Raw genomic sequence first — 144,179 nt, forward strand, 5'->3', positions numbered from 1 at the left:
CTCTCTACATGAACTGTCAGAAGTTTCTTTTTTTTTACTGTGTTGCAATTGCTCAGCCACATTGAACTTTTGTTAGTTGTGAGTTCTCAAAATGTATAATGTTCACAGACCTTTTAGTACCAATACATATCCTTCCTGATCTCTGACACCTACTGGTATATAAATTGTATTGTTCAGTCAGAAGAGACACTAAGTTCTGTTACAGATATATGGACAAAACAGTGCCTTTACCACTATAGAAAGAGATACAGATTTCTTACCAAAAAAATGAAAATGCTGCAAACTATTTTTTTCTGGATTCTTATGGAAGGCAAGGGATTATGAAGAAATAAACTCAGACCTAATGAAGTCAGCAACACCATTTCTTAAACATTGAAGTGAATCATCTTATGGAAACCAAACCATTGCCAGGAAAGTTTTTAATGGTATACTTGTACATGACATTGTGCTGAGGAATTGATGATTATATTCTGCCACATTCCACGTTGCATTTACAAATTAGCATTGCCTTGGTTTCTCTGCACATTACAATTAGACAGAGCTACACAATGATGCAAGCCACAGGCCAAGCTGTAAAGGGAAAACTGATGGGTTTGAGAAATTAGCCATCTCATGTGATGTAACTGGCTACAGAAAGAGCAACTGACAGCAAATCACAGTGCCAAACATATCAAATCCCTAAATATCTGTTCATTTTACTTAAAGCATCACATACAGTGTTTAGATCACTGCGGAGGTCCTGGACAACATTTTCTATACTCCTGGTATCCTTCAGAATCTCAATGCTTTGTGTATATGGATTGAAATACACAGAGAAGGGACGATTGATCGATTTGGCAAAGTCCCTGAAAGAAAAAAAAGAAAATTATCTTCCTTTATTTTCTTTTCTCCCAACTGTTAAAGAAGAGAAAATTAGATTTTTGAGTCTGGGAAAATAATTTACCTCATCTTTTCTTTGGCCTCTTCAAAACTCTCTGAAACAAAGTAAGCTTCCTGGAAAGTAGTGATAAGGCATTCTTGCAAACAGGTTGTTTTTGGATCGAATGTTTTCACGTTGGCCTTGTCAGAGAGAGCATGCTGCAAAATACACCACAGTATCTGTTAAACTGGAGTTTGATATTGCTGTGTATCTACAGCAGCTGTTCATATATACAGCTTTTATATCGCTGTGCTATATGTTTCCCACTAATTGGTAACCCATCTTGTTTTACACACAGTGGTTTTTCTGTTTGAAAAGTGAACAGAATTTGTTACTTAAAAAGCTCTTACTGTGGGAGATTTTTTTCCCCATAATAATAAAATAATAAAGAGGAGGTTAGCAATTCACCCGCCATGAACACATACAGACCTAAATGTTCAGATGGAAAAAGGAAAGTCACCAAATAACCATTCTTGAAAAATTATCTATACAATTACAAATATGTATGTCCTCAAAATCTCATTTAACTAGCAGAATTCATCCTTGTCTTGGTGGGTAAATTGGGTCTGACTAAACTATTTACATAATCTGTGCTTTACATTTTCAGGCCAAAATCATATACTATTTTCCTGACAGTAAAAGTGAAACTACAAATTTGAAATCCCATTAAATAATGCCAATGTATTGCATGACAATGAAATGCATTACTCTTCTGCCACACAACTGGAGTAATAATGCTTCATATAGTACTGCAAAGAAAAAATAATGAAACAAACAGGCATAGATAAGTACAGAAGAGACATTGGGCAGAAAAGGCAAATGCTTCTACCCAGAGCAGAGATTTCTGATTAGTCTTTCTCTTTATATGACTTGCACAAGCCACTGGTAAAGAGAGGTTTCAGAACTGAAAATCAGGTACTGAGACATTTTCCAGGACAATCTTTTCTAGCTTCCCTTCCAACTTGAATACTTGTGTTGGCTTTTGGATCTACCTTATCTTTTAGAGCACAACATATTTTCATTCTCAGTGCTCTGTTACAGAAGTAGAGGGTAAGGAAGGAGAGCATATTTAGGTCACCTTTCAACCTTCTTTAGTCCCCTGACATCTACATAGAGTGAAGATGTGCATGAAAAGCATAAAGAAATGACAGGGAGGAAGCAGATCCCAGAGGTCTGAAGGTGCCTCTGATTTCTATACTTTCTATCTGCATGGACATTCTTTATAGTGGAGTAAAGTATTGACCCTAAGGTATTCACCAAACTTTTATCCTTGCTCTTGCTTATGCTCATTCCTAAATCCATGTGAAAGGCTCTGAAAATATCATACTAGCTCTCAACCTGCAGTCTACAAATAACAGGACAGAAAACTGGAACAAGAGGCTCTTCCTCCCACCTCCTCTCTCTCCAAAAATAAATACATGAAAAATTAATGCATGGAATCTTAAAATGTCAGGGAATTAACTTTCCTTAGTACATGTATCTTTTCCTTCTCACAAGGATTGCTGTTTCTAGCCAGCCATCAGTTAAACAGGTTTGAAAATAAATATAAAAAATCATCTCTCAACCATCATCCTCTTCTAAATGGACTGCAGGAACAGGACCACCTGCCTATATCCCTGTTGTCACTTTCTCTTTGCAGAGCCATGGTGTGGTTGAATGCTTATAAATTAAGGCATTTACCTCCTATCAAAATGAATTTGCCTTTTTTCACTAGGAGTTATAATAGATTCCCTGGTAGGGTAACTATAGATAAAAATCCCCTCTTAAGGTGCCTTTGTACTTCCAGGTAAGACTTGATGCCTCAAATGTCTAAAGCACAAAGTTTCAAAACTCTGAGTGAATGAGTGAAGTTGATTCCTTGCAGGAAATCAAGATTATGATGCAGGCCATTATTTTGTAGGAACTGACTACTTCTGGCTCAAGAATTCTTTCCTGTACTGTGAAAGGTTCAACAGAAAGGGGGACAGTGTTAACTTCTCTAGTTACTAATGGCCTCTGATAGGCCAGGCCCAGTCTTTGGGACTGAAGTTATCAGAGTCAAGAAGGGATTCTCGACTGTAGTGGCTCCTACCGTGTGAACAACTGCTCTAATCACTGAGCCCTAATTTTATAAAAGGAGAGAGTTTAAAGAGAAGGAAAGACGGACTCTATCACAGGGGATGTCCTCTGAGAAAGCCTTTCTATTATTCTCCTCAGATTATCCATATGAAATGACTCATACTTTCTGGATCCCAGTTTAGTTATACATGAACAGAGCTGCTGCTTCACAATGCAACTCTGCAGAGAGTGGAACGTGAAGACAGCAGAACACATGCAACCTGGAAACCAAGGGTAAAGTATTCAGACATGCCTTCAAAATTAGGTGACAACTGATCAGTTATTCTTAGGATTGGACTTTGGGAACAAAGGGTGTTAATTGTGATGAATTCCCGCCCAAGATACCATCTCCCTTCCAGGATATGTTCTTCTGCCTCTTAGATCAAGTAGGAATTGTCATGGCTACCAAAGCAATGTTTCCATCTTTGCAAGTCTGGATGGTGTTTTTAAATTCCACAGCCTGGCATCTGTAACATCTGCTATTGGGTTGATACGCTGACACCAGCAATGCCAGAGTTAAGCAACTGAACTGAGCCTGCAGACAAACCTTCAGAGAGACCATAAACTGTCTAGTGTGAACTAGAATGGTCAAGACACTGACTCAAAGCTGACCAGAGCATTTATCAGAAACATTACAGTGCTCTAAAATGCTAGTCCTTGGCACTCTCAACATTATGAACTGTATCATCTCAACCAAAAAAAATGGTCTGGTGAGTCCAAAAGCTGTCAACTTCAAGCCTGTATTTTTTTAAATACATGTTATTCACTTATGGTTTGGTTAGCCATTCAGTTCTTTAGTGAACTCAAATGACTAAGTACCCAATACAGATTTCTCCATCAGAAACTTCTTTTGTTATCCACCTCCAATGAGATGTTAGGGCTAACGTTCATATGGAAAACAGCTTTTGGTAAAATAGAGCATCTCACCATCTTGCGGATCTGGGATAACAGCCTCTAATGGCCCCTTCCTACAGACTGTACTGGTAATGCTAATAAAACTATTGGTGAGTCTACTCCAGTCCGAGAAATAAGAATTTGGAGTGAAACTCAGAAATGAATCATCACTGATTCTCAGGAAAAGCAGCAGTATCAGACAGCTTAAGAATTAGACAATCATCCATACTGAAAATAAGCAGAACAATAAACAAATGCCTCCACTCCCTGCCAATGAAAGGTTAAAAGAGTGATTGAGGTACCTAACCTCAGGTCTCTAAGGCCTAGGCTGTCTGATGCATTGTACAGAGAATGGAAGATACAGCACAGGATCTAAAGAAGACTTTTAGACATTTCTGCAGTGGCAGCTGGTCAGAAATACTACGGCATGTCAGATGGCACCAGACATTTACAATGTACAACTGTGAATCATTTCCTAAGTGACCACCAATCAACACATGAAAAAAGAGTTTGGTCTTGTAATTTCACCTTTGAGTATAAAAATTGAGTGCAATAATACAACTCAGAGCTTTTCAGTTTTGAGAAAAAAAATAAATAAATCAAAACCCAAAAAGTAAAACCTTCAGCTAGCAAGGGGAAAACTTGAGATGAGTTATAAACACTGCGCTGTCTGAGAAGTACAGAAGGGCAGAATAGGAACACAGGTGAGAAGTTGTGTGTGTGCCAGTACTGATTTTATTGCCTTGTTTTCCCAGGGGTAGTACACAGAGTCTTGAAAAATCTGATCTTAAATGTTTTCCTGCTTATCTACAAAATAAGTTGGGAATCTGACAGTGTCATGATATTACCAGAAAATTTTGTTCAACAGTATAATTTCATATATTGTCTAGAAAAATACAGAAAAAACTCTCTTTTTAGAGTCTTTAAATGAGCATCTGGGATCCAGGTGTTGTTTTCTTCATCCTCTTCAGAAAACAGAGCCAAAATTTGCCTTTGAATCTTTTTGGTTATAAATTCTAATGCTGGCATTTCTTAAAATAAATTATCAATAAAACAAAATAATACAATTGGATACAGTATTTGATTTTTAAAAATTTATAAAGAGAGATTTTAAGTCTACGTCTCTGTTCAATGTAGAAGCATACAACAGGGATACATGACTCGATGTACAGCCAACTGAAGTTGATAGGAGTCTCCTTTAATGAAAGAGTTCAAGAGAGCCTGACACAAAGTAAATGGATTAAAGTTTCCGAAGACATTTGAACTGCCTTTTAGAAATAGTTTTAATAATTGAAATGTACATTATTTCCACCTTATCTCGAAGCCCCAAATACATACTGTGTAATAGTGTTAGCTAGAGTTAACCTGACTATATTAGGCAGAATATTGTATAACTACTAACTGTATTATTCTTTTCCCCCCAGGCTTCATTTTTAATCTTCTCTTTCTCCTTATTTTGTTGTGCTTTTAATTTTTTTTTACTTGATGCTTCCATAGCATGCATATCAGGAGATGCATTTTTCATTATCTGAAATTTTATTCTAAATACTAAGTGGGGAAAAAGATTTCAAGGTAATCCTATATTGATATGCTGGTGCCCACATTTCTCTAGCTTTTACAGTTCTTCGTTACTAGAGCTATTAACCAGATCTGTAAAGTGGAGCAGTGTAGCACAGAAACAGGGATGACTGAACAAGCCATTCACTCCTCTAGACAGCCCAAATATTGCTCACCATTTCTACCCTGCAAATAGATTCATGTATTTCTAGAAATTTATACAAATTATACATAAAATTGGCCACCATTTTATTTCCTGTGCATAGTGCTGCATTGAAAAGAGAGCTAATAGGGACAGCAGTTGGAGAAAGGCTTTTCTTCTTGCTCACAAAAGCATATTAATAAAAAATGCCTGTGCACCCTCAGAAAAATTGCAGAGAACACTAAGTTGGGCAGGAGCATTGTTCTGGTGGAGAACAGGAAGGCTCTGCAGAGGAATCTGGGCAGGATGGATCAATGGACTGAGGCCCGTTGTTGAGGTTCAACAAGGCCAAGTGCCAGATCCTGCACTTGGGGCTACCAACCCCAAGCAGCACTACAGGCTGGGGGAAGAGTGGCTGGAAAGTGTCCTGGTGGAAAAGGACCTGGGAGTGCCAATCAACAGCAGCTGACCATAAGCCAGTGTGTGCCTAGGTAGCCAAGAAGGCCAGTGGCATCATGGCCCGTATCAGCAGTAGTGTGGCCAGCAGGACCAGGGCAGTGATCGTCCCTCACCACTGGTGAGGCCACACCTCAAGTTCTGTGTCCAGTTTTGGGCCTCTCACTACAAGAAAGACATTGAGGTGCTGGAGGGTGTCCAGAGAGGGGTGGTGGAGCTGGGGAAGGTTCTGGAGCACAATGATGAGGACCTGAGGGAACCTGGGTTTGTTTAGCCTGGAGAAAAAGGGACTCAGGGGAGACCTTCTCACTCTCTACAGTTACCTGCATGGAGATTGTGGGTGTTGATCTCTTCTCCCAAGTAACAAGTGACAGGAGAAGTGGAAATGGCTTCAAGTTGTGCCAGGGGAGGTTTAGATTGGATATGAGGAAAAATTTCTTCACTGAAATGGTTGTCAAACATTGGAGTAGGCTGCCCAGGAAAGTGGCTGAGTTACCATCCCCTGGATGTATTTAAAGGGTGTGTGGATATGGCATTTGAGGACATGACCTAGTGGCATATTTGGCAGTGCTGGGTTACCAATTGGACTTCATCATCTTAGAGATCTTTTCCAACCTACACTATTCTATGACTCTAAAGTCAAGGTAACAAAATTCAACATTTCAAGATCTGCCTTCCTAGTGACAGGGATACATAAGTATTTGAAATTCTTCTATGTGTAACCCCTGTGTTAAGTATGGCAGCAGTTAATTCTGAAAGGAAATAACTTTCTGTCTTCACTCTGACACCTATGAGAAGTACGAGTGTTGCACGCATGAGGGGGAGATGTCATGGCCATGCAATCTGAGTCTCCTATTCATCCCCACTCACCACTGAAATAGCCAGTGTTGTTCTCATCATTTTCAGAGCAATTGCTGCCATCAATAAGGATTTCAGTTACAATCAGAATATATAATAGATATAATATAATCAGGATCTCAACAACAGTCTACTAGCATGACTTTTCAGACACCTTCAGGTCAAGGAAGAAATCTGACCTCCCAGTAGGTGCTAGGAGGGAGATTGCTTTCCCAAAAAACAGTAGAGAGTGACAACGGCTTGATGCAAGGCTGTGTACCAAAGTCATGGGTGCCCAGACTTTCTCCTTCCTAAGCACCTGCCTAATATATCTTGTTGACAAGAAGCACATTCATGCCAGGATTGTGGTCAGAAATGGCTTCTCCCATGGTCATTTTATCAGAAAACTTAGTACTTTTTTGCATTTCTTTTCCTTAATTTTACCTTTTTTTCTACCCTGGAGCACATTTCCACAGACTTTCTGGACATTTTTCACCTTATCAGTCCCTTCATGGAGTCTATGTCTACTTGTTGGTGCTGTTCTGTTCCCACAGCACACAAGGGCTTAGTTTCTCAGTAACTGAAATGTCTAACTTCAGTAAGTATGGTATATGCAAGATCTGGTGAAATTTAGTATCTTATGATACACAAGAGGTCAAATCAGATGATCTAATAGTCTCTTCTGGCATCATATCCACAAAATATATATGTACTGTAATAGAAAAATATATAATATTATTGACTTATGGCAAAATTATTATGATATATATCTGGCCACAACACTGTAGCAGATCAATATAGTCCATTAATGTGCAGATTATTTAGCTTTTAGTGTTGCTTTTCAAAAGGATTATTCTTTGTATTTATACTCTGAGTTTACTGCTGAGCAAAGAACACAGGTCTGGGATCAGAAATGTGTGGCACCAAATATGCAGACTTGACAAGAATAATGCATTTGTTTATGACATTGATGGTAGAAGATTTATTATGTTCTTGACTATTCATTTCCTCTTTCTTATGCCCTTAGATTTTGTAAATGATGTGGTAGGAATTTTCAGGGTCATCACCTAGTGACCTTAACTGTTAGTTTAAATAAAAGGCCTGATCCTTTATGGAATCCTGCAGAGTCTGGGGCTCAGCACTGAATGTTGCTGGGCCAAAGGAAAACAAGTGGGACGTGTTCATCTCTTTTCATTTAACCATCTTTGCACTGTGAGTATAAAGCTTTGCCAGACAGATACAGAATGCTTCTGTGGCTGAAGTATGCACAGAACTTAGAGCAACTCTAATGCAATCAAAGAAAAAATACTGGAGATGGTAATTTTCATCAAATTTTTTACTACTGGAAGAATAACAGTCTTACTAATGAGCTTTACCACAACTATTCTCAGTTACAGGTAAAACAAACAGCAAAAAGGGACTGAGATACTTCTATTAAACTGCCAGGTAGCTCACTGAAAGCCAGCCCAGGAGGCTGGGAAGATGTTTAAACACAAATAAACAATAAGTATATTGCAAAATAGTTGTCAATACTCTTCCATATATGCTTTCTAAATCCAAATGTTTACCTGCAAAGCCACCAAGAGTTCATTTGTGTCCCTGAAGTTAGTACTCCTCCCTCTCTTTACCCTTCCCTCCTATTTTGCTAACAGAGAGGTGTATTATGTCCCAAAATACTACAGTTGTGACAAAATACTTTTTCCTGTTCCCTATGTTTTCTGGGCATAAAAAGAGGCAATAAATGATCCACTACAACTACTCACACCATACAAGGTTAAGCACTTTCATCCTTTAAAGAATAGGGCTCTATGTATTGTCACACAGGCAACTTTCAACATGACTTTATATTCCTTAATTTTTAATATGAGTAGTCTACTGAATCAGGAACTTAATGAAAGTTGTTCTTTTCATATCAATAATTAATCCACTCAAGTACACTGGATTACTTAGAACAGAATCATGCCTGATTTTTAACACTTTTTTGTGGATATTAAAAATATGTGCTTCTCATCCAAACAAAGCTTTTAGAGCCCAAGGCACTCTTACCTGTTAGAACCCTTGAGCCTCCTTTTACAAGAAATGAAAATTCAAATAGAAATCAGTTTTGTAGTTTATAGTTGCTTTGGTACTTTGGGCCTCACAAGTCCATTTCATGCTTCAAGTGCCAGCTGATATTTCAAACACAGCTTTTAGGTCAATACCATATTTTAAATATAAGCTTTTTATCTTGAGTTTTAACTGTTATTTGAAAGTCAATATATTTACATCCAACTATTATATTGTTAAGATTAAAAGTTGACTATGCTTTAAGGGTACATACCTTTAATTCTCCAATAGAAGACAGAAGTCCTGCCCCATAAGCACGCAGTTGTCCTTCTTGCTTGCAAAGGCCAAATTCAATCGTAAAGAAATAGCACTGTAAGATATACAGATATTCAGATACAAATAGAACAGTTGAAAACAGGCACTTCAGCAATAACAATCAGTACCATATTCACTTGTTTGTCCCACTTCTGTAGAATTACCTATTCTGAATATAATCTCAGATAAAGTATTTTATTGCTGCTAAGTAATTGAAATGTCATGTTCAGCAGTAAGGAAGCTTTGCACAAAAATTTGAGATTTTGTTCTTTGTCTGGGCACCCAAGCAGTTCACAGGAATGGCCAGTTAGGAACAGACAAGGCCAGTTAAGAACAGACAAGGAAGATCATTTTTAGGTATCAAAGGTGCTGATAGCAACCCACAGAGATATTTGAAACCTTGAGAAATAAATTAGATGCGTTAAAATAAAATCCTGCAAGGTAGTTGGCATGACTGTCTAGGAACATCTGAAGATCTCTAAGATCACTCAGTTTTAAGCTCAAGCTGATACCGCTTTAAAGTCTGCAACATACTTAAGCGCTGTCTTGAGCTAGAATGAATTTAATTATATGTGTGTACTTAACAGCCTTCTTGAGCTGTGGCCTTAGTCTTCACTAGATTTTATTCTGTCATAAATAAAGAATGAATATGGCATTTGGCTTCTTAAACTGCAGAAAGAAATTTATACTCAGTCAAATGAATTCACTTGACCAATGAATTCACTTGAACAATTACAATTGCTCTTTAGGTCTACATTCAATCAGGTAACATATCTGACCTGTAAAACAGATGACAAACTGTGAAAAGAGATGTGCTAAACCAACATAACAGTACTGCACCCAACTTTGCTGTACTCACTCAACAAAGTTAAATGTTACAAATTAAGAAGATCATAAGAAGCACCGACGGCCCACTGCCCACTAAACGCAAAAGATCATGGTCCCTTCGCTCCTATAGTACTGAGTTTTACTTTGGTTTTGTTACGACACGTCAAGATTGCTTTTTGATATTAGATCAAACAGTTGAGATTAAGATAGTAACTATTTCTACATGTGAAGGTTTTAGGAAGTTGAGTTCCAACATACGAAAGTATTGCGCATCTATAAACACATTTCCCTGTACATGTTTGTGTTTATTACGTTATCTGACAGTTTCGGGTTTGGTGCAAAGGGGCATAAATACACTGAACCTAGAAGATTTACATGTCTTTGCAGGAGATATGAATTTAGGATAAGAAAAAAAACAATATTTTGGACTAAATTTTAATTTTTTAAAATAACTTCAGAATGCATCCTAATACAATGATTTTTTTTCCACTCACTTCCTCCTTAACTCTCAACTCTTCCAGACTGAGTATCATGTTAAATGTAGAAGACCAGAAATTAACAGCTATTTTAAGTTCAACAAATCTTTAGAAATTCAGAAATTATTAATTGCTTAGCCTCATAAAAGTTTCTGTAGATCTAGTGATTCATACAGCATAGCACTATGCAGAAGGGCATAATAAAAAAAGAATAAAAACATGAACCCTGTGTCTGATCCAAACCTTCTAAGTCAGCTGAGAAGAAGGAACAGTTGCAGAGACTTCAAATGTCTTAAGTCAGATCCCATCACAGCAGTCAAACACAGATATCCATGAAGGGAGGTGAAAGTACAATATTATCAAACAAAACAAAACAAAGAGACAAACCCAAAAAAAACAAATTTTCACCTCAGCTTTGCTATTGACTCAGGTAAATCAAGCTGGCATAAAATTTTTCAGTACATCAGTGAGCTGATGTCACCACTTAGGAGGCAGCCAAGACAACTGGTTTCCAAAAATGTTGTCTCGGGGACAAAGAGCCAGTTACACAAAATAACAAAGCCATCACAGAAGTAATGAGTGAAGCTGAGAGACCTACCACGAAGAGTACAAACTTAGCCTCCCTGCCTAAATATTTTGCCAGAAGAACTATCAGTAGGCCACAGGCCTGGCTGTATACATGCTGACACTGTCAGAAACTAACTACTCAGCTTTACACTTAAATCCCACCAACATCTTTGAATTTGCTCCCCTCTTCCTCAAGGTTCCTTAAAGGAACCTATCAGGTAGTAGTTCTTATGATGTGAATGTTAATGTTCTGACAGACATACAACAGGATTTGACTCCTGATAAAACACAGTGATCATGCTCACTTTCATTCTTAAAACCAACAGCAGCTAAAAAGCAGTCGGGTATTTGTTTTAGATCTGTAAGAGCAGAACTTTGTCCCCATATGTGGGGCACCTTTACTGCTGGCCTCTCTTAGGCTGAAGAAGACCAAACCAATGTCATGCTGCTGCCAGGAGAAAGTCAAATGCCCACTTAGCAATCTATAGGGCCAGTGGAGGGAAGGAAGAGAAACGTTCTCCACTCCTCTGAGGATGTGCATTCCAGGGGATGGAAAGCGCAGAAGACAAAGAGCTAACACAGGTGCAGGAGAGAGCAATCCCTGATGTCCAGGGTGAACTGTATCCTGTCCATGAGACAGTTAGGACTTGATTCCACTTTCTCCTTAATGGATAGACAGTACGTAGAGAGAGAGCTTCTTTTATATTCGTTCAAAAGTTATTATAATTGTTACTGTTATAAAAGGGAGTCATATTTATGAGCCAACACTTGCTGGTGAGAGCCAATCTTTAGTATTTATAAGATTTATACTCTCAGTATAACTAAAAAAATAAAACACATAAATGGCAATATGTCTGCCTACTACTAACTTGCGGTATCAAACTACAGCATTAAGAAAAGCCCTTCAAATTAAAAGCTGATTTATAAATTTGCCATATGCAACAACTACAATTTTATCTGTAAGAGAGCCCTGCTTAGCCAAGAAAGTGCAAAGCTCACCCAATGCTGCCATCTTCAGATCATTAGTCAGCAATACACAATTCCCCCCACCCATCTGCCCAGACACACAAAGGTGGCTCAGTGCACTAGAGCTTGCGGGCTTTGGTAAGTTGTGTCTCAAGCCTACAAACATCGAGGCATACTGATAGGGAGTTTAAATATTAACTATATAGCGACACTTTTTATAGACCAGACACACAGATACCCTAGTAAATGCCTTCTTTGCATGGTAAACTACAGTTGTGATACCCTATATTATACACAGGATAAGCGCACTGGAGTGGGAATGACTGAACAAAGCAATGGGTGTCGAAATGAATACATTTTTTAAAGCCTCGTCTGAAGACAAAGTTGATTATTACACTGCTGTTACATGTAGGCTGATGAATGCAAGCACAAACAGGGGTAGCCAGGCTCTCCTGCTCTGATTTCAAATCTTTTACCTGTCTCTGGCATACTCCCTAGACTGTGGCCCCAGATACTTGGTTCCTCTACAAACTACAGCAATATCTGGTTATCTGTCTTTACTTTCAGTTCCACCTCATCTTTGGGGTGAAGTGTGGATTTGCTACAACCTATGGACAGGCTCTTGAAGCAGGAAAGGTGGCTTTCCACGTTGTATAAATTCTGAAGTTCTCGAAGAGCCTTACACTAAAATGCTGCTCTGTTAGTCAAATCAGCAAAATGAGATGAAGAATCAAAGTGCCAAATGAGGGATTAGAAATAATTTTTATAACAAGTGACATCAGTCAAGACTGTGCCAGGAGCACAAGACAGTGTTCAGTATGATTTTATTTTATTTCTCTTATTTATTCAAAAATATATGAAAGATACTTTACAGTCATGCTCATGAAACATTATCTAATGGGTTCAAAAATTATTCAACAGATGCATAGAGGAAAATCCAATTAAGGGCTATAAAATACTAATATAGCAGATTTTTTCCTTCAGAGCCCTTGAATCAAAAGTCAATGGCAACTAAAGCAGTACATCAGGAAAATACCACCATATGGCTTTAGACATACACTGTCCTGCAGATGACTGCAATTTGCCTGTGTCAGAAACAAGACACTGGGGTAGCTTCTCTGGCCAAGTGTGTGTGTGATTTCAGGAGTCAGACTGGTTGTCCTGCTATTGATAGGAAAGATACAGAGAAGATAAGCCCTGGCAAGCTCCAAACCTGGTCTCCGGTTAAGAAATGGGATAAACACAGTGTCTATTCTTTTCATTCAGATACTGCCCTGCATTATAAACTGGACTACCGAAAGAAAAAGAATAAATCAGTGACAGCTATGACAGCTAACAGAAAAAATCGTTATTCGAGGGTGCTTAGATATTTTCAAAGGCAGGAAAAAAGGTCTGATAGGCTCAATTCTCCTCACCTGTCTGGTTTGTAAGCCTTTGAAAATCCCTTCTCACACCACATCATTTTGCATTTGAGAATCTCCCTCCTGGGACCTGTGCAAAGAGCTTGTGCATGGTGTTGAGTCCCAGAGTCAAAGAGTCAGTAGTACAAAACCTGACATTCATAAAAAGGCCCTTCAAACAATTCCACTTTGCTTAATTTTCTTATGGTATAGCTGGAGACTGACACCTGTGTTCACTTGGCAATTTTCAGCATGATGTATAGTATGAGATTTTATCTGTTCTCTAAAAGTACCTTATAAAAATGTTGTCAGAAGGAGTTCTGAGAACACCAAGCATGTCAAAAGCTGATTCACTTGTGCTCCCTGCCACAAGGGGGGAAGAATGAGAGATTGTGTAATTGCATGACTGTAATCCTGATACATGGGCAGAAGACTCACCACTGCATGAACTGCCAATGTCATGGGGTTACAGCCCCAAGCTGACATGTAGTAGCACAAACAATCGCTTTATATGTATATAAAATTAGCTGCCATGAAGACAATACAACTATTACTATATGTAAGTAATTGCACGACCAGTGCCAAATAAATATCCTTAGGAAAATATATTTACCTTGTTTCTACTGGATTTCATATTTCAAAGGATATTTGAATGGACCACTCAATTCAAATGCATGTGATATCTCCACAGCATGCAAAGATTAATTCATTTTTCTTTAGGAGTCCTTTGATATTTTAGCTCTAAAAATATTCACCTAGAGATTAAATCTCTCATATAGTTGTAATTATCTCATAAATAAATAATTACATACAATTGAAAGACTGTTAAAAATCCCATTGTTAGAAATTAATCCTAAGAATTAATGAAATAAAAGTGTTTTCATTTCCCCTGTAAAAGGTGCTCAAATTGCAAGCAACTCTCATCTCAGAAATACATGTGGATCTCATTTGTGTTTTCTTTCTTCATTCAGAGCTGGTGCAAATAAATTTTTGAATAGTCGCTTATTTTTCAATCTCAAAGACATCAGTAGTCATAAAAAAAACAACCAAAAAAAAAAACCAGCTGGCATTTCACATTTGACTGAATTATTCAAAATTCACAGTCTGTTGAGTAGTATCAGGAATGCTCTACTACAAGAAACAGATAGATGTAACACAGGTAACCCAGGCAACTAGCCATACAGCCCAGTATTGGAGTGCAGACCTCAAGCAATACCAGCTATTTGACAGCTATTCATGTGGGAACATTATTGAGTAGAAATGCAGGGAGATTTTTGAACAACAAATAAATCTCATGATGAGCTTGTGAACAGACCAAAAGCAGAAAAGGAGTAAAATTCAATAGCTAAGTCTCATTATAGATGATTCACCTACCTCCAAAAAAGGCAGTGACCCTATTCACAACCAACAGCACTTCTAAATTTTAAAAAAAAAAAAAAAATTCTTCAGATTACCTTCTTGAAAAACTTCGTTTAGTCTCCCACTTTGAAAAGCATTTAGGTTCACTGAAATGAGGTTTCCTTCGGGGATTTCAAAATGAATATATTTAACAATAGTCTCGTTTTTCCCCTCATCTGACTGCTTCACATTCAGACCTTTCACTAAGGGTGAATGCTTGGAACAATCTCTTTATAAACAATAGTTTGAGTAGATGTGGTGCTGCTCATTAGAGCACTCCGGGATAGATGCACACCAGCCTTCTCATTTCTGTTGACAGTCACAGCACACAGTACCACTACATGCAAATTCCTCTAATGCAAGGCTTGCCATACTCAGAGAAAGCATGGCCTATAGTGAGCTCAGGGGGGCTTAACCCCTTGTGAATGCTTTGAAATTATGCTTGCTTTTTCAGGAGTTTCCACAGGAAAAACTCATAATGGTAACCAAAATAAAATTATCATCATGAGTTTGTAAGGGAGCAGAAAACGTACCTCAAGCAGCACAAGTAAGGAGGTAACAGTATACCTCCAACACTGGGGAGCCCAACCAAAACAAGACAATGTGGATGGCAGCTGCCAGCCTTGCAGGTGCAATATGACTTCTGGAATAAGACCTGGAGAACGCTCCTACTGATAATTTTTTGTCTCTTGAGAGAATATTTCTGTTGCTCATTCTCACATGAAGGAGGCCCTCTTGCTGCTCTAAAAAGCAAGCAGAAAGGAGGAGGATGAAGCACTTCTGGGATTTTTCTGCTGTTGCAAAAGAAGTTAGTACCTACATAGATGAAGTCACATAATATCCCACCCCATGTTTGAATTACTTCAAAGTAATCTGAACTTAGGTTTGCTTTGTGCAAAGATGATGTCTGTCCAGCCCACTCATTTTATGTCAGTTGAAAACCTTGGAGTCCTTTGGAGGTGAAGAATCAGGAACCTCAACACTTACGCAGAAAGTCTGGTGTTTCCTGGCAAGGCAGCAATTCCACCAAAGCTAGTGGCCACAGAGATGGTGTAAAAAATCAATGCCCCAAAAAACACACTTGCCTGAACTTGCTCAACGCTGCCAGAAAAAGAACTCCTAGCTTTTTCAACATAATTAACTAACAGTGCTGAAGCTTAATATGCGCCAAGAAGATGAGATCACTGAAACTAGAAACTGGTGCTTAGATAATTGTTAAACATAAGTCATTGAAGTCCTAATGCTTTGCCCTTCCTATTTCCTCTTTCCTATCGTTTGACTCTTATATTGAGCAGCTTCTAAAACCTGAGGGTTTAAGGTTTATTAATTTCATGTGGAGTTATTAAGAAAAAATGATGTGCAATAATGACCCACTTCCTTTCAACTTTATTTTACAACATATAACACAAATTCACGTTCAGTGCTCCCTATTTTAGCTGAAGTGAATATTCACTCATTTCTTTTTCAAGCTGTTGGTTCAAATTTCAGTCATCCAGAGATTTCACACAGATAACGTACAGGGACAGTGAGGTTTTTTGATGTATTAGCTGGGACTAAAAGAGATGGCATCCTCTGAAAGTCAAACTAAAAATAAAAAAAAATCAAAAAGGAAAAGGAAAAAAAAAGCTGAGCAAACATATCACTGCTGTCCAACCACACACTTCAGTCTATGCTGCCTCATATGACAGGCTTGGTTCACTAAGATCTTTCAAAATTCACAGGCTGCAAGCAGGGACTGTCTTTATGGCTTTGCCATTCCTGTTTTCCAGATCTTTGTGCTGCTACTCTTACAGATGAGGACTTGGCATTAACACAACCTATCAAAGCAAGAATGGTCCTGATGTTAGAGCCAACAGGGGCAACCCATAATGTTCTCTTCAGCCTTGTGGCTTACACTGCAGCTTGGAGAGTATGATTCCTGCAGCAAAGAGCCAGGGACTTGAACACTGACAGGAGGCATCACACAAGTGAGAGCAAAATTTGGAATAAATACACATACAAAGAGATCTTTGTCCTTTGCCTGACAGCATACTCATTTTATGGGTCCTTGACCCCAGGACTGTTACCCCAAACTGAGAATTACCTTGCTTAGAAGAATATCCAGGGAATAGACAAGAACCACCTCAGACAGTTTTCTTCCCCCAGCATCCAGAGCCAGAATCTCTACAGAAGCCTAGGAGAAGCCTCTCCTCAATCCTCAGGACACATTTACCACAGTTACCTGTAGACCTCAGCACCAGTCCAACATTGTTTGTCCCTCTCTAAAAAGACCATCTTCCACTTCATGGCAAGCATGCTAAGCAGGAGGCTCAGGAGAGAAAGCATTAAGTTGCAACATTCCATGAAATACCAAGAAAACATCTTCAGGCTGGGGAGGCAGAGTTCATCCTTTTGAAAATGCTGCAATGCTCCAAGGAAACCGCAAAAGGGGAAAACTGGCACAGGATTCTCTTCCACCTATTCTGGGAGAAGCTTTTGACAGACTGGTAAAGTAAATCCACAGATTATCAAGTAGCAAAGGTGAAGCAACTAATCACAGTACAGGCAATCCTCAGTTTTAGAAGCAAGGAGTTTACTGAATCACTGCCCTGTGCCAGTCCCCTGTCAGAATTAATTACTGCAAGCTGTGAGGCCTCTTTAGTAACTACCCTTGGCCAGCCCAGAGACAGACCCCGGTGTCCTCCCTAACAGTCATTCCCCTGGGGAAGGCACCAGGCTTCTGTGGGGCTTCTCGTGATGCCATTCCCCGAAGCAGGCTGTGTCCCCACTAATTGCCAGGCCAATTACTGCCTGTGATAGCTGTACTGTAGGGAGGGATGCAGAAGAGTCACTGAGCATCCCATGCCATTTTAGCCAAAGAGGGTTATGAGCTTCTTGTGTACATGATCAGCTGCAAAAGTCCTAATGTATCTACTAATGAAGGGAGGTTATATCTTCAGAGAGGGGAACAGCTTCCTGGGGCTGAAAGGATCTCAGAACTTTTTCAAGTTCTGTAACTGTGGGGGCAAAAACACATTGAAGAGACAGGGACAACTGGCCAGTAAAGTTTTAAAACTCTAATTTAAAGGAAAAAATGCACTATTTCTTCACAGTCATATTAATTTCAAATTTATTTCTGAAGAGCAAAAATGTTTAGGACTTCATTCCAAAAGTACTAGCATCCACACTAATTTTCTAAACATTTTAAAAAGAAAATCAAGTTCTTGCATCTATTTACTGAAAACTGATTTAATAGCTAAGACTTGTTTTCAAACATCACAGTTTCTAACAGCAACACTGCAATTAAACTCAATGTTCTTTTAATCACATAAACGCCAAGGGACTCCCAAAAGCTTTGTGACTCTCAATGCATTAGCTCAACCTGCTTTTCAAAAAAGAAGCAAAAAAGATAGTAGGCATAAGCACAAAAGTGTAAGTTCTATTCATGTCAAGCTGACAGACAGATCAAAGAAGAAAAGTAGCTCAGGGAATTTTAAATATCTATTAATTTTGCTACTAAAAATATATCCAAATTGAAGATGTTTTTCACAGCCCCAAACAAAATCTTTTTCAAGGATAGTTGAGCACCTTCTTGCAGCACCCTGATTTTCAGCAGTGAGGGCATGTAAAATGAATCTATCATAACCACAGAGTAGCCAACTGAGTCACCACTGACTTACTTGCCAGCAGTGTGTAAACACAAAGCAAATCACATGAATGTGTAATCAACAAGGTGGAAAAAATAAACTGAGCAGGTACCTGTGAGCAGAGAGATTATGGCTCTTTACTGTATCAAAGTCAAAGGAATTTACAGGGCCTGTGGTCTGGAAGTGACTTACCAAATGTGAAGATCACTCCAAAATTGTCACTAGTGATGAGACTCCCACATATATGCAAGAATTCTGTGCTTGTATAGGTCCTAAATTCATTGCACATGTATAGTATGGATCTGTACATAAGTTAATATGCTTATTCAAAGCTGAAAAATTAATCCTATAAAGGTGTTTACATTTGAGAGATGTAAAATGTCTTGTTAAACTATAATTTTAGCTACTTTTATGTAGTCAAACTATATAATTATTACAATTACAGCCTACTGATTCAAGGTAGGGAACAAAAATCTCAAGGGGAAAAAAAGAGTAATATGCTTTATAGGAAAAAATTATAATCTGTGAGTACCCACTCTTTCCAGCATGTCTTGAAAAAGCTCTGAGCTCAAACTGCTTTATCTAGCACTATTAGTAGACGCCATCTTTATGAATGTCACAGTTATGATCTATAGAAAATTCTCTACAAGGTACAGAATATATAAAACTTACAGCTAATAACTGAAACAAGGCTCCCCAGTCTAAACTAACGCTATGTCTGACACAAAAGCAAACTAACAAGCAGATAAGAGCATGGAGGGGTTGTTCAAAATGGGCCTGAAAGGGCACCATCATGTTGAAATTCTGTTGACCTTGCACTGCAACAATTTCAACCACGGCTGCAACCAAACTAAAACAACCAAAATTAACAGCCACAAGGCCCTTCTCTGTAATCTTCTCTTTGGCTTCAACAATGCTTTCAGGTTTAGAGTATTTGCTTCAACTTTCCAAAATCATCAACAAATAAAATATCAAAAACCTTTACGCAATAACTTCAGAAGGCCTGCTAGCTCTAAAAAGTAGCTAACAGAATTTGTTGCATGCTGTACCACACGAGTTTAGACAACGAAAGAGACAAAACTGCAAAATCGTGTGTCCTCCAGAATCAACATCATCCCCACAGAAACCCGTATTTCAAAATAAGAGGTTTTGGCAAGTAAATTATAAATATTAATTTTACAGCAACAAATTCTACTTTCATTTGGATGTGTTGAACCCTACATCTTTTAGGAGATAGTACACAAGGAAATGAGGTTAGTATTTAGCCCACAGACCTAGCTCATTGAAAGCAATGGCAAACTGTCCCCTGGCCTTCTGTACCATCAGCATTGGACCTATAAATATATAATTAAGCTGTACTTGCAAAATTATTATGGTAGATCACCCAAAAACTTCTCAATTAAAAATTTATGGAACCATTCTCCATCCAACACTTTGATGCCACTTGATAGAAAGGTGATGACAGGCATAAAAACCACTTCCAAAGTTGCACCATTAAGTCATTAAGCCCTGGGCATAGTTAGCTCTCTGTGGATGCCAGCAGTATTTTGTCTTACTTCCTTACTTTAATCTGTGCATACAAAGAAAGCACTCAAACATGCTGGCTGAGATAATTAGACTGTACACATGAGGTATGTCCACTCCTGTGGTTGTGAACATTAGGTTAGGATCTGTTCAGCTCTGTACAGGTACATATTTTAAGACTCTTTCCATATGATACTATTTGGGTTATGCATAATAGCTAGCAAAATTATTTACTGAACTATCCCAGACAGTAGAAAGAATAGTGCATGGTTTGAGAACTTCAGTGAGGCTGGATCTGGAGTGCTGTGTCCAGTTTTGGGCTCCACATTATAAGAGAGACATGGAGCTCCTGGAGCAATTTCAGCAAAAGACTATGAAAATGACTCAGGGACTCAAAAGCATCTCTCTTAAGAGGACAGACTGAGGGAGCTGGGCCTGTTCAGCCTGAAATGAGACAACTGAGAGGGGACTTCATCAATGTCTACCAGTATCTGAAGGCAGGGTGTCAAGAGAATGGAGCTAGGCTCTTCTCAGTGGTGCCAAAAAATAGGAGGCAACAGGCAGAAACTGATGCACAAAAAGTTCTACCTGAACTTGAGGAAGAACTTTACTGTGGGGGCAACCACACCCTGAAACACTTTGCCCAGAGTCATCACGGAGTTTCCCTCACTGGAGACATTCAAGAACCATCTGGAACACAATTCTGTGCAATGTGATCCAGGATGACCCTGCCTGAGCAGGAAGGTTGGACCAGATGGTCCATTGTGGTCCTTCCCCACCTTACTCATTCTGTGATACTTGGACTCTGTGATTACACACAACTGTTTTGTTTTCTGCCTGAGTGCAGAATCTCTTGGCTTTCTTCTCCTGATGGGGTCACTGACCCCGGACATGAGGGTTGGGTATGCAGGGTAGCAGCCATCATTGCATGGCACAGTGCAGCAGGATGCACAGATCCCTGAGCAAAGGGAGCCTGGAGCTGGCCCACCCCAACACCACTGTAGGTCCCAGCCAAGTAACCAGGCAGCTGCATGCAAGGAGCTGCTCCAGAGACCCCTCCCTGCAGTCACCAAAGCTATTTTTGCACAGGACTCCTCAGCTGCTCTGGCTCCGTGGAAGGCATGGGTAAAGCCAACTCCTCTACCTGCGTACCCAGAGCACAGACGTTCCCTCAGTCCTAAGCAAGACCTAGACATGGCTGAAATGAGCTGCCACATTCTAACTCCTTCACTTCCCCATATACCTGTGTGCCGCTGCTGGAGGATGTCCACAAATTATTTAAATAAGGTGTCACAGTGTGAACGATACCTACACAGAGCCCAGGATTCTCTCTTTCCTTCTACATGCTGGTGAAAGCACAGGGGCAGTCAGGAACAGCAGTAGCAATACATTCCAAACCTTTCCTTTATTGCTTCCCCCTTCCCTCCCCCCCCACCCACATTTAAACCTTTATTCCTGTCACTTATGAGTGATTTGTTAGTAGTTGTTACCTAAAATGTTTGTCTTATTGTTGCTAACTGGAAGCTTATGCTGGGTACTTTCTTTTGTCCTGGTTATATATGTTCTATAAAAGACACTTTATGCCTTTTTGCTAATATATTATCAACTCTAGGTCAAAAGAGAAAACAAATATGCAAAAAATCCTATCAAAATTCATAGACTCCTTTCATCCATTCCTCAACCTATCTCAACTGGATCCAACACAGAATTGGCAGATGCTTGTCACTTGCATGCACTCCTAAGTTCCACAATTTTTTCCTAAGCTATTTTTCAGGCTCACTTTCATTACTACTGTAGCAGAGCAAACGTTCAGAGTGTGAGCTATTGAACTACTGGCAAAGATTACTACTGCAGAATCTGCAATTTCTTAATGAAAATGAAGTTGGTTCTGAAAATAAACAAAGGTAATTAGCAAGCCAGTGCTGTGTGAAATTTGCACCATTCTCTTGTTAACCTCTATGTCAAAATGTATTACTTGTGTGCATGAAAATTTGCATTTGCAGTTCAGTAACCTCACAGAGTATGATCTAACCACTTTTGGAAACAAAACAGTACAAGAAATAAAAGCAAACCCAGTCTCTGGCTGCAATTTGTTATTTTAATAGAGCCTTTTTCTTTAGCGTTTCTAACAGCTTAGAGCTTGATCTTCATAAATCGCATCCTGTCTAAAATGAACTATATTATTTCTACAGTAAAATTTCTAATTTCTACTCTGCTCCCAATTAAGTCAAATTAGTTCTCTCTTGCATCTTCCTCATTACAGGGCTGTGCCCAAGGATACAAATTTATAAGTACATTATAGAACAACTCTGTTTCAGTTACTTGTGAGCACAAACATGTCAGTTAGGGCAACATGAGATCCTTTCAAGATGCAAGTTACTGACTTGACCAACTGGGCAGCCTCATAGCAACAGGTGAGCCCTCTTTCACCTTCTTAATATGTTGAGGGACAAAGCACAAGATGTTTGTTTTTGAGATTAACACATCCTAAGCTGATTTACCCCTTTCTGATCAGAAACTGGAGGGACTCATCCTTGTATGGCAATGCAAGATGGATCCACTGAATCCTACTTTCCTTCTACATCCAGGCTATTTCTTTCATCCCTAAGCAACAAATTGTGTCCGCTCTACAACACCACGTCCACTCTTCCTACCATACAAAAGGCCCCTACTTCTATAGCAGGTATATCCAAAACTGACTTGACTCCACAGTGCTACTCTTAATCAAAACTCAGGTTAGCGTTCAAACTGCTCATTTGCCCTGTTCCACAGCCTGGTGACTGAGATACCCTGTCTCCTTTTCAGTTCTCGCTGGAAAGGTGGAAAGGATTCAGGGAAGGAGTAACATCTGCAATAGCATGAGGAGTGACTAAACAAACAATTGGTTCCCAACCCAGGAAAGGAGAGAACTAAGCAAGAAAATGTATTCTGTAGTCATGATGGCATATAGAAGCCTACAGGGATGACTTGATCACTCTCTCTTTATTTACAAAAACCTAGTAGGAATCAGGTTAAAAACAACAAAATGAGACAGTTCACCAGACAGTGAACAGTTGAGCCATAGAGCTCATTGCCAAAGTTACTGCAGATACTAAAAATTTACGTGTCTTCAAACATAAACAGCTGCCTCTGGACAGAAATCCTTTCAGGATAATTAGATAAATAGAAGCCATATTTGTGGGAACAAGAGTTCCCCAAGCTCCTGAATGGTGAGAAACTTGGAAAACATTTGAAACTAATCAGATATGCTCATCCAGTTCTTTCATCGCCCCTAAGCAGCTATTTATGATGGGCACAAGTCACCAGCCAGGGCCCTGACCAGCACAGCAATTCTTACAGATCCAAACCTGGAAAAGGACTCTCCAAACCCAGAGTAAAGGCCTTAGCAGACTGCCACAATTCCTGCAGAAAATATTGAGCATTATCTCCCAATTCCAGCAATGGAACTCTTCAATCTGGAGTGCTAGTTTAGAGTTGGTTAAGTATCTCTGCTGATATTTTTCTTCTTGTGCCACAAATCTCTGACAGAATGACTGTAAAAATGCATTTCAGGAGAACAGTGCAGATTCTAAAATATTAAATATTGATCCCTGGAATCTACAGTGGTTTTTTTTCCCATTTACTCCTGTTTTGTGACATATGTACTATCTTTTCTGCCCACCTTTTTGATTATGCATAGGAAGGACTTTGCATCATGCTTCAGCTACTTTATTGAAAAGTATTGCTGAAAGAAACCCTTAAAAATGGAGACCATTACTTTTTATTAATTCCTTTAGAACATTTTTTAGAGCAAGACCACAAATTACAGAATTTCTTAGAGCAGCAGTCAGTAAGCCCAGCAATACCTCACCAAACAAAGTAATCCATCAGTAAGTTATCCTTTCCTCCTGATTCAAACACACCTGTGTGACCTTGTAATGGTCAAGAAAGCCACAACATTTCATCAACTTCCACTTCTGCTTCTTGTTAAAGTTTCAGGTTTCATACTTGGACAATTTCCAAATACATCTGCATGTAGGTGGTTTTGCCTGGACAAAGGCAGGAATAGAAACACTGTCTAGGCCATCTACTGATGAACAGTACAGATCATAGTATAGCAGGACAATGTCTGTCTATAGTGATCCATCATACTTGATTTCAGCTTTAGTATCCTAGCTTTTACCCTGGGAATTGATTCATGCCCCTTAAGTGACAGACAGCCCAAAACAATGTAATTTCATGTCTCCTGTAAGTCCACCAAAATTTACTTAAGCAGTTTTAAGTCATATTCTCTCCCAGCTCTCATGCTGCTTCTTTATTCACTAACTACAGGTATAGCTGGAAGTAACAATTTTGTAAGAAATTCCATTATGTCACCACTGGATTTAAGGTACTCACTGTGGTCACTCTTGGCATCTGTCACACATACATGGCATGCAACTGGGATACAGAAAAAAGACTAAGCAGAGATTGAATGTTAAATTTCAGTATGCTCAGTGACTGCCATAGCTCTTGGGCTGTAATACCAGATTTCAGTTGACCAATACACAATTATTTTTATATGTAGAATAGCTTCAGCAGGGGAACTGGTCACAGGCTTACAATGAGGGTCAGCTCCCTATCAATCATTTCACAACTATAAATGAGAAACACACAGGCAGTCTTGATTTTTCAGATGTACAGTGGGAATGTTCGAAATCTCAAATTTTCTTTTCAGCTCCATTTGCTCATCCATGACAGATGACAGTAAGTCAGTTCACAAACTGTACTTACAGCCTAGCAATACCAAATAGCCCCTGTAGGAAATCTAATCTGTTGTTTGTGAAGATGAGAGGCTGTTCTATCTAGTGAGACCATGAATGCTAAGTCTTTCCTAACTTACTAAATCCTACTCAGTCTTTATCCAAAATGCTCCCATTTCGTCCATTCTGGTTATCTCCTCAGGAAACATAATGGAGAATTTTCCTGAATTATGTGCCAGATCTTCAGCATGGGAAAAGGACTAGAATGATATCAACAAGACCAGATAATATAGATTCTGAGGGAAGACAGGCAAGTAAAGTCACAAGAATTAACACAACCCAGAGAGGTGGTTCTGAATGTTGTTTTTAAGTCAGTATGTAATTTTAAAATATTTTGTGTGTGATACATACACAGATAAATTAAAGTTAGCTTTAGAAATGAACTATTGGCCTCAGTCATCCTCCAGGCAAAGCAAAACCTTTAGATTCATAACAAGCCTGAAATGCACTTACAAGATCTCATCACACACAATTCCTTCAAACTTAAAAGCAATTTTTGTAGTCTTCCACGTAAAGGACAGCAAGAACTAAAGAAATTTCTTGATTTCTACTGTCCCATGCTGTTAAAGTACAAGAACAAATACTATCAAGAAAGATGAAAAGGTGAAAGTTTTCCAGCTCTAAAGAACTGAATGTTTAAATGTAACTGCCAGTGAGAAATGACTGGGGAAAAAACTTAGTGCAACTAATTAGGCCCTAATGACCAAATTCTTGGGAGGAAAGATTTGGTGATAAACTGCATCAAAAAGACACCCTGCTAACCTCTTTTCTGAGCTGCCACCCACTGAATTTCACCTACACAAACACATCCTATACAAACTACATCTAGAAGGGGCAACCTGAGCTGTGCTGAAACAACTTAGCAGGAGTCAGGAGTCATTTCTGCCATTAGCAAGACAGGCAGGCTCCTGCCTTAGCAACTTGCAGCTTTACAAAGACAGCTCCCAAGTCCACAAATTACAAGATAACATTGAAATGTAAAACGAGAAGTACTTTTTGGTACAATTTTCCTGACAAAACCTTACGTTATGTTCTGTTAAATGTTGTAAATTATATACTATATAAATTAATTGAAATACCTCATGTCAAGTCCTCTCTATATTTTATGGTTTGATAGGTAAGCAGAAAAGACAGCCTTTTTTATTTCTGTACTATGTGAAAATAGAAAGACCAGACATGCTGAAAAATCAGCTCAAAAGCAGTTTTAGAAAGTCAATCAGAAAAGGACAAGATATGAGTAATGATGACGATAAAAATTAGAACCCAGATATGCATGGCCAATATTGTATTTCCTCAACCACTAACTGCATTATACCACACTCCATGAAAAAAAGTGGATGGAGCAAATATTTCCCTCTCTTTCAGTAACATAATCTCAGTCACCTTTTTTTTTGTGTCTTTCCTCTTTTCCTCTAAAAGATTGTAAATGAAAATGGAATCTCTCAACAAACCACTACAAACAAGGTCTTTTAGGTCTTTCAATATTCCACTCTCATGACAAAGCAGAAGCAATTTCTTTCTTCTTTCCCCCACCTGACTACAAGATCCCAGGAGGATGAAGGGAACTTGCATACTGTCTCTTCAGCTCTCTTCCCCTGCTGGTCACTTTTCTCCCTCCAGCTGGCCAGCACCAGGGCCCCTGCAACGCTCTCCCATTTAATTCCTGCCCTCAGTGGGGCTGCACAGACATGATTAATTGCAATTTACCAAACACTTCTAATCTGCCCAGGCACCAGGCTCCAGCTTGCTCTACATCCAGTGTGTCAGCCCTGCAGGGACAAAAACCTCAGAAGTTTCCTTTGCAGCTAACAGGGCACAAAGAGCAGATCTATCAAAGCTGATACACAGTGTCTTTTGAGAGCAGAATGGAGCAAAAGATTATGAAATCACCTGTAATAACTCTTCTCTTTCTGGTCTGAATTCCTAAGAGGTGTTTTCTTCTCTTCCTAAACCCATTGTCCTCCCTGTAATGGCTCAGCACTTAATGTCACTGTCTTTTGAAACAGGTCATGCTAATGGCAAGCTTGCTTTGGGGATATTGATTCAATTCATTAATATGCATACTCTCTCTCCATTTGTTTCCCTATTTACTTTGAAGTTGCCTTGTTAGAACATGCAATGCTTTTCTGTGTTAAGACTCTTGGCTAGCCTTTCTCAGCTTGCTGTGTCTGTCTGGTTTTTATCTAGGATGGAAATGGGACTGAACGCGGCAAAAGTTAGTCAATGGCACCTCAGGTGACATTTGGTGCCCAGCTGAATGAATTTCTTGGCCTCCTCACCCTCACCACTGAGAGATATTCTTTCTACTTGCTCTCAAGTTGGCTGTTTACATTGCACATTTTAGGGCAAGTAACATCTCTGTATTTGTCAAGCATCTGCACCGGGGGAGCACAGCCCCTCATTGTGCTCCTACAAAAAATAACACCACGAGATTCTTTCCAAATGTCTCTTCCACCTGAAAGAGCTATTTCCAGCATGGGAGGAGAAATCAACTTTGACTCAGATATCAAATTCTCAGTGTGATAAGGGAAAGTGATTCAGCTGTCTTCTTTTATTTTTTGCTTTGTGATTCAGGAGCAGCTCATTGTTCAAATGACACAGTCAGTCATAACTGGGAACTTCTGGGGGGGGGGGGGGGGGAGGAGTAAAAGCATTTATATAATATTCACAGGTCACTTTATATTAGTATCTCTACCCAAAAAGACCAGTACCAACTTTGTCCTCTGTAATAGGCCCATGTCATCCAAGGTTATTTTGGGGTGAAATATTTGGGCATATCATTTTCCTCAAAATACTTACAGGGACAGCCAGTTAGGTGGTTTCTCCTGAGACTGCATGTTGTGGCAAGGTAGGTCTGTTTCCTACTAAGTCCCTCCCAAGCAAATGTGGAAATACCCACTCAACTTTCATGATTTCTCCATACAAGCAACAGTTTCTTCTCCACAGACATCCATTAGAAAAACCAGGAATGCACCCTGAATCATTTGAGAGGAGTTGGCCATGAGCAAGATATCGAGCCTGTCTAACTAAGGAGTAAAGCCGGTTTGATTAAATTTAGTGTCTTCTTCTGGAAGGCTACAGGATTCAAATCAAGCAAATGGGTACAAACACCTTTTTTGGCAGATAGGACTCTAAACCTCTGCTAAACCAGTGCATCAAAACTTCTACAGTTTAATTGAACCTAATTTTACTCCACATCCAACACTTATTTCCAAGCCTTTAAAACCCCACTGTGCTTCTTGTATAGAAAAGCAGCAGTATGCTGCAAAAGTTTTAAAGTTACCAATTCCACTGCTCAAAGAATGTTTCAGAAGATAAAAAATGTTTAAACATGGAGCTTTTTAAATGTGCAGGTTTTTTAATCCAATATAGTTCCTTAAATTATTTGCAGCATTAGTTTTAACAGGATCCACAAAAGGAAATACACAGTAAGTCAACACAACTGAACAAAGCAAGTGGTAAAGACCAGTGGTCACTAATTTATGTCATGATGCAAAGAGTTGCATTCAAGTTACTGGAACATGGCAATAGAGCAGGGCTCACAGGTGGTCAGGAGCAGAGAGTCATGACAACTTGACAGGGTCCCTCACACAAAGGCCATGAGGCTCCAGTAGCAGCAGCATCTAACAGCTTTAACACACAGACAGTTCACACTGTCTGCTGGCTTGTGTGCCTCACTTGATGCAACACAGAATCCATCTCCCAGCTGAGGCACTTGGTCTTGATCTAGATCTACTGCTGCACAGCCTTAGCTTAGTAACAATGCATTCTCCAAGGGAAGCAGCAGGCAAGGATGCAGTGTCATCTTAAAATCCATCACACACTGCAATACAACTAAGAGCTGCAAAACTGAACAGTGAGTACAGAAATACCAGTGCTAAGAGCCAAAGCGGCCACCTGTGGAGGAGCTAATAGTCTAGAGATCAGAGCACACATCAAAATGTTTTAGATTGGGGTTTTTTTTCCAAGTTTACCTTTCTTACTTGTCTCCAGCACCATAAAGCAGACAAAATTCATCTCAGCTAGCCCTGAAAATTGGTGATTATTGCAAATAAAAAGTGAAACTGATTACCTAGTGTGATCAGCTTTGGTCTTCTTAAAAACAATGGAACACCTAAAGCTCTGTGATTGTCACATCATAGTCACCTGGAACCTGAAAATGTAGTCAGCTCTAATAAGACAATGCACATCAGTTCATCAGCTAAAAAGGAGGAGAGATGAGAGAGTATGCCACAAAAAGATTTTGACTCACAGTGGCTAATTTCTGAACGTCTTCATCAGATGCCCCCAGTGAAGCAAGTCCTATCTCTTGCGAAAACTGTGCAAATTTGGGATCAGCAAGTAGAGGCACATGTCCCAAGAGTTCATGGCATGTATCCCTAAGGGAATGGAAATGAAAAGAGAGTCATTAGAGAAATAAATTAATTAAGCAATTATTATGGTATTAAACATAAGCCATTTTACATGAGTCTGATCCCTACCTGAGAAGTCTGACAAGGAAACATGGTTTTTATAATGTAGTTCTTCCCATGGTTTCTATGTGTAAGTAGAAACACACACATTTGCTTCTGTTAAATAGGCTATAAGTCATTTAACCCCAGCTGTTCTGTGATTTGCTCATCATTTCCAGATTGAGTGGAAGAGCCTGATCACTACTATCTTTCAGACTTGGTGACATGAAGACTCAACTGCCCAGAGGAAAGCCAGATGTCTCACAAGTAGTCTTCAGCTTTTCTCTCCACATGAATCAAAATCCAACATATTCCCTCTTCCTCTTCTCCATTCCTCTTTCTGTACCTGGGTAGCACTCCACATCAAACATTTTGCCACTTGCCCCCAGAAATTTGGGACAACATTTACAGAGGTTTCTGTGTGCTTAATTTCTCATTTAGTCATGAGATCCTACAGCAATTACTGGGTACTTTTGTTGCGCAGTCTACTTTTCGGCAAGCATTTCGGCAAGATTTCAGAAGAAGCAGAGAATCCAAATAATTTCAAAAAGAACAGCTGTTCACATCTGTAAGTGCATTGTTAGTCATGACAAAGTGCAGATATAAGTGTACAAGAAACTGCTAACAGAAGTGCACATGCATCATCTACAAAAGCTTTCAAACAATTCTGAAAGTTTTGCTGCATTTGTTCACAGGAAATAATGGACTTGGTAGTAAAGTTCACTTTAAAAATCCAATCTGACATTTCCTTTGCTTTTGTCTCTTCAAAGACATTTCTCTTTTTTTTTTTTTTTTCCTAAGCTGTAAACAAATGTTTTAAAGGCAGGGAGAAAACATCAAGTTTTCTGCCTTCTATCCAAAATCCTCCAATTTGTCTTTTATAAACTATGTTTGTTTGAAAAGTCACAGAACATGACATCTCAGATAAATCATGAATAGAAAAACAACACTCTATATCATTTAAAGTCTTCTTACTCAGTATCTTCACCAAGAAGTCTGAACCAATAATGTGTAGGTAGACACTCGCAAATAGAAGTTTCTGAATGTACAAATGAAGATTAAACGTTTTGGTATCCCTAGTTTGCCCCACCAAAAATGTATCAAATACAATTCCAATACTGGAGGGCCACATACAAGTCTTCCTTTTCAGTCCAAATGGTCTCCCTGACAGACGCAGAGCAACTTTTGCTCATGTTACAGTCACACTTTCTGGTGAGTGAAGCACCACTCTGAAGTTGTGTGCGACAAGTTTGAGCCAACTTCATATGTAATTCATTGAAGACCCATAGCCTGGATGGTAGTCCCTTTCTCATTGGAACTCAGACTGAAAAAAATGGTTAGCTCTTCATGCCTCCATTTCTTTGTTCAGGATGTGGTTTGCATCATTTGACTGGATAATCATCAAAGCTAAAGACCCTTCTTTAATTAACTCAGTTCCAGTCACAATTTCTTGTATCATCTCCTGCAAAATTGAGGAGATCACTAACAATGCAAAGGACAGCTGGGAAATGTAGTTTGCAGTCTGACAGACACACCACTTCCCAGTGCCAAGCAATTCACTGGAGGAACATGATTTCTCCAACCATCAACTTCCAACATAAAAATGGGCCACAAAGCCCATTCTCTGGATGCCCAGCACACCAATTCTTACCTCCGCTGAGCAAATGGACACTAATTGCTTAGCATCTGTGCTACACTACATCGGTCCAGACATATTTAGCATTTTATCAGTAGTTCAAGCAGAAGCAAAAAAGATACAGCGTAACTGGCTCCAACTTCCTGGCTCCAGGTACGCACACTCGTCTGTGGGCAGGCTTCTACAGCAGCATCACTACTACTGGCACCTGAGCGAGCATCTACATCTCCATTTTTCTGTGCTGAAGCCACAAGCCCCAGAAACAAATAAGCAAAGATGACTTATTCCCAGTTTGTGGTAGTCTGTTAACCCACTGTTTTCGTGATGCCACGTTCCCCTTCCGGCTCCCCCTGCCCTAGCCTTTGCCACCCCCTCGGTTTCTCCCTGTTGGCTCCTGTACCCCAACCCCGCCCAGGGACCGCCCCTGGGCCCCTGACAAACCCCCACCCCCCCAGCACCCAGAGCACGAGGTCTCTCTGTCTCTGGGGATCGCAGGGGCAGGATGTGATTAAAGTCCTCTCAAATCACTATGACAGACCCTTCTCGCCTTCCTCGCCATCACTGGCTGTAACGCTGATAGCTGGCCGGAGCAAGATCGCGGGATTGTCCGAAATGGACTACGGGATGTGACCGGGTCGCATTGCCCTAAGCAACCTCACTGAGCTCTCAGGAAGGTACAGCCTGCTAAGCTAAATCTAGCGACTACACCACCAGTGCTGCACTGGGACACATGGTCTTTTTTATGTCCACCCTTGCAGACAAAATGAGAACAGACAAAGCCTAATCCCATTAACTTGTCTCTCTTGGCAAGGGGAAGAGAATGAGGAGGCAGAAGATATTTCTCTCATGCCTTTAGCTTGTAGATTCTTCTACTGCAAAGTAGTATTTTGAATGTGCACTTATAAAGAGGGGAGCTTGAAGCAAAAAGCTTATGAACAAAAAAAAACCAAATCCACAAAATCTTTCAGGCAGAAACATGAACCAGCATTTGCAATTGTCATTGGAGTCTCCTAGCTTTGCTGCCAGTCTGGCCCTTTGTAGATAGTCTAAACAATATAATTCTTCGCTTAACTACCAAGGCTTGATTCTTTTGTTTTGTCTTATTCTGAAAATAATTAAGTTCCTTTAATTTATTCACACACATTGCTGAGAGAAAATAAGATTTTTGTAATGCACTTTTCACGGCAAAAGATTTTTCTTGGAGTAAATTAGTTAGTAGAGCAGAAGAAATCTACATAGCTCTTTGAATGTTGTAGAAACATAATTAAAATCAGGAAGAAATATGTTTTAAAATGCATATGGTAGTGATACAGATCAAACCAAATGAACTCTCTAATTTGTATCTAGCTCTGTAGCTTGTGTGTTAAATCTGACGGAAAGCCCACTGAAGTCAAAGGGAGCATTTTTACCAGGTTTATATCATTGAAATGCAACATTCACCAGCCAGGAACCTGCAGCAAACCTCATTATGGCCCCATATATCAACCAGGAGATCTCAGGGCACTGCAGCTACTGCAGAAGATGAAGAGCTGTCCACTCAAAAAAGCACCAGGCTTTCACTCTACACTTCCAATAACAGTTACTATGTGGTTTATATTATGGAAAAACCTAAACACATTTTAAAAGGGATTTTCAAAACTTTCCTGTGGAGCTCCTGATAGCAAGTACACATTACTTAACTAATGTGAACCAGTAGGTCTGCAAGAAGAGTGTATAACATCATTAGAAAATAACAATTTAAATTCTCTGTTAGTCCTATTCAGAGGTGTTAAGACTATAACCTGTATTTTAAGTTCAGCCCAAATAAGGAATAAAAACCTTCATTCTAATGCAACTGTTGTTATTACCAGTGACTTTCCAGACAGCATGACCAGAAATGTTACAAAAAAAGCAGCTGCCATTACTACTAAGGATCAGCTATGATCCACTGCATAATTCTGAATGTAAGAAGCATCCTGAAAACTACAGCGTTCTCAAATACACAAATCAATGAACCAGAGAACATTAGGAAAAGCACAGACACACTTAAGTGCTTCCTGGAAGATGTTATTGCCTTTATCCTGTTGGAGTTATCTACCTAAATCTCTTATCACTAGATGAAAATGTTCTTCTAGTTTGTACTAAGTTAATAAACATCATCATTCTTTTGCTGAGCACTGGTACATGCTGCAGTCTGAAACACTGGATTCCCACAGGAGAGAAAATCATTGATGCAATGCCTGGTACTTCCTTTGTATCATTTATATTTTTTGAAATATCTAAAGATATTTTTAAATAGACCAGAAGAGGTTCAGCCCTTCCTTCCATTCGAGCCCTTCTTTCAAGATTTTATATTGTATCAATTTACCTACGAATTTAAGAGATTAAATTTCTAATTACAGAGGTTATAGAAGTGACTGAATTCCTTCAGGGATCACTACCTCCTTTCCAAAAGAAACCAACACACAAAACTGGCCTCAGAGCACTTCAACAAGTACTTTGCCCAGTTCAGATACTGAGGAAAAAGGTAGCTAAGTGTCTAACAGCACCACCTGGTGACTCCTGCCAGAATAAAGCCACAGCATTTCTAGATACATCTTAGTATGCCGTGCCATGAAACCTTTTATATTCAAAAATATTACTGCATGGTTTTGGCAGTCGATTCATGAAATCAAACTTTAGGCATGAGTCCAAATTTTTACAAGACTGGAGCAGAATATATATGTATGAATCCTTTGTGTAAATTTGGGCAAAAATCAAATACACTCAAGTAGTCCAAGCTGATTAAACCACAGCTGCAGATTCGTGCTAACTGCCTGGTGACTGATTCACTGCAAAAATGTCATTCCTGTGGTTACAAGATCAGCAGATACCTTTGGTAAACTACCTCCATATTATCTAAATGACACATGCTATTCTGCTATTACTGCACAGAACACAACATGTACAACACAAGACATACTATTTCTTTGGTCTTCTTTTCCCCCAGTTTCCATCAAAAGACTATATGCCAAAATATTTCATACTGACTCTCAATATTCTGTTTTGGAAAAGCTGCAATGCTGTCTCATAAAAGTCATCATTAAAGTGTTTCTTATTTCTGTCATAATTTCCCTGTAACAGGCTTCATAGCTAATGTTCTCTCTTGGTAAGAGAATAGTGCCCCGTGTCTTGCTTGTGCTGTGTTATAGGACAGAAACGAAGTTCAGCTGTGGAATCAGGTCCAAAAAAAAGAAAAAAAAAAAAAAAGGGGAACACAGAAGACCAAATTAAAATTCTAAAAGCAGGTTTTCTCAAGATATTCAGGGGGGTTTTATCCACAACTTCTTTCTAGTTGTCCAGCAGAAAATAAAATTGTAGACACTTCTTCAGTATTTTTAGGTGAAAACTCTATTTTCCACTGAAATATAACCTAAATAGTATTTCTGACCCACTACATAAATAACCCAGTTATTTAAGACCCTTGTAAAAAGTCAACAAAAAAGTCTTTGAATTAAATTCCGGCTTGCCAATGTGAAGGATTTTGTCATCAACAGTGTAAGAAGAATTTCACATTTTGTAGGAAGGTTCATCTTTTCAATCTTGGCAAATCCAATTGGTTCTTTTAAGAAATTAGTGAGCATATTTTTTCAGTACTAAAGCAAATGAAGCAACTTACGGTTCTGGCGTGTAGAGGGGATCTGAGCCGTGCCGTATGTACTGAGTACAGTGAAAGACTCTGTATGCTAAGCCAGCTAAAAAATCGCGGGGAGACAGGTATCCAGCAACTGGTCTCACTGTGAAGCCAGACCTTTCTGAAGTGAAGGAGATAATAAAAGACCACATTACATATATCACTGTATCTGTTGTTAATTATTCTACCAGAAGCATGACACAAAGAATCTTGATGATCACTCTACATATTTTTCAATTATTCCATACAAGAAATATTTTGCATTGCTAGCATATGTATAATGAAAACAGCTGGGAGTATTTCAAAGTTGGTCTGAATATCTTCATCTAGAAAAAAATGCTAAGGTACCATAAGTGATGTTCTTAAAATTTTTATGTCTGGTACCAAATGGGAGAGAAGTTTCCATATTGGAAAGTATGCAAAATATGTTAAAAAATTAACAGAACAGAATAGGATTAAAACAAATCTGTCCTCATTTTTACAGATAAATTATTGTTTGTGTCAATAAAATACTGATTTTTATAGTTGAGGTCCTCATTTAAGTATTTAACATGTTCCTTTGTCAGATTAGTCCCAGAGTGGAAGAGTTTCAGACTCAGTGACTTTGAAAAGCACATTTCTCTCAAAAATTAATTCTTTATTCTTCTGAAGTTTTTACAGGACAATGTTGCAAGTTTTTCTGCAACAGATAGTACTACCTGCTCTATGTAGTCTGAGAACATATTTCTGAAAGACGTGTGAGATTTTGAATTTCTAGCTAGGAATTAAAAATATGTACAATTTGCCATCATTCCTTAGAGACCATAACACAATATATGAGAGACCCAGAAGGACACAAGCAAATTCAAAGAATGATGAGTCAGCTATTAGCAAATGCAGGTTTTCACAAACAAGAATTATGGATGAAGCATAGACTGAGGAATGTAAGCCTGTCATTAAAAATTCTGTATTTCCTTTAGCCTTTCCATATATATATTTGGAACAAAATGCTTAGCTAATTATTCTCTTACCAGCACATACGTTTGGGTTGTTTTTTTCAAACACTCACCTTTATAATATTTTAGTTCCTGAGTAAGAGGTTTAAGGAACAAATATAAGTATCTGAAGGGACCTTTGAGGAGAAATTAAAATCTTAAATTGACTCTTTGGTGGCTTTCCTCTAGAGCTAAAAACAACAGGTCCATATCTCCCACATTTTCCATATGGGATACATTTCCATTACAAATGAAAAATAAGAATTTATTTTCAAACTGAAATATGTAATACACGGATCCTTTAAGAAATAAAATGAAAGAGAAGCACCACATCACCTATGGTGTCCAACACATCTTTTTCAACATACAAATATAAGGACTAGCTTCTGGTGGTCTTGAGCACTCAGGAAAGCCTCATATTCACCAGGCTACACAACAGTGTAGCCAAACCTGCTCTCCACTTTAAATTCAGTTATCTTGGCATCTGACTCCTTCTTTTTCCTGCCTGGACATTTGGGGGATGCCCAGTGTGGTTATCAGAAGTCCCCATCTGTGGCAACAAGAGAGCAGCACTAACTCAACTCTTAGTTTTCACTGTACCAAAGGATTTTCTCCCTGTACAAGATATTACATGCTTTACATGTTCAGCTGATTAATTTCTCTCCATTTCATACTTGCAAATACCTACATAAAACTGTCTTGACTCAAAAAACTCTGCCATAGAGAACACCAAAACCAGAATGATACTTCAGACAATGTTGTGAGTCTTTTCATTCAATGTAATTTGTACTCCATACTGACAAAAAAGAGTGTTTTCATGAAACTGCTATCTATTGATAAATCAAATATGAATCTTACCTTTAAGAAAAATTGAAACATCTTCCAACTGAGGCACATTATCTTCCCTGTATCCACAGTACTTGGTCAGCAGAGGAAAGTTTTTTAAATATTCCCGACAAGCATGGGTGGGATAGAGTTTACTGAGTTCCCTAAATACCACCCCCCAAGTTTTAACTTCTTCAGCTGTGTACTCCACTCTGGGAATGGGTTGGCCACTGCAGGGAAAAAAAAAAAAAAAAAAAAAGCATCTGAATACAACTAGACTGTAGACAGATTGTAGATACCAACATTTCCATAAAAAGTATTATGTAAATAAAGGCAAATTAGACTATTAAAACTATATGAACTATCTTAAACTGATAGCTTGATGCGTCTTCCTTAGAATTATTTCTTGATGATATAATGTACATATTCTATCATTTCCTCAAGAACTGTGTTTCTTACTAAACAATTACGTTATTTCTTAATCTTTGTACATATCATAGTAGAAAGATGGATTTCTTATACACCATGTTCCTACATGAGACTAATATTTTTCCACTTATTGCCAAGTGGATAGCTGAAGATCCTGATTCAGTCTAACATGTAGATTCAGTAAGAACTTCAGCAGACTGCATTCTCTATCCTTTAAAATAAATTCTAGAAATTCTCTATTCTTTAAAATACATAATATTCACACAGCATCAAATGCTGGGTGAAGACTAGACAATTACATAAATGCTTAGAAGTGTATGGATCAAAATAAAAACTGTATATTTATTGCTTAGACTGTTGTTTACATGAGCAGATATGTTTGGAACCCCAAATTCATGCAGGACTACATTATGAGAAAGCTCATCTCAGAGCCAGCAGCCCAGCCTAAGTGAAACTAAGCCTTTAAATACATATCTCCTTTTGTTTTATTTCTGCCCTGTTCCTCTGCCCCCCTCCCCCTTGCACCAATGTACAGATATCGCAAAGCAGGAGCCTTCCAGGGTACCTGCAAATCTGTTTCTGACATCCAAGATTTGCCTTGTGTAGTTACAGTTAATTCAAAACCAACTGACAATGTGAACATTGCAAAGAGCTCCTTCCAGCTTGCACTACTTTGTATTTAGCTGTAAGGAATTTCCCATGTCATGGTCATGGGCCATCGTCTCATGTCATTAATTCCCCCTAGAAATGTTATAATGTTTTCTCTGGATTTAATATTCACAATCTAGAATATGTAACCTCTGCAATCTGCCTTCTCCACAGGCATCTTCTTCTGCTGCACTGTAATTACGTACAGATTGGCAAAGGGATTCACAAGATCCTCCTCCGCTCCATCAGTCCTTATCTCTCACTCTCCTGCCACAGGGCTGGCAATGTGGGCACTCTCAGCCCAGTGCTGCAGCTTCCCCAGTACCACAGACAGCAGCTGATCAGGCATATCAGGCACAGGGAACTCCACTGCAGCAGGAGAAGCACAGTGCTGGGCTTTTGCTGGCAGTTCTTGCCCAATTCATAATCCTGTCTCCACTGTACAAGGTAACAAGGAATAAGCCCTCATGTCACATTTGATTGCTGTTACGCAGTCCCTACATGCACAAGAGAGGATCATCTGCCCTACATTCATTGTGGTCGTCCCCTCATCTTTATTGAAAATTTACCATTTAATCCCCCTGCCTGCCAGGGTATCAAAGGATTTTGATCCATGGCAGTTATCTGTCAGTCAAAGGCAACTTTGTATGAGGTACTCGTACTTGGTAGGGACTGCTGAATATCCAATAAATGAAGTAGTTCCCTGTCAGCCCCTTTTGCAGACATGACAAGAATTGCAACACATCTAGTGAAGTATTTCTCATCCACAGCAGCTGCTCTGGGTTTGTGCCATCCTGCACTGGGAGACAGTCCTTCAGGTCTAGTATCTGTCTTCCCCCTTAACACTTCATCAGCCTTAAGCTGCCTGCCAGCTCATGGAAAGCATAGCACAGCTATTCTGAACTGTACTATGCATGACAGATACAAGCAGGTTGCTACTCCATCCACTTGCATTTGCCAGAATACCCAGCCTCATCCCTTTTCCTTAGGCCTGACCCCTACTATGGATACTGCCAGTATGGGTCAGCACTGGCACATCAAGGAGGAGGATATGTTTTAACACTGGAAAAACTCATGTTTCTATTTAGCCTGTCACTAGAAAGGCATAAACACAATCAAGGATCTGAAGCTTGTTCACTGCTCACTAAAAGGTTTATAACTTAGTTATTGTTTCAATTAATTCATTAGTACTGAAGTAAGGTTCACTGAACATTAATTCCTTAATAGGCTTTATGCCTAGGAGAGCTGATCTTATTTCCATCTGATCAGATACTGCTTTCCTTATAGAGAGAATCAAGGCAGCCAGACTTGTGGGAGGATCTATGCCTTTTTCCCTCAGCTCTGCAAACTTCATATTTCTTACCTTCTTATTTCAACAAGCAAGATCCATCTTGCACTCAAACATTTCAGTAAATCACGGAAATGGCCAACCTGGAAAGCCAGTTTCCTTGTGGCTAAGATGACTGTACAAGATAACCTAATGTGAATTTTTATTTCTCCTTATTAAAATAGGGTCTTTCCATTTTGCCATGGTCATGAGCTATCAACTTGTATTATTAATTCCCTCTTGAACATCATATGTTTCCTCCAGATTTAATTTTCTCAACACTTTTCCAAACCCTAATCAGTCTCAAAGGACTAATTAGCAAGATTAACACATTTTCACTATCTTTAGGATAGAAGCTAAGTGAAGGAGGGAGGAATATGGTGGTTTTTATTGGGTTTTTGGTCCATTTATTTCATACAGCTGATCTTCACTGCTATGCTCTATTAACATGTCTTTTCCTTTAATGCCTGGCTCCAGCAAATATCTGCTCCTCCAAGTTCACTTTGCAATGTTTCTGACTCTCTCTCTCCATTACAGACACCACTTTGTGTTCAAGCAAAGCAAAGCATCTACCACTATAGAACAGTAGCAATTAATAAAGGAAATGCTGATCTGGGATTTTCAACTCAACTTTTTATGGAGCCAATTCCTTGCAGCCAAATCTCTTTGTTTTTTTGGTTTTTTGGTTTGTTTTTTTTTTAAGGAAACAAGTGTGGATTGTTGTTTTTTTCACAATGGAAAATGAAAAGTAGAAACACATCAAGCCTCAGTAAGTGATTAGGAAGGTCACTTGCCTGGAAGACACTGAGAGGTGTTTATCCCCAAGGAGAGCAGCCCTTGTGAAAGAGATGTTCTGTTTGTAGAAATAAGTAAATAGTCATTAGACAACTGAAGAGAGTGTGATGAGACTGTGATGTAGTGTCAAGACACCTCTGGTAACTCTGAGCTCCACAGCATTGGTAGCAGAAACAGCCCAGTTGTAGCAGCACAGAGTCTTCCCTGAGCTGATTTGCCTTTCCTCAGCATGGCTTAGGCTGTGCTGCAGCAGGCTACTGGGGGTATCTGCCTGGGCTGTCTCTCCATGGATACCCAGAGACAGACTGACTGTACAGACTAGTAGATACAGCATGTCCCTGGGGGTAAGGATAACCACTGCAGGAGACCTGAAGTATGAATGAGATTTTGACATGTTAGGTAACTGCCCTAACCACTGGTCTCCCAGTCTTTTTCTGGTCCCTAGCTAAGAGTATTTGAAGCGTCTTCTTTTCTTTCTGCTTGCAATAATAGGACAAGTTTGAAATCTTTTAAAGGCTTGGAAAGATGAGTGGAATGAAGGAGTACATCTGAGCAGTTTTGCTGAAGTACAAGATCTGGTCCTCAAATAACCTCTGGTTTGGATTGTGTAATTTTTATAATGTACCTGCAAAACTGTTCTTAAGCCTTCAAAATCTAAAGAAGGAAAAGGTTTTCCTTTCCTTTATTTGTTTTATTTTCTGGAAATGTGCAGGATTACTTTACGTTATTTTGCAAAATGTGTTTCTCTTCTGGTTTCAGGGTGGGAAAAAACCCCACACTTTGAAGCAAAAGACCAACTACTGCCTAGCAAGCCAGCTGCATCACCTTTCCAGCACTTAGGCAGCTGAGAGGGAGAAGGAAGGAAGATGTTACCAGCAAGTTAGCTGCTGTGAAATGCACAGCACTACTGCTACCATCATGGGTAAATGGAGATCTATCCCACTTACTGAAAGAGCCTAAGAGCACACACAGCCTGTCCTCATCCACAGGTATGCACTTGACATTTCACACTGCAATAAATGCTAGGCAAGAAGCACTAACTTCACTGCAAGCATTAGACTAAAAGAAAGATAACAAATCAATCAGGTGTAAACAAACATACTGACTAAAAAGCTATCTCAACTTATGTTTGAAAGCTGGCTAAACTCAGGGCTTACCTGGACAGCCTAGAGAGCTTCTCTACCAATAAGCACCTGCCCCTGCAGGCAGCAGCTCAGTGTGCTGGATGGATGTCATTAGCACCCAGCTCAGCAAATACCACTGTGGGCGGAAAGAAAGGGGAAAGAACACTAGCACCTGCACATGTGTAGGACTGGCAATAGCTTAATGACCAGCATGGGACAAAAGTAAAGGAGAAATATAATCAGAATTAATGGTCACAAAGCAGAGTTAATCCTTCTGTCCCCCCCAGCCTTCTGCAGGCTTTATAATAAGTTTATACTGAAAAACCTTCAAAAATTCAGTTTTGACTTGATTCCTGACAGGATGTGCCTCCTATAGGTGAGGGAAAAAAAGCACTTTTCATATTCTTAAATCACATAGGTAGAAATCTCATTGGAGAAAAAATGAAAAACCTGAAGAAGTGTGGATAAGAAAATGGAAAAGAACATGAAATTAATATGTTCTTTCCCTTGAGAATGAGGGCTTAAACCTGTTGCAAATAAAACCTAGAGTAGGATTACAATTAGTTGAGTGCTTCTGTGACAAGAAAATTGCAACACAGTAGGTGTTTGTAGGTAGAACAGAAAGTTTCCTAACTTCCAGGAACTGTAGCAAATTGAAAATACTGACTTGAAGTGGGAAAAAAAAATCAGAATGAGAAAACACTTGCAGTGTATTTGTGCACAGCCACCAGCTTCTCTAACTACATAGAAATGCACTGACTAAATTGTAAGAAATTTGGAGCTGTGTTGGCAAAATTGATAAATGGTCTTTTGCAGTCCAGTAGCATCATAGAACTGTTAAGGTTGGAAAAGACCTCTAAGATCATCAAGTCCAACTGTTAACTCAGCACTGCTATGTTCACCACTAAACCTTGTCCCCAAGTGCTACATCCAGCCACCTTTTGGACACTTCCGGGGGTGGTGATCCCAGCACTTCCCTGAGCAGCCTATTCCAATGCCCGGCCATCCTTTCAATAAAAAAATGTTTCCCAATTTCCAATCTAAACCTCCCCTTGTGCAGCTTGATGCCATTTCCTCTCATCCTGTCACTTGTCTGGGAGAAGAGGCCAATCCCCTCCTCACAGAACCTCCTTGCATAGAGTGATAAGGTCTTCCCTGAGCCTTCTTTTCTCCAGGATAAATAACCCCAGCTCCCTCAGCCACTCCTCATCAGACTTGTGGTCTAGCCCATTCCCCAGCTCCACTGCCCTTCTCCAGCACCTCAATGTCCTTTTTACAGTGAGAGGCCCAAAACTGGACACAGGATTCGAGGTGTGGCCTCACCAGTGCTGAGTACATGGAGAGAATCACTGCCCTGGTCCTGGTGCACACACCATTTCTGATACAGGCCATGATGCCATTGGTCTTCTTGGCCACCTGGGCAACTGCTGGCTCATGGTCAGATGCTGCCAACCAGCATCTCCAAATCCTTTTCCACTGAGCAGCTTTCCAGCTAATCTTCTCCCAGCCTGCATCACTGCAGGTTTTTAAGACCCAAGTGCAGGACCCAGCACCTGGTTTGTTGAACCTCATACGATTGGCCTCAGCCCAGTATGGCATGTGCATCAAGAGAAAATAAAAATTTTGGGGTTTAGTGAGCACTTCCAACTATGTGTGCTAGATATGTGTGATTCAGAAGTGTGTCAGTTTGTCAGTAAGACATGCAAATATTTGTAAAATATTTTCTAAAGTTTAAGCAGCTGTGAATTAAATGCTAAAGAGAGAATGTTTGCCTTTCAAATGCTTGGCTTGCCTGTAGCTGTATCAAAAATGTAACAGGATTCCAAGCATCAGGTTTGTAATTTATAGCCTACACTAAACTAGTCAAAGTTTAAAGGATGACTTTGTCTACTGTTAAACTTCATCCTACAGAATTAAGTAGAGCATGAATTCTAACTAGTCAGCAGCACAGGGAAGAATTATGCCAGTACTTACTATTTATAGCTCATGGCAACATCCACAAAGTACTTTCTTCTCTGTCGATAGACATTGTCTTTAAATCCCTTAAGCAAGGAAGAAGAGAGTCATTTACAATAAGGGCATAAAATTAGCTGTAAGTATTATAAAATAAATCATTAAAATGTTTATTTAGTACTTAGTTGCATTGTATTTCGATTAACACTCTCTACAGAAGTGCAAGAGAAAATAAGGGTTTTTTTTCTTTTTTTTCTTCACCGGAGTTCCACAGGAGTTCTTTCAAGACAGTTTTGTGCATAGGTACAGTCATTCATCCAAGATGTTGAAAAGGGAAACTTTTTTTAATCATTTCATCTCACTCATGTTTTTCTTGATCTGAACTCAGATCTACACACAGGTACATAGCAAAATAATCTACCTATTCTTAATATATCTGTCTTCACTAGAATCAAGCATCTAAAGATCATATGCAACTCATTTTGAAGATTCTTTTTTCAGCAGTTGCCATCGTAATCAACACACTTGGAACTGAACCATCAGCCTCCAGCACCAAGCAGGCATATTGCTTCAGTTTGAGTTACAAAGGAAGGGCTCGGCCTCATGGGTTACCTTTTCCATATTAAGAGCGAAAGAGTTGTATAACACATACATGCTGGCCACTTACAGCTCTTTGAGCTATTCAAAATTAGAACAAGATCTTTTTTATACCTATAAAATATAAAGACAGTTCAGGTTTGGACTACAAGAAGAGCAAATTATTTTCAAAGTAGAACTGCCTGGCTCTTGAAGATAAAAAAGGGTAACGAGTTACCTAAGTTCCCCAGTTAGTAGCCCAGAAAGTGCATTTAAGTTTCCCCCCATCAGAGCTGAAAATTAAAATATCTTTTTTCCTTACTGCTCACATAGACAAATGCAAAACACTGAAGCAAATGAAAAGATAACATTGCTTGATTTGAAATACTTGTATGAGCTTCTGTAAAACTCAGAAGACATTTTACTGCCCCATAAACCAAAGCTGTGCTGCTGAGGCAGAGTATGGGAGGATTTCACAGGACTACAGAAAGCCTTCAAACCTCCACTCCTGCACAGAAAAGCTTCTTTGACTGGCAAAAAGTTGCTGTAATCTGGGGGAGCCTCCTTGTCTCCTTTATACCTTTTGATGTAAATGTTGAGTTACTCAGCTGAAGACCATTCAAGAGACCTGGAAAGTGATGGAAGACAGCACAGGGAACTTAAAAGCCTGTCAAGTGTGATGAAACTGAGACTGAAATCATTAGCCATTGTGGAGTGGGTTAGGGCTAAGCTGATGAAGTGGTGCTATCATTACAGGTTCTGTAAGAGGATAATTCTCTTTGGTCCTCTGGCACCCACATGCCACTGCTAAGGAACAGGGCACCTGGAGTGGCCTTTCAAAGGCCAGTCACAGATTTAAAGGTTCTGACCCCATTTCTAGCATCTAACACGCTGCATAGGCTAACAAATGGTGTGTAAATTGTGTTTGTAAGAGTTCTCCCAAGTGTAAAATATGTATTCATATAATGCAAATGTCTGGTTTTTGTAAAACTGAAGGCAAATTTTCAGCAGAGTGCTCAAGTATTTAGTGAAGGTACCAACTCAGAACATAAAACAGTATCTAATGGCCTGTCACAGCCATAAACTCAAAGCTGGAATGAGCTGTCACTACAATTTCTGTTTGAACCAAATTATGGTTAACAGTTGAAGAAAATCAACAGGCTTTTCCTTTCTGAGAAAATGTGAATGAAATCCTAATTTGTCATCAAAAAGTGCATGGCAGAAACCAGGATCCAGGAACATGCTCCCTGACTATGGGCCCTCAGTATGGGAAGGGCTCCCACATGATAGAGGAGGCTGGGAACGAAGCAAGGTGATGATGATGATGATGACTGTGGCTGGTACGTGGGCAGGTGACACCAGAGAAAGTGGGGCTGCCATGGAGCTTTGTGATGGTGTCCATTTGGCTTGTGTGCACAGGAGTGAGAATCTGTGCCTGAGCTGCCACCACAGCACAAAATTTGTGCAATGAAAAACAAAGGAGACTATCATCTACAGCAAGAGTTCAATTTGATTCTATTACAGGACGGTCTTATGATCAGATATCTCAGTTCACAGCCTGCTTCCTTTCAGCTGAAAGTTTCTGACAAATACCAGTTTAATCCAGCCTATTTTAGGAATTAATACAACTGCCTACCACCAGTATCTTTAAGTCAAGCCATTCAGAGGTAGAAACTTGGATTTATGGCAAGAGAAAATATTTAAACACAAATGCTTTCAATCATCTTCCATCTAAAGACTCAGAGGTTAAGAATTTATAGCCATTAGCACAAGAAATAAAACATAACAAACCCCTTTTTCTGTCTTTTGCATGGAGCGTTTGGCACTAGTACAGATACAGCTTGTGTATGCAGGCTTGTCTCCTGCCACCAAAGTCAGGAAACAATGAGAGACACCTTCCCATCTGCTGCATTCATCAAAAACAGGAATATGTTTCTCTGGTTTATCTTGTAATTACCTCCTGAGTGCCAAATAATTCCTTCATAATTCTTTCTTCTCTGACACCTATTGACAATAGCAATTCTTACCTAAGAGCTACTTCTGGCAGAACTGAAGGTCATATTGATCTAAACTCTTTAAAGTTTAAAACCTTCCTCTCAACCAATTTTTTTTTAAAAAAAAAAAAGGCAAGCAGTACAAAAGAGGATACACTTGTTAAACAATGAATAAGTTTTCTGGAGGACCTCCATTTTGTGTATCCTTCTACAGAAAAGGAAGATGAATTCACTGAAACTACCGAAGAGAAACCAGTCCTCATCTTCTGAAAACAATCAGAAGTCAACAGGCTTTTTATTTGACTGGCAAATAACCTGAACAAATTATCTACGGGACAAATTTCTGTTACACTTACCGGGTGATCAGCATCCAGCTCAGATCCATACATCAAAACTCTCTGAGAGCATTTGTCTAACTCAGAGATCTTCCTGGGGAACCAAGGGACACAGTCGAGATCTGTAGGAGACAGAATGCAAATTGAATGTACTGGAGTGCAAGATCATGGAGATACCTGTGCAGAATGTCTGTCAGTGTCTAAACCAAGTGATACAAAAACAGCCTTGCCTTCTTCATCAGTCCAGATGTTTTCTGGTGGATTGAGAGACACTATATTAGTTTGAAACTTGAGCAATTGGATTAGTTCATTAAATTCTTTCTTACTGCAGTCACAGTCCACAAAAATTTCCACCTCTGAATTCCTTCTCTTTGATTTTCGTGATTCAATATGAACCATACTCACATGTTTTTCCTGTGGAAAGATGAAATAACAGATGAAATACAGATATACCTTGAAGAGCAATATTGGTGGCATATTCCTCAGGAAAGTTTTTCCAGTTAATAAAAGGTCTTTTTATTGAAAGTACTCCCTTTTTCTATTTACAGGATTAGTTAGTGACACATAATAAATACTGATAAAAAAAAAAAACTTACATGGAAAGTAAAAATAAAATTATTATTTTTAATGAAGAAAGCCAAGTAATGATTTCATTTTATCTACCAAGACAATCTCTTACAGAGGACAGTATAACACAATTTTTTTATTATTTAATGCAATTTCATATTTATCTTTGCTATAAATATTAAATTCTAATGACATTTTAGTGGGAAATTTGCATAATAATAATGTTATTTTAAATATAATTGAGTGTACTTCTTTAAACAGATGTTTAAAGTAAACCTTATTACATGAGGAAGAAATTTTCTTTTTGAGAATAGCTCTGTATCAGTCCTCACCTATCTACTGTGCAATTATCAATAACATGGAGTGTTAACAGTAATAAAGTTAAAATCCAACTCAATATATTCTCTGTTGCAATGTCCCCATCAAACACAACTCATGCAACAAACATCAGAGTGTAAATACTGCTAACATGAAAACTTCCCTATGGGGTCTCTCTTCCACCACAACTACTGGTCTGCCAAGGGTATCATACAATCACAGATAACTGTAACGTGCTATGGCTGACCTGATCTAGTGTGACAGCCTTGCTTCAAAACAGGAGGCTGGATTAGATGGCTGCTCTCCTCTCAACATGACTGACCTTCTACAGACTCCGATTTTTCCTTTTTCTTACTAGACAGAAACTATCCAACTATTCTTGTACTTACTCAGTGGAGCCAATAAAACCTTTGTTGACTTCCAAATGGGAAGGAATTCGTGTCTGTACTTCCACTTCCCATTGTATTTTACATGAATGTCCATTTCAGGTGCAGGTCTCCTCCGGTACAGCCAACCAGCAGTGTCTGCTTTTACACCTCTGCATACACATACTTCACTGGCATACTCCATAACTGTGTATACGGTGTAGCAACCCAATCACATAACAAATTCAATTTGGTATTCCCTAGGTTAAGTAGAGAAAAAAACCCTGCACTCCCCCCTGCAGAACTCAAATTGTTAAGTGACTGCACAAATGTGGGTGGGTATCCCTGCCACATCTTCCAGACACATTTTAAGAGACCAGAGTGAATTTTATGCCTATTCCCAAGAAGAGGTAACAGATGTGCAAATCCAGAATTTCAGGTATGAACCCATACAAGCATTTCAGCCAGAGCTGCAGTTAGACATTTAACTCTTGGAGAAAAGCTGCATTGAAAACACAACTCCTACTGCAACACATGTTCACTCACCTTAGGTTTCCATTCTTTTTGTCAAACACCCTGCTTCCTGGCAGACTCCCTCCTGTGGGTCTAACTCACCTCGTTTTCTTGGCTGGAGAATCTACGTGTCGAATCTACATCAGCCTTGGGAATCTGTTCCCAGAGCCTGCTACTATGACTGAGGACTGGTAATGCCCAGTGATCCCATACTTACATCCCTCTGATGGTTTGGCCTGAGGCAGGCTCCAAGCCACCTCCTAACTTTCTCTTCACTGCACTGCACAGACTGAATGACCTCAGACTTTTATCATACTGCTTTAACTATCTTCAGACATGACTCCAAACATTCTGACCAGGAGTCTTACCTACAGCACTGATTGCATGGGGATCTGTGTGGGAACCAATACTTCACAATTTACATTCCAGTTAGACACATAAAACCCTGAGCCTGTAAGCACTTAAAGGTGTCTCTAATTTCAAGACCAAGCAAGGTTGCCACCAGCACCACCTGATTGTATGTAACTTAGATTCCAAATTGCTCTCTGAAAGTGCCTCCTTTCATTGTAGTCTGCCCAGACAACTTTAAATCTAATTTACAGTGTTGGGAATCACGTCAGAAACCTAAAGTGAATGATGTGAACATCAGCATCACTGTCAAACTATAGTCCAGAAAACCCTTCACAAGCCCAAAATGCTTTGTTCAATGGTCCATAAAATTTTAAGTTACTTTTATTCAGTTCTGCAGAGCGAGTGTAGCTGCACTCTATTCCTTCTGCCACGGTCCATTAGATTTATATCAACAAAGAGCCTGACCTCAGTAGCCGTTCTCAGTCCAGTCAGCATAAATGATTTTTAAGCGTTACCTGGAAGAGTCGAAGAGCTTTCACCAATCCACCAACTTCATTCTTCAAGGAAAACACCACAGCTGTCTTTCCACCTTCAGAAGCAGATTCACTCTTCCCATTTCCCTTATTCCCTTTCTTTTCCTCATTTTTCCCAGAACTCGATCTGTTTAGCTACAAACGGATAAAGAACATGATCATCTCAGATGAAAAAGGGCTTTTCCTGCAAGAGAAATTTTTGTTCAAAATAGCTGAACAGAACTCATCCTGGCTTAATTTGAAAGAAAAGGTCATGTGTTTATTTGAAATCAGAATCACAGGTTAAAGGCCGCTGCTAGAGACGATTGTGTAAGAAGCCAGTCCATACAAAAAAAAAAAAAAAAAAAAAAAGCGCCTAAGGAAAAGCATAAATGGGATAAAAATATGATGGCATTATTTGGGCAATGCTATCATTAGCCATAAGTGTGAAACAAATGGAGACAGTCCAAATTACTGGTAAAGCCTGCAGATCAGTTACTGTAACCTGAATATTGCTGCAAAATCACAGGGATGCTATTCTACCCTGTATCAGTCAACTTATAAAGATGTGCACTGGTCTGTATTTTTGAATTAACCAATAAATTTAAAGCCAAAACTTTACGTTCTCTCTTGTAGTACAATTAATGTTATCATGTAATGCAATTCTTTCTGAGAAAACAAAACCTCTGTTGATTATTCAAACAAGAACAGAAATACTTAGACTGCAACAGAGAATATCAAGTTGGAAGGGACCTCAAGGATCATCTGGTCCAACTCTTCTTGGCAAAAGCATGGTCTAGACAAGATGACCCAGCACCCTGTCCAACCGAATCTTAAAATCGTCTAGTGTTGGGGAATCCACTGCTTCTCTCAGAAGAATACTCCAACGATTGATTGTTCTCATTGTGAAAACCTTTACATCCCACAGAAGATGAGTTAGCTGAGGAACTCAAAAAAATACAGAAAATCACATCATCCTTGGCCACTCTTACATTCTTCTCACAATTTGGGAGTCCAAGACTGCTCTAAGAGAAATTTCAGTCAGCATTTTCCAAAAAATGTCATTTTATCAGCTTAAATCTTGTTGAGATGCCAACAGTACATCCTTTATAGACAATTTTTATAAGATTGACCATGATTTTCAAAAAGCAGCCTGCATTTTCCAATACCTAGGCTGTTACTTCTGGAGAAATCAAGCCTCCAGTTAGATGCTAACTGCTTTGTTATAATCCATAAAAATTATGAAGATAGGCATTAAAAAGCATATACTATTTCCATGTTCAAAATGGATTAAATTGTGCTTCAGTAATTTCTAAAGCATCTTATAGAAAATAACCCGAAAATTAAGCTTTTTAAACAGGTCTTATAACACACTTTAAATGGCACTGGTGAAACCAGCCACAATTAAACAAGGTATGGGACATGCTAAGAAGTCTCTGTGGTCTCTTCTCATCATTTATTAGACTACAGGGAAACAATCTGGAAAACCAATTATGTGTGCAGAATGATATATGAATGGTTTCACACGTGTTTATTTTTTTTGCATTTGAGCTTATATCATTCTTCTTGTTAGGACATTTGCCTAGGGGATAGTTATGGGGAAGGTCACTTTTGTTTTAACTTCAGTAATATCTGGGATTTGGCTAAGTCCTTTTCACATATATCAAGAACACAACCTCCACATGAAGTGACAAAGGTGCTATTTTTACAGCATCTGTGTTTTTTCCATGTGTGCTGCTTTCTAGAAGCTATGTACACAGGACCATGGAGTCAAGCAAGCATCTGAGAAACTCAATACTGTCAGTTCCTCTGGAAAACAAGGGCACTTGGCACCTTCCAAGCCTGTCACAGGTTCCCTAATACTCTCAAGAGAGCATTACCCAAAGTGATGACTGAAAGACCCTCTTAAGCATCTGAAAACTAGAATGAACACCTATTTGTTAGGAGCCCAGTAGAAGAGGCTGAACTTGAATTTTATTAGCATGCTCATTAGTACACTTCATAATAAAACAACAACTAACAGACCAACTTTCCTGATGAAAATTAATTATCTGGAGCAAGTGCAAGTCCTCAGGAAAAGAAGTCTTTGCAGCAAAACTCAGTGAAGAAACTCAAATATGAAGACAATAACACAAATTTATTCCATTTAATTCAATGCTTTCAATAAAATCAGAGCATGCACAAACAGGGATTTTCCACATTTTATTATAAAGACAATAGGCCAATTCACAACAGGTGTAAGCCCGTACATTCTGCTGGTTTTACCCAAGTTGATAAAAATCTAAAATTTGTTACAAAATTTTATAGAAGGCACAGTCTTCATAATCCTAATTATATCACATATTCAGAGCACGTTGCCTTATTTAGGCACACATACATTTCCTTGTTAGCATACAGAAGTTTATCCCATGCTTGAAACCACCCAAGCACCTGTTGCACCCGTGTCATCATCTCGCAGAGAATCAATTCTATCTCCTCAGGGTTTTTCAGCAGTCCCCTGGTACGGTGTTCCCACGTGTCCTTGCACCCCTGCCCGTCGACAGAAGCCGGGAACACAGCCAGAAATCCATCGGCACCAACGCAGTGTGGGTGCACGGCATTTCTGTCTAGCCAAAAATGCTTTATAGATCGTGCTGTGAGGCTTACAAGCGCCCTGAAAAGACAGGTTCTGCTGATGTATATAGCCCACTGGACTAACCAAGGACTTCCAAAATCCAAGCGTTTAACACCATCTGAACTGATGCTTTTCTATTATTCCAGTAAAAATATGGTTCATTTCTGCAACAAGGCTTGTATTGCTAATTAAACTTTTCCTGTTATCTGAGACACTTTCAAGGCAGCGTTTTGAACGGAGACCGATTCGACAGCAAAGTTAGTTTCCCCGGCCCCTGCAGCTGCTGAGGAACTGCTGACTTGACCATGAAGCGAGGAGCAAGGGGGACGCACGGCTACCTGGCACCGGGCCCCGGCGGGCCCCGACCCCCCGGCGCCCGCCCTGCCCGCCCCGGCCCCAGCACTTACGGTGAGGCTGCCGGCGGCGGGGCGCTCCTCCGGCAGGGCCGAGTCCAGCGAAAAGCCCCTGCGCGCCCAGTACTTGCTGGAGAACATCATCATGGCGGGCTGCATGGGGCCGGCGGCGGGCGGGGGGCAGCGCCGCGCTCTGCCCGCCTCGCCCGCGCCCGCTCCTTTTATACGCCCCCGCCGGGGTGATGGAAGCACGATTAGGGGACACCCGTCTCCGGGTGACGAGAGCCGCCGGCAGGCGGACGCCCACGGTCCCCGCTCACCTCAGCCGCCGGGGCGGGACGGGACGGCGCAGCACGAGGAGCAGCAGCCCCGGGAAGCGGTGCCGGCAGCAGCCCCGGGAAGCGGTGCCGGCACCAGCCCCGGGAAGCGGTGCCGGCAGCAGCCCCGGGAAGCGGTGCCGGCAGCAGCCCCGGGAAGCGGTGCCGGCAGCAGCCGCGCAGGGCCCGCTGCGGAGCGGCTGCCCCTGCCCGCGCCTTCGCCCTCCCCTCACACCTGAGCCCGCCGCGGCCGCCCCGCTCCGGAGCCGGCCCGAGCGGCACGGCCAGCCCGCCCCCTGCCTCCGGCACGGCACGGCACGGCACGGCACGGCACGGCACGGCACGGCACGGCACGGCACGGCACGGCACGGCTGGGCTCACAGCCCCGCGAGCAACAGGCTCGAGGGTACGGGGACAGCACGGCAGAGAGCTGCAGGAGCTGAGCTTCAGCACAGGGCAGTCGTGCAGAGGTAGCGAGAAATTCTTTGTTGTAGAATTTCATCTCTCTCCGTTTAAGTGAGCAGAAGGCAACTGCTGTAACAATAACTTAACTACAGAGTTAAAGGTACTCCAGCTCTCAAATTTACTTGCGAAATTTAGGACTTCTAACTTCTCTGTCATTGTAACAATCATTTTGTGACCTGCCACTGTCACTTGCCATCCCACCTCCTCCGCATTTCTTTCATTTTCCAAAACTTCTCCACGACATCCTTTGAATACATAGGTTACCTTACAGCATGTAGCACTGAACAGCACATCTGAATTGGGAGCACTATGTCAGTTTCCTTCAAATACATACTCATGTTACTTTGTTCCAACGCACCAGGCAGGGGAAACTGTCACCACTTCCCCTTGAAAAGCACCATCGGTGACTCGCCTTGAGCGTCCCGAAAGAGGGGCAAACTAGCTGAATGCAACAGCTGTCTGCACATGGCCTTAACTTGGTATACACACAGATCACACAGATTGAGAAGAAAAAGTTGAAATCAGATCGACTGAAGGTGGAACATGGAGCAGGGAGCTCCACAAGGCAAGTAGCAGAAAGTATCCCTGATAATACTAAGCTCAGATCACATCTAACTCGGCTGCAGACTGCCTCCCTTCACAGCCTCCCTTCACCCCTGAAAGACTCCACGCCTTGTAACTATCATTTACATATCAGCATCACTAGAGAAATCGGCTTGCTCTTCTACAAGACCAACAAAGAAGCACAACAGAAGATTTGAGGCTTTTTCTCCCACAAAATATCATGGAATTATATTTTATCACATTCAAGAAAACCAGAAAAACGTCTAGTCTAAACTGGCTGCTGTCAGTCAGATGCTCCCCTTCTTAAAATGCATGGTCATGCTCGATGTTCAGGACCAGGACAGGTTCACAGCTGCCTCAGAACTCATGAGAGGCCTGAAGTAAACCCTTTTGGATTCATTTGTCCAGAGTTTCCCAGGAGTAACATGTAATAAAAATCCTTTCTTCTTGTCAGCAGTAAGTTTGTAATAATATTTGATTCCTCTACCTGCTCCTTTAATGCAAATCAATCCTTTTTGTTATGCTAGCACACAAAGTTTTATTTCATCTTCCCAGTCAGAGAAAAGCATGCCTACACATATTATTAGCTCACTCTCATATCCTAAGTTGTCAAGAGATGTTTCCTGTCCTGTTTTCTCATTACTTTTGACGATAGGAAAGCAAGTTGTCATCTTTGGACTTTGATATTCCTACCTGCTGTGCATGAGATACATAGACACTGTTCCTGCAGTCGAACAATTTATGAGTGATATTGCTTAGCACTTTCTGAAAGCTCCAGTGACAAAACCGAGCACTGCTGAGCTGCCTTTTCACTTCCTGGCGTGACAGAGCATGATTTTATCTACTGTTAGATCCTGGCCTGCAGCTGGAACATCACACAAATCAATGACCCTGCTACTCTGTTATCATTGCACCTCTGTGCAGTAACCAGAGCACAGCAAAGGTTTTGTCTCTCATAACCTTTTCAGCATGACTTGTGAATGCAAAACAAACAAAGGTGCATTGTGTCAGCAGGTGTTAATAACAGGTAGGAGGACTCAATGCTTCAACTATTTTAACCATGCTATCTGCCCATGTGTCCCACAGAGAGATTGCTTCTCCCAAGAAAGAAAGTTCTTCTTTTGCAGCTTGTATTTTGTGGGTGGACTTTGCCATATCAGCACCAGATCAAAGGACTTTTACAGACTGAAAATGTTTATTTCTTCTTTGTTCTAGCTGCTTTACAACAGAGCTGGTATATGGCTCTGGGAATATTGCTAAACTGCAAATTTTGTTTAGAGCTCAACTTATTTTTCTATAATTCACAGTGCTGTGTATTTAGATCAAATAAATTCTTAAAATCATTGACCAAAAAATTAGAAGATAATTGAAGCAGCTATTCAAAAGTACCTGTTCTAGAGCATGTCAGGGTGTCACTCAGCAATGTTATTTCACCTTGGGAAATAGAGTTAACGTTGACAGAAGAGATGGATAAGCTTATGTTGGGGTTTTAGGAGTTCTCCTGGGTTTTTTTTCTGTCAAAGGAATTTTCCCCATACGTGTTGCTAGGGGGACAAATTGCTGGGTACTTCAGAAAAACAAAAGACCTAACCATTGGGGGTGGGGTGCGTCTGGCTACTCTTTTGTTTCACCTGGATGTGTGGACAGTCAGTTCCCGGCGTTTTGAGAGGGCGGCTGCTTCTTTTTCCTTCTGCCAGAGGAACCCTAAGCCCACCTTCCCTGCCCCACTGGGAGCCGGGCTGTGGCCGTCCTGCCCCGCCGCTGCTTCGAGCCTTCGCTGCGTTGTAGCCGTGCTCGCCCCGCCTGCCCAGACCTCCGGGGAGTTCCCCGTTTAGATACAGTTCGTCCGCCACCCGGGATTTGTGCTCGTCCCTTCTGTTCCAGCCTGCCGTTCCAGCCTGCTGTTCCCGAGGGTCCGGCCGGACACCGGGATCGGCTGCCCAGGGGTTTGTGAAGCCTTTGTCCCATCCCTTCCCGGGATCCCAGGCCGCCATTGCCGCGTGCTCCCCGAGCTCGCTCCGGAGCGCCCCCTGCAGCCGCGGGGGAACCATCGCACCTGCCCTGCTCACCGGGAGCCGCCAGCGCCCCTGCCGGCTGCGAGCGGAACTGCACCCCAGGGGAAAGGGCCCGACAGCCGAGAAGGCTGGGACTGGGTTTGTGATTGTTTGCTGGTACTGCCAGAGTTATTGCTGTTTGTTTGACTGGTTATACACATATAGATATATTATAGTAAAGAACTGTTATTTCTATTTCCCACATCTTTTCCTAAAAGCCCCTTGATTTCAAAATTATAATAACTCGGAGGGAAAGGGGGTCGCATCTGCCATTCCAAGGGAGGCTCCTGCCTTCCTTAGCAGACACCTGTCTTTCAAACCAAGACAGCTTACTTTTGTTATCAAAAGATACCTCATTTCCTATAATCAGAATTCAGAAACTGCAAGGTCCTCTTTACACAGTTCTTTTCTCTCTCATGAGACAGCAGTCACTGTTGCCTGAAATCCTTAGCTATGCACTTTTTAAGCTTAAAAAATTGCAGAATTCTCAAGTAAAAATCTAAAGCAAATCTGTGAGATGTTTTCAATATTTGAGTCATTTTACCTCCACTAGACATACCAACTGCCAGTTTCAGCATATTTTCCTTAAAACTATTTGTAATTTTTACCATAGCTTGATTTAATCGGAGGATAAAATTCACAGTGCAGAGCGGCTAGTATTGACCAAGAAACTATCTGAATTTACCTCTGGCTCTCCCAGATCACCACCAAGTCTTTGTCTAGAGGCACACTACAGCAGGAAGAACTCTCATTGTGTGGCAGAACAGAGAAAGAAATGAAGCTATGAAAAGGTATCAAAAAAGCATAAAGATAGATGGCCTCCAAAAGGATCTAAGGTGTAAACAACACTATTACTCATCGTTAGGTCAAAAAGGCAGGGCAGAGAACAGATGCACTTATTATTAATGTAAGAAATGTTGACACAAGCAGAAAATAGAAGACCCAATACCTTTTCAAACCACAGTTTTGTGAAACAATTGACAATTTTGTGAACTTTTTGAAACAATTGACAAGTGGACTAACCAAAGGAACTTTTTCAACAAGGAAAGAAAGATGTCAAATCTGTTCCTCTTTATCAGAGATACACACACCAGCTCCTAAGTCCAATTCTCTGAGCAATTTAGGTCTGCTGAACAATCTATGATAATGTACACTTAGTACATTAATCATGAAGATATGGGAAGCATGGATTTTCAAGCAGCCAGCAAAACCATCCCAAGCTCTTGTAACACTAAGGGGATTTTAACCAACTAACAACCATTGGGCGAAGATATCTACCAAATGATAGGCTGCCTAGGAAGGTCTGGGAATAAAGATGATATAATGAGCATAAAGTGAATTCACAATCTTCAGCAAAAGAAAGGTTCTGAGAAGGAAGCAGAAATTGATAATTTCAGGGAAAAAAAGGATTTCAATAAATTCAATTATTACAAGTGCCAAGAAGAGGGAACCTAGAGCAGAAAGACAGTTCTTTCCTTGCTCCAGGGAAAACATAGTCTCATCAGAAAACTATTTCATTACAGAGGAAATGTGGTCTTCTGCTACACTTTTCATAGTAGTGGCATAAGTCATTAGTTCATTACTTTCGATTCAAAAGAGGACCTTACAGGAGATGAAAACTAGGACCAACCTACTAAATACAGGAAGAATAACACATAGATGAAGGCTATGGTACAAAATTCAAAGTCACTAATACAGGACATCAAGAGCAACTTCAAAAAAAAATACAGCAGCATCTAGAAGAAGAGAACTATCAGACCACTGAACACAAGGAAAAGACAAAACAAAAAAAACCCCTTAAAATTAGCTAGGTATTTAATGCACTTTTTTTACATCAGTCTTTGTTAAAGAATCAACTGTGACCAGATGTCTATCATAACTAACAGCAAGAGCAGAGACATAAGCTCCTTGATTTTAATAAGATGAAACAATGTTGGAGAATATTTGTGAGGAGTCTGATCATAGCAAATGAGAGCACAGAAACCACTTACAGAGGAGGCTCATTAAACCTCTGCCATCAATAACTTTTAAGAACTATGGGGAAGGACAAGTGACAAAAGACTTTTGTCTTTTGGCCAAAATTATGTCAATCTCTGAGAAGATAATGGAGAGGAAGAAGGGCTGAAGAATTACAGACCAGTCTAATTTCATTTGTTTGAGAAAACAGAAGTACCGAAATTATTTGTAAAGATCCAGAAGATAACAGATGATTAAACAGTCAAGACAAATTTGCTGAAAACAAATTGAGTCAAGCAAATTTCATTTCCTCTTATGACAGTCCTGTGGACCAAGGCAAAACAATACACGTCATTCATCTTGATGCTAGTGTAGCATTTGGCATAGTCTCTCATAACATTCTCACAAGAGAGATAAGGAAAACAGGTACAGATGAAAGTAATAGATCGTACAAAGGGGTGGGTTCACTGCTAAATGGAAAGGTGCAGAGAATGGGAGAGTCTCAAGTGCCTACCCTCACACCTACACTGTTTAGTAAAAGCCCTACATGAGTCCCTAGAGCCCAGCTGGAAATTTCCAGACTGTACCTATCCCAGAGACACTGTAATGGTTACAAAATTTAAACAGATGCTGGGGCAGAGAGGGCTGCTTACAGATAACCAGCTGCACAATCACCAGGGAAGGCAGGCCTCATGTAGGGAAGTCAGAAGTTACAGAAAAGCTCCAGCTGCATGCAATCACTCCATCTGCCCTGGAAATCCACAAACACCTGAAAATTTCTTGCATAATAGAGTGCAGGATCTCCAAAGGTATCCTGCAAATGGATAAGACAGGCATCTAGCACAAGACATGCCTTCCAACAGGAGATAATGTAACTATTCAATTATTGACAAGCTTTTTTAAAAGTGCCTTCCAATATTGCAAATCTGCATTTTTCACAAACTTGTTGTATGTGTGTATACAGGTATTCACCACATGATGAAAAAATGTGTGGTGTGATTGATCTGACTAAGATAATTTAGGTCTGAAATTTATCAGCTCCTTTATGTTCTTCACCATATGCTGCACAAGTTAATCATGACAGCATAAAAGGTGTAGCGGCCCAGAGCAGAGTACAAAGAACTGGGATTGCTGCTTTTGGTCACAGTGGTTGTACTGTTTGTTGCTTGAGGAATTATCAAGTCCCTGAACCCCAAAGTTTGTACTTCAAAGACTTTCTTGTTCTCCTGCATCACTTATTTTAACAGTAGAATCAGAGGAGTGTGTGGAGATTTCCAAGACCAATGCCCAAAAGTGGCAAGCACTGATGGAACCTAAAGGTCATCTGGACCAACTCATACACCAAGAGTGCATTGGAAAAATTTCTGGTGTTGCATCTCATAAAGTTATGGCAAGCAAAACAGAACATCTGGATACCAGTTGCTTGTATGAAGTAGAACTATCATTTGCACAGGTTTAGATGGGTGCTTTAAAAGTGTTCTCTTCAATTCAGCAGGGATTTTTCCCTAACATGATCTCAGACACCATCAAGAATCATCACACCAAAGGGGACAGGCTGGGATGGAGTTAACTTTCCTCATAGCAGCCTGTATGGTGATATGTTTGGGTTTGTGCCTGGGTCAGTGTTGGTAACACACCAGGGGTTCAGCTGCTGCTGAACGCTGCACAGCACTGAGGTTCTCTGGCTGCTTCCTGGGGTGGGCACAAGCCTGAGAGCAGTCACAGCCAGGACAGCTGACCCAAACTGACCAAAGGCACACCACATGCCATTGTGCTTTCCTTGTGGGAGCAGCATTTGCTTTTCCTTTTTAACAGTCATTGCCTCTGTCCACAAGCCTTCCTGCCTTCCTTCTCTTTTCTCCCCATCCCATGGAAGAGAGGAATAGGCGGGGGCTATGTGGGTGCTTGGCTGCTGGCCAGGGTCAACTACAACACTCCGAGAGGAAACAAGTGACCGCCTTTGGCTGAACTGCTGTAGTCTGGGCAGCAGCTTCAGCTCTGCATGCTGGGGCTCTGCCGTGGCTTGTTAATGACAAGACAGACCTATAGAAACAGTCTAAGAGCTAATGTTAAGGTAGGGTACACATGAGCCTGTATAATCCAAACATACACTATAATTGAATTTTTTCAAAACAAAAGAAGAACCCATCTAGAAGACTTCATTTATTTGAATTACATAGACAGTTTGAAATAATATATTTGCTTCAACTACGAAATTCATTTTGGATGAGGCAAAAAGTGACATCCTACAATATATGTTTTGTTTGCAATTCACCAGAAAAATTGAATTTGTGCCAAAGATATTGTGATTTAACATGAAAAAATACCACACATTCTCTAAAAAATGTTTGAATAAAATCCTCACTTGAAGAAAAATTAAATTCAAGCTTAGTTTATACAAGGCCTGCACTGCAATAATATCACTTCATTGAATAGCACGTTCTGAAGTCCCACTAAACATGAAGCACAACTTATCTTTTAACACCATAAAAAAAAACCAAAACCATTTAAAAGCATCTTCAAATCAAATATAGTATCACACATACATGAAATCTGTCTGTGCTCAGTTATGTATCTGTGTCTCACCACCTTATCAATGCTCATATACAAAGCTCATAGTCACGTCAACTACCGAGCTAGACATAATTGCACGGACAGAACCAAGAGTTAGGATTTCCTGCTTTAAACCCAGCCACCACAGAGCAGCTCATGGAATTTTTCTTGTAAGAACAAGCACTGACTTCTCTCACCATGGTTCTTTCATGCAGAGATGGCACCAGCCACTGACAAAATATTCAGAAAACACACGCAACAGATTTGCAAAGTATATTTTAAGACATTTAGCCAACCACAAGCAAAACTTTTACCAGTCACTCTTCTGCAGCCCACAGACCAAACTTCAGTTTTAAGTTGCATCAATGCAATGACTAAAATTGAGGAATAGTTAACACATTTCCTGAACAAATTGTTAATCCTGTACTCACCCACTTAATTGCTTTTTTCCAATCCTATTTGTAACATGAATCAATTCACAGATGCACTTTTAAAATGTCACTAACCTCTTCAGCGTTGTTATCTCTGTTGTCCAACAGGGAATGCTTTGAGGAAAACAGCTTCTTACCTACAGAAATTCAACCCCATCCTTGGTAAGGCTTCATTTGCACCACAGTAGTATGCACAAATCACACCAGTGGTCCCAAAACTAGTTCATAATCCAAATTCTGAATGCTCAATTATTTAAAAGAAAACCTTTTTTTTCAAGTTAGGCAACGGTCTTGTAACAGAAAATGATTTAGACAAGTGAGGAACAAGTACCTCACATATTTTGAACTAAAATAGTATCTCAAAAAGTGGAAGCTAGAACAACACTTCTTACAGGTTTCTGAAAAGTTTAATCAATGGAGTTTTAATTTGGTGCTCAAGAATATATTTGAAAGTAATGAGAAAACCAGTTCCTCACTGTTTAGCTGACTGAGGCCAAGGAATTTTGTCTAGTAATGTCTGAGGAAAAACAAAAAAGAATAACTAATGAGGCACTATCAGTATTTTAAAACTGTCAACTAGAAAAATTTAAAGGTTTTGAGAAAAATCTTGTTAGAAACAAAACTGGGCTCTGTTGAACATTAACACCTTAACTTGAATTAAACTACAGATCAAAATGAAACCATTGCTAATATGATCAATATCACAATATTTCTACATCTGATTCTCAAAGCAATCAGGACCTGTTGTAACACATACATAGCCTTAAATTCCTAAGGAAGATTACCTGCAACAACCAATACAAAACCTCCAAACCCGACATGGGTTTGAAGGCCACTGGCTAAGGCATTCCCTGGGTGGAAACACAGTCACTGCAGCTGAACAGGACAGACAGGCACTACTCAATGTAACTGAAGCCTTAAGTGATGACTGTGGGTAACTTAGGATCATCTTTTTATAGTTTTTAACCTCCCAGTATCAGAACCATTTCATAAACGTTCACATTAGTCCAAATTTCCAAGAAACTTCCACCTCTGCTTTGCAAGCTATTTCCATTTCTCTGTTTTGTAAGCTATCATCTTGCCCACAAACAGAAGAAAATAACATCAAGAATGTAATTTCAAAATAAATAAAATTGTCCAAACAGGCAAAATGAAAAAAAAAAGGTCTTTAAAAGAACTACATAAAGGTAGTTTTTACCTTGGAACAGATAACACTGGAAAACTGCTATGACTGAAAAATATGAAGTTTTAAACCTCACCCACATAAGATAATTATCTTCAAGTGTCAAGCATTAAAAAACAAAACAGGTGCGCAGGAATTAAATATGTATTACCTCTTTTACGGCCTGACAACTGTAACCAAATTGTGTTCTGGTTTAGTTCATATTTATTAATTCTAAGTAATCAAATTCATTCACATACAAAAGAAATGTAAACATCCTGAACCTTCAACCCACAGCATTGCATGGCATTTCAGCCATTATGATCCTTATTAAGGCCTCTCACAGTGTTTTTGTAGTCTCCACTGAGACTAAATCCATCCCTAACAATCAGGAATAGTTTGGTGGAGGATGAGGTTCTTCCTGCAACTCTTTGCAAGGCTGCCTGTCAGCAGGAAGGAAAACACAGGTAATGAGTGCTGCAAGGGGCCTTTGATCTTATTGTTGGGAAGCTGAGCAAGCCTACGTACCCAGTGCCCTCCACAGCAGCTGCTCACTGTTAGTTCATGGGCGACCTTCTCATCCTTGACATCCAGGTGCTTAATACAAAGGGAAAAGATGAGCAATTACACCCAAAAAGGAAAGGCAAACTTCACTTTAAGGGCTGGTAGATTTTCTTAGCAGTCATAGCTGTAATTCTAAGAAATTATAGAATTCCACTTAAATACGCTTTTCCTAAACTTTTCAATATTCTTGTTCAGTCAGTTACTGTGCTCTTCAAGATCTTAGTATCTTGCATAGTTTTTTGTGGCAGCACATCCTGAATAACTAAAACCCATGCACACTTAACTGACAGCTTGCTCACTGCATTTCTGTTGTAGATATTTCCCTCCTCCTTCCATAGTTTTGTTTAACATGATTTTTGATGAAAAACATTTTGCAAGTACACTTCAAAGTGATCTAGGTGCTCCAAAAAATACTGAAACTAACTTGCTTAGTATCTTTGAACCAAAGTGTCTAATATCGAAGTTCTAATGCCTTTCTGTATTCTACGTCACATTAAATTAACTGCCAAGAAGTACAATGCTCACCAGGGAACAAAGGTATGATGCTTCACAGTAATTTCCTGGGCAGGAAATGAAAGGCTACAGATAACGCTGAGCTGTGAATCCTTGACTTTCACTGCATAGGACTCAAGTTCTTATTAACTGATGAGAGATAGCACATTGACAATATTAAAACCAAAATCTGTACTGATTCAACTGTCCAGTGTTTGCTCACAACTGGTGAGAGAAGTTGAATTGACTCCCAAATTATTGTAACAGCTTGATTTATCTACTAAAGCCTTTTGTATTACTTGTATTTGCTTAAGATGGCACAAATAACATCTGTAAAAGTAAACTGCTCCACAAGAAAAGAAAGCTCTGCCATATCCCACACTTCAACTACCTAGAGAGGAAAGGCGTGTTCCACTCTGTAGTAAGAAGCAGGTACTCCCACAGCCTTTCACTACCCACAAAATACGACATATCCATGGACTAACCACTAGCTCTTCCCTCTATCTCATGTTCTTACATTAACAACCAGACAACTAGGTTTTTTTCTCTAAATATGATTTAATTAAAAACACTAAATCAGCTTTGACTTTTATTTTATATATGTACAATAGTTACCAAATAATGAATACACTTAATCAGTTATGTTAAATTTCACATAGAGTCAAAGGACATCAGTATGGCATGGAATAAACTCACTGCCTTTTGCAGATACAAAAAAAATGCAATAATGTTAATGTGACTACTGTTTTGGTGTGTGGTTTGTTGGTTGGCTTTTTCATAACCTGCTTATTAATTATCCAAATAATGTTGCCATAAAAAGAGTGTAAGTAGTTAATTGATCAGTTAATATATTAGCAAATATGAACATTGGTAAAGTTTGCAAGGTAAAATTACATCAAGTGTAGGACTGAACGTATTCACATGAAAGTTACCTTCAGTTAGAAAAGTTTTGAAAAAGAGCCCAGGTTGGGACTGTGCATTAATTTGGTCAAACTGATTCATACGAATGAACAGTCAAGTTTATTCAGATATTGAAAATATGACTATTCTTTTTAGTATTCACAAACATTTGTGTATATAGTGTGTGCATGTGTGTAAATATATATATGTATATATAAAGTGAAGATATGTTAATGTAAAAATATACTGTTCATCCACTCCCAATTACACAAAATTCAGTATTTGGACATTAAACTGTGCAAGTATGAATGTCCATTTCAAATCTACATTCAACCAGCAACAAATACTTAGAAGTATTTTTGTAAACATTTGAGATAGGGAAAATCCATTTACAAAAGAATCCTCCTTTAGCACATCAGCATCACTTCAGCTTGAAAATTTTGTACAGCAGCTTCAGCTGGCATATTGTGAATCTGCTCAAATCAAAGAGCTCACACTGTCTTAGATCAATATGTGTGAGAGCTCAGCAAATGCAGAAATTTCAAATTCATTCTTAATCACCATCCATTTCCAGTTTACCAGCAAAAAGAAAATGCACTTGGCTACAAAAATATTAAGGAATGTTATTGAAAACAAAAGGCTATTTTGGTAGAAGAAACTACAAAAATAGTTAAGTTGAGTCATGTTGTAAAGCTTTAATGCAAAAGCATTACAGTACAGATTTTCTTTACAACCTTAAAGCTTAATCAACACCAAATTTAAATATCCATCTTTCAAGTGCTTGAACAAAACGTGCTCAGAAAAAGTCTTTCTCCAACGTGACCAAGTGTAATTACGCAGGTGTCAGGCTCTGTGTCTCAGCCACCTGCTGAGCGCCGTCCCTCGTCCCATTGGCGGCAATTACAGGTGTTGAGATACTCTGATACAGTGACGTCGGACAGCTCAACTCAGCTGCACTTTCATCCTCTCCAGTATCTGAATCCGGTGTTACCGAACTGTTCTCCATCCCCAGAATCTCACTAACTGTTTGAGGCAATTCCTAGAAAGGAGACAGCAGAGAAAATATTAAAAATCACTGTAATTAAATGCAAAAACTTAACAACAAAGTCCCCTCTCTCCATCCTGCATTCCCAGTACTCATTCATCTGAGCAATCATTCATCTGAATTTAGCTGTACTGAAAGCATCTCTCTCAGCAATACTTACATTACAGTTACCATTTTCTGTAGCTGCTTTTCAAAAAGACAGCAAAGGGAACACACTCAGGAATCAATTCCTGATTAACAATATAATCTTCATTACAAAAATAAAAGTTTAATCAACTATTACACTTCATGTTATTGAAATTACTTTTATTGAGCGACCCACTAGTTTTTGCCTAATAAGTCTGGCATGCCTTCAATGCAATGCACCTTTCAACTAGTTTTTCTCAAGCACACTGAACATCAAATTTCTTGGAGTGAGGTTACCTAGTGAGACTTGAGATATTACAACTAAAAAGCACCATGCAGCTTTCCCCCAGAGAAGAGTATTACTCTATAAAATCAATCACACTTGCTCACAGACTTTTCAAACATAGGCACTACATAGCTACACAACATGCTTTGCTGTACCCAGGCATTTAGTTATTTCACAAGTCGTACATGAACGCTTACAGCTAACTACATACTTTTACTGTCTATAAACATTCACAGTAGATAGATATCTTTACCTTGCAATTCATCATCTGCATAGAAATTGCTTCTGCTTTGCAGAGTATATCTTCCACATCAATTTTCATAGACAGTTCATTGATATGCTAAAAATAGATTCACAAGGCATAGTGAGATAAGTGATAACTATGTTTTACTCAAAATATACTAATACTGTACTGCACTGTTAAGTATCACCTTATTAGCCTGCCCCTTAAGCTATGAAATGCTAGACATAGTCTATTAGTTTTGAGAAATGGCTACTCAGTGATACAGTATGAAACAGGTGGCTTTCACCAGCATCCAAGGTCTGTAAGAGGAATCCATGGTACCTCTAAATGTGACAAACTATCTGGCCCTCCTACATACTTCCCCCCACAGCTCACATTTTCAGAGATGATAAATTAAATCATAGAAGGAAAAGCAAAGTTAGTATTAAATATAATAAGCAGTAGTCTGAGGGGAGAACCATTTTCGATCTATTAATGGTCTTACCACTAAACACAGACATCTAATAAAGCGTTTTGAAAGCCTGCAGGATAGACATTCAGTTGACATTTAACCCTTCAGAAGATAGTATGCACCTTTTCCTCCCCCAACATAAACCACAACCATATTGCATTAACTCCAAAAAGTTAACTAATATTTTAATTTAATATGCAAAAGACAGCCCCAGATTAGCCTCTAGGAAGACAATTAACTCTACTGCAGCCAAAACCAGCACAATCACGCGTAAGAATTTGGTACCTTTAGTATTTCGTTAAAGCCATAGTGCTTGTCCATTATTTGCTGTTTTTCAGATTCTAGGATAGCACAACAAAGGAGAAGATGAAAATTCTGACAAGGCAATTCTGTCCACATGACCTGTTAAAATACAAAAAAACCCACACTTGAAATACTTACACTTTTCCTCTGAAAAGAAAGTAGTTCTTAGAAAATAAGTCCTCCAGCCAAATCACTTAACTAACAATAAGCTATTCTTGAAAGCAACTGAATAGTTGTACAGTTATTTGGAATTTTACTTTTGCCCCTTTAGTGAAAACTGCAAGTCTGAGTCACCAAATGCTTATCTGGTTCTTAAGACATTTTCCACTATAATGCTACTAAGCTGCTTGAGCTTGTGGTCTTGTGAATGTGTGCTCTGCCTCAGCTCATGTGAAACACAAGTAACTGAAGCTAACTAATTATTTGTGTCGCTTAGAGTATCTGCATTTACTGTGAATGGGCAGAAGCATTTCATGCTCAGCAATACCTTCAAAAGGTTCTAATGGTTAAAAATAAGGTGCTAAAGTTGTTCCCAATACTGCCACCATGAGAACCCAAAGACATGTACATGCAGGTACTGGGGTGGGTGGGTATTCCTTTTTGACTGAAGACACATTGGCTTTTGGTCCCATGGAGGACACAATTAATAATTCTTGAGTTCACTGGGACTGAAATGTGCAACCTCAGTACTAATACCCTATTTTAGTACATTCGGGAAACCCTTTAAGAAAAAAAAAGTATTTGAAAAGAACATGTGTGGTGGGCAGAAAGCTGGAGAACAATTTTGCCAACAAAACCAGAAAGAAGCACTGCTTGCACAAATTGCCCTGACAGATAAAGGGATTTAAGACAATGGATTTACTCTCAAAAAAGGCAGGTAAGAAACCAGACTCCTGAAAGTTCATTACTTCATTAGCAAAAAACTTTTTTCATCATTATTGACGGAATAGAACCTTAAAGCTGAGCAAGAGCTTATACTTGAACTTTCATCACTAGCACATGTAACCTGTAAACAGAATTGCATAAATCCCAAAGATATCCAAACCAAGTTCACTAAAAATAAGGTGCAATTAATCTTGAATGTTTCAATTAAGATTCAGTTCAGAAATTAAATTTCACATCTTTTTCAGACAACCAATATTCCGTTAAAGCATTCTTTCACTCCAGGAAAATGACTGGAATGCAAACAGGCTGGAAAAAAACAGCTGCATGAAAATGCCTATAATCTACCAAACACAGTCTGTCTACACACTACTATGTTTTTCTACCCCTACTTCATAAGAAGGACATATTGACAGTTGTGCATTGATTTGGTTCAACATCAAGTTGCTGCAAAAAAAATCCATACATTTTGCTACCATTTTTTTTTTCGCAGTCTGGAGTGGAGCGTGCACTTAACGTTATGTATGTAATACGTTAACAGCAGCATCCCAATATGCTGGAAGGATGGAAGAAAAGCAATGTTTAAATTATAAATATAAAAGTAAAAATATAAAAAATATAAAAATAAGGAGCAGTAACTTTTTTTTCTTATTTCTCTCTGATAAAGCTACACAAGTAAGGACGCATTTGTTCTAGCGCTACCTCAGCAGCCATGAATATTCATTACCAATTTATGTAAAGTAACTTATTCCCAAGTCATTCTGGCTTTATGCTATGTGAGTGGTACTAGCGCTAGTGTGAGTTAGTTGTTATTTTGTTACAGAATTTTTATTCTGGGTTTCTTCTAAACAACCCACTGTGCAAACAAAAGATTAAGAACTGGCTGGAATTACCAAGTGATATTGCCTGTCTCTCCAGTGTCAAGGAGGGATTGAACTACTCTCAACTTTGGAACAGCTATCAGTAGGCTATCTGGGCTGAGTTTGAGAGGCACTGCTAAAATGTGCTGTAAGTAAACCCATCTGCTGACAGAGCAGTTTAACCCACACACAAAAGGCATTGCATGTAACATTGCAAATAACTGCACTCACATAACGTTTCTCAGCTTATCCACACAAGGGGGAATGTCACCTCTCTATCATGTACAACTCTGTCACAGAGCAATGAAACAACCACTTACATTTTCTACCACGATCTGATTATGGCTCTTGCTCAGGAACTGCAAAGGCTTGGAGTTAGCAGTTCTCATCATCTGGAGTAGAGGCTACCTCCCACCACCAAAGTGAATGGAGACGGGAGAAACCAGACTAGTGAAGAATCTTTCTCATTCCTTTTTTTGTGATAGAACACTGGAAATCATGAAGCCAGTGGGAACAGGGCAAAAGTGTCTGATACTAACTTAGTGTTTCATACAAGTCAGAGGACAGAAATGGAGATTCACAAGAACACCCTGAAATTAACAGATGAGACAAAAAAAGCCCCATAAGTCCTGGAACCTGGGACTGGAATCTCAGATGGTATCTCTTCTTCATCCCATTCTACGCTCTGCAAGTGCCTATGTCATAGGGTAATACTGCCTTCAAATGGATTCCCTCAATTCATGTGCTATTACAAAACAGCACGTGAGATTTGCTCAGCCAAATACCCAAAAAAGCAGTTAATTCCTCTATAAATGGAAATGGCCTCTTGTGCCTATAGCTTGCCTTTGTAAATCCCACTTACTTCACTGATACCAGTGGAGCTACATGGCTATGCACAGGAAAAAAAAAAACCACTGTAAGCTGGACTGATCAAGGGACACTGGCCTTTGCATAAACACATCAACATAATGCCTTAATCACTTTGTTTTAAAAAGGAAAACAAGATATTCCCTTTCTCATTCCATATCTCCTAGCAAAGAAATTGAATACTTGTAGTAAACATACATTATGATGTGCTATAAGGAACCTACAAGACTATCATATATCAACAGGTTTCCACTGTCTTCCTAAGAGAGGAAAAAAAATATTTGAGAGAGAAATATAGTGTGGTTTTTTTTCTGTATGCACACATATATACACATTAAAGCAGAGGTGATAAAAACATGCTAGCCTGGGACTATAAACTATTAAAAAAATATTGTTGTCGTCAACTTAAAAAGAAAAATTAGTCTTTAAAAAAATACCAAGAAGACAACATAATACTGGGGGAAAGAGCGCATGTCCCCTCTCAAATTATTGTCATTTTTACCGTGGAATAGGAGAATTCTTCTGGTTTAGTACATATTGGTTTCCTTATTTATGAATGTTATCCATAAAATTTTTTGTCCTCTGGCTGAAATACCACCACAATACTCTATGATAGTAAATTCCACTAACTGATGATAAAAAAGCTAAAATATATTTACTTTACAGTTTTAAATACTGGTCCTCCTCTTTATGTGACTCCTTTTTCATTAGTGGAAAAAGTGAATAAAAGTATCAACATTATTTTTCATCACACCAGAAACAACATTATTTCTCATTGTAGTACAAACTTTTTGCACCCCAGCCCTGTTCTTTTCATTACCCTTTTGTTCCCCAACACATGTGATGTTATGTCCTAGAAAATACTCCCTCTGTTCATCTGAACATTTATTCTCTTCTTCTGAGTTTCAGTGAATACTGTGCCTTGTTAAATGCATCTTAGACAATAAACCTGTACTGTTGACACACTTCTCAATTTTCTCGGAACAAAAAATTAAAGACAAAAATATTAGTTAATCTTAATTATTCCATCTGATCCTAAGATCACCTAAATCAAAAAAATATCCCATTAACGTGGAATTATCAGAACTTGAACATTTTGATGTTTTACATAATGTTATCTGGCATCACAAGGCCTTATCACCATGATTAACAATCTTCTGATATCATCCTCCTCATGGTTTTAACACAAACTACCCCGACAGTGCTTCATTCCACTTAATCTATAAAGAATCACTAATACGAAGAAATTAATCAAACAAATGCTCTTTCTTCTATCATGAGCTGTTTTCCATTAGCAGTTCACTGGTACTCTCCACTTACTATTTGCACTTAGGAGTCTCAATTGAAGGCTCCTGTCCAAATCTTTTTGCAAAAGCCAATTTATCCAAATAAGCTCTAGTAAGTATTTTTTCATTAACTTCCCAAGTTGTTCTTTAGGCTAAAAAGACATAAGAAATGCTCACTTGTCCTCAGATCATTGAACTAAATTTTTTTTTTAATTTATCAGAGCATTAAACACTTTGCAAAATGATCCATGTTTTTTGTTCTAAAGTCCAAAAACTGCTGGAGTTTGTGTGATGAAATATTTCCTTACCTCCCAGAGTCGAAGAATATCTTGAAAACTAAATTCCCTTTTAAATCTGATAAGAAGCCACCGGAAGCAAAAATAAAGGTAGCCTGAGTCTTGAGATTCTAGGAATAAGAGTGTGACATTTCAGAAGCATCAAATTTGGTTCAGACAACAGGTGAAAAAAAAAAAAAAAAAAAAAAGGCAAAAACCCCCACGCTTTACAGGTACATGCTCATACCACCAGTTTTTAAGATGGCAGCCCCCTTTCAGAATCAAAGATATTTGCCAGAGTATAGCATATTTTTTAAATTGCTAACAGGATGACCCTGTTTTTTCAATAAGCATGGAGCAATTATTGAAGTCTTTCAGGCATTATTAATTTACAAGTCCTGTACTCATATAATATTGGAATTATATTTAGACTGGTAAGGAACAGAATGCAGGAAGTTGTTTCAGTTACTGTGCTTGAATAATACACCTACCTAAATAACTGCAAAATCCACTGTCTAGTAAACGAAGCAAATGACTCAGCTGAATTAGTTGTGTCTTCATACCCTGCATCTGTTCTTCAAAATTCTGATGCTGTGTGGAATAAAACATTAGCACTGTCATTTTTATTAACTCAATTTTGAGATTCGCAGCTATTTTTAAAGAAGTTTTGTTATTGCAACAGTGGTTCTCACCCTTTAGATATTTAATATATGGATATTTAACTGTACTTCTATCTAATGAAATGTCTGCCTTTTAGTGAGAAGTTTAACTAAAGCAATGAACTGTATTTCTTTGCTAACATTTTTGTATGTAATAAATGATAGTTTAAATCGGCCTAAGCTCTGTACTTCCAAGCAGCATGACTGCACTCAAACAAAAAACCCAGCTTTTCTTTTACTTTCATATCAGTCACACACTCTTTTGCCACACACTCAAGTCATAAAAGCTTCAGTTTGCAGGAAGACTAAATTGCATTCAACAAAAGCCAAAAGGCAGGTATAACATGAAACCATTATCATGAACAAAATCCTGCTTGAGGATTCCTGATAAATACAAATTTGTCTGCGATGGTTACTTTGGAATACTTAAGGAGCCAAATATGTCTGCATTGTACAGCAATACTATTGCAAACCCACCATAACCTCAATCAACAAAAGCGTAGTGACTCCAAATATAAAATGACTGCTTTAAAAGAATTCAAAAAAGCCAATGAAATTTATAAAGTAAAATTAACCGCAAATACTATCTGTAGCTTATCTGTTTATGTGGGCTAAAAAAGTCTCATTTTACCATTTGATCCATGTATGATACAAAGCACCAAAAGGCATCTACTTCATTCTCCATAACATACAAGACAGGTGACAGCAAGTCGCTCATCCCCTGCACATAACCTTGATGGAGAAAAGGAAGAAAAGGTGGGGAAAAGCAAATAGGAATTTAAACTCAGCAGTTAAACCGTAATTTTTCAAGTGTGATGAAAGACTGAATAAAACAAATGTTAGCACATACAGATACTGTAATTCTCCAATTTAACTACCAGCAAAGATAAATTTTTATTAATAGGCACCAGCACCCAGGAGGTCTGATAAGATATATCAGCCATTTCTGCCAATCTAAAGAGAACATAAAGCAAACACACTGTTCCAGTAGTTGTTAAAATATGTACAAACTGAGTTTGTACACAATAGATTTTTAGTAAAAATGTTCCTATTTACAACTCAGGAGCATATATTGATATTTTTAAGATTAAGTCTATACCTTGCACCATCACAAATACAAACTTGTATATAGCCTCCTTTCTATTTGTACTTGGTTACTTTCTTCTAGACATTTAACAATTTTGAATATTTTCCCACTCCCCCACCCACCCCCAAATGAAGATTTTCTTCTCAAATTAATTTAAAGAGATGTTGAGTTGCAATTGCAGAAAAACACATTGCGACAGTTCTTATGAAGAAAAGTACTCACACACTCTCAAGAAAAGATTTCATTTAACTGGAGAAGGAAATGCCCACTAAAGCGTATCATTTTTATCCACAGCTGTAAAATTTTAGTTGTATAAAAAAAGTTTTTCAAATTTTTATAGTTTTTTAATGCCTCTTCCAGCTTTCTTGTTTGCAATTAAGTCCATTTAAGTAGAGGATAATGATTTTTACAGGTGGTTTTTCCCCTTCTTCCCAACTCTTCCTATTACCACTGATGCTAGTGTCAGCTTATCTACTGCCCTATTGTTGCTGACCTCCCTAAATAAGAGAACACATTTATGTGTATATCTATCATCAATGATTGGTTCAACATAACATTTCTCAGTTGGCTGACTTTATTTCTTAATGATGTAATTGTAACTGTGTAACTGAAAAGAGGTTTAGAGTAAATAACTGAAAATATGGAGCAGCTGCGAGACGAAAAATAGAATAAGTAACAGCAAACAGTAAATAATTAAAATGTTAAAAGAAAAAGAAGTTTTATTCCCCACATATTTAATGCTACAGCTAACTAAAACTAAATGCAGAGAAAATTCTTTTCAAGACAATTTAAAAGTCTATTTATTAATAAAACCAATCTCATTAATGCAGACTTATGGAATTAATTCAGAAAAATATTCTGCTAACAGCTGTTCTGTCCCCTCCCCTATCTGGCAGTTTGTGGCATTATTCAGACCCCTCTAAAGCTGTTGTGAAAAGATTACGAGCAGCACTGTACCAAGGCAGAGAAGCCTTGGACAGTTACTATGTCAAATTTACTGTATTTCCACTATTCCTGCCTGTTTACAAAACAGAAGATTTATCCACTGCGTACATTTAAGCCATCTAAACAATGTTTTTAACAGAGTGGGTGGTGAATCTGCTTTAATTTTGCCTATAATGTCACTGTGCATTAATGAATGTTGAAATGTGGAAAGAGGTGAAACAGAGCTACATATTTAAAACATCAGTTTCAGTTTTCTCTTTCTTCAAGCCAAAGATCAAGACTCTCTTTCAGAGAGAACAAAAGCCAAAAGAACTAGAGCTCTGCAGCATGTTTACTAGCATTAAAGATTTATTCTTACTTTTTGTTTTCAAAATCTGGCATGAAGTGGCCTTTCAGAATCCCGAAACTTTTCTGATACAGAATACCCAAAGAAACTCCAAAGCACACAACAGCCAAATGTCATGCCAGGGTGGAGAGGGAACCAACTACAAGTATCTTTTCCCTCCCTCCCAAGACAATTAACAAGAAACCAAGACTTAGCCATCACACTAACACTGCGTTTAAAGCAAGATGTTATATGCTGTTTCCTCTGCAACAGATGCATGTACTAAAATGTAATTTTTGACAGATTGCTAAGTGCACTTCCCAAGAACCAGCTTTTAAAATATTCACAAGAACACCATGTTTACAAACAGTTGGTTCAGCATGCTGAGCTTTAATTACAGCAGTGGCAGCTGGCTTATAATTTTTATTGATATATCAGTCTTAAAAATATATATAACACTCAAGCTCCAAAGACCCAAATCCATTTAAAACTCTGAAAAGCAAGCCTACTTCAATTCTATGAAAAAATTTAACACAAAAAAAATCTAAACCAAAAAACTTAATGAAAACCACACAAAAACCCCAAAAACAACAAAGGAACCTCACAAGAGGTCTGTGGTGAAGACAAGCTACCACTTAATTCCCAGTCCCACCACAATTGATGAGTTCAGATGGCTGAGATAAGCATCAAATTGAAGAGAGGAAGAAAAACAGAACAAAGTTATCTATATTATTAAATACTATAAAATATGAAATCTTGTTTAAAACATTTACAAAAAGCATTGTAATCAATACAAGTTCAATTCTATTAGTAGGACTTAACACCAGCAAAGCTGCATATCAGAAGCTAAAAAGGTTTTCACATTCAGAGGGACACAACTTACCTAAGTCGAAGTCATACATGCAATAGGTCATCAAAATATCGTGAAGTAAAATCAGTCCTGGATTATCTTCACCTTCATAGAACTTATTTGTTCGATCTGTCCTGTTTACATCTTTTTCTAAGGAAACAGTCCAGATTTAAAAACACTTTCAAAACCAGTCCTACAAAGCCAGTATCAAATTAATTCAGAATGTCTAAGCTGATGATTTCTTCCTCAAACACTATTGCAAAGGTTTGAAGTGTTTGAGACAACCGCATAACTGAATGCCATTTCAAAATAAAGAATATTTTAAAATAAAGAAAATCCTTCCTATCTGCAATGAAAGAATTTGCTTACAAACGTATTTTAAAGTTTTCTGCCTTTTCTTTGATAATACATTTTATGGAAAAATTCCTGATTATAATTCAGCAAAAATGTTTTACACTTAAGAGGATTAAAAACAATTTTATGCAAGTTAACTCTACAATGCCATTTATGAATACTGATGTGATGCAGCACAAGCCATAGTTGGAAACATCCCACATGATCAGCTCAAAGACACTGTGACAGTTCATAAAAGCACGTTTATAAATACTGTTTAACAAAGTTCCTGTAACTCATAGCAGATGAAAGTGCCTCTTTCATCAGGCAGTTTTGATGCCTGAAACACACCAAGCACACTGCATACTCTTTAATAAGGTGAAATTCAAGACCAATATATTTTGAAATTTTGCAAAATTTTGAATGCAGTTTGATAAAAGGAGTATTTTGTAGTTTTGGATCTATTTTACTACATAACCCTAATATTGTCACATACATTTCAAATGCTTAAAAATTAAAATAATTGTTTCCACAGAAACATTTGGCCTTTTTTGAACTCTGAATATTATTTTTTTCTGTTAACATTCTCTAAAAATGTAGTTTATTAATCTACCAAGACTAGACTTTGACCCTTTCAGCTTGCCTGTTGAATAACTGCCTGAAATAAGTTTAGTCTTTCTCTCAGAATAACACAGAAATCTTGGCCTATCTTCTGAAAAAATATTTAGTAATCCTAAACATTGGTGCCCAAATCTCACTACCGAAGAGAACTGAGGACACAAACTAATACCCAGCATAATTTGATGAAATTTTTAAAAGTAGGGGTAAAACTCCAGAAGTCAGTCTGCACATACACAAATCCCTATAAAAAAATACAAAATATGAACAGACACATTTTCACATTCTTGTTGTATGTCATTTTTTTAACATTTCCAGTAAAAACACATCATGACATAACACAAAATGAAGAGTCTTGTGTTGCTAAGTAAAGGAAGTTTAAAAAGCCAGACAGTTTGTAACGCTGATATGTAAAGCTCTGAATTACTCTAGTTGAGAAAGTTTTAATATTAAGTATATAACCAAGTTTAGACACCTCTGAAAAGAGCAATATGTTCATTTTCAGAGCCTCTTCATGCAGGCTCTTCAAAAGGGTACTTTTTTCAATTTCATACTAACTTGTAAAAGTGTGTGTGCAGTTAGGTAGGCTTCTAAACATGAATTTACCTATAAGACTCCGGTAATCTCTTAATCTTGAATTTCGCTTTTCCTGTTCCTCACTGACAGATTTCCACTGCAGTTTCATCCTGAAATATTCATCCCTGAAGAAGAAAGACAATTTTGAAATCAAACAGCCACATTTCTTTTTTTTATATAAGTATTCATTCATTCCATTTATTCTTTGAGATAAATGGAATAACAACACCCTGTTTACGTAATGTCTTGAGTATAGCAATTTTTAAAAATGTCACATGTTCTTGCATTCAACAATTTTAGCAGCTGTCTTTCAAAAGGCTTTCTACATCACTATGTCAAAAAAGATGCAGCTTTTAAATTTATTTTCTAAGAAAAAAAGTCACTGTACTCACGTTTTCCTTTTTTGCAGATTTGCTCTCTCTTCTTTACTACTATTCCAAGGAAAATACCCCAAAAGAAATTTCCATGCCTCTTTTCTCAAAGTATGGCAGAGACCCTATGGAAAAATGGAAATGAAGCATCAACAGTAAGTATTTCCATGCTGGGAGGAAACATTCCTAGAGTGATACAACACTTCTCAAAGTAGCATCTTCAAGTTGATTTCTTTTTACATTACAGCCAAGTCTCATGTCCTGACTACAGTATCACACTGTGAGGAAACAGGAGGAAAAGAGTATGGTTAAGCAGGAAACTGTAGAAGCACTGGATTCACACTTAGGTAAAAAAAAGAAACTTTAGAAAATAATTTTCTTCCTATATTTTTGCTTCACTGTTAAAAGGCATCACAGACTTTAAGAAGCAAAAACAGAGTACCTTTAAAGTTTGTGTATATAAATATAATGCTGCTTCTGGTTACAATTATCAAACTTCTGGTCTTCCTACAAAGTGATCTTGATGACTAGTCTTCCATTTTTTTGTTTTTTTAAACAAATATTTTCATCTCACAAGACATGGCCAACCTTCAATGAATCTTTCAGTCAAAAATACTAGCATCTACTCAAGAAGTCTGCTTGTCAGAAATCTTTCCAAGTAATGCTCAACATTTTTAGATGATAAAAATGTATGGAGCTGAATCATATCCTGCTCTCATCAAGAGAGTTTCTTGCAACTCCTGCAGTACAGTCATAAGAATAAGGAACTTTTGCTATGAGAGTCCCCACTTTGGGGATCTTTAGTCATAAGTAAAATAGAGCACTCACTCTCCTGGCAATGGGAAGAGATGACAGGAAAGTGGGCTACAGGAAGAAAGGCTTTGCAGTAATTCTCGTGATTGTGGAAGGGTCCTTAATTGGGCACATCCGGAACACAAATATTAAGGAACAGTCACCAGAAAGGGCCTCGTTTTCGCCCTACCCCCTTTACAGTATATTACTTAGTATTACTTAGTAGGTATAGGTCTTTTAAAAACCAGTAATATCAGGGTTATCATTCTCTACTTCTGCTTGCAAACATGCATCAGCAGGTACACAATAAATGCATTAAGGCAGCTAGATTCCCACCAAAATACAGAAATACTGAAGTAACATTAGGTAGAAAAGCTACAGGACATAACTAGTTTTCAAAATTTCCATCACTGAGACTAAATTCACATTCATATTGCATAACCCCTCAGTTCAATTAAAATATCAGCAAAAGTGTTTAGCACTGCTCTGATGAGGGTCAAATCCCAGCAAACAGTTGGGCAAAACCAGAAGGTTTTGCTGGAGAAGGATAAGAAAAAACCTTTTAAGGGAAAAGAATAAACCAAATATCCTAACACTGAAACACTGGTCTTTTCCTGAAAGCCACTTTCATTTGTTTTATCACTTAAGCTTCCTTATTTTCAACTCACTTCCTTTAGCTAGCCACAAGATCTCTCTCCTTGTAGCACTTTATATAGCTGCAAGACTGCTGAGGTATTTGACTGGCATGAAACCATGCTTTATGAAGTCTCTCAATAATGTCTGGGTCATGCTCAAAGTTCTACATGAAACATTACAAGTGTAATGAAAACAGCATAACTGCGGTTTGGGAAGAAAAGTAAAAGCCAGAATCAAGTCAGAGGTCTTGCTGAAATTAGAAAAAAAAGTTACCCCTTTGAATATCAATTGCTTTATGTAGTCAACATCTAAAATTCTTCCTTCAGAGTCCATATTCTTAGCCCATTCTTCAGCTGACACAGGCTCTCTTCTGCTAACTTCAGGCTGTTTCCCTAAGTCGATCTGAAACACACACAAAGGCATTATATGAATCCCAGTGAAGTGCTTCAGTAGTCGCAAACAACAGCAGAAATGGTACTAAGCTTGCCAGTTTCTTATACTCAGTGCAACTACACTTCCACATGCACATACCTCAGTCAGCAACTCTAAGGATCTAAGTTTGCATCCACATGAGCAAGTAGTGTGGGCCAACACAAGCAGATCTTTAGAGTAAGACACTTGGTGCTGAGGACCTGGCTATACATCTTAATATTTCAGATTCTGGAGGATCTAAGTGTATTTTAAATAACCTTCTCCACAAATGCCTCTGAGCTAGCTTCCCATAAACTAATGCAACACAGCAAACACAGACAATAAGGAGCTCCACTTCACAAACACATTCCTGATACACGAGTGCATCTTAAGAGAGAACTGAAAACCAGCTTGGGTTCAGAGATGGGATTCCCTACACAGACTGAACAATGTGACTGGAAAGATCAGTTTTGGTACACAGCCTCTTAAAAAACCCCATGTACTTTCAGAATTTATAACACCCATCCAAAGTTTCAGTTTGTGCTTAGTCTCTCAGTTCCCAAATTGCATGTCTAAGTATGGGAGAGTTCAGCAGACAGGAAATCCTCACTTCCTAACAATATTTTTATGATAGCAACCCCCAAACCAATTTGTGTTTCAACCCTTTAGAAGTCCAAGGCATTTGTCAGATTAAGACATATAGGTCAATGTTATTTTCCATATATAGCATTTGTTATACTTTTTCTCATTGATAAATTAACTAAGTGCTAGGCAGCAACTTCTTAGAATTACATAGCTCATGCAGCTACTGCTGCATAGATATTAACACTAGCTTGAACTCAAAAAATCCCCCATACAAAACAGTTTAATGTTTTAAAAATATGTAAGCTGCTTAAAAAATAATCTCAAGCATTTAAAAATAAACCTTTTCCACCTATCTGTAAAAGACTCCAATAGGTGTCCACAGTGATTCATGATCCAGTTATAAGTTCATTCTAGGTTTGGTTCAAATCGTACATAAATCTGTAATTTATACACCCTAGACATTAATCATCCAATTAAGTATTTTGTTACTTAATTGTAAAAGTAACCGAAAAAGAAACTGAAATGTTAGGAATGATTAGCCAAGAAAGCTGGTTATTAACCTGCCTTCTCCAATTTTACTTAGCATAGCTCTAACTGACCTCACTGAACATAAAATCAGTCACTTTTAAAGGCAGTGCCTCTAACATACTTATAGTCACCATTTCATTAATTACAAACTTCCTTTCAAAGGAAAACTTGCATTTGCATGCATAAAAATGACATATTCAAAAGTAACTGATGATGGTCTTAACTCCTGAGAATAAATGGTAATATGCCACAATTGCATAAACAATATAATTCATCATGCTTCAAGTCCTACCATTCTTTTAAAGAAGTGCATAAAAACAATCAAGGCATCTGTATCATTAATTTATAGACTCACTCGTGTAATGACTTCAAATCCTGGTTCTTCCTGCTGATTTATCTTCAGCCCTGGAATGGTATCATTGAGAAAGTCTGCCATTTCTGATGGTGGTCGCCTTTGATTTGATGGATCACTTGAACGTAAACTACCAACAATATAGTTTGTGACTTTGGAAAATTTTCCCATTGTTACTATGTATGGATCTTTCTTCCATTTCTGTTATAACAAGGAAAACAAGCAAAACACAAACATTTGTGTTTATAATATATTTGTAATATATATATATTTGTAACTCTTTTACTCAAAGCAAAGCATCAGGAAAAGTACTGTAGATCTCAAAATTATTTAAGTTTCATGTATTGGTAGTAATACAGAACAAGCATCACATGATTAAAAAACATATTTTAAGTATGAAGATAATACTGCTAATTGATCTGAAAGACTGGATACCAGTGGTCTCAGTAAGTACTGACCTAAGTATAGAAGTGGACCAGATCCACTGTTTACTAAACAGTGATTCATAGCACAGAACAGCTACCTTATGCCCAGCTTCCCTACCCTCACAGAGAGAGAAAAAACAGTCTGAACCATCATGTACTCTGCTAGGAATTTCACACAAATCTTGATTTGACAACTAAATACAGAAACTAATGTAATTAATTCATGAAGATTTTCTTTAATTAAACAGATCAGTGGGTCAACACTCTGGCCTCATTTAAGTCACTCAAGTTTTGCTGCTGACTTTCACAAGTCCATAAGCTCCACCAAATGACAAGCAGTTGTAGTATTAAAAAACCCCATCGTTCTAGCCAATATTGTCCTCTCTGCTGCTGTACTTCCATCATCCCTTCAAAAGTTTCAGAAAATATCAATGAAAATAATATTTAGTCAAGGAAAACTTAGAAATTATAAATAATATGTTTCAGTAACTCCTAAAATTTTTCCTTTCCCCCTTTTCTAAAACTTTCTGTACCCAAATGTATAGAATCACAGAGAACATGAACTTGAATAGGTTTGAAATAATACCACAGAAAAGTTAAGAAATTATTACATCATAGAAAACAACTTAAAATTAAATGTACTTTCCATAGTAAGCATTTGGATTAGGATACAGTCAATGCTTCAACAATGGCATTATTTTTGGCAATAATTAACAACAATATCATAAATAGAATTTTTGCTTCTACAATGGCATTAAATCATACTCAGCGAATATTCCTGTGACATGGTAGGGTGGATTTTTTTTTTTTAATATATGTCTTCAGAATAAAAAATTCAAAGATAATACATACTTGTAATAAGCCATATGATGGTTCATCAAAGAGATTTTCAAAAGACTGTGACAGTGACTTCTGAGTCTTCACAAGAAGAACCCGTTCATCATGTGGAGATCTGCAATAAAATTAAAAAAGGGTGTCTGGGTGCGATCAGGCTTTTCTGTAAAGTTTTCAGAATATTTACTGGTTTCTTGAAGTCGCATTTCAGACTTTGTAAAAAAAAAAAAAAAATTTTATGCAAGATCATTCTTGGTCCTCAGCACAGGTTAACAAACTAATGCTACACAAAACAGGACCTTCATTTTTCAAAAGATTAGTAATTTCCGTATTAATTCTGAATTGCAATATTTAATTCCCTGAAAAATAAAGCTTTAGAAAATGTTTTGAGAAATTATTCTGGAAGATAACTCCATTTACATGTAGGTGACAAAATTATCTTCAAGTACAGTTTTCTGGTTTTGACAATGGACAAAAAAAATGTGACACAGGAAATATAGTGAGACACAGTCAGCCTCAACACAATATAATGCTGATACTCCTTTAACATAACAGAGGAAGTGAAAAGAGCCTATGGCACCCATACAGTTAAGGAATTCTTTCTACCAGTTCGTAAATCTTACATTATGGCACCCTGTAAAACATTATGTTAAGGAATACAAACTGCTTTTCAATGTATGAAAGCACATCAACAAATTGCTAACCAGTAATACTACAGCAGATCCTGTCAGAATAATTCTAAGGTTCATACTGATAGGAGCTTAAAAGACACCAGAGCCACTGTACTGTAAAACAGAACCATCTCAGTACAGCCCTGCAAATGTATTTCTGTGTAGACTCCAAAAGCTTAACAAACACAAACCTGATTTGGCCTGACTCACTGTATTTGTACACTCCTGCTCAATACAACATTTGCTCCTCAACAGGGTTCCGTAGGCAGATGAAAATAGTGACAACAAAGGCAGCGAAACCACGCTGCTCCTAGTAATGAATCTGTTCTTCTGCTCTCGCACCTACTTCCCCCTGCAACATCCATTTTGTCCCCTTCTTCAGCACAGGCACCCCATTACTTCCTTAAGCAGCTGCTGAATCACCAATTTACTGTTCAGCAGGTGACAGAACAGAGAACAGCTCAGAAAGTGGGCTGACATTCAAGCCTTGGAGTTTGTATCCAGGCAGGAGAAGGCCAAGCACTTTGCCATCTGACCCTAATCCACTGCGCACAGACTTACATTTACAAAATACCTCTCTAATGCTCTCTCACAAAGTTTAAATCCACTATTTCTAGTCTTTGAAAGAAAAATTACTTTTCTTTTTATTAGCACCTGCATCATGTACCACATTATTGAAGTCAAAGATAAGAACTTTAATAAGCCTTATCTCTTTACCATTCCAACAGGACAGGACACTGTTAACGCTGACGGATATGAAATGCAACAAGAGATCTTATTTTGAGACAGTCAGACATCACAGTCATAGTTCTGAGGCAGCAACAGTTAATGAAGCTCAACTAGCTTTTTCTAAAAAGCAGCACAGGGGCAAAGGCTGAGTCATGTATTATGTTTTCCTTAACTAAAAGAACTAAAACTTTGTACCATATCTCCCTTTTAATTACACACACTTTCTGGACAGTCAGGCGGGCATCAACACCTGCTTATTTAATGTTTATTTATTCATTGAATTTGTGAGCTATACACTTTCTTAAACTTCCTCATAGTCCTGCGACTTAGAAAGTGTCATCTGTGCACATGGTATTTTTTCAATATTAGACTGGTGCAACTAAACTAGAAGGCACATAATCCTTAGGGCAACAAATTACCACTATTTTGTACGAGTTTAGCTGCTTCATGCTGATTTCAGCAATGACGTGATATTTTATAGAGAATGGTGTTAGAGAAGGGGAAAATCTTTTTAGGTAATAGGAACATAAGGAAATACCTACAACATAAAGATAATTTACAGAGAAGCTAAAATTTCTGGCTTAATATTAATATCCCACGTTTTAAAAAATAGAAGTTGGGATAAAAAGTAATTACACTGCCAAATATTTCCTTGTGTCATCCAGACATCTGAGTAAACGTACATTATATACTAAGATGACCTTAGATACATTATATACTAAAGAATGAATAACCATTAGGAAACAACAGAACCATGCAGACTGACTCTGTCATTTCCATAACTTGGATGGTCCATTTTTTCTTTTTTCTTTCCTTAACAAAAATAAACATCATAATTCATGACTAGATGACAGAAAAGAATTTGGTGACAGAAGAGACCTTAACTGAACAAGAAAACTAAAACTGGAAGTTCCTGCTCTGGTCTTAAAGTCATCCAAATTTAATTTCCACAGCTGCCATTGCTTTTTGCTTTAAAGTTCCTGAAGTATCTGCTCTTGCATTCATTAATGCTTACAGCTGTTCAAGGTGGCAATACCAAGCAGCACAGCACATCCTGCAAACTTGAACATCACCTCAAGTTTTGCTTTTGTCTTATCCCAGCAATTAGTTAGAAAATTTGAAATATGTTGCTGCAGTACACAGGCAACCGATCACACAGATGTGGTATAAAGCTTTCTGCGACTCATCCTGTAACACAAGTCTTTTTCCTGTGTTTGCTACATCAGTTGCTCCCAAAAACTGCCCCAGCTTACCAGCAGCTAGGCAGAAGGTATCCACAAATAAGTAAACACAGCAGAAAGGAACAGTTTCCTTAGAGAAAAAGGGAGGGAGGTAGGGGGATGGCAGGACAACAATGTTTCCCTATGCCTGCAGAGGCTGGGAAATTATGAAACTAAATGAAAAGAAGTTTAAGGAAGGACTCTCTGGAAACCTAGAGAAAAAAACCCTCAGGTTTTAAGATGAAGTTGTCATACAGGATTTTCTAATCTACAGTTGTACAGAGAATATTCCTATTTACAAGTTCATCTTGTCCTCCTAATAGCCTCTCCTTTGGTCTTCCTGACTTTTCCCCTTACAAAGCTCACATAAAATGTTACAGCCAGTACCATTCCACCAACTGGACACACTGACCCTGCTACCTTCTCCAAGCCGCTGAAAACTGGTTATCACAAACCCCAACATCACGTCTTGAAACTGTCAAAGCCTTTCACAAGTCAGTTCAATAAATATACACCACTCATGTCCTACTGGCTCGTTCTCCAGCCAAGTATTCCTCAGTATTGCTCAGCATCAGCCTGCCCTACTTGTTGAAAGCATCTCTGACCTCAGTGATGCTACCAATGTGAGAAGAGCCCTCTGTAAGGATTCCTACAGCCATTTCACTATCCACCTTCAAATCTGTCATCAGACTACTATGTTGTGACAACAGCAAAACACTTTTGAAAATAGAATACATGTTACACAGCAAATAATCATATCACATCTCATTTCTTTCTTCATATTCTATCTAATGTTATTTACCTATTGTCTTCTTAAATTATACTTATGCCTACATGACGAGAGCAGAAAATTTTATTTTATTCTGCACTTATGCCATGCTGATCAAAAAGGCTTTAATCTTAGTAAAAAACCTGGATGTAACACAATACAAATACACAACAACCCCAAAGTATTTAATAGTATGGTAGGGTCTTAACTATATTTACACTCAGAAAGGTGGTTTGTGCAGTAAAGATCAAGAGCAAAACACTGACCAGGCAAGAAATTACAGGGGAACAGAACTGTGGAGGAAAACATTTATATACCAATTGATTTAGTTGACAGTACTGTAAGTTACATTGCACATTCATGCAAATATTCATAGATATTTTGCACAAAGGAGGCAATCTTAAGTTTTAACACAAATTATCCCATTTTATAGAAGTAGTTCATGAAGGAGTTAACTTTTACACTGCATGTTCACAAGAAGCTTCTGCACTCACTAGAGGGAGCAACTGAGGCATTTGGAGCTAATAATACTTCAGATTCTAAAATACTTCATAAACCAGTCCAACAATTTCAAAACTTCAGCTTACGTTCCAAATGCATACATGAAATCAGAGTTTCAGTCACCTTGAAAACTGATTCTACTAATAAAAAAAGGAAGAGAAAAACAACCAGGAAGTATTAATCTGAAATTCATTATGTGATTTAAGTAAACCAATCATCTGTATTTTACAGAACTAAGAGTTGTCTGATACTTACTCATTCAGTACAACGTGCTTTTCAAGACATTTAATCAATGGTTTGCTATCTCCATGATGAAAGTGAAGAGCTGGAAGCTTCACATCATCCTTCAGACAGAACACCAAATAAGACCATCCCATGCCTTCTTTGTTTTGTTTGATTGATTTCAGATCTGTCAAACTGAACAGGAACGACCACTTGCTTTCACCATTTGAATGAGTTGTAGCATCTTAAAAACAAAATCACCACACGATTTCAGTTTGACTTTCAGTGTTAGCAATTATAAACGCATTATATCTGTCACTGTTCCTAAAAAACAAACTCAAAACACCAGCATTGGCTCTAATAATAAAATACGCAGTGAAACTGCTATTTCTGGATTTCTCTTTGAGCCTCCTTGTCTTCTCCTGACTTGTAGAACACGAAACAAGTCCATCAGACTGCTCCCCTAAAGCTGTACCTACAGTTTCTAGGAAAAGGTTTTTCACCCAGAGGATGGCTGGACACTGCAACGGGCTCCCAGGGAAGTGGTCATGGCATTAAGCTTAACAAGAGTTCAAGCATTTGGACAACACTCTCAGGTATATGTTGTGATTCTTGGGGTTGTCCTGTGCAGGGTCAGGAGATGGACTTTGATGATCCCTGTGGGTCAGCTGCAACACAAGATAACTCAAGATCCTACAACAGAAGTGATCTAGCAGTTAAATGTACAACTGCTGTATCAAATTCCAGCAGCAAGCTAAATCCAACCTGCACCTCCACCAGATAGTGCTACTTACTCCAACTAAACGTGATATGCACTACAATCCTGTAACCTATATACTGCCCACAGTTACTAGCATGTGTTGTGTAAGGCTGCTACCAAAGTAAGGGCAAAGGAATTGGAAACCTCCCCCTCACCCCTTCCTCCTGCACTGTGCAAGTTTGTATACATGCTGTGCAAGACTGTATTTATTCAAGGAGAAGGGATTAAAGTGTACTTTACCAGAGGACACAAAATTGCCAGCATGTCTAGAAGGAATTTGGGACACCCCCTGGCCTGCTCCCATCAAATTACAGCAATTGCAAATAAGCAAGAAGTGGCAGAGAGCATAATCCTAGTCAGTAGTGCTCAGTGACACTCACTATGGATGAAGACACACTGATGACTGGAGATGAAAAAAACAATACAAATTAGTGATGTGATAAACCATCTTTACTCAACAGAAATGCTCGAGTGTGTGTGTGTGGGTGTATATAAAAGCCAAGGACTGTGCTTTACCCAAAAACATTCATAATCTGACATCCAAACCCTGCACTCATACATGACAGAGATGACATTTAAAACCATTATAAAGATGGTAAAACAAGCACAATAGTCCCCAGTTATAGGTTGCATACATGGATACATGAATGCATTTTCCATGTATAATACAGGGAAAACAAGTATTACTACAGAAAAAACACTATGGGAGAATCAGAGAGAAAAAGATTACTTGAGAATCACTGTTCTTTCATCACAACTCGTTTTTCAACATCTCTACTGAGACATTATAACAAAAATGGTGTAGCTATAGAATTACTTTGCCCAAGTAAAGAAAGACCATATAAAAGACCAATGTACATCATAACTGTACATTCCATCTCCCCCTGCTGCTGAAGTATGGAAAGGCATTTGAGTAGTAAACCACTTATTTTTCCATTTTCATCTCTAACATGACACCTAGTTCAAATTCCATTTGTTTCAAAGAATGCAAGCCCAATGCAGATAAAACTGCTACGACACCTAATTATGAAGCACGCAATTAGATTTAATGGTCATTTTCAATACAATTCTCTAGCAATTCAAAGAAAAAAATAGAGGCAGATGACAGCTATTCCATTTGTGCATTTTTTTCCACACCCAGAGATTCACTTCTTACCACAAATGAATCCCAGCCTTTCAAGTACTAATAAATTCCATTTTACTATATCTAAAAGGCAATTCCTCAGTTACAAGTTACCATCATGGAAAAAAACCAAAACACCCTACAAACAAAAAAGCCCTCCACATTTTTTTTAAGTACCTCCATTTGAATGAGGTTTCTTCTTAAAAGAGACTGTGGTGACCATGTCCCATTCTGCTTCATAACTACTCGGACGGTCTGCTCCTCGGGAACATTTTTCTTTAGGAGTTTGAGTCCACTCCACAACAGAACTGGAATCCTGAGAAAAACAACAAAAGCAGCTATCAAAAAACACAAGGCATGAAAATTGACCTAGTTTCTCAAACTCAACATGAAGAATCAGCATCTTTATTTCGTAGATTAAAAGAAAATGTATTGAAATCCTCAGAAACATGATACAGTTCAACACAGGAAATTTGGACTTATGACTATGTGGATTTAGTCAATAAATTCCAACATCTTAGAATATCCTTGCCTCTCCTGCAGACCCTATGAACATAACAAACTTTTCATTTAAGTGTAAAACTTGAATCTTTTTTATTTAGTCACATCCTCTTAATATTGCTCAAATACCACATATCACTGCATCTTGAAACCCCCACAGACTTCTATTTTTATTTTGCATTAGAACAGCACCTCTCACTTTTGTATCTAACTATGAAGAGTGAATCACCAAACTACAACACAGTAGATGCAGAAGGACTGGTGGCTGTGATATACTTACACTCCATTTGGTCTTTACTATTCATAGTTAGACCCCTACTATTTTATTTGTGAACCAAGTAAAAACTAAATACAGTCAACCTACGCATGTATCCTAATAACCTGAACTGGGCTGCAGTCTGCAAATAAGATTCCTACATAAAGCTATTAATACCAATGACAAATAAGTTTTGCTTCCAGTTATGAGATCACCTACACATTAGTTAACACAAAATAAAATCTCTGGTGAAATATAATGAAGAACACCGATAACTAACAAACAAACCTTTCCAGCACAGAGGATATTGGAAGTGTCCAAAGTCTCATCCAGTGGTCTCCAGTCTACTACTACTTCATTTTCCTATAATAGAAATCACAAAAAATTCAACACTACACAGCAAAGTACCTATTGCCATATATAGTCATGGTGTGATTATGGTACAACTTACAGATACATGTAAATGATGAGGACAATGTCAAACACAATGTGATGCTTGTTCATTTACAAAATCCTGCACTTAAAAAAGGCATTTAAGATTTGCCAAACTTGTTATGTGCTTTGCCAACAAATATACAAAGTTTCTGTAACTGTATTATGCAAATACCTTTTCTATGACACGCAGTATTCCTGCTATTAAGCTGTCCTGGTCATCATTTTTTCCACAGGAGGAGTGAATGAAAACTCCTTCTTGCTCATATACAACCTATAACAAAATGAGTAATGAAATTAAAAAAACAAGGTTTTAAAATCATTAGAGTTATTTATCTCCCTGTGGTACTCACTATCATTTTGACTCGCCTACAGAAGTTGAAATAAACACCTCTATCTTGTTAGGCGTTTTGTTATGAAGAGTCCAAGATCTGAATCTTCCACTTACTTAAATCAAGAAACAATAGAAAATGGAACTTGTCAAACTTCCCCTCTAAGTAACATACTGACTAATACTACTTTGTCAGAACACCACAACAAAATGCATTCAGTACCTAGTATCTTTTAAATCAACAGGCACAGGCTCAATGGAAGTCCTACACAGCTTTTAAAACATTAAAAGGCTTTTTTATATAGTCTGCCTTTCTGCCACTTGCCATTAGGCATGTTGAAATTATACTAATTTAAATTAAAAATGGACCAAATAGTGTAAAAAGATGAACTCCAGAGAAATAAAAAACTGCACCCTGAAATTATATGCCTAATTCTACATTCAGGGTCAGTGGCAAAGATTCAATCTGAAAGGTAGAATATGTAACAGTTGGATAAGAAAGGCTTGTAGGAGTGCACACGGCCCACATAACTTTTGCATTTAAGCATTTGCAAAACTCTTCACAGTATTCTGATCATGCTTTTATAAAAAAATAAAATAAAATCAGAGAACCCTTGGCTGTCAAAATTCAGCAGGCTTTTCAAAGTTACATACACATACTCTTAAAAGCTCTATAAATAATGTAAATGGGTTCTATTTTACACAGCTCTAAGAGTGAAAAGTCCCTTAGATTTTGTGGAAGTGAAATAAATCAAATAGTAACAGTAATTGTTTCAGAACTATTTTCATTTTCACACCAAGCTGTGAACACTGCCTTAAGAAACATATTTTTAAAGGCAAAGCCTGGCAATTTTTAACTAATCAGAGACAGATATTGTATTTCTTTAGTTCTAAAATATCAGTATCTATTTTTCTCATTTGTCAGCTTTTTACAATCATTACATTTGCAGTCAGGCCAGTAAACCAAAAGGTTAGGTGTGTAAGCTTAACTAGCCAGATGAGAAAACGCGGCAAAGAAAAAAAAAAGAGCAATAAAATTCACTTAACTCATGCTTTCTGCTTTAGTTTTACTTCAATTTCTCTATCTTTTACACAAGCAAGAAATTTCAGGAGTGTCCTGTTTAAACACAGAAATATCACTTGGAAGAAATCTTTAAAGGTCACCTAGTACATCTCCCTAGTACATCATTACCTTTCAAATATTGGAAGTCTTCTTTCCTGTTCTCTACTCCAGTTTATTTCTCTTTTCTATCCAAAAGATCCTCCCTCTATTTCTACCAACTATCTGTTTTCAAATTTAGTCTCTGTTCAAACATGGCAACCTTGAAATTAATTTAAATTTTACCTTCTAGCTATTTGGACCTGATCTATCACAAAAACTAGTCAGAAATATAAACCAGTTATCAACTACTGGGACAACTGCTCTAGAAAAAAAAAAATCTATTTGTATCAGAGTTATACTGGTAGAAGTGCACTTCTGCCAAAAATGTTAGTATCATAAAGTATACCTTCTCAGTCTAGAAAGTAAGCCATCTAATAACTGTTTTTATTATTTTCTGTCCATTAATCTCTCAGAAGGACAAATGTTTCCTTTCATGGGAAAAGAAAATGTGTTCCCAATGCCACAGTTATCATGCAACTGAAAAATCCTACACTGCTCCTTGTAACAGCTTCAGCTCCCTGTGCCATGCTCCACCAAAACGGATGATAAAAACAAAGAACATGCTCAGAAGTTCAGAAGGCGTTTGTAAAGCAGAGGACTTGTCACAAAGCACCTTATTCCCATTATACTGTTATTCAAGAGAAAATCTTCTCCAAGTTTGAAAGGCCAGAAGGCCAAGCTGCTGGGATTTTTCTTTTCTAATAAAAAGCGTAATCTATTTATTTTTTCCAACTGTTAACTAGGGTCTAGAAGACACAATAATGCAACTAATTTGAAAAAAGAGATAACACTGATCTTACAAAAGAATATCTAGATGTTTGTCCACAGTTAATCCCTCTGCAAAACAATCTGGAAGTTGCCATCTTGAATTCTTCAAAATACTGAGCCGCTCTATTCAGCAGTACTTTGTAAGGTAACTCCATAACTGCATTTGAACAAACTGAGTTTTGAAATCTAATTCTATAGTGGCAGCACCTAGAAATTAGCTACACTGGGTGGCTATACTTCACACAGTGGTCTTAGGAAGCTGAAAATTCAAAAATGCTATTAAGTCTTCTTATAGCACCTTACAGTAAAATGTAGCTTGTTACAGATTTTTGTTTTCTGGTACTGCAACACTGGCAAGCTATTCAAAGTCAATTCAAAGACAAAAAGTAATGTCAAATTACACGTACAAGTAATTAGTACTAAGGAAAGTATCAAATTGAAAGACAGTATACCAATAGTGAGATTTGAAGAAAAGCCCACCCATCAGTAGATGACTGCTACTACACTGTGTAGCTCAATCTCACACACCATGTGGCTGGCCTGCAAAGCTTTTTGCTCAGTGCCTCTGCAGCCCAACACTCAGGGAAATGCCTGGTCAGCCAGCACACTTGGACCTCTTAAGCATTCAAGAAAACAGATTTCAAAACTAAGCAATGGCATCATACACTGCCTCTTGCCTAAGCAGTAGGTTACAGCAGAACATGCAAAAAGGCAGCAAATGTTGGAGGATGACCAGAAGCATCAGTAAAATACCAAGGACTTGTGTAAGGTCTGCATGCAAAATCTATGTAGTGAGATCCTGGTACATACCTTTCTTAGCAGCAGTTGAAGTAACTATAATCCCTCCAAACCCAACCCAAGTCTGCCTCTGTATTACCTGTCAATACCCTCAGCATAGGAAAGCAACCCAATCTCCTTTAAATCTTGATAACCTTTTGCCTTTAGTGAACTAGGAAGGCCTCCTTACCCACTGTGTGAAAGAATTCCAAGAGTTTTAAAGAATATCATCTGTTCAGTTAGTCCATTATGCTTTTTGTATTACAAGACAGGAAAACACACTACTGGCTCACCGTGGTTTTATACTATTCACTATTTTACATATTCATCATGGGCTCCTTTACAAAGGCGAGAAGTAGGTAGAGTCAAGCTCAATCTTTCGTTTTCTTCTCATTTGGTAAGAGCCATCACTCCTCCCCTAAGTCTACAAAAAATCAGTAAGCCCATCATGAAAAACGACAAGTTAATGTTAATAAGTGCACACCACAGGTCACTAGATAAGCTGACACGTCCCTAGGATTTTAATACAATCCCAAAAATATCCCTCACCCCAGTACTACAGCCCTTCCACCCATCCAGCTAATAAGAATTCTGTGCTCTGCACAGTCTATCCAGTGGTCCCTGAAACAGAGCCTCAGGGAAAAAAAGCCATGTATGTTGCTCAGATGCTCGAGGCCAAAACAGCTCTACAGCAATTACAGGCCTCACTACTGATTTAAAAAGTGATTGTTCTGCTTTCTTCTGTACCCCTTTGCAAACATCTACTGAACTGTCCACAGAGATGTGTATTTCGCAGGTTTAGATGTTATTACCTACATGAAAGCCAGACTCTGCTGGTTCCACAACAAAAACACAAATGAAAAAAGAAGTGTTTATCGAAAGCACACACCAATGCAACCAAAGCAAATGAAGATGTAATGTGACAGGAGATGAAAAACTTTGAAAATTACTTGATTTCAAATAAATTTTAATTATATCTTGTGGCTGTACATTGGAATTACTGAAAGATTTTCAGACATTTTACTAGCTTAAAGCTAGTTCTGTGCAGAACAGATTTATCCATCCGTGGTATCCTTAAGTTCCTAGAATACTTCAAATCGTAAGCATTACTTAAGGCAACTTAAGACTGTAAAAGCATTCAGTTGGCAACTTTTTTCCCTAAGAAAATGATGGAGACAGTAGGAAAAAAGTTTGTATGATTTAAATATTACTTTTTAATAATCCTAAAGTTTCAAGTTTGAAATAAGATGTACCCAAGAAGCTTATGCTCATAAGTCTTTTCTGCTTGTCAAGAAGTCCATGCTGGCAGCCTGCAAGCCCGATTCACAGCACATTTATTTGTCCAGTTCAATTGAATGAAAACTAGACCCACTGCCTGTCTCAGAATCCCACCAAAAGCTGAAAATTGACTCAAGTTTCCAAATGCTACTGAGCCACCTTGACCTGTTTCTTTTTTTCCATGGGTGCTACAGAGGTCAAAGGCAAATTCACAATTCATTCTGATCAGTCATTGAAAGCACTGCACCACACAGAGACAACAGCTATTCCAACTCCTATACTGACTGAGGGTCTGTAAAAACAGAGAACCACAGCAGAAAATTCAGGAAAGCTGCACAAAGCAATAGCTGTCTACCCACCTACCATAAAAAACAGATGGAAGCAGCAGGATATAGGCTCAGTTTACATGTCATGGCATATGCTAGTTAAGGTTCTGGAAAACTCTTTAAGTATTTATAGTCTGCGTACAGCAAAAAAAAATAGGTTTCTGAAGTCCCACCATTGGCCCAGTAACATCTTCTGAGAAATAAATTGTATCATTCTTAATACCACAAGGACACAGCACGGACAACACGTATCTCCGTACTTCTACTGCAGTGCTTACAGTGAGCAGTCTGTCAAAGACATGTATGAGCAGAAGGCCTTCAGCATGCCACACCAACAACTACAATATATCCCAGAATACAAGCAAAGCCTTTTGATTTAACGCTTGCCATTTGATAGCAATTTACAGCCCTGTGCTACCAGCTAGTGAAAGATGATAACATTGCATCCTAAGACAATGAAGTATAGACAAGAAATAAAAGGAGAGCTAAGATCTGGGGCTACCACAGAACAGGATGGTCCTGCCATCCTCACCCATGTATTTTCCACCCTGCCTGTGCTGAGCACCTAAGTATTAGCTGTCACCATGTACGCTGATTGTTCGTATCTTCTAACTCCTATTCCTAGGTCTGTCACATACCAACAACCTGCCAAACACAGAACACTTGAGAGAAAGGAGAAGCATGGCAACTCTCCCAGCTAGTTTGTTCCATGTTTCAGACACTTCATACTCTCACCCTGTGTTCTTGGAGAGTGTGTTCCACTCACTCCCCTATTCTGCCAGAGTACAGCTTGAGGCCAGCACTGCTCTGCCAAGATGCCATCCAGCATCTCATAACAGACACAGCTTGAAGCACTTACATAGTGAATTGACCACTGCTCTGGAGTCAGTAACTATGGCACTGTGTAAATACTGATATTAACAGCTTTTCAGTAGCAGTTACTTCATTTTTTGCCTCATGTTAGAGAATCAGGTAAAGGATCTCACCAAGAATTCAACAGCTGAAGCAGCAAGCAGGCATGTTCATAAGAAAGGGACTGAGCAAAAAAGTCTGCTCTGCAGACTTCTAATTAAGGAAAAATGGCTCTGTCCACAAACATTAGCAACAGATACAGCAGCTGTGCAGCACCTTATTTCACATTCTGATGGAAAGGAAACAGAACAAAGGATGCAATACTGTAAGGAAACAGTTATAGACCAATAAAATTAATTCAGTTTAGATAATGGTTGGCCTAAGTGACCTTACACCCACAAAAGAAAGCATCTTAGTTTAGAACTACACATTCAGTAAAAAGAAATATAACTCAATAGAAAAGTCTACATTATACTGCTTGAATTTCCATCTTCCTCTTTGGAACAGCTGATGTTTGCCCAAAGCTTATTCACATATCCACTGCTGAAGTGTCACTGGGCATGTGGAAGTACCTACTGCATCAAGAGTCTGTTTCCAACAACCAGGTGCCAGTACATTTGAGTGCTCCACAAAGCATCAAGCTAACATCACTTGACCAGCATGATCTTCTGCGGAGCAGAAGATATGCTACAATTTCTGGCATTCGAATTTTAATAAAATACGAATCATAGAATGGTTTGGGTTGGAAAGGACCTTAGAGATCATCTAGCTGCAAGCCCCCTGCCATAGGCAGGGAACATTCCACTATACCAGGCTACTCACAGCCCTATCCAGCCTGGTCTTGAACACCTCCAGGGATAGGGAGTAGACAACCCCTCTGGGCAATCTGTTTTGGTGTCTCACCACACTCAGAGCAAAGAACTTCTTCCTGATATCCAATCTAAACCTACACTTCTGCTTCAGCTGAAGGCCATTTCCCCCTTATCCTATCACTACATACCTCTATGAAAAATCCCTCTCCAGCCCTCTCATAAGCCCCCTTTAGGTACTGAAAGGTGCTCTATGGTGTCCCTGGAGCCTTCTCTTCTCCAGACTGAAACACCCCAACTCTCTCAGCCTTCTTTCACAGAAGAGGTGCTCCAGCTCTCTGACCATCTTCATAGCCCTCTTTGCTCCATTATGTCTATGTCCTGCTTATGGTGGGCACTTCAGAGATGGACACAGTACTCCATGTGGTGTCTTATGAAGGCACAGTAGAGGGGCAAAATCATCTCCCTTGAGCTGCTGACCATGCTGCTTTTGATATGGCCCAAGACACAGCTGGATTTCTGGGCTGCAGGTGAGCATTTGAGTCATACTGAGCTTTTCACCCACAAACACCCTCAAGTTTTTCTCCCCTGAGCTCATCTCAATCCATTCTCCACCCAGCCTGTACTTGAGCTTGGGCTTGCCCCAGGGACTTTGCACTTGGCCTTGTTGAACCCTGTATGCCTTTGTTTGCTGAGACTATGGCTCAACTTTTTCCCCAATAAAGTAAAATTTCATAGTCTGCTAGTCTTAAAGTCTTAAAAACACCAAATTTCTAAGCAGGGGTTGGGTAGAGAGGGGCAGAATCCCACAAATACTGTTCATGTTGTGACAAATATGAGAAAGCTCTCAAATCTGGGAAGTACGTATCACAAGAAAATTTTCCTACTTGACAACAGTACATTTGTCATGCTCTGCCTTGTGCTCTGAAGATTTCTTGAACCACAAGGTATTTCTGCTACTTATGCAACAATAGTGGGATATCAGAGAAAATACAAGTCTATTCAGGGAACTGAAAGCAAGAGCTTGAGGTAGTAGCTGGTCCTATTGTGACCACTTCTGCAAAGAGAAATCCTTAACAAATAGAAAATAGAAAGAAAATACAGAAATTTCAGAATTATCACTGAACTGCTTTACATTCAGGCATAATGAAACCTTAAGCAAATTCAAGAGAGATCATCTTCTGCTCACAAAGAAAATCCATTAAGTGCAATATAATAAAAAAGAATTCTGATTGTGTTCACAGTAAATTATAAAGCCTGAAAAAGTTATAACAGATATTTTAAATCAAATGCTTAATAAAATGGCACAACAATGCCCAGTACAGGAGCCTCTGTGCACTCAAGTTTAACTAGTAGAAGGTGGAGCAAGACATTGCCTATCCCACAGAATAGATATACACCTAAAATAATTCACTGTATCAGTGCCAACAAACTACCTGAAGGATGCAAAGTTAATCTTAACACACCATATTTAAAATCCCTTGGCTAGTTCCTAGCTACAAGAAAAAAAGAAAAACAAAACCAAACCAACACTTCCACTGCAAACACAAATTCCCTCCCCAAACAATACAGCACTAACACCACTACTGTTTCTAATAGCTACAGTGCTCCTTGAACACTTCTAGTTACTGAACTGGCCAGACATCTGAGCTTAGAGGTAAAGCTCAGATGTTTGGTCAGTTAACACCCTGAAACTTTAACTCCAAGAGCAAGAGCACAGGCAAGTGAAAAATAACTTATCTGACAGCCCATGTGTCAATTGGTAACTTGAGAAAGATGTAACAACCCAAGTGCTGAAGATACTCTGAACTCCAAGAACATTAAAAAAATATTGTTACTGTCTTTAGACCTGCTGCAATAATCACCTATATACTGACAGACTGAAACTGAAGTTTGTACTTCTCCCCGTACACAACTTTTTAGCTCATTTTCTAACATGGTTTTCTGGTATAAGGGTGAATCCAGAGTTGGTTCTCCGAAATACTGTAAACAAATTGCCATTTGCTAAGAAACAAAAAGAGAGAAAATATACCTGTTTTCATGAAGTATAATATATGTATAATATATAAATATACCTGTTTGCATAAAGTAAAAAGCTCTGAAAACAAGAGACCTTATTACCAAGTTACTTCCAGAAAAAACTGGCAACTCTAAGAAAGGGCAAAAAATTGAAGCTCACTCTGTTCTAGGGCAGATGGTCATTAATAAAGAATGAGTCATGACTCCAGAATTCAACTGCATTAACTTTTCCTGAACCAAGTTAACCACCCATATAGAGAAAAACACTGATAAGAACCTCCTGAGAGGTTCAAGCAAGAAAAAAATAACAGGACAAAAGTCCAAGTAAAGTAGTATGTGAGGTAACCAAATTTATAACTCATATTCCATTAATGTATGGAGCAGAAACCAGAGACTACATGAAATAGCTGAATTCTGAATTCACTGATATTAATAATGTCTGAGAAATAAAATTAAAAAGAAAAAACAAACCAAAAAAATCCACACAAAAAAACCACCAAAAACTAAACAAAGAAAAAAAACCCTGCAATAGAGAAGAGAAAGGCAAACAGGGTAAAAATCTAATAGAAACCACAACCTTATACGGTTTGCTAAAACAAGATTTTGTGAAAGCTGAAACAATGCAGGTTATCCCAGCTGCTTAACATACTACCACGTGCATTCCATGGGAAACACTCTGCGTAGTATTTTGCAGAAAAGAGCACATACATTAAAATACATCACTTTCATGTGATAAGATCTGCCATGCGAGACTAAAGCACCCCACAAACCAATGCCTACTACTCTTTCAGAAAGCTACCACCTGAAACACCTCATTACAACACTGCAGTTAACTTAGGACACCCACAGCTTGTAAAGACACTGAACTGCAAAAGGCCTGAAGTGAGAATGCTGGGTCTGTACCAACCTACACTGCATTTATTCCACCTGGAGTGAAATTTCATTAGTTTGTGAGCCCTTCCAAAATCCTGCTGCCACTCAAAGGAACAATTTGTGGTCCAATGTGCCCAACAGAAAACAAACCCAGACAAAAGTAAGCACAGCTGTACGTATTATTTAAGCTTGCCAGATCTACTCACTGACAGATCAGATGAGTACAGTATCCAAGAAAGCAATAGTTCAACACACAGGTAGGGAAATACAGAGAAGGATGGAACTGCTCCTGAGAACAGTGAAGTGTTAAACCAGCCCAGCCACTTCATGAAGTTTGAGAAAACACAGCTTTTTTCTCTGTATTAAAAAAGACATGGCAAAGAATGTTACTGAATTAGAAGTTGCATTAAGATGTTGCATTAGTGCAACAACGTGCATAATCGAAACTGTTTTGCAACATCTTAGAGATTTAATCTCAGGCAAACAGGCGTCTTTGAAAGGAACAATGAATACATAGCAAATTTACAAACAACTAATCTACAATCGTTTTAGCATCTCATATAAACCATCATAATACAGCTGCTTTCATGAGAAACATCCTGAAGAAGATCCTGATAAAAACCGAAGTGGAAAACAAAAAATAACCTGAAAAATTAAAATATTAAATATTTATCTAAAAATTAAAATATTTCCCTTCATCCAATAAACTTCTGAATTGATATTAAAATGGATAAAACCAGAAGAGAAACTTCTCTGTGTACATAAAAACTGGATGTGCAAAGATAGAAACAGCTGAGAGGACAGTATGGCAATCTTTATATTTACACACCTAACAGCAGTAAAGAACATAAAACTGAAACTGCAAAAACTCGAGCTGTACAAATTGCCTGCTCCAACAATTCTGGTTGAAATGGGTATGGTAAGGTGGCACAAAGCAAGATCTTTACGGAATTTTCATGCTATAGCTAAGTGCACTCCTCAGCACCCTCGGAGAAGCGCACACGTAGCTAATCACGTGTGTTCTCTTATGCCGAGATCAGCATGAGCTGAAACAATCATCTTCTGCCCTATGCTGGAAAAGTGAAACCGCAGACTATCACACACTCACCGTGGCTACTACATACAATCGGACACTGAGATTTTAAATCCTAAATAAAGCGTCCAGGTGCTCGACAACACCACACTACAAAGCAACTCTTTCAGAAGACAGAGTCATGAAATAAAAATATTTCTACAATAAAACAATACGGGCACAACTCCTAACTGTTGGCGGGGGCGGAGGGAAGCAGTGGGTGTTGCCTGTCCCTCCCCCTCCTGCGAGCTCAGTCCCTGACAAGCAACACTGTTTCGTTCCGGAACACTCGGCAAGGATCCGCGGCGTCCAAAAATTTTTATATTACCAAATTATCGGACTGACATGGCTTTGTACCCACGCCTGGGGCAGGTTCCCGCACACTGCCAGCACACAGGCCGGGGGAAAGACCACTACGGCCCATGAGCACCTCTAGACACGCGGCCACGTAGACGGGACAAGCGTCGTTCCTCTACCTCAGGCTGAGAGCCAGCGCGGCCACGGGGCTGCCCGCCCCCGGCGGAGAGCGGCCTCCTGCTAGCCCGGGGCCGGAGCCGAGCTGCCGCGGCGGTGCGGGGCGCTGCCCGGGCGGCAGGTGCGGGAAGGGCCCGAGTCCCACCCGCCGGCCGAGGCCCCCTCCGGCGCAGAAGGCCCGCGGCCGCTGCCAGCGCCCGGCCCGCCCGAGGCCGGGACGGCCCATGCCCGGAGGGGCGGCCCGTGAGGCGACCCCCGCACGGCGGGGGGAAAAGGCACCCGCCCGGCAATAGAGCGGCCCGACCCCTCCTTCCGCAACCCCCGCCAGCCGGGGCGACCCAGCGCCGGACACGGCGCGTCCCGCGGGGGGGAGAAGGCGGGAGAAGGCGGGAGAAGGCGGCCCCGCCGTCGCCCGCCCCCGTTACCTTGCCGCTCGGCGGCGCCGCCATGTTGCCCACGAGTGTTTATGGTGACGTCGCACTCCTCACGTGCTTCCCCGCCGCGGCACAACAACGGCGTCACAGCCGCGGGCCGCGCACGCGCACTGCGCGGGGCGGGGCGCGGAGAGGAGGCGTGGGGGCGGCGGGGCCGAGCCGCAGAGGCTGGGGCGCAGTGTTCTCTTCCAAAGGCTGCGCGCGGTCGCCGTGGTCCTGTCGCTCCTTTTGAATCCCTGGCACGCATGCAGCCCTCCAGGAGGATGGCGGGTGTCCAGCCGCGGGCCCCGCAGCGGCCAGAGCAGCGGTGACCGCTCCACGACAGCGTGCGCTTACGGCGGCGAGGAGGAAAGGGGATTGTTGTTCTTTTGGGGTTTTTTGTTTTTTGGTTTTTTTTTCCCATTCACCCTTAAAGCTTTTTCTGAGCTCCTTGAGGTTGCAGTTATAGTTCGAGCAATGTTATATAGTTGATGTATAACACACATCATACTCTCTCGAGTTATTTTCTTTCTCTTTCCACTGTTGTCCAGTCATAGAAACACAGAATAGTTTGGGTTGGAAGGGGCCTTAAAGATCATCTAGTTCCAATCCCCCTGCCATGGGCAGGGACACCTTCCACTGGACCAGGTTGTTCAAAGCCCCATCCATCCTTGGACACTTGCCAAGGATGGACACCCAGGACTTGTCTTTGCAACCGGTTCCAGTGCCTCACCACCCACACAGGAAAGAATTTCTCTCTAACATCTGTTCTAAACCTACCCTCTGCCTGTTTGAAGCCATTCCCCCTTGTCTTATCATTCGATGCCCCTGTAAAAAGTCCCTCTCCAGCTCTCTTGCAGGCCCCCTGTAGGTACTGGCAGGTGCTGTAAGATCTCAGTATCACGGTACCCACAGGCACTACTAAGCTGCCCCACTACTCATATACCGGATCTTTAATGTTAGTGAAAAATACACCACTTTCAAGATGATGATTTTCAACACATAATGCATTCAACACATCATGGGACAAAGGTAAATCTTAATTACAATCTCATCCATATTAGCAAATATTCGGCTTTCATATGTGTACAGATTTATAAAGTCTGAAGGAATTCTGCAGACATCAACGGATTTTGATTGGTCTTCTTTATCTGGAAAAGTATATAATGTGGGGTATTACTTTAAAAAAAATTGGCTTTCACTTAATGTCTGCAACATTTGATGCTGCTGAGAGCCATACATAAAGATGGTTTTTAAGACATTGGTTATATTCCAACAATCGCACAAAATATTTTGAGCAAGTAGTATATCCCTAAATACCATTTATTTGAAATAGACAAATGAGATACTTGCAGGGAAGTGATTTGCTACTCTGAAAGAGCAAAGGTAATTTGTTGGGGTTTGCGATAGGTTTTGGTTGGCTGGGGGCTTTAATTTCTGTCATAAAGTGGCATTATAATTCCCTTCTGACCTCTCGAATTAAGAACGCATTTGGTTAGATTAATATCCATATGGTACTTGCCATGGAAAACCAGATTTGCAATTTTCAAGACAAATCCTAATCTGCTTCAAAGTTAGGAAAGCCTGTTGTGTGACTCTCTGTATGTAAACATTCATAAAGATGAGAAAATGAAATAAAAACACAGATCACAAGTTCTTGTAGTAATATCTAGGTCTGGAAAGCTGCATCAGTGTAGCAAAAATGGACACCTCAGCTTTGGTGGTCCTTCTCTTTAAATTTAGTAAGAGCGCAACTTAGTGTTATGGTGAATACAAGGGAGAAGGCCACATATTAAAAATGCGTCGCCATAAATTAATTGCTTTGAGGCATGCAATTGTTTTAGCCATCTTCCACATCCACATAGGTTTCATCTCATTTTGTCTCCCATGTGTTCATTTTCATCTTTTCCTTTTGCTACCCTTTTCCTTTATTTCTTTCTCTTTGCAATATAATCATACATTAGTTACACACCCATCTGTTATCTTATTCCCCTCTGCACTTTTCATCTCTAACCTCCCTGAAATTTGCAGTGAACACTGGAGACTTCTTCTGATTAGTTCCATGGCATCCCCTCATTCTGGCCCTTCAATGAAACTGCTGTGTCAAGGTTTCTTCCCTAGGAGAAGCTCAAATTTGAGATTCACATCTCAGCTTTGTTAGCCAAGCCACAATCTACAATGGACTCCTTGAAGTCTGCTCTCTTTATTAGTATGATTGCCATCTTCTAGTTCCCCTGTCTCTTGGACTTGATCATTAGCATATTGAATCAAAGCCTCTGTTTCGTTGTAGGAAATTGTGTCCACAAATACATATTTATCTCATGACTCATTGCCATATTTCTACTACAGCCATTAATTCTGATCCAAATTAAAATCTCTTTTTATCATCTGCAGACAGCTAACAGACAAGATGGTTTTACTTTCCTCCAGATTCTCTTGGCACTCATCTTTCTCTCTTCAATATCAATACCCATCTGTCTCCAAGGCCCACAGCTTGCTTGATGCCTTAGTCTTAGAGAACTCTCTGGACTCTTTCATGTTTTACCTAGCTCCCTTGCTGACATTTTCTAATACAACAGCACCAAATCATAGCTTTCCCCATCTATCCATACAGCTAAATATTTTTTCTTGTAACATTCTCTTTGCTGACAGTAACTGATACCATTTTGATATTGCATATTTGATATTTGATACGCATTGACTTCTGCGGAATGTTTTTGTCATTTATCCAGCCTATAGTATTTTAACCCTCTCATCTAACTCCTCCTGTTCATCTACCCACTCCCACCCTTCTACAGGGCCCAAGATAAAATGCCATTACTCATTTTGAGGACAATTATTGCCCACTCTCACTCACTGCCATAGGTCCTGCTTCTATCAAGTCAGCTCAGTGCTAGACTTTGCCTATTACTTGTAAAATTTTCACACAAGTGGTGTGGAAGGCTTTTTGCTCAAGCTGACCTTCATGGAGCTGTCAAGTAAATAAAGAATTAAAAGATAAATCCCATTTGTATTACTGTTGGACATCAGTTAACTCTTAATTTTCCAAACTTAATAAATTTTGCTGGAACACATCACTGGAATATGCAGTCCCAGAATATGTGTGGCAAGTCTTCAACTTGTCATCTATTTGAAGCATTAAAACTGAGTACATTTGTTTATCTGACCTTAGGAGCACCCCAGTCCTTGGGAACCACTCATTACTCCCAAACACAGGTATCAGTCCAGTGAATTGCATCCCTGAGTTTCAAATTAATCTCATTAAATGACAATTCTCACACAACAACCAGGCTTGTTCTTTTTGTTTCCCAGGTATGTCTTTCATAGTTCCTTGAAGTCAAGCTTGAAACTTCTCAGGCTTAACATTGATACTTTTCTCTGAGGGACATGTGCTCAGTGCAGCTCCCTTCCTCTTCCAGCAAGCATAGGAAAGGAGCCTCTGCTCTAAGTTACTTTGATGAATGATTAGCTGGTCCCACAGAACTCATCTTGGGGCTCTTGTCCTACTGTGCTGCTCTCAGCATGCCAGTTGCCACTTACCTTGGTGTTAAGAAGGCCAGTATGTTTCAGAGAATTCTCAGTCCCACAGACCAATTTACTCCATGAGATATATATGACCGTCTTCTAGCTACTTATCCAATCTTTTAGACATCCATCTTGGGCCTTCTCCCTTGTTCTCTAGCAAATTATGTGTATATTGTTACTCAAGATAAGGAGCAAAATTACTCTTTGTTATCAGGTTGCACTATCAAAGATTGAAGTTGGCAGGAAACTTTAGAGATCATCTAGCCCAACCCTCCTGCCAGGAGCAGATCACAAATGATTGCTCAGGGCTTTGTAAAGTTTGAGGTTTGAGAATCTTCAAGAATATATACACCACAACCTCCTCAGTCAAGCTGTTTCATCAGTGTTTGGTTACTTTTGGAATGCCAAAGGTTTTTCTTATGCCTAAATGGAATTTATTGTATTTCAGTTTGGATCCATTTTGTCATGTTCTTTCATTGAATATCATTAAAGAGACCAGGTATGCCTTCTTTACTCCCTCTCATAATCTACTTTTAGACATTGAAAAGATCCTCTGAGCCTTCTAGAGACAGAACAATCTCACATCTGTCAGTGTATCTTTGTATGACAGATGGTCCAGTCTCCTAATTGCCTTTGATAGCTCTTCACAGGTCTCACTCCAAGATGTCAGTGTCTCCATTTTACCAGCGAATCCAGCACTAGACCCAGCATTCCAGGAGTCTCTCACCAGGGCTGAGAAGTATCATCACCCCTCAGCCTGCTGGCAGTGCTCTTCCTCACGCAGCCCAGGATGGCTTTCTTTTCTGGCTCATCACTGACTTGTGCACTGTTGTTGACACTCAGATACCTTTGTGCAAAGCTGCTTCCCAGCCTATATTATTGGTGCATTACATTATTGCACTTTACAAACCTGAGTGATAGCCTCTGGAACTTGATGTTGTGTGACAAAGTGCTAGCAGGTTCCTCTCCCTTCTCCATAAGCCCCTTAAGAAAACAATGGGACAGTCTGTAGCTCTATGCTAAAGTCCAACCTTTCACGTACTACACAGATGGGAATCCAAGGAGGAGGGTATCTTTAGCCTGGGGGCTCACTCTTCATTGGATTTTAATTAACCATCTGCTCTAGTAAGGAATAAAAGGTAGTCACAGCACACCAGCCAGCACTGAGCATGCAGCTAGAGTGTTCCTGGCTTTCCTGTGGCTTCTGTTGCTGTCACAGCTGCAAGCATAGCTATTACTGCTGTGCCAAAAGCTGCAGCAGCTGCTATTGTTGTTGTTCACACAGCTATTTCAGCAGAGTTCCAAGATACTTTCCTGTATTCAGAAGTGTCAGCTGGCCACATGTTCAACCACACGAAAACCTGGCCCACACAAGACAAGCGCAGATTCAGTCAAGTCCTTCCATCACAGGCTTAATTTGTACAAACAACCCCACAGCAGAGGAACAAAGAAAAAGTGCCAAAAATATCTTTCCCTTTGATCTTTACTTCTCCTCACAGGAAATGGATATATTCCAAGCCTTGCTTTGATAGATGCAACCCACAATTTTTCTAGGCTACTCCAGTTTGTCACAGACCACAGGCAGAAAGTAAATGGGGTGCTCTCCTAGACTCTGGGTGCACAAGACACGCAGGAGATAACTGCAGACTAGGCTTTTCAAGTTCCTCATATTTCAAGAGGTACCAGTCCCCAGCATGAACTCTATTGTAGACAATAAAGGAAATAGATGAGGATTTAGCTCTGAAATGCTCTTATTTTCCCCATGCAAGAGGAAAAGATTTAAAAAAAAATCCTCCCATCCTACTCCACAATTGGGAGAGCAGGAAAGAGATCGGGCCCTGGCCTGACAAGTCAACCAAGAAAGTGCCTGGGGTACTGACCTACAGTCAGCCTTTCCATTTTGTCATTAGTTTGCTCTTTTATATAATTATGGACCATACCATTTAAGGTTTCTCAGACTAATACCTAGAGACACAGTTGGGAACAGCACAGCCACTCCAAGCAGGCAGCATGTAAATATGATTTAAAGGGCAGAAGAGGACTAAAGCACCTGGATTAAAGCTGTACTGTGCCATCTGCTCTCAAGGCCAGAGCTCCTTATGCACCCTGGCCTAATTTATTTACCAGTAAAAATGTAGCCTCTGGAACTACTTAGGATCTTCTCTACTCACCAATTGTTTCTACCTCAAAGCAGAAATTGGTAGATGAAGATATGACAACCTTTCTAAGCTGTTTTTCAAAGGAAACATTAAAGAACCACTAACATGCACAAGTAGAGCATGCAGATAGAGTACTGTTCCAAGCTTAGCTGCCTTCTGCCACAAGGTTAGACAAGAATGGGGACAAAGTACACACAGACCAAAATTAAAAGGAAGGAAATGCCATCCACCAGCAGCACTTATTTGTATTAAGAGTGTGAGGGCATGGACACGAAGGCAGCATGATGAGATTTCTTGAAGCACTTGCACTGACATATTTTGTATATCCTTAAGCACAGCACTGAGTTAATGTTTGTGAATTTGATTTTTTTTTAAATCTGTGTATCAATACAATTCCAGGACATGAATCAACCCAAAACATACAGGAGCTGTCACATAAGAAAACATTATGGTTCATGTAACTGACCATCACTTCACAATAGCTTTTTTCTCTCAGTGGGGCATAAAATTGTGAGGTTTTCAAATATAAGAGAAGCAGAGCAGATACTAACATGAATGCTCCACATTTGTCATGCAAGGATAAATTCATGATTGCATCAGCCTCCACAGAGGGTAGCTGGAAGCTATCCGAGAGTGATGACTAAACAGAAACTGATCTGTTGTTTGCCGATTGGCACAAGAGTATTGCCAGAGCTAGGAATGCAAAGGGAAACACAAATGATTGTGACCCTATGACTTCTACATATATATCATAATAGCAAAAAACAACATTTCCTGGAAAGGGCAGAAAACTAACAGAATAATTGTTTTAGGGTGAGGGCAGTCACTGTTTACTTCCTGATCTTATTTTGCCACCATAACGCACTTCAGAGATCACTGTATTTCCCATACAGGCTGAAATCCCCAAGTCTCTGAAAAAGAATAGGTGTACATGGTGCTAAGCACTGCAGTATTAACATACTGAAAGGATTCCTTGGAGGCAACTGATTTGAGTAATTTTAAGCGTCAATCCAACTTCAGGATGGGCGCATCTTACAGTTGAGGATTGTTTTGCAATTACTCTATGTCACAAAACAGTGGGAGAGTAGATGGACTTCACAGGTGTATCAGATACTCTGCTGCCTCTTGCTATTTGAAATACTCACCATAGAGCTCTGATTGCAGGGTGTTAACTACAAGCAGTACACTTGCTCTTCACCACTTAATATAGCCCCTTTAATAAAATACTGAAAGATTTTGGAAAGACTAAATCTTTGAAGGAACTACATTTACTCTAAAAAGCTCTGGATTTTAGTTTCTTGAACAAAAAAAAAAAAATCTCACTAACTAGAAAATACACATTTTTTAAGAGAGGTTGTGGAGTGTTCCTTACTGGAGATACTCAAGCACTGCCTGAACAATTCCATGTAATGTGCTCTAGGATGACCCTGCTTGAGCAGAGAGGCTGGACCAGATAACCCACTGTGGTCCCTGCCAACCTGACCCATTCAGTGATTTCTGTGACAAGAAGATAGTAGGATAGAGTTGCTGACTTTCTAAAACTGTAAGTGAAAGGGCTAAGGAGAGCCAAAGCAGAAATATGCAAATTGCTCTCATGTGTGCTTTTCCTGTTGCTTGCTGTTTTCATTCACAATGTCCCCCCAGTTCAAACCCACAGCATCAGCTGACCAGCATTTTTCTCTAGGGAAGCATGAACAAGCACTCATGGTGGAGACAGGACAGCAGCAGGTTACAGACACATAGTTGGTGGAAAATTCCCACCTTAGCCTTGGCTCCATGTTTGACTTTGTTTTGCTGCATACAGGTAGCATCCCTGAGGCTGCTGTTAAAACACAAATGTGGTTCAACAGCAACTTGTTCTGTTCTGAGATGCCAAAGACCAGTGGTGGGAATCAAAGCTATATTTTACTGGGGATATGATCACACTACAGTCTCTGGGGTATATGCTAGCATAATTTACAGCAACCTCAGTGAGCCTGCTTTGACATCTTAAAGCCATCTTTTGAAACATCATACTCAGGTGGGTTTAGAAATATTATATGTGTAACATAAAAAAACCCCTGTGGTCTCAGTCACTGCTCCCAATTTCCAGTAACTTTTAGGGCCACTTTATTATAGACTGTCATCAAGTTCCAAATTCTGTAACACTCTGTATATTTAAGAAGCAACAATGTTTTCTTTCTGTATTGATTTTCAGTACACCTTCCCCCCCCCCCCCCCCATTGATCCATTTCCATGCATTTTCACTTTTAATATTAGGCATTGATAAACCAGCAGTCATGATAAAAAACCCCCTTGTTTTTATAGTGGATTGACCATTTGGCATTAATTTATCACAGGACTATTTTCCTGTAAATGCACTGGTATATAAAATGTATTAAGATGTATTTAAGAACTCCAGCTGCAGAAATGCACTGGGAAAGTTAACATAACAGAGATAAAAATATCTCTGCCAGGTATTTTTAAATGTTTTTACAAAATTTCTTTTATCCACAAATGCCAAATAGACCTATTCCTACAAGATTTGACAATGTTAAGTTACCTGACATTAAAAATGCTGCATCCTTTTCAGCATTGGATTTTCCCTGCTAATGTTTTCTTTCTATCTGAGTAAGACTGATAAGCTCAATGAGCTTATCTGATGAGAAAAATCCAGTAAGAATCATTATAATGCCTGTATGATCAAATAGAACTGACAACACTTAAAGATTTAGGTATCATATGCTTTTCTTTTTCTACTAAAACAAGCCTGATTAGGCAATTTTAAGTTTCCTGTTCTGAAAAAGAAACTGCTTGTGCTCTTCCACTGCAAGCCCCAATTTGATGACTTTTCAGAATGGAGCGATGGTTAACTTGAAGAAAGGCCTGAAATTTAAGTTTCAACAGTTCAAAAACACGAGTTTGGATCTGTCACAGAATACCAACTACCTGAAACAGATGAGGAAGTAGTCCTTGCTCTCTCCAATCCTCTCAACTGAGATTTCTTACAAGTCACTTCCAATATCCAAGAATCAGGAGTCAGATACAGAGGTAGCAAGGACTCACCATTAAACTTTCAATATTCTCTCTTCACTGTTTTGGAGATGGGATATGGCTAATTGTTAGGGAAGACTGCTGTAAAACTGCTACTTATCATCCTTCCTTGTCATGCTTTCAAATTGAACATCTTTTGGGCAACCTGCAACAAAAAATCAAAACCCCTTGAAGGGATCAGTGAGACTAGATACACTGAAAAAAAATTATTTGTCAAGATGTAAGAAAAGATCCTCTTGAGGAAAAAAATGTTATCAAACTGAGAGGAACTGGGTATTACTGCTGTAGTGCCTACTACTGTCTAGAAGAGCTAGAGAAGCAAGGGGAGAATGTGCACTTCCTTTCTTGCACAGCACCCAAAGCTTCCTGTAGCAGTAATTTAGCAACAAGGATCAATGCAGCCGAGAAGGAAGAGAAAGAGAATCCCTCTTTTCACAGTGACCCTGCAGCTGCATCAGGTCCATCTTACTTGCCTGAGTTCACAAAGCAGTGGAAATGGACTGAAAAAATAGTTGTTTTAATCTATCTTTCAGCATCCTGGTATTGAATAAACACAATCTAAGATCTAAACTGCCCAGTGGAATATGAACAAGTATGCTGTTCCTCCCAACAATCAAACTTTAGTTTACGGCTGTAGAACATGGCAATCAATTTAAGGCTTTGGCCAAGTTAAGCAAACCTAAGTGTTAAAAAAAATTAAGACTAGAGAGATCCTCTTGAAATAAGTTTTCATTTTGGAAGCAGAGCAATTTATCATTTTAACCATATTACAGTAAAAATTTCTCTGAGCCATACTATTTTCTGTTATATTGGACAGAGTAATACTTTGTCATAATGGTGACATTTTCATAGACTCTCACTTTTCAAGCCATCTCAAGACATGAAACATTCCAGATTCTCCACAACTCTCAAAATCATCTCAATTTCATTCTGCTCAACAGAGGGGCGAATGACAGCTCCAAAAAAAATGCAGGAGCAAAGAGTATACATTGTTATTTGATAGAAAAAGCCAAAATTTATTAGACAGCTATATCATTGATATGTACAGGCTTGCCTACATGGAAAGAAAATACTGATGTTGACCAGAGTCCTCCAAAGAGTAGCAGGAGCAACTGCCCAGCACAATTAAGAGCTAGTCTGGGGACCTTGATGAGTTTGCACAGCAAGGAGTGCCAAGGATCTTGGTCATTGTCTGCAACTCCTTGACACAACTGCAGTAAAAGTTATCCTCATAGCATGATCTACTCCCTGACTTCTCAAGAAAAAAGATCCTAGGATTTGATGCAGACTAAGATTAACAAAGTCAGCGAAATGTAAATAGTTAATAAATTAGCATATTCTAATAAAAAGTTTTAAGTAGGTTAGTATTGTGCCTGAAAGCCTGCTCAAAGTTAGTTGCATTCTCTTTAATGAAGCAAAAATGGTATTCCACAGAAGAACAACCCAAGAAGTGATCTTACAAGTCCTGAATAAGGTATTGCTATTGCTGAGATTCACTAACAACTCAAAAGAAAGGTTAACTCAGCACCTCACTCAGCAGCCTAATACCAGCACCCTCAGTTTTTCCAACATTCCTTTTTTTTTTTCCTACTTCTCCTTTTCATTCCACTAAAAGCAGAAAAATGAGACATGGCTGGCTCCAACTCTTATTCTTATGTTCATATCACTTAACTGCTTTCAGCTTATGGAGATTCCTGACCAGCATTTAAACTCTTTTTTTCCTGACAGCATCCAACATTTTTGGAGAACTCCATTTGGGATCTAACCACTTTCCATGACTTCATGCCTTTCTGCAAAGCTTTTTTCATCTGGTTTGGAAACTAAAGTAGAAATTTAATTACTAAGTTGTTTAAGAACTGTAGGCAATTTTCAACATGGTAGGATACAAAAATACCTGTCCACAATGTGTGAACACTGAAGAAAGCATGTAATATAATCAAGGTAATACACTTGACTGCTTCAAGAGACCATCCCATACAGTTCATCTGGGCATTGGATACCCCCATTTTGGAATCACATGCAAGATCACTGCTAACCAGATGAAGCCATCTCTCCCAATCTTTGCAGCTAGTTAGACTCATCTCCAAGTACTACACATCTGGATTTGCATGTCCTTGTCTGAATCAGTCTATCCCATCTTTTATAGCTTCTGAAGTAAAGTCTAAGTGCAGTATGCAGTGTCCATAAATAACTCCTAGCAGAGAGATACACTGTTGCATTAAAACAGTTGGACTTTGGCATGTTGGATTTTATTTCAGCAAGTGATAAAGTTTCATAGGTAGCTCGTGCATTCATAGTACTGTGAGCATCAAGACTGTGAGCAAACACTTAAAAGTTGTTTTAGAAAGGTACTGTAGCAAGTCAGACCATTTTATTTTACTATGTATGTAAGTAATCTTTGTCAAGACATACCCTGAGGAAGTGTGCTCAATGTTGAGTTACACACGCTGTAGCGGGTGTCTTCCTAATTGTATCTGCCCCACAACAGAGGTACTTTCTAAAGGCAGCCAGCCTTGTTTTTCACTTCTCAGAAGAATGAAAAATAGCTTACTTGTTTATGGCCACAGAAGTCAGCAACAAGAAAATAGTTCTTCAGATGTAGAAACCAGGCAATCGAGACCAAATGCAAGATTCAAGACCCTTGAAAAGCAAGCCACATACTAGTAAAACCAGGTTACTTGAGTAAGATCCTGCTCAAAAATAGAAAACCAAGCTATTTGTACTTTTCTGTGTATCAAGTGTAAAGAACATTCTCAGTATCTTTGACAGAGATGCTTTTTCCTCGAACTGTTGTATTTTGTCTGCTAACAATGAATAGCCAAAGTCTTATGTTAATCAGTCTAAACAATTCATCTTTTCACCTCTGTCTGGTCTTCAGCCAGCTTCCCTGACTTCACGAAGCTATACTTTTGTCCAGTTACATAATGATACCCTGCAAATCATAGGTTTTAAGTTTCATAAATAAAGTCCAACCAAACCACAGCTTAGACAGGAAGGTTTCCAGTGAGTATTTTTTATGTTTTAGTTTAAGAAAAGTAACTTGAGAATTTATTTTAAAAAAATATTTTGCTAATAGCAACCAGAACCTTTTTAGAATTACAAAATTGTAGACTTCTTTATCCCCACCTAAGTTTTCAGTAGTAACAGTTTTAATTCTTTAAGAAACTTAAGAGCTAGTATCAACATGCCTTTGTTAGTTTTGTAATTGTCAGAAGTCACATGCAATGCCCCTACCACAGAACACACTAAAAACTCTTTAGCTGCATGCAGAAAGATACATTCTACCCAAGTCTAATTGAAGTTGGGCTGTTTGGGGTTTTATTTGCAGAGATGGAAAAAATTAAATTTGAATCAAAAAACCTGAAACTCCTATTCTGAGGAGATTCCATTCTTGAACATCAAGACTTGCCAATTTCACTTTTCATATCAATATTGTATCACTTACAAGGCTGGTTGTCAGATACCAGTGTTAGATCAAACTGACCTGGTTTTCAACTTTGTCGAGCTCACTGTTGTTAGATATGTGAAAGTTAACAGTGTTGCTACATGTAGACACATAATCACGGATTTTAGATTCACTCCAAAGCTCTGAACAGCCAAGAAACTTTATCTTCACTAGCACGAACAGACCACCTTTCTTCATCATGCATACAAACACATCAGAAGAGCACAGCAATGGTAGTCTAAGAAAAAGTATCTACACCACAATTAAGGCAAAAAGGGAGAAAATGCACCAGGATCAGTCTGTATCAAAGCCATCTATAAGTTCAGAGAAAATAAAAATCAGATTGAAGACAGCACACTTCTTACACAGACTTATTCATTACTACTACTTTTTTTTGTGTATCAGAACATACCCACACCATTCAGTGCATTCATATGCAATACTAGATCTACCTTTCAGAAAAAGGAAGGCCAAGGATATTCTACTTTGTCATAGACATCACCTTTACTGTTTTTCCAAGCATGACAACTTAAGTAAAAAAAGTCAGAGCACAAAACATTTTGAAGTTTCAGCTACCACCATTTGTGTTCTTTTGTGATAGAAGTTTATACATTTTTTCTGAAAACCCTCCTCCTGAAACTTAAGTGGATTTTTTCCAAAATGCTTTACAGGAGAAAAAGCAAGTTAGGCGTAAGTTCAATTCTGCCTAGAATTCCCAAAGTTATAGCTACATCTGGCAAGTTTCACATCTTCAATTTAATCACTCCAAATTAGAAGCATTTAGTTAATGCCAATTAATTGTTCACTCAAGCCCAGCAGGGGAAAAAAATATGCTCATGAATAGTTTATAATGCTGTCTTTGGAAAGAAATGTATTAAAGCAGCTAAAGAGTTTCCCATGCATCTGGTTTACTGGCTACCAGACAGATGAGGGCTAAAGTCACTTTGACTTTCTGGGGATCTTTTGAGAGGACAAGTATGTGCATGCACCAACTGTTTTAGCTGGGAGTCAAACACCTCAATGTTAAACAGCAGCCTACAGAAGCATTCTCCTCCAGTAAGGGGTTACTCTTACTGCTGCTTGCTAGAAATGGATTAAAGAATTGCTGTAGCTATGGATGTTCCCAAAACAAAGCTGTTTTCAGGTAGGGGAATAGAATGAGCAATTTAACAGTGCACATGAAAAGCTTGCATCTTTCACTGACTTATTCACTTCACAATCACTGACAAGACTGATGTACATATTTCTGCACCTGCAACTGTAAAAGCAGATAAAATATTTAATATGTAATTTACAATGTATTTTATCAGCTTGGCATACAGATGAACAGACTATATCAAAGTAGTTGAGTTATAGGCTTGTGGAGGCCCTGCAAAAATATTACTTCAGCTATCTGCTAATTTAAAAAAAAAATCAATTTGCATTTTAGAAGTGATACAATTCCATCTACCACAAAATACAAAGAGCTGCAAAAACGTATACCATTCCAACAACAATGTATATAAGTTATTAAATAATGATCTGATTTAAAAGAATATAAATGAAGCCTTTAAGTAGGTCTTTTCTACATGCATATTATTCCTCATTAAAGAAAAATATGTAAAAAGGCCATTGGTAATTGCTTTGTTAACCACTGTAGAAAACGCCAATTCTCTGGTCACAGACGCCACTAGTTTAGCACTTAAGGTCTCTGCAGTGTTACATGTGATTATTTTTAAATACTGTTAATTCTATTACTCCATTGGTAAAGAATGTGTGACTTGGAATATGGCAGTCTTCATATTGAGAAGGCAGTGATGCACAGTTTTATAATTATCCAGAACAGCACCCTCCACTGCTCTGTACTTGTGGCTCATCATCAATGATCTGTACACCTCGCCTTGCTGTTCCTGACTGACTGGAGCCATTGCCTCTTGCTCTTTCATCCACTTGAGCAGTTTCTATCATTCCTGTAAAGAAAGAAGTGTATTAGATGACATTCCACTACATTTTTACAGAAGACTCTGCTATCTTAATCTATCTGAACAATATGCACAAAGTTCAGCAGGAGTGGTTGGTTCCCCTATTTGTTATGCAGAACTAAGTATTCAGGTATCACATGGCATAGCTGCAAGAACATATTAAATCTTTTTTCTAAAGCACCCAACATCCAGCTGCTCCTGGTAACTAAGGGAGACCTTAGAGATCCTCAGGAGTCCTGGAGTTAGCAACTTCAAAAGCTAGATTTACCCAACCAATCAACCAAGAAACTCCACCTTCCCAAAAAATCCCCCCAAAAAACCCCCAACCAACTACCTCCTCAGAAATGCAGGAGACCTTTTCCTTAAATTCTTTTATCACAGAAACACAACTAACAGGATGACTTGCTTGTGTTGCATTTTCATCCCACATACCATGATCTTTACAATTTGTTTAGATTTCTGTATAAAATTTGCATCCTTACCGCTTTGAGTTTATGATTTGTAATTGACATCATTTGAGAAGATTTTTGAAAGATGTTGAAACAGAGGGTTTGAAGCAAGCAGTGGTGAGACCAGTAATATGATGCTTGATTTGGGTTACTACTTATTTATGATAAGTGGAACAGCAGTCGGTGCTCCAACAAATGACCAAGACATTTTTGGAGTACAGCATGGATTTGCAATATTGTAAGCATCCATACATCAAGCTTCCAGAGCTGTTACAGTACACATGTGGCTTGAAGTAGACTGAAATGAAGTCAGTTTTAAGTAGTAATTTACACTAAAGCTTTTCTATATGGCATTAACAGCATTTCTGAAGCATTTTATGCATGAGCTCCTTACCAACAAACTAGTTAATACTTACTTTTGCAAAGGTCAAGAAACAGTTCTTCAATTCCTTTGTTCTGTTTAGCTGACGTATGATAATGTTTTGCTCCAACAGATTCAGCATACCTGTAGAAATGCAGATATGGAGCTTCATTGTAGTAAAGGGCTCATTCTTTCTAAGCCACTTTACATGAAGGAATAAGATGATCGCAAGAGGTTTTATTCTGACTTCAGAGCTAATCTACACATGCTTATTTAATACAAAAAAAGGAGTTCTGTGTTTAAAACTGCCAGGACTAATGCAACACACTAGATGAAATTAAGAAAATTTCATGTCTAGAAATGGACTTAAACTGTAAATGTTGACTTTAATCACATACAACTCTCAAGCTACAGTTTGGTCAGCCAGGACACCCTGTGACTCAGATACTAACAGAACACTCAACAACTGGCAGGCATAAGCATAGCTGGCTGCTGTGTTAACAGCATCACGAGTTTATTACTCCAGCATAATTCTGCAATGACTGCTTCGATCAGTAATAGGTGTGACTTACGTTTCTGCTTCTTGCACTGAAACATGTCTCTCTTTTTCCAAGTCTATTTTGTTACCTGTTAGAAACAAGTTAATCTTTTAAGTTTTTGCACTCCAAAATTACCCAAAAAGAAAGCAGACACGTAACCATGGTACTCCATTTTCTCAAGCTGTCCCAGTAAAGACCAGCTCTTACACAGGTCTCAATTTCAAGGACAATATGATTTGAGAATCTCCTTTCACACAAGCATTTACAGGCAATGAAGATTAAGTGTTACTTCTGTAGAGAGATCAGGACAGCTAAACGCCTCCACATAAGGCACCTGATTGAGGCTTTTGCTTTTCTTTTGCAATTTATTAGCACCCTCCCTGTGCTGCAGAGGTACTTCTTGTAGAATGTCCACATATCTAACCTCATAAAAGTGTTTTAATAATTAGATCTGATTTAAACCTAAACCCAGAATTTCTGTTGCTTTCAATTTGCATTGAAATATCCAAGCTTTAATCCAACCTGCACGCACTTAATTATGAAAACAGACAAGCACCTAGTCTATGCCACTTTGAAGCCATGAGTTTGAGTACTTGAAAGAAGGATAATATACATTTTTTTGTTAAACTACAGCCTGCAGGTGTCTGTACCACACACTTCTAATAGTGCATAATTAAACAAATTATTTTTTCAATCAAACTCTCATGTTCCTCAATGTCATCTACTGAAACATCTAGCTCCAGTTTAATTTTAAATATCTAATATAATATCTTACCCCTTCACATGTACAAGCTGTCAAAGCAACATTTGGGAGATGTTATTAATCAAAAGAGATGCTTCCAATTCAGTCATGTTGAAAAAGACTTACCTACTATACATAAACAGATTTCATTTCCCAACATTTTTCTTAATTCCTTAACCCAGTTTTTTACCTGCAAAAAGAACAGATGTGAGTTTGTTTTCACTTGGTATATATTAACTTAGGCAATGCAGAACCATCCCACTTCCTTCACTAACCATCTACTCTAAACTTAAAGCAAAGATGTTTGGAGCAACTTAAATGGAAAAATATTCTTCAGATAGCTACACATCGCTCTTGCTTAGCAGGTTTTACTTTGCAGGTGAAATTAAGATCAAATGACTTAGACAAAATGGTTTAATTACTCCAGAAATACAACTCACCACACTCAATATAACAAGTTCCCTGCATGGGCCACTTTAGGTCAGACATGAGATCTTTTATCAACAGGCACTTACTGACAGATCACAAATGGTACTTAAAAGGTAGAGGCACCTGAACTGAGTTTTTCAGGTGAGATTATAACAGATGTTTGTTTCCTGAAAGAACAGATGGGACAAGCATGTTGACTCAGCTCATGGTAAGGCACCTGTTATCAAATCTGTTGTTATGCTTTGGAAGTTGTATGATCACTACCTGCTATTTTAAGGGAGTAATTGTGAAGAAAGGCAATCACTTCAAGAATCTAAAAAATAAGTTAGGCTACATGATAAAATAGTACTTCTGCAGTAACTTCTGTAAATCACCCTTCCCTCTTTTTTCTGCAGATTTACCCACCCACCTGTGTTTTGGTATCATAGCATTTTACTAAATAGGGCTCAGCATGAAAAGGCACAAGTTGAAGTAGTATCCACAAGTCATCACCATTCTGCAGGTGGGGACAAGTGTTTAACTGCTAGCACAAGTTCTTTATTTGCCCTGCACCAGACTATTTAAATTAGTTAAGCTGTTGTGGAACTGTACCCTTACACTATTTCTATTGCTGCTAACCCAAGCCTTGCCCATACAACCACAATTTCTTACCTCTCTCTCCACATAAGTCCAACTGGTTTTGCTAAAAGCTAGTTAGAGATAAACTTGCTTAGAAAAGAGTGTCACCAGTTTTCAGCTGAAACATCCAATAGAGTGGTCACACAGATTGACACCAGTTGGAAAAAACTCACCTGATCAAACTGATCAGCTAATACAGCCATAAATAACTAGCCATCAAACTACATGTTTTGATGAGGATTTGAAGAACTAGTAACTTATCACAGAGAAGGTAATGTCTCCACTATCATGTATTGCAATTTCAGAGTTCTCAGATCTGTAAAAGATCATGTCACTTAGTATCTTTCAGTAATTTGGTTTATATAGTAAAGATCAGTATGGCATACCATGACAACAGTACAGGTTTATATTTACAGCCTGTCACAGGTAACTCACACAGCTACATCAGAGATTATTCTGAGTTGGAAGGGACCCACAAGGATCATGAAGTCCAACTCCTAAATGAATGGCTCATACAGGGATCAAACCAACAACTTTGGCATTATTAGTACCATGCTCTAACCAACTGAGCTAATTCTCTGGTGTTCTTTGAATAACCTGATAGCAGGGAAGTCAGTCATCAAAAGAATACTAATAAAGTGTATACTTCCATTACAGGATCTACATTTGCAAATATAACATATACATTGCTGAAAACAGAAGACTTCTCTTTACATAGATCACAGATTATCTTTCAACCTCTTTACAGTTTAGACATAAAAGCTGTCCAGTACCTTTTGAAAAGAGTCTTCATCTGTTATATCATATACTAGAATAGCGCCATTAGAGTCCCTGTAGTAGATAGGCCCCAATGCATGAAATCTTTCTTGACCAGCTGTATCCTGCATTTAAAATACACTTGTTAGCATTTAAAACAAAGCAAACAGTACTTCAAGGAACTGCAAATACTTAGGAAATTTTACTTTATTAAGAAGGCTTACTATATCTCAAGTGTTAGGCACTAAGTATTTCTTTTTCAGAAAAATATTCCAATTAGATAACAGGAAAATAGGAATGTAAACATACCCATATTGCAAGGTTTACTCTTTTTCCACCAATATTTAGTTTCTTTGTAAGAAAAGATGCCTGGAAAGCAAAACAGATTAGAGTTAAGTTTTACACACCAAACACATAATTTGAGTTCAGATTAATTTATTAATAAAGCATCAGAATCAATAAAAGACAAATTTCCAGATCGAAAGACACTGTAAGCAAGAAGGCTAAGTCAATACTAAGCCAGTTAGTCATTTCACTACAGTTTGCCAGCAGTCTATTCTAAATAAATTTGGGTTAAGCCAATAATTTACTACATCTTTCTGCTGCTGTTTTGAATTATTTGGGAAGGATAAGTTGTGTTGAAAGAGTCTGAATTCACTGATAAGTCTAAGCTGAACTCAAAGCATTTCACAAGAGTACGTGAAGTTTGGGTAAGAACTAACCTAACAGGATTTTTAATCTGCAGGAATTAGGCAAATTGTTCACTATTAGTAAGCTACTAGAACCACAAACAACTGTTTTAATTTATCACTAAATATCTTGGAACATTAGTATTTCACAAGTTTCCTTGTATGTAACTTTTCCCCTTTTTTGCTGAAGTGAGCCCACAACTCACCCTCATCTGTTTTTTTCTGTGGTTTTGTTTGTTTGAGCTGAAAAGCCTGAGAATAAGCATACAAACTGCTTTAGATTTCCACTACTTCTGGAAATGTTTTACAGGACCAGAGCACACTGGAAGGTTAAACTAATTTCAGTAACTCAGGTAGGTCTGTTTTTCTCCAAGCTTGCAAGATTCACGTTTTCAAACCACCTTTGTTACCAAGTCTGTAATTTGACAGCTACAAAGGGAATATAATTTAATACAAGTTTAATAGACCAGAACAGGGTCTCAAGGTGTTGATACATTAAGAACCTGCTCCCCCCATTCTAAAGACTAGCAGTAACATGTTAATATCAAACAATTCAGTTACCAAGGGCTAACTTTTGTCTTCTGCCTTAAATTATAGTCAGTTTTCCTTCCAGTTTTACCTCAATTTGCATTTGGGTTCAAACAAGTACTAAGTGGTATTTTATGATACGTTCACCACAGATTATTTTAGGCTGGATTGTAGCAGCTCAAGAGGGGCTCTCTGTATGAGCACTGACCAGCCACAGAACCAACAATCACATGTGTGGAAAGTGCCATGGGCGAGATGAGCTGCTTGAACCAGCTTGCTGCTTAACTATACAAGCACCAGTACACACACAGAATACCACAATAGTTCAGTGTACACCAGCCTAAACTGCTGTCAAAGTGCCTTTCTGGAGTGCTCCCTGTATTACAGTTAAAGTCATCCAACATTCAGTTGCTAGAGCAGTTCCTGCTCTTCAGCTACCTCCCTAACATCGACTCTGGCATGTGATTGACCAAAGATAAGATTATGAAAAAAAACTTTCATCTTTAAGTTGTACCTTCCCCCAAAGCTTTCCACAAAGCCTGATGAACAGAGCAGACAGAGGGAGAGAGAGGGAGAAAAGACCAGAAGAAAAACACTCAGACACTTTCCAAGAGCAGATAGCAAAGACCTAATCACTACAACCCTTGTGTTCAACATAACTAAAGCATTAACTACACTCCCCCCCTAGTCTACAGTGAGGGGATGTAAGTCAAAAGTCAGAAAAAACTTCCAGACAGCATGTTAAATGGATCTGACCCTCTAGCCAAACTGTAACAAACAGCTTAACAGAAGAGTAGTAAATCTTCAGCATCAGAAAACTTTTCATTCTTTAAAAACTCTACAGAAAGTAGTTGATGTCTTTCAAACAGCTGTCCCTAAGGATTAACTCATCAATAGTCTTCATAATTTGTTCTACTACACCACAATTTAAAAGCCAAAAGCTTAGAGGCAAGTACAGAAGTTTTAATTCACCAACACCCAGGCCACGTGGAGAGAAGCTATTGCTAGGCACAATGAACCGAGCTTACCTGACAATACTTTATTGACCTGCTGTACTACAGTACTCAATATTCTACTGAGAAAATCTCAAAAGAAAAGCTCTTCTGAGCAACATTTGCTATATATATATATATATATATATATATATATATATATATATATATCTTCCCAATTAAAAAACCCAATAGTTTGACAGTAGGTTTATTATTGGAGTAATTCCAGCACAGTTCACTTGATATCAATTTATAGCTTATAATTATTGTATCAAGGTGAGAGCACTGACTTCAATGTTTCAAACGATGGGAACCAATTCGAACTGTCCTGCCAGGTCTGACAACAGGTTATGAATTATATTAACTGTATGCAAAAACCCCTACTTTTCCTGCCTCAGCTTTTTCACAATATTGTAACTAGATGTTTCCTTGTGTGAATCAGTAACTACCTTAACTTCAACCTGCAGGTCCATCAATATCTTAAGTATATTATGTAATAGTAACACAATTACAACAATACATCCCAGCAGCCTCCAAAATCAGAGGAGGCTCCCGTGCACTCTAGTTAGCATTGAGAGAAGGGGGGTGTGGAGAGAGGAGAAACTGCTGCCTTTTAGTTGAAGTCTTCTGTTACTAGCACAAAAGAAACTTTGCTATTTGCGTATACAAAAAATAACCTCAGAGTAGAATAACATCACTAGATGTAGTTTCCAGAAGGCTACAGTCTCACTACCCTTTTTGTTGCAAACATATTGGAATAAAGCACTATGCCATACTTTCTTTTTTCAAGTTAGATAATATTGTGGATGGAGAGCCTCTTGTCTAAGTATCTAGTGATCTTTTCATATGATTCATCATTGTCACTCCTTTGCTGGACCAGGAGCAAAGTATTTATCTAATTTTGTCTTTATTGAAACAAAAAGGAATTTGGTGCAATACTTTGAACTGTTGCCATGAAACAAAGTGACCTCATCAGATTAAGCCTTTTATCTAAAAAAAAAAAAAAAAAAACAAAGGATGCTTTGCAAACGTTACTTCGTATTGCTTAATCAGATAACTTAAAAATAAGATGAAGAAAAACTAGGGTATCTTCTAACTTAATAGTGGAAGAACTTCATTTTGTTCTAGAACTGTAAAATGTGGGGAAATAATAAAGATCATACTTAACAAGTGTACATGATGCACAGTAAGATTCAAGAGCAGTTGACATTGTATTTTACAATCAGTAATATGCATATGTGGCCAAGGAGGCTCAGAACAGGAAAGCAAACAACTTGATAAACAATGTGCAGTCAGTTAAAAGACAAAGATAGCAACCACAAACCTGGTTATGATGGAGAAACAAAATCTCAGTAGGAACTGCAGGGACGTGCTTCCACTCCTCTATACACCCCTCTCCAGGCAGTCAAAACCAAAAGCTCTGGAGCCACACTATCTACAGACATTTTCCTACCAGCATTTTAGAGAATTTAAAGGTGTGGTTTATTATATTTGCAACCTAAGTCTGTATTGCAACCCACTTTTTGCTTATAATTTTAGGTTTTCCACTACAGATTTAAAGAACAAGAAAACCCAAACAACAAACATAAGCTTCATCATATTACAATCTACTTGGACCTACTCTTGCAACATGGGATATGAGAATTCAACTACACATGATCATTTTGATGCACTTTAACTGATTGTTTGCTCAATGCTACACTTCTGCTGCACCTCTGACACCTACAAGTTACCAGGCATCTCTGTGGCATACCAAGCATCAATTACCTCTGTGGCACGGCAGCTACAACTAGCTTCCTGTAAATACCTTGCCTCGTAAACCTCTCAGCAGATTAACCCAAAACCTGAGTACGAACACAGCACAACAATGTCTAAAACACATTCTTCTTACCTATTCACAGCAAAAATGGCCCTACATTATCTGTTTATGAAACATTCCCTGTATTATTTCTAGTGCATCTATAATGCTGCTTTGGTTTTAAGGGAAAGTTTTACTATTAATTACTTCTGAGATACACAACTCAAGAATTTTCCCCTAAATGCATGGGACTAGCACACAACTACCTTAAAGCTCTTTTTTTTTTTTAAATTACCTGCTATTTCTTCCCTACTTCAGGAAACTGAAAATTAGTTCAAAACCCACTACTAGTGCACCAAATCACAGAGTTTGTTCCTTTATTTAGAAAAAAAATAATAAGAGTGGTGTAAACTGAATCCACACCTCCACCTATGCAAGCTGACATCCTGAAAGACTTAACACACCTTAACACAAACTTCAAAACATGTTTTCTGAGACCACGTACAGTACAGTTTATTCTGTACCACCCATCACTAACTAGTAGGTCATGAACAAAACCCACTATTTTCAAGCAGGCACTGTGTCACATTTCATCAGTGGGAATTCACTTTGTAGTTCTTTATAAATTGGCAGACAGTACTACTGAGAATCCAGCCAAAATTCAGGGAGCTGTCGTGACAAGCAGTTAAGCTTTAAGAATCTTTCCCGTTGTTAAAGCATAAGCCTTACTCTCATAAGCCATTTTGTGAAAGCTGTTCTCCTTAATCAGTAAGGTTTAGATAGTGCTAGTGTTAGGATTTGAGAACATGAGGAAGACTATGATTAACAGAAACGCAGCACATATGAAACACTTAGTCATCAGTCCACTAACAATGATTACAATAACAACGTTACTTTTGCATTATACTTTCCAAGATTTAAATGAAGACATTCATATACATAACTGGAAAAAACGGAGCAGTTAGTATGCAAAGTAGAAACGAGGCCTGAACATACTGAAGGCTTAGATATGAGGCGTGAAAAGAACGAGAAAATTGGCTTCCAGCGAACTCGGCAGGGGACAGCCACCATTAGCGAGCGGCGACGGTGACTCCGGCTGCCACTAAGCTGTAAACAAGGCACTGCCAGCAGTCCGAGGAGGTGCGCAAGGTGAGGAGAGAACAACAGCGGGACCCCCTCCACCACCACCCCCCCGCCCCGGCCCGCACCTGCAGAGTGGTGATGTGCTTATCGTTGAACTTGTTCTCGCAGTAGCGCAGCACCAGCGAGGTTTTCCCCACGCAGCCCTCCCCGAGCAGCACCACCTTGAAGGAGAAGCTGCGGCCCCCGGCCGCCGCGCCGGACCCCGCCGCCATCCGCGCCCCGCCGCCGAGCCGCGCCTCACATCAACGGGCCGCACCGCGGCGCCGCCGCCGCCCACCGGAATGGGAGCCCGCGGGTGAGCGGGAGGGGGGCTGGCGGGGATGAGGAGACACCGGCAAGGCCGCGGAGACGGAGGCGGAAGAGGAACAAGGCAACCAAACCTGCCCCGCAGCCACGGCCCCACAGCCCCTAATGGCGGCTTCTTCCTCCTACGTCACGCGCCGCCCGGTCACGCGCAGCCCCCGCCGCCAATGGGAGGGGGGGACGCGGCGGCGGCGGCAGGCCCCGCCCCCTCGCGGCTGCGGGGCGGGGCCTGCGGGGGGCGGGGCCTGAGGAGGGGGCGGGGCCTGCGGAGGGGGCGGGGATGCCGCGGGAGGCCCGCGCTGCCGGAAGGATTTGCGTGTGAGGCCGGCGTTGAGGCTTCCCGGTGCAACGCGCCTACCTACCTACCGAGCGTTTCCCCGGGGAAACCGAGAGCCCCTAACAAACGTCATAAACATCACAGGCACGGATTTTGTGCGATTTTCGTTCTGTGAACTAAGCTACACTAGTCTCTAAATGTTAGCAAAATAAAAGTCTGTAATAAAGTAGTTTAAAATAGGGACGTGGGAGCAGGTGAGGAAAAAGGCACAAGAAAAACGTTCTCCTGGCGAGTTCCTTGATTGCAGGGGTCCAGTAGTTTCATACACAAGAACTGGATAACTGCCTTGTAAAACTGGGTATCACTCCTTAATTAAAAGCAATCCTCACAAACCGATCCAAACGACTGCAGTACAACCTCTCTCTAGTGATCATTTAGTGGTAAGAAAAATAATCCTTATGAAAAGGCTTCATAGTGCAATTTCCTTTTTCTCTGTCAGACAGTATTAATGCACTGTTGTATGAGAAAGAATAAAGGAAAGAACAGAGAATGCCTCCCGGAGAACAAAGATTGGGTTTCCTGAAGTAAGAAGCCCTGTCACTGAGCAGTATTACATTTACATGCAGAATGAATAGTTTTTATTTCCTCCAGAGGTAAATAAAGTAAACCTTTTGAGTAAATAGAGGAAGTGGGACAAGGGAAAAAGATCAATGCAGACGCAATCATCAGGTGTATCTTTTCTTTAAATAAGTTTCCAGTTTTATTAGCACATAAGTGCTTTCAGCAAGTTGCTATAAAAATACTGTCTTGCTGGAAAGCAATGCTGGCTTCTGTCAGTCATGCCTTCTGTGGACAGGCAATAAAACTGACTGGCATGTTAGTTATTCTTTCAGGCTGAATAGAAGAAGGAGGAAACATGGAGTTTGCCAGAGAAATGGAAGTCAGTGCTCATGAGCACAAGCTGCTTGCAGGGCCCAGCAGGTTGAGGCTTTCCTGGGTAACTGCTGGCAAATGCATCTGCTGAGACACTGGGCTATGTTTTCAAAAACCTTCCTGTTCTTACAGCTTTTTACTGTTTTCAACAAAAATAGGTTCCATGTACATTCTTTATAAATACATGGGACTGTACTGAAGAATACACTGCATTTGTACTTTTCAGTTCTTCTTTGCATGGAAATGTTCCATATGCTGATATATCTGATGTGTTAAAAGGGTACTTTCTGCATGGGTGATTTTTCATCAATCCTAAGTGTATTACTACCCTGTAGTGGAAATAGAGGCTACCTTCCAGTGAGAAAAGAGAGCTGGAGCTTTGGAAAGGGCTGCACATGAGATGCCCAGTATGAAGTCCATGTGCTGAGTGCACCTGCCAGCACAACTCTGAGCGCTGTTTTTCTAACAGAGGGCACACCAAAGCAGGACACCAACTGAAGCTCAGTTCTGGTTGGCTATTTCTCAAAGAATCCTCTGCCGTGGTGCAGAGTCAAACGATGCATTTCCCACTGACAGTAGACTGCTGCAAGTAACTACAGTATTCCATCATATCTGTTCTCCTCTCTGGTATGGAACCTGTGATGACTGATTTTGTTGTATGAGAAGTCCTTTACTTTCCAAAACTTCGGTCAAAGGCTGATCTGTCTGAAAACAGAAAATTCTGTCAGTGCTACCTGAAGTGTAATGTTTCACTGTAATCTCACACACAACTTTGTAAAATCTGTGGGTTTAACTATCTGACTGTTACCAAGTTATTTTAATGGTGTTAATTTAATTTGGGAAGTGTTTATTTTGTTTCAGAGAATTTGAGATGAGAATAGCTCTTTTTCCTTCAATTTATTTTGCTTCCCCTTTTTACACAGCTCCCTAAAAACACTTGTACAGACCTTCTGTGTCATCTGTGTTGCTGATTACATCTGCATGAGAAATGCCTTTCAAGATATATTTTATATTTCATGAAGATGCTACAATACTCTATATGTTATTAAACCAAAACAAATTGTACTACAGCATCCACTGCCATGGCCTTTGATCATTTCTGGTAAGACTTTACTCAAGTGTTTTATTTCACAGGTGGTGTCATCTCTAAAAGTGAAAATAATGTGCTTCTTTCAGCTTGCATTATTAGATCTCCTTACAAAAATATTAAATGTGTTAATTCTGCTGTGAACTTAAGTGTATGCAGTAGCTGTCAGTGTAGATACTTTAGTAGGTCAAACCCACAATAGCATAAACGGTACCTCCCAATCTGTGGACAACACACAGCTCATTTCTGGAATAATTATGTATTGAATATTATAAAGGTAGAAGTTGATTTGCAGATAATGTCAGTCTTATATTTCCATTTTTTCCTTTGGAGAATATTTCTGAGCATAATTTGATATACTTGCAGCAAAATGCTCTGATTTTATTGGATTTGCTTGGAAAATAATCATATTACAAAATCTTGGCCAAATAATGTACAGTTGTGTAAGTTCAATGTCCATAAGAGTACAAGATGTCCAAAAAAGCAAGAAATCAGAAGAGGGATAAAATCCCAACCCAACAATAGCAGCAAAAACACACTTAAAATGAAGTTAATAATACTGTCAAAAAGAAAGATCCAGGTACAAAAGATACAGAATAAAGGTGAAGAGCAAAGCATGTGAAAAAGAAAAAAGGAAAGAAAAAGGAAAGGAAAGAAAAAGGAAAGAAAAAGGAAAGGAAAGAAAAAAGAAAGAAAAAGGAAAGGAAAAAGGAAAGGAAAAAGGAAAGGAAAAAGGAAAGGAAAAAGGAAAGGAAAAAGGAAAGGAAAAGGAAAAAGGAAAGGAAAGGGAAAGGAAAGGGAAAGGAAAGGGAAAGGAAAGGGAAAGGAAAGGGAAAGGAAAAGGAAAGGAAAAGGAAAGGAAAAGGAAAGGAAAAGGAAAGGAAAATGAAAAAGGAAAGGAAAGGGAAAGGAAAGGGAAAGGAAAGGGAAAGGAAAGGGAAAGGAAAAGGAAAGGAAAAGGAAAGGAAAAGGAAAGGAAAAGGAAAGGAAAAGGGAAAGGGAAAGGGAAAGGGAAAGGGAAAGGGAAAGGGAAAGGGAAAGGGAAAGGAAAAATTTGGAAAGAATCTTGATCTGGAGGGACTTTTCCAAACATTTTTCACCCACTCACTCTCTGCTGAGAGACTCCATGTACCCATGGGGATGTACTTGACAGGTTCAGTAATGTCCTTGGAAGCTTTGTGCAACATGAAATTTGTTTCTGATTTCTAGAATTAAGTATTCTACCTAAGAAACAATGCCAGCAAGGAACAATGTTATTTTTTTCTTGTAAAGAAAAAGACTGTTATTTTCTAGAAGTTCAATTCTCCATGTTGAAGCAGAATCGTCTGCAAATGTCATTCCCTGCCAGGATAAGCAGTCCTGAATCCTTTGCCCCTCTGCATTATGGTTTTCACACACCCACGACAATGCTGAATACTGTCCCCATGCAATCATGACGGATCCCCTTCCTGACAAGCAGCATCCTGGACACGTGCTGAGAACAGCAAGCATGCTGCTCTCCCATTTACTGACCTCTTGCTCTTGGTGTTTCCACTTTCAGGAGCAAAGGCAGTGTTCCAACTCCAAATGAGAGGCCCTAACCCTCTAAGAGGGGGTAAACCAATGGCTTATAAAGGTAATAAAGTGTCAGAGTTACAAAAGACAAAACTTCCCTTCTGCAGAAGTCTGTTTACTAGATGTACACTATAACGGTATTAAGAATGAAAACATTTAAAAAAAAGCTCAGAAATGCTCATTTTAAACACATGCTGGCAGGGAAATTCCAAAGGAAGGCAGAATTGGTCAAAATTTAAAAAGTAAAAATGGGACCCATGCAATCATACACTACCTACAATAATACCAGTCGTTGGCAAGCCTTGTTTAAACATCATGCCAATGTTTTCAAACACAGAAGCAGGCAGGTTCAAGGACAGACCCATAGGGCTGTAGTCACTTCATGGGATGTATACAGAATGGAACTTTGCACCAGAATAACTTGCTGCTGCGTGGTACAGCAGGAGATGGGGACATCAGTGGCACTGTTGAGCTTCCTCAGACTCTGCTCAGGGTGAGAAAGATGTGCAAGCTGATCCCTGGCTGATCCCACATCTTGCAGTGTGCTGACTGTGGGCCGCAGCAGTAATAGTAAAAGAGTTTTCATTTATTGACTGATAAGCCAGTAGATTTTCCAAGAGGTTCTGTAAAGGAATGGGAACATAGAAAGGAAGTGTGAGTGCCAAAAGAGTTCCTCAGGGACATCCTAAAACCTACCAGTTTCAGAGCTACTGAGCTCCAGTTAAGCAGTGAGGAGAGGATAGAAATGAGCTGCTGTGAGCAAAAGAAATGAGCTGCTGTGAGCAAAACCAGCCTGTTTTGAATCATGGAAGGCTTACTTAATCACCTATACATCTTCATCCAAATCATCATCTGCATAACAGCAATCAGCCTGTTCACAGACATACTCTTTGGTAATGGTTAATTGCATGTTGCACACAGCCTTCTGTACACATGCAAGCCCTGATACACCCATCTTCACCATGGCAGTCATATCTTCAGCTGTGGGGAGGAGCAGATGATGACACAAAGAAAAGTGATGACACAAACAAAAGTAATGACACAAAAGAAAGACTAATAATTAAATGAAGCATTCAAATGTTATGTGTGCCAGTCAACAAAATCTAATGGAAAAATAGGTCTCATCAGAGAAACCTAAGATGACAGTACAGGCTTTGGCTGTTCAAAGGTAAGATCATAGCTGTACTAATTTTTTCAGGTGCTTGACTTAGTACCCACATGTTAACAATCAGAAAAAAATTACTTTTTAATGCAATGAAGGACAAATTCATTGCATCAAGAACTGGATGAGCGGTTCAGAGTAGTTATTGGTGAGACTGTTGTCTTTGAAAACTGATGTTTCCTTTAGAGCCTTTTGGGTTTCCTAAATGGCCTGTAAAGTAAATATAAAATCAATGAGGTTGATATGACATTGTCAGTGTGATAAACAGTGACAAGAATAGGGTATCCAGCAAAAACTGTATAAAAAGCTGTCATCTGAAAATGAAAAGTAGAAATGTTATAAGGAATACAAAAGTGTTAACTCTTAGTCGATTTAACAAATTTGAGAGTCAAAACCTGGCAGGTATCTATATGACTGCAGCAAAAGGGCAGAGGTAATTCCTGGATATGAAATAAGGAAGTGGTGAAGAAGTTATTTCATCTCAGTGCGTGGCACTGATAAAACTTGTACTGGAATTTGGCGCACAGTTTAAAAATAGGGCAGAGAGCAGGAAAGGTCTCACTTTGGTCGGCTCATCAGTGCCGTAGCAGGAACAGGCACAGTGAAAGAACTAATAGAAGGAACCTAAAGCCAGACACATTCAGATTCAAAATGAAACACAAGTTTTTAAAACCATGACCACTTACCAAGTGAAGCAAATAATTCCTCATTTTCTGACAGCTTTGTGTGAGGGGTGTTGGGTAGCCTGGTGACATGAGTTTGGCCAGATACAGATTGTATTTCAGGCAGTCCCCGGGCCCAGTTCACAGGAGATTGACCATCTCTACCAGCTCTCACATCTAATAATAATTTTAAATAATTTATTTTTTTGATATTTTATGCATCATATTCACTGCTGAGAAAAGCCAGTCAGAATTATTAATGGCCCAAATGAGAACCACCTCTCACTAAAATGTAGGGCCTTCAGCTAAGACTTCTAAAACTTAGGAAAACTTGTATTCTAAACATATACTTCATGGGAATGAGTGGAGAAATCTGAAGACTACACTGCATTGTTTAAATTGAAGCAATTTATCCTAAAGTAGCCTTTAAAACAAGGAAAAAAGTCTTAATAAACCATTTTTAACATTATCACTCAACTCCTACAATTGATACAAAATTTATTGCTGCACTCATAAAATACATAAATTTTACAGACATTTTTCTTTGCGAAGGGTTCCTTAAAATACTTTGCTGGGCAGACACTGGCGATGAGCAGGTAAACAAATCAGCAACAACAATTACATTGAGAATTATCACTCTTGTTCAGGCCTACATTTTAAAATATTGTATAAAGGACAAGTGACTGGACACCAGGATGATCATGTAAACAGGGCAGAGGGGCTGTGGTGGGCACCAGCCTGCTCTGCTACAGCTGTTGCTTGGTTGGGGGGCACCTGCCACCTCCTCTGCGGTTCGTGCCTGAGGCTGCATCCCCATCCCCAGGGATGGGTTTTACAGACTCTTCAGGCCTGAAACTAAAGACAGGAAGACAGGGCTGGAGGCAAAGATAGCAGTCCTTCATGCTGGGGGTATAAAAGATGTCATTACCCACAATGAAGATGAAGTTGCAGATAAACGGTATGGGACTGTGTCATTTCCCATACTCATTTTCTCTGTGTTTTGCTTTGGGCTTTATATTTTACTTTAACCCTATAGTCGTAGCCCTCATACCATTACTATAAAACCTGTTGAGGTCTTGGGCCTCAACCCAGTTTTCTTAATGCAATTTTCCAAGGAAAAATTATGCAAATCTTTGGTATTTCTTTTTCTGGTAATTTGCTCACTTTGAAATTTGCTTGTGGAGTGAGACCTTTGAGACTTTGTTGGCTCATGGGAATTTCACAGGAAAGGTCTGGTTGTTTTGCTCCCCACCCTTCCATGTTCTGTTTGCTCAGTTCAAGAAATATTACAGGCAGGAAAGGAGGGCTTGTTTACAGTGTCTTCAGTGGCATATAAAACTGAAATATTGATTACCTTCATAGTTTAGTTAGTTGATGGGACATTTTGTAAGACACTGTAATTGAATATTCATGTCGCTTGTGTACCACATGATTAATGCATGGTTAAATGGCTGTTAAGCATTATTAACCCACACCAATATTGATGAGAATATTGTCACTCACAAACCAGTCACACCATTTTGAGAGTCACGGCTTGTTCAGATACATTTTTAGGCTCATGTAAGTAAGGGGTCACTTCACAAAGTTCACAGAACTAAGAATCAAGCTAAAACATGTTGTTACCATCAACTAGTTTCACCTCTAGTCTAATTTAATGATGATGTCTTCCCTGATTCTCATGTGAATTAGAGTTTATCTTTTTGACAAATATTTGCTTTCTAACTGTGAAATTACACTCTTTAAATACCCATTGCACCTAGAGAACTTTTGGGTTGCTTTCAACCGATATTGCTTTAGCACTATATAATTTATGGTAGTTTTACCCCACTTGTTTCTGGGTGCCACAATTTTAAATAACCTGTCCACCTCAATTTCTTTAAAACATCCTTTGAAGACTACTGAAATGCTTCTTCTGAGCCTGAAAATAAGTTCCAGGGTAGGGAGGATATGAACTGGTGTCAGTAACAATACAATAATTTTGAATTAGTTACTTGATATTTGAAGATTAAGCACAAGTCATCAAAGATAAAACTGATTAATTCAATCCTGCAACTGTGCATGAATTTAATGAAGCTTCCTGATGTGAATGGGGCCCATCTGCTGCAGGTGATGCAGAGGAGAATGCTGGCTGCAGTTCAGCAAGGATTTTAGAGTCTGCTTAACTTTAAACAGCAGTAGTACACCCCTTGATTGTTAATATTTCAGTGTGACTACTCTTGTGTTTAAAATTAACTGTGTGCTTGAACATTTTGCTGGCTAGTATCTTGCTGCTCTCCACTTAGTGGGATCAAGCAGTGATGAAGCAGAGCTGTGATGGAATGTCTGATGCCACCCTGACCTTGGCAAAAAACTACAAGTGTTACCAACTCTGCAAAGATTTGTACAAATGCTGTGTTGAAAACAAGGTATAGGTAGATAATCCTGCTGACAGTTCTGATCATCCTGTGACACTTCAAATTAAGATGGCTTTAGCATAGTAGAGATAAAAGTGTTCTCATTGAGGAACAATGGGACAAGGAGTCTTTGTAAAAATTACTAAGCAGACCATTTCTTACTAAAGACAGAACAGTGTAAGTGCAAGTGGCTTGGCAAAGTTAATTTACTTTTTTCTTTTCAGCTTTCCTGCCTGAAAAAAATTGGGAAGAAACCTATTCTATGTACTCTTGGGTAGAGTGATAAAATAATCCTGGTGTGCATCTCTGTTGTGTCCTGATATGGTCTCACACAGGGCTGATGCTATGATTCTGGGGAAGATGCTGAGCTGATTTTTTTAGAACTGCCTTCTAATGTAAAGGTAAATTCTGCATTAAACTCTCATACATATGAGGGTACCTTAGCACTCCTCAGAATCCTTAATGCAAAAGTGGAGCTCAGATTTCTGCAACTTTCAGCCCTAGCTGCCAGTTTTTGTGGGTTTACATTTCACTTCTCCCTAAACCTGGATGGGAAGGGAGACATTATAGGTCCCAGAGAACATAAATTGTAGTTTTATATGACTATTTGCAGTAGCAAAGAAAAATAATTGCACAAAACAGATCAGTCCTGCGTCATGCCCAGAACAGTAAACACTGTATCTGCTGCTATGAAAAGAGTAGTTGTTCTGTGGTTCCTCTTATTCACAGTCAGGATCAGAGAGGGAAGATGCAGACTCCAGTCCAGGAGCTAGGGTGGTAAAACAGAGAAAGAAATAAAGGAAACTAGAGTTAAACCCTACCTGCTTTCTTCAAATAATGGCAGAAAAGAAACAGGAGAGGATATTCAACAATTGTAAAAAACCTTTAACGATTACAATTGCACAGAACTAGGGACAACAAACCCCAAAATGGCATATGTGCAGGAGTTATTTTTGGACTTGCAGACTCCATGACATGGACACAGACTGATACATATGCATCCATTTTTCTGCCACCGGGGAAAAAGCCCAAAATATATTACAAAAAACTGTCTTCATTAGAGATAAGAAAGAAAAAGGTAAGGCATATAAGTTTTAACCTCTAGATTACATTCTTATTTCAGGTGAGTTCTGAGCCCAAGCAAAACATTTGTTAATCTACTCCTAACCAAACCTATTTGAATGTAAATTGTGTATTACTCAGGTTTGCAGACAAATAATGTGAGAATATTTTTGTTCATTTAACTTCAAACTGTAAAGAACAATAAATTATATTACACTTCCATTTTGTTTTGTGATAAAATCTTCAGGCATTTTTTATGGTTTGGTTGATGGTGGTTGCTTTTTTTTCTGGCATAGCTTTGCACAAGCTAAATCCACTACAGAGTTTCTTGGGTAGACACCACTGAGTACCGTGTCAGATGCTGACACCCATGTCTTTGTTTTCTCATGACACCCACCAAAAGACAGGATTTCCAGAATTCAGAGGTAGCGCTCATGCTTCTCATCCCAATGCATCATGAATCAGTTCCTTTCGCTTCTTCATTTTAAATTATATTTGGATGGGACACTTAATGGAACGAGATGATGTGCATCTGTTGGGAGCACCATAACCAGGGCATTCGTCAGTTTAAGGCAGACTGAAACTACTGCTGCTTTGGGGGAGCATTTGACGGCAGCATCTTTTGATAGTGGAATGATTTCAAGACTTAGGAAGTCAACAGGTGAAATAATGAAGTATCAGGAAAACAAATAGCAACAGAAAGAGCAGGATGACAGAAGTCATTGCTTTTCTAGTACTGGGCTCAACTCTGCATAAGTCAGCTCAGCAAGAGCCCTTTACCAAGAAACATCAGAGCACAATTGCATGATTTTTTATGATATCCTTCTATCTGCCCAGCTTTGCAGCTGGGACTGCAGCTGCAAAGACCTTACAAAAATAGTTACTGAAGGTACTAAAGGGTATTAACACATGAGCACCAGAAGACTTTTCTTACTGCTTTCTACTGATGTTTCCTCTAATTGCAGGATGCATTCTCTTTATTTCAAACTGCTGTCATCCTTGCTAATGGTGTGGGTTTGAACCTCCAAGACCAATTTGGACAGTGATCACATTGCAGTGTTTAATTCTGCTTTACGCCTGTGTGAGCAAAGCCACAAAAAAGCATCCACCAGACAAGAGAGGTGCAAACAAGTTATTCAAGGCTTCACTGGTGACTCAGCAGGTCCAGCCAGGTAGCTCCCTGCAAACTGGCAGTTGTTGCCATACTGCTGGTATTCCCCTTTCCTCAGCATGGGTCAGGCTGGTTCTTCCGCATTTTAGTTAATTCAGTCTTCACTTCAGAATCTCACCTGGATTAGCATCCAACACTTGTCCTTGCTCTAAAATGGCAAATCCCAGAACAGCACAGAGCAAGCAACGCTGCTGGGTGGTCTGCTGTAGGAGGATACACTTATTATAAAGATATTTTCAAAGTGATAAAATGTATGACACTTGCTTCATACCATCAGTTGGTCACAAAATGTTTCCTGATCAGAACTCACATAATGGTGGTCATCTACTTTCCTGCGCATCCACGTTACTGTGTTTCAAGGAAAACTGTGACATATTAGTAGAGTGCCCATCATCAAAGGTTTTAAAAATGTGATTGGACAGATTGATTATTGCTAGATAATCTCACCAAAGATCCCTTTCCCACAAAAGGTTGGACCAGACGATCTCTCAAAAGTCCCTTCCAACCTGGGCTGTTCTGTGATTCTATGATTTAGTCAGTGGTTGCAGTGGGAAGATATTAAAATTGACTTTGTGGGATGAATGTTGTAGAAAAGCTACTGAATACTCCTGGTGGAATTTCTTTACTTGGAATCAAGTTTTACAGACTTGGGAGTACCCAAGTACAAGCTGCCATTTGCTCAGCAGCTTTGTTTCCACATTTCTGTATTCACCTCATTTGGTATTGGCATTAATATTTACTTAGGGTGGCTGCAGGCTTGGGAGTGCTGCAGGGATCCACACAGTCTGAGTGAATTCATGTACCTTCTCTGACTTATGCATTACAACAGGCCCATAATTGTATCCTACAGCTGCACCTTATCCCCCAACAGAAGCAGTATTTAAATTGAAAATTATTATCCAGTTATAGCAATAGCCAGAAGCAGAGACTGTAACATACCTACAAAGCTTTAAGGGGATAAATTACCTGTAAAACAGGTTAACTTCTGCTTGAAGAAAAGTGACTTAATGGCAATTTAAAATGCTAGATAATGAAATGTAAAGAAAAGGCTGCGTGGGGACCAAAGTACTGCTGGGAGAAATGCAGGGAAAACAAATCCTACTTACAAATCTGAGATGCCCAGTCCTAACAGATTGTAATATGAATAGTGTCCAAGTTGGTTCTGTAAAATACCAACAGTATTTCACAACATTTCAGCCCTGTATTGTCAGAAAAAGTCAGTCTGCTGAATATCAGCTTGTCCTTAATACCCCCTTTGTTTTTTACACCACTTTATTTTGCTGGCCCAGGGAACTGTGATGGTTCTGAAACTAAAGAATAATTCAAGTGTTTAAAGAATGGAATTAAATTTGTTAACTGCAGTAACCTATTTTGCAATTTCAAATCTATCAGCTTCCTGGTTTTCTCTTAACTTCCCCTTTTTATCCTTTTCCTTTTTACTTCCTGCATTTTCTGTCTCTCCAAGTAACACTTGGACAGGTGGTATCTCTGTCTGCTGCCTTGTGAGCCCAGGAACTGCTCATAGTGGCACACACCAATTTACACGGTTTGTCACATTCTGCACCTTCTTCCCTGTATCCCCTACTCCCCCCTCCAACTTCTCCCAAAGCTTGCCAGTTTACAGCTACTAAGTAGTTAAATGTAACAATATTTGCATAAGCTGTACTCAGTATACCGAAAGTTAACGCAGTCCTTTTCAGAGTTCAAGTGTGCTCAGATCTTTCTGTATACTGGAAACTTGTGAATGGAAATTTCAAAAGCAACTCAAGTGTCATCACTAAGACATGATAAATAAAAAAAATCCAAAATAATGGCCTTTGAAGATGCTAACTACAAGAGTTCAGTCAGATCACATTCGTCCATATGATCACAGATGAAAGCATTTCATGCTGCTATAAATATGAAACCAGATGTCTTCTCACTATGGTAAGCTGGTTTTCAAGTGAACCCCTGTAAAACAGTGAAAAAGCTGACCATGTCCACTTCAGTGGCTGAAGTACACTTCAGGAAACAAAAGAATATAAAAATAAGGCATTTAATTGAAAAAAAAAGGTATCTTACAAAAATTTTATCTTGCTCAGTTCTAGAAGCCAGGACAGTATTAATAAAATCTTAGAAGACAACTAATAGATAGTTTATTTAGAAGCAGCACAAATCCAAACAGTGAATAAAATTCCCAAGTGTTTATTGTTACAGTTCAAGGGCATATATTACTTCTGTAATTTTGTCCCCTGCCACAGGAACAGACATAGAGCAGCTAGAAAATTTGTTCTTTTCAGAACGCTTTTACTACTTTGAAATCTCATCTTCATAATTGGGTAATAGAGTGAAGTAGTTCCAGTGATGAATTCCAGGTTTATATAGACTAGATTTCAAAAGAGTAAACTCAGTACCGAAGGTGTTACAATTTTTTAATATTCCCATAAAAGGTGACAAAATAAAAAGTCAATTAAGACAGGCAATATACACAAGACATTTGTAAAAAAAACAGATGTTCAATACAAAAGATTCATCTATCTCTAACAATGAAAGAAAAAGCTTTTTATAAGTTGAAAGTATGGGCCCATGCTTCTGAATGCCAACAGTGAGAGGTTATTATGAGGGTATCTCTAAAGTTTAAATACAATCTGTGCTGGCCAAATTACTTCTGCAATTTTTATAAATGAATGATGGAAGACGGAATTACCTAATACAGGAGCCTGAGCATCAAAAATTAAATCTCTATTTTTCAATGGTTTATAAGTGTGATTTCTCCCATTTGCTACAAGGATAACATCTGTAGCTTCTTTGGCTGAGGCCATCATCTCTAAATAGAAGCCCCAAACAAAATGGGAAGCATTTCCACTGTTGAGAAATAACCAAGGAGTATAGTTTGGTCAGAATGCCAAACACTACGGAACAATTCTATGCTTACAGAAAAAAACATTCTCTTTCTAAAGAGATGAATGTGAATTCACAACTGTCATCTTTAATTTTAAATAATTTGATGAGTACCACAGTATTGCCAAATCTTCATAAATATAACTCGTTTTGAAATCAAGATGCCAAAAAAGCACAGAAAAATTTATTATTCTTACTGGAACAGCTAGTGAGTTTCTACTTTAAATTTAGATTTTTGCTTGAAATGTTATGTATGTATGTGTCACTATTTTTATCAATCCTATTCTCAGGGAAGTGGAGATAGTACCAGGATAAAGTATTGGCAACAAGGCTGAATTCTCTCTTCCCAGCCCAAATACTTCCAAAAGACCTTACATTCTGTAGATAATGGGAAACACCAGAATTTACCCACTTCACCCACATTACTATGGCCTATATAAAGCTGAAGTGTACTTTGTGTCTAGCTTGGACAACAGCCACAAGGCTCCATCACACTGATTGATGTAGATTAGACTTCTATTTCCAGCTTCTTGCCCTTCCAGATGCTGGAGACTGGAGAGAACAGACACCAACACTTCAGCTCCATAAATGGAGGATAAATGAATCAAGTGCTTCACCTCACTTGGCAATGATCTGCATCCATCTGAGAAGCAGCAAGAGCATTATTGACAAAGCACCTTCCTGAGAGATGCCGACTGCCACATGAGGTTTACAGCTTTAACAGGTTGAGATGGAAAGTCCTCCGGCTCCTGAAAGTTTCAGATCCCTCTCTTAAAGACAGTTTAAATACAACTCTTTGGAGTCTCTGAGCAACACTGAACATAAATGAATCACATGCAGAAAATCTGAAACCATTTCAATCCCTTGGCCAGAAAAACCATGCCGTGCCTGGAAACACCAAAGCAATGATTACAGAAGAAAAAAGATTGACGGTGTTGTTGTCTAATATAGGTTTTCCAGATATGTGCTTGGAGTCTTTTGTTTGGTGGTTTACAACTGTGCCAAGTGTCTGGTCAAAACCTGGGAAAAGATAAAAACTTCATTTAACAAAGCCAACCAAGATGAAGAGAAACTTAGTAACCAAGTATATACACCTTCCTAAATTTATTTTACTGTAAGAGTGTTAAATCTCTGTAAAAAGACATCATCAGACTAAACTAAGTTACAGTCAGTTTAATTTGGTACCTTCAACGACTGCAGTATATTACCGCAGGCCTGGTTCCTACGGTATATCACCGTGTCCCACAGCCATAGGGAGGAGGAGGAGAGAAGATCCAGCAGGCAGGAATTGTGCAGCAAGATTGATTTATTTAATTATTTTACAAACCTTTTATAGACTTTTTTCTTCATAGTCTAATTGGACCCCCTTGGGGGTGATTGGCCAAAATCCTAAAACATCCATTGTCAAAATATTTTTCTACTATACCATAAACAAGACTTTTCAAGGTTGCAGGTGGCATGGTTGTTTACATTCCCTGCTACCTCTTCTGTGAGAGAGAAAAGTCTCTCATGGGCTTAGAAAATAACAAAAAGATCCTCACTAACAGCATTTTTGTACCTACAGCAGTATAAACGCAATACTTTACATTAGAAGTTACTTCTTTTGAGAAGTTACACTTCTGTCAAATCTCTCTTCATGTAGTTTCACAGCAAAGAAAGGAATGAAACAAGCTAAATCAGAAGAGGAAAAAGCCATTCCAAGAGTCATTCTAATGCCAAGGATGCTGTTTTGAACAGAAACAACTTATTAGCAACATGTTTTCTGGCAAGATGATGCATTTGTTTTAAAAGGAAAATTATGGAAACAACATTATTACTTAAGGTGACAGAAAACAAGCTCCTTACAAAGGTTTAGTTTATAAATTCTATTTACACAACAATTTTACAGTACTGGCAGCTGAAGTACTGTAGTACTTAGGTAACTTCTTACTCTGCTCTGTATTATCAATACTTTAATATTTTGCTTCATTAGCTATTACTGTACACACACCATTATGCTATGTTTTGTCCAGCTGCACCTGGACATGCATTCTGTATGCTGATAAAAGCACACCAATTTAGAACACTTGATTTTAACTCACACTGTAGTGATGTATAACTGGGTACATGCACATGCATGCATTTAAGGTTGGAACACTCCAAACCAAATCAGTATATTTTATATTAACCTTTTTTCTTCTTAGATTTGACTGTCAACACTCACAACCTGGAAATTTCAAATAAAGCTGCTGCTTTATTACAAAAAAAATTCTGCACCTCAGACAAAACTTAAAAAAACCCCCACCACAAACCGTCTTGGCAGGTATACAGTTGGTAATACTGTTACCTTTGAAACACACATTTAAACCTGGCTTTAAATAATGCAAAAGAGCTACAGAAAAATCAAACTTCAAGGTCTAATAGTTTAACTCTCAACACTCCCTATGTTTTAAAGAGTAGTAAGTTTTTTGGGGAAAAACTGTAATTAATTTTTTCTAAATATATCTCTCAATTGTACATAAAGTGTATATTCAGAGCATGAACAAGTAGGTAAAGTAACAGTCCTTCCATTAGCTTTGTTATTTACACAATAGGTATAGACTGGTAACATGGCAAATTTGAATCTTATTCTGCACAGCTATTCAAAGTTTTAACTAGTAAATGTGGAGGCAGGGGTGGATTTTCTTTCAGAAACAGTGGGTATCACAGGCTATTAGATACACCACATCTAGGAATATTACCAACAGGAAAAACACTGACAGAAAGAATTAGCAGTAGCAGCATGCTGTTTTCAAAAAAGGGACACAATTCTTTATTCCCACTGCCATATTTATTGTTTTCCAAAATGCTGCAGAGACTAGAGCATTCCTTCTGCATCCACATTGAAAGGGAATGAAAAAGTGGGTTGAAGGAGAGACACAGAACCTAAGAGCAAGCATCACGTGATCAACACAATTTTGCTCATATCACATCACATATATACACCACAGTATGTATGTGTATAACATAGTATACATACTCCAGCAATGCTTATGGATTTGTAAATGTGGAATGTGCATACTGTCCCTGCTGCAGCTAAAAAAGTACGTTGCTGAGCATGGAAAAAGTACATTAAATGAAGAAGAAATAGATGCTAATAAATGCAGGCATGCATTAGCTAGGTTTACTCCATTCTCTTAATGCATTTGCCTCATTAGGAGCTTGAAACATTGTCTGAGTGTTTAGGTGTTTCTGGTTTAGGACAGAAATATCTAAAAATTCATCAAATGGTTAAACGCTCCTTTGTATTTTGAATCTTCATGGAATAGAGCATAAAAAATGCTGTATAGCCAAATCCAGAGCATCAATAATAGTTTGTAGTTCTCACTGTAATGGCAGATCTAAAGGGCTAGTGTCTCACAGGCAGTTCATCTGCATATTCACACCTTGACTTCCAATTAATAACTATACCAACAATGAAACCTGGAAACTTAAGTTCTCTCTGTAAACAAGCTGTTAAACACAACAGTGTCAGATATGGTTTCTAAACAATTTTGAAACATAGGGTATGTTTATGGCTTAAAAGGTTGTCTGTAGTGTTAATTCACAAGCAATGATCCTTCAGAGCAATGAGTAAACACTGAAATAATTTAGAACCAGCCAGTCAACTTTTTAAAAAAATTGCATACAGTCTTTTTATTTAAAGTCACAGCAAGTTTTTGATAAGCTTAACTTATAGGAAACAGTGCTCTCTACATTATAGGTCTTATATAGGAAGCAGTGAAAAAATCCAGAAGGGAAACTATTGTTCACGTTTCCTTATTTAATTCTTAAATCTGAGCCTGTTGCTAAGACTTCAGAGTTAGGAATGGAGCTTCTGCAGTGACAGCTTAATCCAAGTAAATGGATAAAATTAAGATGACATTTTCTCTTATAAAATGTTACTATAATTAGACATATAGAAAAGGAGAGGGCAGCAATTGCTTCTTTCAAGGTAACCTGTTGGATATCTCTGGTCTCTTTCAGTCATCAACAAGACAATAAGCTACAATAAACAAATCAAAATATGGAAAAGGACCAACCATCCTTGCTCTTTTTCATTATCAGGTCCATTACTTTTGCTCCCTTTGTCCTTTATGCTGCTATTTCTGTATTCTTTCCATTTAAAAATCATATCCTCAGCCCTTCTTGAAATTCAAGTCCAATTTTATCTTACATTGGGAGAAGGGGGGAAAAAAAAGAAAAAAAAGAAGACTCTTACCACTGTATTGCATCGTAGCTCCCAAATACGAATCAACAACTGATCCCAGTAGCCCAGCTGCTGCACCAAACACAATAACGGGCCATTGTGGAGCAGACATTTCCAGATCAGTCACAAAAATGAGTTGTGTTACGAAGTAGGCTATGCCTACTGCCATGCCTCCAAGCAAACTTGAGAGCAGGCCCACTAAAGTAACTGCTCCATTAGTACCTAAACCAAATAAAATAAAGCTGATTTACTGGTTTTAAAAGACTTGTATTCATTGAAATGTTTTACACAAAATCAAAACTGTTCCTAGCGATTTTCTCCTCTTATATTCACAAGGCTCTGCTAACTGCAGCTTTCTACAATTCCCATTATGCTGTTGAGCAGCTTAATCTGTACTATTACTGCCTGTTACTACTCCTTTCCTGTCTCTAGCGCTAGTTCTCTAGAAATATTCACCAGCATTAAGTTAAATAAAACTAGACAGCACACCTCACAGTGTCACCCAGTATTTGTCTGCTCTAGGTGGTAGGTTAATAAAAGATTTGCTCAAAAAAACCAGACCTTGAGATGGGCATATTATTAAAGCAATGTCCCCTTTCAGAAGTAGTATACTAAGACATATTTCACCAACAAATTTAAAAAGAAACAAATCCATAGACAGAAGATGTTTTACAACTCATTGAATAAAAATCTGAAGAATGCATGTAAAGAAAAAGAAATTCCCACGCATTTAAATCCTATCCAACAAGATTTATACCTCTGATCAACTTGCCAGCAAGGCTCAAAAAAAGCACACTGCTTTAAAGCGGCAATGACATCCACCATGGAGACAACGTTTGACAGACAGAAAGTTCACTTTATTCATCCTTGGTAGGATATTAAAAGAAATGAGTGATTTGCTTAAGAAGTGAATTTTCTGTAGCATCTGTGTTGAATATATATGTATTCTACTGATTAAAAGAATGTCTGAAAAAAATCAGTTGATAACTTGTATTCTTCATATTAGCAATAGAAACACTTTTAATATTGCCAGAGATTAGAAGTGACAGCATTCAGGATGATTTTAGATCTGTGGATGCTATGCTCAAGCATCTCATCAACAAGATGCAGGAGAAACACAATTGAGTGTATTCCATTCCAGAGAACGCATTCCTGATAACCTTTTCTAATCCCGGATTTCTGATACTTGTTTTTCTACATCTTTCTCAGAACTTTTCAAGTTGGATGCGTAATACAAAACAGATTAACAAAATACTAAGAAACATGTAGAAGAGGTAACACCTTACCTACTGGAACCTGTTCCCAGGTTGTTATCAATCTTGGTTTGCTTTTACTCATAACACTACCAATCTCTGAAGCCCATGTATCACCAGCAGAGCATGCCAAAGCTCCCAAAAGGGATAAGCACATCCACGATGCTGTGTATTCCTTTGAGAAGTCGATAGGAATTTCACCTGGTCCGTTTTCTATCATATATAAGAGAGCCAGCTCAGTAGGAACACCACCATTACAGAATACCTGAACCCAATTCCTCTGTCCACCTAAAGTATAAAAACCGAATTTGAATTATTTCAGGCAACAGCATGAGACAAAAGTAAAAGACACATATATAAATTTAAAAAGACACATATTCAAAACAGAAACTATATGGCAATTTATTAAACAGAACAAAAGCAAAAGCAAAGTGGCTTGCTAATATTCACAGATGTGTAGGGCAGTCACAACAGTGTTCCCTATTCTAGATGTTATGTCTCATCTGACCCTTTGAAAGGAATAAGAATGTGCAGTATTTATTCTCCACAAGGGATCTGAAAGAATTAAAGTATTTTGGCTTACCTTCTTTGTATTCTGAATCTATTTGCTTCTTTATATCTTTTTTCCACTTAGTAAGTTTTGAAGAAGTAACAAAAAATACAAACAAAGAAGAGAAGAAACTGTAATTTGCAACTGTAAGGATAAATCCAACCACCAGTCCTACGAAGAAAAAAGAAGTATATAAAGTTCCTTCAGTAACAATGGTCACTTTGCAAAGCAATTAAGTATTTCAAATTTTCTGAATATGAAGAGTATCTTCCTGATAAACCTGAGACAATCATGCAATAAGAGATTCTATTGCCAAATTGCTAATTTTATTGCAACTGCTGAAGCATGTGATTTTTAAGACCTTCTTTTGCCACAAATCAGTAATACTGTGCAAAAATAAAAGAGAAGCAATAAAACACCCAGAATCCAAAGAATATGTAATTGAAATTTAAGTACTCTGCCTGAAGAATATTATTATTTGTATAAGGAGCAGATATATAGCTGTAGCTGTGGCTCTACCAGCAAGTTTATAATCAGTTTGGGTTATCAAATCCCACATCCAAGGTCTCTAAGATAACCTGTAAAAAAAACCCTCCTCCATATCTTAGCAGACGCTAGTTCTCTATTCTTTTCTTCCTTTTCTTTTTTAGTTTTTGATTTTTATGCCACCTTTTTATTTCTGTAATTTTCTTAAGTATTTGAGCTCTTAGATGCGATTCATTTCTATGTCCCCTTTCACAAGGGAGGCCTAATTTCACTCCTCACCATGACATTACAGTTCTAAAGGACTGAAAGAAAAATGGCTGCAATTAAGAGCAAATGCCAGTATACACTGGCTAGCAGAGCTGCTAAGAGGTAGGAACACAGAAGTCGAAAAGATTTTTGTCAGTTTAGAAAATGCTTCCCTTAACTCTCACAGACAGAAGAAGATTTGCAAAATGGGTGACATGGGCAGGAAGGATTTGAGGCCGTGTTCCACTCCACTGAACATCAATTCAGAAATGTCACGAGACAAGGGTGAATCACCTCATCCAGAAATGTTGCACCAAATTTCAATAAACACTATTGTACACTATGCTGGGCTTTTTATCATGTGGTCAAGAAAAACTCTGTAGGAACAGTCATTTGTTTTTAGTGAAGTACAGATTTAATTTTCTTTTTTTTACCAGGCAAAAAATGCCTAAAACTGTTTCTATTACAGAAAGGAGAACCATGCTCTCTTAACTGATTTCCTACCAGGCAGGAAGGCTGCTGACACAATCGGTTTAGGTCTTTCTTTACCACTACCTCTGCCATTTCTTTGTTTCTCCGTGAATCCTTCTGTATGTTAAACCAAACCATGTGATTTAACTGCATACTGTACTTAAGTTTAAAAGAATCTTCCAGGTTTATACGAATATAATAATATTAATCAAATCAACTACAAACAGTAGCACAGGATTAACATGACTGTTTAAACAGGCAAGTGAAAAAAAACCCAGTATGAATTCGGGGTATATATGCTTACGTTTATACTTTATTATAATAGGACAGGTAAAGTCTTACATTGCAAACAATAAAAAAGACCTTTAGTTTACTAAATGTTTAGCTTAAGTCTCAGAAAAAACATACCTCCCAAAGCACCACTGTGATCAAGACTCTTCTTTTTAAAACCCTGTGTAACAATAATTAGTGGAACCAAGACTGAAAAAAGCCAGCGCCACGGAGAAATGGGTCGTAAAGTACCTGATAAATCAAATAACATGGTTACAGATGATCCTCATAAAACTTTTTTTATGTCTTCATGTCTGAAAAGTCATTATTTCCTGGTATATACTTAAATTTCAATCTTAATAGAGATTAAAACTTTTAATCCTTCAGAAGAAAGATATTCATATGAACGGAAGAACATATATCTGCAACTATCTACTCAATTTTTCTATTCAGCTATCAAAAGAAAATATATTTCATGAATTAAAATTAATTACCAAAAAATAGCAAAATGTGACAAGAAATAAATATGGTGATACTTTCCATTCTAAAAGGGATTTATGAACTTCAAAAATTAACATTTGAATTTACTGTGACAGAATTCCACTACCAAAAAAAGACAACCAAGGCAGTCTGCTAGGTGAAAGTGAGCGTGACCACTTTATGAAACAAAGCCCTTTCAGTTCTTCTGACCTTGATGTAAGGCTCTTTAAAATATACTTTGAGCTGATGACTGTCTCAGCAAGATTTGAAGTTGACAGTTTTCGTTTGAAAAACCCACAAACTTCTGAAAGCTAAAGCCAATAGTTAATGTAGGTTTTGAAATTAAAAACAAATTTTTTAGAGAAGTTATTTATTACATCTCCTATACAAATACAAGACATCACAAATGTTGCATTAAAGTAAGTCTCAGTCTTCTGAAAGAAAGATTTCACACAGGCACATAGGCTGGAAAGATAAACATGATGGTTTTCAACAAGAACTTTTGTGTCAGCAGTACCCCAACCTTTGCACAAACACGGGCCCCCTGGTGCAAAGCAGGACAAACGTGTTTGTGAAATCACAGTAAAACACTCATTGCAATGTAAAGATTCACATGAAAAAAATTCTCTTCTGTGTACTGAAGAGCCACAAGCCATAGTGGGGGTCTTGCAGCCCAGGGCTGAGTCAGAAATTCAGAAGACAAGCACTGGCTGTGTATGAAGAGCCCCCCAGTGCTGTAGCCTGGTATCGCTTATCACAAACCAAGGCAGCTCTTGCTGCAAACTTGAGTATGAGCAGTACTGGAACACAAAGGGGTTCCTTTTGCTTGGCTAACAAACAGAATTTTCATCTCTTCAAGGTCATTTTTAAACTAACCTTTTTGGATTTCCTTGTAGGGGAGAAAAGTATTTGTATTAAATTACTACTAAATGTAAACAGTTAAGACTAAGATAGAATCTACAATAAAACAATGAATGCGTTCTTCGACACTCTGGTGTCACTAACATCTGGCCCACTGTTTGGTGCTTAAGAATTACTATAAACTGTATATTAATAAACGTATGATTGTAGTATTTTTATATTTATGTTACAGACCGTGAATTTCACCCCTTTTATGGGCTGAACCTATTAAGCCCATTAACTACTATATGCTTCATTCACCACCTTGAAAAGCCAATGTCTTTCCACAGTCTCAGGCAAATAAACACAGAAATTTTATGTCCTTCTTGTTCCATAACCATTCCATACAAAAAGGAGGATTTGTCCACAGTCTTCTCCTTTCTATTAGGCCCTATCCGGATTCACCTGATACCAGGTCTCCCCACGCTGTACTGTAAATTCCCACTCACATAAGAGAACAGGGACTAGAATATCCTAATCGTCAGAAAAGCTGTACCTTTAGAGAGCAGATACACATAAATGAAGTTGCATGTTTAAACTTGGGGAGCTACAAATGACACAAATAGCCTGGTTGTGAAGCCTGCTCCTGCATACTTTCTAAATGTCTGGCATCTTACTACAAGCCAAAGTAGAAGTGTCCAGACAACACAGATTTAATGCTGTACCAGAACTAATACCCCATCCTAAAACATGAAGCACTGGAAATCACTAAGCAGAGACATGCAACTGCCTCTACAAAAGTCACCTGATACTGGTGGGGTATTTATTATAACTTC

At 38.8% G+C, this 144,179-nt stretch overlaps 4 protein-coding genes across 7 annotated transcripts in view; all 4 read right to left on the reverse strand.

Moving 5' to 3' along the window:
- Window positions 1-670: 670 nt before the first annotated feature.
- On the reverse strand, window positions 671-51,300 carry TPH2 (tryptophan hydroxylase 2; the record flags this gene model as incomplete). The annotated part of the gene is made up of 11 exons (XM_082279974.1): window positions 671-845; window positions 944-1,077; window positions 9,223-9,318; window positions 29,082-29,208; window positions 34,554-34,689; window positions 36,401-36,597; window positions 42,665-42,732; window positions 45,570-45,670; window positions 45,779-45,962; window positions 48,178-48,330; window positions 51,196-51,300. 11 exons carry the CDS (start codon window positions 51,298-51,300, stop codon window positions 671-673), a joined length of 1,476 nt encoding a protein of 491 aa, XP_082136100.1.
- Window positions 51,301-63,274: 11,974 nt separating this feature from the next.
- Window positions 63,275-97,985, reverse strand: TBC1D15 (TBC1 domain family member 15). The gene is made up of 17 exons (XM_082280469.1): window positions 97,902-97,985; window positions 86,911-87,009; window positions 86,592-86,666; window positions 85,724-85,862; window positions 83,697-83,907; window positions 79,570-79,669; window positions 78,296-78,493; window positions 76,690-76,818; window positions 75,010-75,113; window positions 74,648-74,742; window positions 73,124-73,240; window positions 70,515-70,615; window positions 69,716-69,815; window positions 69,258-69,355; window positions 65,037-65,153; window positions 64,310-64,396; window positions 63,275-63,638 (listed from the first exon to the last, which is right to left on the reverse strand). The coding sequence occupies exons 1-17, from the start codon at window positions 97,923-97,925 to the stop codon at window positions 63,432-63,434; spliced, it is 2,001 nt and encodes a 666-aa protein (XP_082136595.1). The 5' UTR covers window positions 97,926-97,985; the 3' UTR covers window positions 63,275-63,431.
- A 12,551-nt stretch (window positions 97,986-110,536) lies between these two features.
- Window positions 110,537-121,480, reverse strand: RAB21 (RAB21, member RAS oncogene family). The gene is made up of 7 exons (XM_082279932.1): window positions 121,122-121,480; window positions 116,216-116,275; window positions 115,924-116,031; window positions 114,230-114,293; window positions 113,395-113,449; window positions 112,878-112,966; window positions 110,537-112,000 (listed from the first exon to the last, which is right to left on the reverse strand). The coding sequence occupies exons 1-7, from the start codon at window positions 121,266-121,268 to the stop codon at window positions 111,864-111,866; spliced, it is 660 nt and encodes a 219-aa protein (XP_082136058.1). The 5' UTR covers window positions 121,269-121,480; the 3' UTR covers window positions 110,537-111,863.
- A 12,439-nt stretch (window positions 121,481-133,919) lies between these two features.
- TMEM19 (transmembrane protein 19) overlaps window positions 133,920-144,179 on the reverse strand; it is an 11,527-nt gene continuing 1,267 nt past the window's right edge. For 3 of the 4 annotated variants that reach the window (XM_082279806.1, XM_082279804.1, XM_082279803.1), the window contains 5 exons: window positions 142,162-142,275; window positions 140,584-140,721; window positions 140,034-140,288; window positions 138,760-138,969; window positions 133,920-135,560 (listed from right to left, as the gene is read on the reverse strand). In XM_082279806.1, coding sequence (XP_082135932.1) covers window positions 135,397-135,560; window positions 138,760-138,969; window positions 140,034-140,288; window positions 140,584-140,721; window positions 142,162-142,275 — 881 coding nt within the window. In that variant the 3' untranslated portion in view covers window positions 133,920-135,396. The remainder of the gene's footprint in view (window positions 135,561-138,759; window positions 138,970-140,033; window positions 140,289-140,583; window positions 140,722-142,161; window positions 142,276-144,179) is intronic. The other variant, XM_082279805.1, reaches the window with a different exon arrangement.

This window comes from Coloeus monedula (genome assembly GCF_965178545.1).
Source record: "Coloeus monedula genome assembly, chromosome: 4".
NCBI lineage: Eukaryota > Metazoa > Chordata > Aves > Passeriformes > Corvidae > Coloeus > Coloeus monedula.

Bases quoted from the DNA above. Each gene is read 5' to 3' on its own strand.
- TBC1D15 (XM_082280469.1), bottom strand. From the start codon at position 97,925: ATGGCGGCGCCGCCGAGCGGCAAG. The intron at 69,816-70,514 runs GTAAAATGAGAC...TATTCCACACAG, and splicing joins TATCATACATGGATCAAATG to CATCAGAATTTTGAAGAACA. The intron at 69,356-69,715 runs GTAGGTGTATTA...TCTTATTCCTAG, and splicing joins TGGATTTTGCAGTTATTTAG to AATCTCAAGACTCAGGCTAC.
- RAB21 (XM_082279932.1), bottom strand. From the start codon at position 121,268: ATGGCGGCGGGGTCCGGCGCGGCGGCCGGGGGCCGCAGCTTCTCCTTC. The intron at 116,276-121,121 runs GTGCGGGCCGGG...TTTGCTTTCCAG, and splicing joins AGCACATCACCACTCTGCAG to GCATCTTTTCTTACAAAGAA. The intron at 112,001-112,877 runs GTAAGTATTAAC...CTTTCTTTACAG, and splicing joins GTTTCTTGACCTTTGCAAAA to GAATGATAGAAACTGCTCAA.